Genomic DNA, 131,757 nt, shown 5'->3' with positions numbered 1-131,757 from the left:
TTACACAGTAAATGATTTACCGGCGTTTTCAACAAATTTTCGCGGCGTTTTTCATCTCTCAGTAGTACAAATTATCTTACAGTCATTTTAAAAGCTTTTAGCGGCGTTTGTGAATATTTAGCGGCGCTTATACAGTTTTTCGCGGCAGTCAGCAGAGTCGCCGGTAAATGATAATAAGCGCCGGTAAAGATTACATTTAGCGGCGGCTGTCAAAAACGCCGTTAAAAATAGACGAACGCCGCAAATGATTCAGCGACGCGCGGCAGCTCCCGACCGCTGGTAATTGTTATACCGGCGGTTTTGTTGATTTTTAGGGGCGGTTTTAGCCGCCGGTAATTCCTATTTTTCTTGTAATTGGACTAAAAACAATCGTAGATTGGATAGGTAGAATCATCTGCTCTAGAAACTTTTGGATCCTACCACTTCAACGCGACATGCATTGAATGATTTCAATTGTTTGATAGGCACCCTACCACGAGAGAAATTTAGAAAACGGCCAAAGGTTCAAATCCTTTGACCTTTAATTTGATTTTTCACCTGTGGCCCCTCACGATTTGGACAGTTAAGATTGTTTGATGTAATTGTTAGAATGGGGCTTATCATCCACACTGGAATCAATGGTTGAACCATCTAGATCAGTAAATCTCTCGCAAGTAGTGTCCACATTGGGGGGAATCTTACCCTGCATTTTAAACTGGACTTTTGACAATTCAAATTCGTAATGCTTATAGATTCCGGCCACTGTCTTTAAATGGTGGGGGATGAATTTAAACAATGTGCCCCAAGCTCAACCCGGTGAATGGTTTCATTTTGGGCCTTTATGCACTCTCTGCAGGCCTAGGCCAGTTAGTGATTGGGCCGGTATACCACCTGTCCCGGGGCCCATAGAAGGATGCCAATTTCACCTCACTTGCAAGCTAAGCCTTGAAGAAACAATGATGCTGACCAAACCCTTCATGTGGATATCAGATTTACCGTTGCTTTGGTTACTCTCATAAAGCCCATAGCCAAAGCAAGATTACAAGGGCTGTCCATGGGCGGGATCTTTGGTTGGCTTTGGCCTTGATTATCATAACTGTTCTGGATGGGCCAGTTAGGTTGGCCCTATTCAAAATTTTAATTTTGCTCAACTTGGTCCCAGAGCATTGACAGCCATTGCTATAGAAACCCGTGAGAAATTGAGGTGGCTTTGGCCATCCACTTTTCAAGTTTCCGACGTCTCAACTAGCCAGACCCAATTGGTAGTGGATTGGGCTTGGGCTAGAAAACATGGTCTAGTCTGGTAAATGGGAAGGGCTCAGGTTGGACCCTCACAGCAGGCCCACCATATAGTTTATCAGGAACAAAATAATGGAACAGTACAAATAAGTGTAATGTATGTATGATGGTCATAGTGGATGTCATCAACAGTACGTTATTGGGTCCCACATCAAACTATTTGCACCATATTGTGGTAAAAACGTTTGCACCAGACAATTTCCATGTATGTATATATGTATATATGTATGTATCAATTAATTTAAACCTGAGTTGGGTAGTGTCAGGTTAGGTGGGGTTGGTTGAACCCAATGTACGTACAACAAGAATGATATAAATTACTTGGTCACGCTTAGGTTTGATGGATGCCAAGTGGGTCAGGTTGGTTAATAGGGCATTCGATACGATCAAATGGCAACTCTAAATCAGTCCAGAAACCAATATGAAATTTCTGAATTTTCTCAATGGGATTGAACATCTGTCGATAGAATTGACAGACCATAGACCCTGTTATTGACAGATTTGAGACATCAACTACAGAAGCAAGATATGGTTGGGCATCTGCGCCAACTCTGGCAACTGTAACAGACAATGCAGGAATTGGGAGAAGGCTAAGCGTGGAGCCTGCCACTACCAGTTTCCTAATTCGCATGCTTTTGCTACTTCAACTGCTAGAGAAGTATCACCCACAGTTGTTCGGGCTGTGTCTAGTGTGATTTTGTTGGGTCTCAGTGCTGAAATAAAATGCTACGGGTAATGAGTGTAGGATAGATGTGTGTCATGTAATGGTCTGTGCATGTATGCCATAACTATTCTGATTTTCTAAGCTGTCGCAATTGACTGAAACATTAGCCAGACCTATTGGTCCAAGTGATTTACGTATGTGTGAAAAGTTATTTGCCTGATATTCATCAACTATTCACTTACTAACCTCCCCATACATGTGTGGGGCCCTTCATAACGTTCGTGTTCCGTTCAATCCAACAAATGTGAGCACCACTATGACGATGGGATACTCCAATAATCAAGCAGTATACTAATAATGAGATAGGCCACACCATAAAAAAAAAACAATTGAAAACTACCTAAACATCTCATTTACATGGCGGCTCACATGATGGTTGGATTAGACAGATTTTGGAGTGTCCAACTTTTGCAATGGTGTAACCCTTTTCCGGTAGGAGTGTATGCTTGGTAGGTTCTTATGTAGGACTGCGATCCTGTGTAGGGCTATAAAAGTTAGAGATAAACCTAATTTAAAATATCCACTAATAAAATCCGGTATCCCACTATGCAATTTCACTTAAATCTATAAGGAGCTTTGAATCCGAAAGTAACAACTCTCAAAAAATGAGAATATAATTGAGAATTGTAGAGAAAATATTCTTAACACCCTTGATATGCTTAAATAAGCCTAGCCTTGTAATTTGACTAAAAAAAAAATGAAAATGGCAAACATTTAAAATATAAAAGATGTTTAAACATATATCCAAACTTGTACGTGAATAAATTAATAAAGACTTTAACGGTTGTTAAACTCATAATACCTTAAAAATAATAAAATTAGAACTACTAAAAATAGTAAGTTTTGACTTCAACTGAAATTAGACTTCTAAAATTATTGAATTTTGTAATATTATTTAGGGCCCAATAAAACTTAGTGATTGAAAGTATGATAACTTTCTAATAATGACTTATTAAAAATGTGATTACAATAACTAGTTATAAAGTTATGGCCGTTGAATGTCATAGTGAGAATTAAGCTGTTTTTACCCAATCTCTACCCTTCCAGCTTGAATTCTTGCAATTCCCGCACTCCACTGAGTTTTAGTTCGGGATGCAACCTGTTAGCGCAGGTTAAGGTAAACCGCTACCCAACCTGAATAATCAACTATTAACTTGAACCCAACTCGATCTGATTTTCAACCCCACTTCATCAGCAAGAACCCAACCCACTATCAAATTACACAATCCACCCTTACTTGACTCTATCTGAAAATTTAAAATGGGCCAATGAAAACTGATCTAGACCATTGATATGAAGATCCCCAACATGGATTGGAATCGGGTCAAGTAGCATTGGGCTGATTATGCATGTTCTGGCCATTGGGTTTGGGCTGCAACGCATTGTGACTTGACCTGAAATCTAGCAAATTAAAATCTGATTAAAGTTACAAAGAAAGCAAAAGTCCCGAGCCCAACAGCCTAGTTAAACTCTGATTGAGCCCACAAAACAAACTGCTTAGATGTTATGAATTGGATAAAAGTGCCCTTGTATTGACACAAATGGAGCACATTTGTAAGATTTGTATCAAAACACTTATAATCAGTCGGAGGCAAGCAGTGCTGGGTCTTGGAGAGGCTCCCCCACCTCACAAAAATCCAAATGCAAGAAGGTAAAAATATGTTATAAAGAAGGAAACCATGTCCAAATAATGATATGCTCTGGTTTCTTAGGTAACTACAAGTTCTAGTGCTCCTAGTTGTATTGGAACTTCTAGAGAGTCCGGATTATCCATTACACTCAATACATATTTCATGGGCCATCATGTAAATATCATATTGACTTTATTACATTCATAACTATTTGATCACTAGCCTTTAACATGGACAGTCAAAGATTGTTTGAACAAAAATAGGTCCAATCAACAACTCAATCCATCTATTAGTTGGGTCCCAACATATATTGCTTATAATTAATAAGAACCTCAGTTTTTAGTGTTTACACTCGACCTGACACCATCAAGCCCAATTGCTAGGAAGTGGCCATGTGACGGCACGCCAAATGAAGATCCCACAAAACCCCTGCAGAAGTAAATCATAAAGAGAAAGCAATCTCTCTTCAAACTATGTGTGCCACACGTTTAGGAGACAAAAGCACACCAATGTTACCATAGACACATGGCAATATGGTAATGGTCATAACTTGTGTAATGGCCTAGAATGCTCATACAACGCTAAGCGGTAATTTGCTGCCAAATTTACGGCAAATCATAATTGATAGTATGAAGAGTAGAAGTTAAAAAATCATTTAAGAATCATAGAAACTTAATTGGCTATGCTGCTTTAGCAATTGGTTGATTTAGTGGAAAATTATATTATTCTTCTTAAGGATGGAAACATGAACAGTCATAACTCTTGATTGGCTAATTAATTGAATGAAAATAATAGAGGTCGAATCCGAGAACAACTCTCCAGCCACCTCCTCACAATTTCTATAAATTTAACAAAGAACAAATAGCACTAAGCCTAGTCAATCCAAATTCGGGCCAATGCCATATTTAACTTCTATATCATCATTTACATTTTATCTTACTTATCTTTATATGTTTGGGTACTGGATTTGGCTTGAGCTAGAAAACCTGGCTTATTCTTTAATTGTATATGATTAATTTCCAGATACTTGGGGATTCTCTTGTAGTGTGATTTGTAAAAGATATTGAGATTTCATCTTTAGATGATGGTTTAATAATCTATAATCTATGGAAGTGTCTATGCTCGAGTGACATTTTTACTCCATTAAAATGGCGACGTGGATATGGACTTTGTGACTCGTGAAAGTCAATGGTGCGCTGCATTCAATGGCTAATATTATACTATAAGGATAAGATTGCACGTATCAATTGCACATGAGTGTACAATGAAATGCTTGCCATGGGGTTCAGCCCTTTTACACGCTTTCCTTAAAAAATAAAAATAATTCTGATCCACTTATATGCGTGCCTAAATGTTGGAATTACAGGTTGATGGGTTGAAAACTTCAACGAAAATTTTCAGACCCATGCATTTGTTCTGCAAATTGTGGCCCACCCATCATTTGATCAACTGGATTCTTAGGGTAGGGCATTTACATAGTGGTGCCGTTCTGATTGATGAATTGTTAGATCCACATCATACTCCATCCTAATTCAAGTCAATCCCCTCATGCAGGATGACTGTACATCTCATGAACTAATGAGTACATGTGTGTCCCGCACATCTGTGATGGTCATGGTCTAACAAGGTACTGAGATTCATAGACCGTAACTCTCACAAGTCAATCATCAACATGTCTAATCTCATGTTCCCGAGGACTGCCAAAGGAATTATTCCTTAACAAACCCTCCGCACATTAAATCTAAGGCATATTGCATGTCCAATTTAAAACTTGTGGTTATCACGATCAATGGCTAAGATCCACCAAATCATATTTACATGACTAGTGAATAATGGCACGAATGATTTTATAAGACACTAACTCCAACATAGATTGGATCTACAAATTATAATGCCATATTGGCACATGTATTATGTCTACATGAGCTCTTACCAAAGCTCTTATATTCTACAATCAAAGAAAGCATTGCAAAGCATGCATGATGAACTGTCCTCAAGGTGGTCTTTGGAAAAAAGGAAAAAGAAAAAAATAAACAGAAATGGTAGATATGAGGATCAGATTGCACGAATCTCCACACCCGAATGTAATGTTAATCTGCATACGCTACGCCATGAATCCTCGATACATTTTCTCTTCTTTATTTGGTTGTAGATTTTCTGAGTTCTCCATCGCCTATAAATATCTCAACAGTCATCAAAATGAAATAGAAACCCAAGAAAGCAATGGCTAAGTATCAAGGTCTCCTCTCCCTCTTCTTCATAGTCCTCGTAGCTACTACATTGGGTGAGTGATTTTCATACTCAATATTCAAAAAGATTTCATACATAGAGTAGGATGATGTAAGTCGACTGAAAAATGGGTCTGATCCATTCATTAGAGTGGGCCAATTCTGCATGTTGGTTCAGACATTTTGATAATGAAACCCACTCAATGACTGGATCGGCCTGATCATTTTTCCACCATTTGTGTAAGACTAATACTTTTTGCTGTTGGGGATTATATATATATATATATATATATAGGTGTGCCAATGGTTGAAGCGAAACTATGCCAGAGGCGAAGCAAGACATGGTCGGGCGTCTGCACCAACACCGGCAACTGCAACCGACAATGTAAGACCTGGGAGAAGGCTAAGCATGGAGCCTGCCACTTACAGTTTCCGGAATCTGCATGCTTTTGCTACTTCAACTGCTAGAGAAGTAGTACTCACAGCCGTTCGGGTTGCATCTAGTGTGGTTTTGCTGGGTCTGAATGTTGAAATAAAGTGCTACAACTAGTAATGAGTGTAGCATAGACGTGTCTGTGTGTGTAATGGTCTGTTTAGGGCTGTTTGTGCTTGTGTTCTATAACTACTGAAACTTTAGCCGGACCTACTGGTCCTTGTTGACTTCTAATTAGTATCCAAGTCATTAACCGATGTGTGAAAGTTATTCACCTGATATTTATCAACTATTCACCTATTAACCTCCTCTTTATAGATGTGTGGGGCCCTCCATGTTGTGTGTATTCCATCCAACCCAATGAATTAAGTGAGCCCCACTATGATGATGGGATGCTCCAAATATCAGGCATACCAATATAATGAGATAGGCCACAACATAGAAAACAATTGAAGAACACATAAACATCTCATTGGCATGGTGACTCACATGGTGGTTGGATTAGACTGATTTTGGAGCGTCCAAATTTCGCAATGGGCTGACCCTTTTCAACAGGTTAGGGCCCATACATATGGTGGACCCCACACGCAACCCTTGTAGAATACATCTATGTATGGCTTAAGAGACAAAATTCTCTCTCTCTCTCTCTCTCTCTCTCTCTCTCTCTCTCTCTCTCTCTCAATAGTGCCAAACATATCCTAAGGAACCTTAAGTGCGGTCAAAAGAGGTCGGTAGGTCAAGTAAGCCCCACCATGATGTTTATGTGAAATCCACCTTGACCACCAGGTAAGTCACCCCCATTAGGCCGAGGGCCAAATATCAACCCTATCTAGGATTCAGTGGGCCATACCAAAGGAAACTATTGGGAGAGAGACATGCATACACTGTTGATTGTTTTGAGGCCTACTGTGATGATCAGGTGAAATCCACTCAAACCATCAGATAACACACTAAAATTTAGGCAAGAGTTCTAAAAACTGGGTCAACCCTTAATTCAGGTGGGCCACACCAAGGGAAACAGTTTGGAGGGTAAGTGTCGGCCCATATACTATTTCCAATCGTGTAATCCACCTGAATCACAGATATGACTGGTTTTTTATCCCCTAGGCCTAAACTTGGGTTTTGGGCTGAGTTTTGGGCCACAGGCCTACGTAGGCTGACGCATTTTTATGTACCAAAAGGATTTCACATATAATGAGAAAAAGGCCTAACTGAGCTAGTCAACTCAATCCACAGTAAATGGCCTATTTATGGGACCAGTGGGCCACGAACGAACACATATAAGCAGATGGAGAGATAAACAGATAGACATAGATATGTTTTTGACCCGGCATTAGTATTTAACATAAGCCTTTGATCTGGAGCCACAAATTAATTACAACCAATTATCCCTATCCCAAGGGGTCAGATTATTAGACCTTAGCATCATTTGATTGGGAGGAACTTGGGGGCCACCTCTTATCCACCATGGGACCTACCACAGTAGGAATAAAATGGATCAGCAGCCTGTGGGCCTCGCACGTATGGTCTGTGGGAACAAAACAAAATCTCGATCAAGCATCGTATGTCGTGTTTTTGTCTCAAATGGTGTAGTAGAACATTTTAGAGCTGATTATAAAATAACTGGGCTGTAATCCTGCTTCCTTCTCTGTCTTTATTAGTTGTAAGCTCTAACATAGGGTATACACATGATTGTTTTTTGCGACCTCACATATCGACATTTTCGAGGTATATCATGGTTTTTAGTACCTCACAATAACCCAAAACAGATCATCCAAAGAATGGGACTGGTGTGTATGTTTGTTAGTGGGTCGGGTTAGCCAGCCCACCCGATCTTCTAGCCTAGCTCATGGTTTCAAGCTCGTGGGCCCATGGGTTGAGATGGGTCCAAAAGTCCATGTCCATCTAGTCATCAGTCCAGCGCTAGACACCGAGTCGAGCTTGGAATAGCTCGTCTCAGATCAGCCAGCAACCTACTTCAGCTCGAGTTCAGAGCCTAACTAGCCAGCTTGACTTGGTTCGGTTGGGAGGTCAACAGCCTAGTTAATAAAGTTACATTGGGATTGGGTTACCACGCGTTGGGACGCAAAATCTATATAAAGTTTCAAAGAACTCAAAAGCCCCAGCCCAACAGCCTAATTAATTAAATTCTATTTGAGCCCACTAAATAAACAGCTTGGATGTTTCAAAATGGAGAAAATGCCCCTTGTATGGACAAATAGAGTACTTTTCTAAGAATTGTATCAAAACACTTACAATCAGACAGGTAAGCAGTGCTGGATCTTGGAGGTTCCCCCGTCATACAAGAAATCCAAATGCAAGAAGGTAAAACTATACTATAAAGAAGGAAACCTTTCAAAATGAAGAAATGCTCCTGTTTGAGTGGGCCATTGAGTTCTGTATTTTAGCTACTCAAACCGTCATATTATCACTTGACCGGATTCATAATAATAACACTCAAAATTATATTAGGAACTTACAATTAATAGGTGATGTGGGCCCAACAATAGCCAAGTTCTTGGCTAATAGTGTGAGTAATGGTACCATGTAACCACACCTACTATAGCGGCACCCTTTACATGGTACTGGTGCCAAAACTACCTGTGGTGCTGCTAGGTTAGTGTGGGCCAATATGGTAAGTGGTTAGATCCACTCTATCCACTTAGATGTCCGTTCCATGTTAGGCCATGTTGCCAAAACTCAGCTTTAATAGCAACTTAGGTGAGGCACAAAACAAGAAACATTTGGGAAAGTACACCAAACCAATAAACCTTCTCCATGGTTAGTGGGGCCACCGTGTTGTGTATATGCATTCCAAAACTCAAAAGTGGGCCACACCATAAAACTAAAAGTAAGGTTATTCCAAAACTCAAGTGAGCCACACCACATGAATCAAGATATTCCCACCGTAGAAAGCAATGAATAATCACCTAAACTTCCAAATTCAAGAGATGGGGCCCACTTGATTATTGAATTGACTTATTTTAGGAGTGTACTGTAATCAATGTGGGGCCCACCTATTAGATAGGTTGGGATGTCGGATACCGTACACATTCCTATATCCCACCACTTAAAAATAAAGTGTCCCTTTGGTGGTTGTACATATATAGTTTTCTAATGCTGCGACCCACTTAAAATAGATCATCCTGTTTTTTAAGCTACGTGCCTACCATTTGTAGGACATCTTTTGGATGGTTTGGATGTCATAAACTGATAAAAGCGCATGAAAGCCCCACAATAGCCTGGCACCATGTGGGCCCCAAAAACAGAGAAGTGGGCATAATCCAGAAAATGACTCCCACCAAACAGATGATTAATCAACGTATCAAATTCTTCATATTCTTTTTGGAATTAATTAAAAATATATTAAAATAAAAAAGAATAAGAATAAGAAGCGCCTCTTATTCATCAAGAGAAGTGTTATCATGCAAGCAAGCATTCTTTCGGAGCTTTAAAATGCAATGCTTTCTTCCAGCCAAACCAAACAATGGACTCTGGTTTCGACTGTTATTTGATACTCTGGCTCGTATGACGCTTGATAAGCAGGTACTCATAAATTATACAAAAGTCATATGTAACTCAAATTAAACTAAGTAAATTGTAGAAATTGCCTTAAAATCAGATTGGTCAAACAATTCTAGCCGCTCATTCCTAGACACTTGTTGAAATATTTCATTCGTAACCGTCAAATAAATGTCCACCATTCCAATAGTTAGCTAATCAAATAAGATAATCTTTGGTCCATGGGACCCACAATCTGAATAGTTAATTTGATTTACTTTTATTTGAAGTACACAATTTCTACGTAATTCATTAGTGCACGCGTATCATCTATCACATTGGGCAGAGTATCAAAGTTTTCCTGTTTTGGCTTCCGGTGCGTTTATGCTAGACGCTTGAACATTGGCGATGTGTTTGATTCATTTGACACGTGGAAGGCTGGTAGTAGTTGGAGGATGGACCCTATGAAAGCTTCCAGTTTCTTAGGTTGTAAGAAATAGCCACGGGATTTTCGCTTTCCCTCGATTTTTGCGCCTGGATGGCCCACCAATGATGCAGCCGCTCTTTATTAGGCGGTGCCACGTGTCTGGTGTGGGGGCATCCACTGTCAAATAATTCAGGAGACCGTAGTGTCTTTCCATTACCAAAAGAAAAGTAGCGATTCTAATATCTACACATGGTCAAGAGGTAAAACTCAAGTACTAGCGTCCGGTCAATTCAACGATCTAACGGCTGCTACTACTTACTGCCAGAGATATTTTAGTGGACCCCACTGCCTTTTAGGCTCCGCAATTGCTTGGTTTACTCTGGATAAATTGGTTGGCCCATACTCAACCCAACCTGGCCCAAAAATTGAATAAATCCCAATTTCCTTTATAAATGCTTTTAATCCGTCCATTAATCGGTTTGAATTATTAATGCCATCATTATGATTTTACACTGTTTATTAACAGTAGTGAAATATTCATTACAATGTGAAAATCTCTCGTCCAAATATGAAAATAAATGTATTTTAATTGTCGAGATAAAATTTTAGTAATATAATAGTATCATTATTATAATTTTACTATGCCTATTTAAATATGAAAATTATTGATCAAACTACTTACTTTTTAAAAGACAAGTATTATATTTTATAATCATTGTACTTCTACAATATATTAATATTGTAATTTACAATCCAAGCAAGCCAAGTGAGTTCTACATACATAAAAAATAAATATTTAGAAAAATGAAACAGGCACTTTGAAATACAAAGATGCATGTGTTACTTAAACCAGGAAAATATTAAATTGATGAAGCCCAAGATCACCCACAAGACAAGTTCAAAGTGAGGCCACGCGGGCTACTCCTAATTGGCATTTGTGAATAGGGGAAAGGTTGATGTCTCCTTTTCTTTATATGAACAGTTATCTTTTAAGTAAAAGTCAAATTAAAATTCTATGTTAAAAACCCTAAACCGTAAACCTTAGACCTGACTTCAAAGAAACAACCTTTACCACCCAACAGCCAAGAAAAAAGCAGTTCAGCTGGGAGTTGGGTCCCCTTTCCTTTCTCTTTCATTGGGAAGGATTTTCCATAAGCGACAGGTTAGTTGACCCGAGCTCAAGTGGGCTAACTCAACTACCAAGCTGGATGCTAGAGCTGGGTCCCTTTCATAATGTAGTTAGTTTTCATGACTTGACGAAAAGCATCGCTGCCATCCGAGAATGGAATCTAATCCTAGTCAGTCGTCCACTTGAGAGTCCACCTGCTTAATAGAATCAGGCCGCAATGGAGGGACTAGTGATAGACTCTAAGGAGTTTCAACATGAGGTCTTGGGTTCGAAACCCATAGGTGGTGAAATCCCACTATGGTGTGCGTGGGTGTGTGGCAGGTGCGTGTTTGTTTAAAAAAAAAAAGAAAAAGAAAAAAAAAAGCATATTCTTTTAATCTTCCAAGAGAGAGAGAGAGTTGCATAAATTAGGTTATCCAAAAGCAAAGGGAAGAAGGTAAAAAGAGAGTTTGGTGGGAATTGCTTTTCTAGAAGTTGAATTATGTGGTAGGCTTGAGTGACAATCTCCGATTCCTTACACTGTGAAATCTAACAATAATGATTAATGTGGGGTTCTGATTCTATGTTGGTGCCTTTTTTTTAAAAGATCCCAATGCATCTTTCTTCCCTGTAAAGGCCCACTTCTTGATTAGGCCTAAAAGGCAGCTTGTGGAAACTTAGGGTTGGGATTAAATCTTCAAGCTTGTATTTTTCAAGTGGATTGTTTAGAAGAGATTGTCAACCATGAAGAATTTTAGCCATGATCCATCAAACTTTAATGGCCTAGTTTAAATACTTGGAAACTCGATTAGTAGGATTCATAGGCCTGTCAGGTCGAGTCGCTTTTGGACTAGTTTTTTCCATTGTTGTATTTAAAATGTAAATGTTTTTGAGCCTCAATCATAGTTATAAAACTTGGTGATTCGACTTGAAACTTAGCTGAGTTGAGTTAATTCAATGAGATTTCGAGGTGAGTCACTTGGCGGAGTTGAGTTAGTTCAATGAGTTTTCAGGTGAGTCACAGAACAGTTTTATTGGGTTTTAAAACCATGATGAATGGTGTCATGATGTGCTGGCTTTTTAGACCATGATGAATGATATCATTGATCTAAGCAAACACAAATGATGGGAAATGCCTAAAATATCTCTGGATCTGATGATTCCAACTCCTGGACCAGTGGCCTAAAACATGGACTGAAAAACAGTTGTAGATTGGATAGGTAGAATCATCCACTCTGGAAACTTTTGGGTCCTGCCGTTTCAACGCCACACGCATTGGATGATTTCAATTGTTTGATAGGCACCCTACCACGAGAAATTTAGAAAAAGGCCAAAGGTTCAAATCCTTTGACCTTTGATTTGATTTTTCCCCTGTGGCCCCTCACGATTTGGACAGTTAAGATTGTTAGATGTAATTGTTAGAATGGGGCTCATCATCCACACTGGAATCAATGGTTGAACCATCTAGATCACTAAATCTCTTGCAAGTAGTGTCCACATTGGGGGGAATCTTACCATGCATTTCAAACTGGGCTTTTGACAATTCGAATTCGTAATGCTTATAGATTCCCGCCACTATCTTTAAATGGTGGGGGATGAATTTAAATACTGTGCCCCAAGCTCAACCCGGTGAATGGTTTTATTTTGGGCCTTTATGCACTCTCTCCAGGCCTAGGCCAGGTTAGTAATTGGGCCTGTATACCGCCTGTCCCATGCCAATTTCACCTCACTTGCAAGCTAAGCCTTGAAGAAACAATGATGCTGACGAAACCCTTCATGTGGATATATATCAGATTTACCGTTGATTTGGTTACTCTCATAAAGCCCATAGCAAAAGCAAGATTACAAGGGCTGTCCATGGGCCGGATCTTTGGTTGGCTTTGCCCTCGATTATTGTAACTGTTTGGGATAGGCCAGTTGGGTTGGCCCTATTCAAAATTTTAATTTTGCTCAACCTGGTCCCAGACCAGTGACAGCCATTGCTATAGAAACCCGTGAGAAATCGAGGTGGCTTTGGCCATCCACTTTTCGACTTTCTGACGTCTCAACTAGCCAGACCCAATTGGTAGTGGATTGGGCTTGGGCTAGAAAACATGGTCCAGTCTGGTAAATGGGAAGAGCTCAGGTTGGACCCTACACAGCAGGCCCACCATATAGTTTATCAGGAACAAAATAATAGATCAGTACAAATAAGTGTAATGTATGTATAATGGTCATAGTGGATGTCATCAACAATACATTATTGGGTCCCACATCAAACCATTTGCACCATATTGTGGTAAAAACGTTTGCACCAGACAATTTCCATGTATGTATATATGTATGTATGTATCAATTAATTTAAACCTGAGTTGGGTAGTGTCAGGTTAGGTGGGGTTGGTTGAACCCCATGTAAGTACAACAAGAATGATATAAATTACTTGGTTACGCTTAGGTTTGATGGACAAGTGGGTCAGGTTGGTTAATAGGGCATTCGATAGCATAAAGTAGCAACTCTAAATCAGTTAAGAGACCAATATGAAATTTTTAAATTTTCTCAATGGGATCGAACATCTGTGGATAGAATCGAACAGACCCCAGACCCTGTTATTGACAGATTTGAGACATCAACAACAGAAGCAAGATATGGTTGGGCAACTGCACCAACTCTGGCAACTGCAACAGACAATGCAGGAACTGGGAGAAGGCTAAGCGTGGAGCCTGCCACTACCAGTTTCTAGGATTCGCATGCTTTTGCTACTTCAACTGCTAGAGAAGTATCACCCACAGTTGTTCGGGCCGTTTCTAGTGTGATTTTGTTGGGTCTCAGTGCTGAAATAAAATGCTACGAGCAATGAGTGTAGGATAGATGTGTGTATCATGTAATGGTCTGTGCATGTATGCCATAACTATTCCGATTTTCTAAGTCGTCGCAATTGACTGAAACATTAGCCAGACCTACTGCTCCAAGTGATTTACCTTTGTGTGAAAAGTTATTCACCTGATATTCATCTACTATTCACTTACTAACCTCCCCATACATGTGTGGGGCCCGTCATAATGTCCGTGTTCCATTCAACCCAACAAATGTGAGCCCCACTATGAGGATGGGATACTCCAGTAATCAAGTATACTAATAATGAGGTAGGCCACACCAAAAAAACAATTGAAAACTACCTAAACATCTCATTTACATGGCGGCTCACATGATGGTTGGATTAGACAGATTTTGGAGTGTCCAACTTTTGCAATGGTGTAACCCTTTTCCGGTAGGAGTGCATGCTTGGTAGGTTCTTGTGTAGGACTGCGGTCCTTGTATAGGGCAATAAAAGTTAGACATGAACCTAATTTAAAACATCCAATAGTAAAATTCAGTATCCCACCGTGCAATTTCACTTAAATCTACAAGGAGCCTTGAATCCCAAAGTAACAACTCTCAAAATATGAGAATATAATTGAGAATTGTAGACAAAATATTCTTACCACCCTTGATATGCTTAAATACGCCTAGCCTTGTAATTTGACTTTAAAAAAATATTAATAAAAAAAAAAAAATTGGCAAACATTTAAAATATAAAAGATGTTTAAACATATATCCAAACTTGTACCTAAATAAATTAATAAAGACTTTAACGGTTGTTAAACTCATAATGCCTTAAAATAATAAAATTAGAACTACTAAAAATAGTAAGTTTTGACTTTAACTATAATTAGACTTCTAAAATGATTGAATTTTGTAATATCATTTAGGGCCCAATAAAACTTAGTGATTGAAAGTTTGATAACTTTCCAATAATGACTAATTACAAATGTGATTATAATAACTAGTTATAAAGTTATCTTGAATGTCATAGTGAGCATTAACCTGTTTTTACCCAATCTCTCTACCCTTCCAGCTTGAATTCTTGCAATTCCCGTGCTCCACCGAGTTGAGCACGATGTGCTGCAACATCAGTTTTAGTTCGGGATGCAACCTGTTAGCGCAGGTTAAGGTAAACCGCTACCAAACCTGAATAATCAACCATTAATCTGAACCCAACTCGATTTGATTTTCAACCCCACTTCTTCAGAAAGAACCCAACCCACTATCAAATTACACAATCCACCCTTACATGACTCCATCTGAAATTTTAAAACGGGCCATTGAAAACTGATCTAGATCATTGATGTGAAGATCCCCAACATGGATTGGAATTGGGTCAAGTAGCATTGGGTTGATTATGCATGTTCTCGCCATTGGGTTTGGGCTGCAACGCATTGTGACTTGACCTGAAATCTAGCAAAATCTGATTAAAGTTACAAAACTCAAAAGTCCCCAGCCCAACAGCCTAGTTAAACTCTGATTGAGCCCACTAAACAAACCGCTTAGATGTTATGAATTGGATAAAAGTGCCCTTGTATTGACACAAATGGAGCACATTTGTAAGATTTGTATCAAAACACTTATAATCAGTCAGAGGCAAGCAGTGCTGGGTCTTGCAGGCTCCCCCACCTCACAAAAATCCAAATGCAAGAAGGTAAAAATAAGTTATAATTAAAGAAGGAAACCATGTCCAAATAATGATGCTCTGGTCTCTTAGATGACTACAAGTTGTAGTGCTCCTAGTTGCATTGGTACTTCTAGAGAGTCCGGATTATCCATTACGTTCAACACATATTTCACGGGCCATCATGTAAATATCATATTGACTTTATTACATTCATAACTATTTGATCACTAGCCTTTAACATGGACAGTCAAAGATTGTTTGAATAAAAATAGGTCCAATCAACAACTCAATCCATCTATTAGTTGGGTCCCAACATATATTGCTTATAATTAATAAGAACCTCAGTTTTTAGTGTTTACACTCGACCTGACACCGTCAAGCCCAACGGCTAGGAAGCGGCCATGTGACGGCAAGCCAAATGAAGATCCCACAAAACCCCTGCAGCTGTTGCGATCAATAGAAGTAAATCATAAAGAGAAAGCAATCTCTCTTCAGACTGTGTGCCACACGTTTAGGAGCCAAAAGCACACCAATGTTACCATAGACACATGGCAATATGGTAATGGTCATAACTTGTGTAATGACCTAAAATGCTCATACATTGCTAAGGGTAATTTGCTTCCAAATTTACAGCAAATCATAATTGATAGTATGAAGAATAGCAGCTAAAAAATCATTTAAGAATCATAGAAACCCAATCGGCTATGCTTCTTTAGCAATTGGTCGAAAATTAGATTATTCTTCTTTAAGGATGGAAACATGAACAGTCATAACTCTTGATTGGCTAATTAATTGAACGAAAATCATAGAGGTCGAATCCGAGTACAACTCTCCAGCCACCTCCTCACAATTTCTATAAATTTAACAAAGAACAAAGAGCACTAAGCCTAGTCAATCTAAATTCGGGGTAATGCCATATTTCTATATCATCATTTACATTTTATCTTACTTAATTTTCTTTATATGTTTGGGTACTGGATTTGGCTTGAGCTAGAAAACCTGGCTTATTCTTTAATTGTATATGATTAATTTCCAGATACGTGGAGATTCTCTTGTACTGTGATCTGTAAAAGATATTGAGATTTCATCTTTAGATGATGGTTTAATAATCTATAATCTATGGAAGTGTCTATGCTCGAGTGACATTTTTACTCCATTAAAATGGAGACGTGGGATATGGACTTTGTGACTCATGAAAGTCAATGGTGCGCTGCATTCAATGGCTAATATTATACTATAAGGATAAGATTGCACGTATCCATTGCACATGAGTGTACAATGAAATGCTTGCCATGGGGTTCAGCCCTTTTACACGCTTTCCTTAAAAAATAAAAATAATTCTGATCCACTTATATGCGTGCCTAAATGTTGGAATTACAGGTTGATGGGTTGAAAACTTCAACGAAAATTTTCGGACCCATGCATTTGTTCTGCAAATTGTGGCCCACCCATCATTTGATCAACCTGATTCTTAGGGTAGGGCATTTACGTAGTGGTGCCGTTCTGATTGATGAATTGTTAGATCCACATCATACTCCATCCTAATTCAAGTCAATCTCCTCATGCAGGATGACCATACATTTCATGAAGTAATGCGTACATGTGTGCCCCGCACATCTGTGACAGTCATGGTCTAACAAGGTACTGAGATTTATAGACCATAACTCTCACAAGTCAATCATCATCATGTCTAATCTCATGTTCCCAAGGACTGCCAAAGGAATTATTCCTTAACAAACCCTCCGCACATTAAATCTAAGGCATATTGCATGTCCAATTTAAAACTTGTGGTTATCACGATCAATGGCTAAGATCCACCAAATCATATTTACATGACTAGTGAATAATGGCACGAATGATTTTATAAGACACTAACTCCAACATAGATTGGATCTACAAATTATAATGCCATATTGGCACATGTATTATGTCTACATGAGCTCTTACCAAAGCTCTTATATTCTACAATCAAAGAAAGCATTGCAAAGCATGCATGATGAACTGTCCTCAAGGTGGTCTTTGGAAAAAATAAAAAACGAAAAAAATAAACAGAAATGGTAGATATGAGGATCAGATTGCACGAATCTCCACACCCGAATGTAATGTTAATCTGCATAAACTTCGCCATGAATCACTCGATACATTTTCTCTTCTTTATTTGGTTGTAGATTTTCTGATTTCTCCATCGCCTATAAATATCTCAACAGTCATCAAAATGAAATAAAAACCCAAGGAAGCAATGGCTAAGTATCAAAGTCTCCTCTCCCTCTTCTTCATAGTCCTCGTAGCTACTACATTGGGTGAGTGATTTTCATATTCAATATTCAAAGAGATTTCATATATAGAGTAGGATGGTGTAAGTCGACTGAAAAATGGGTCTGATCCATTCATTAGAGTGGGCCAATTCTGCAAGTTGGTTCCGACATTTAGATGATGAAACCCACTCAATGACTGGATCGGCCTGATCATTTTTCCAGCATTTGTGTAAGACTAATACTTTTTGGTGTTGGGGATATATATATATATATATATATATAGGTGTGCCAATGGCAGAAGCGAAACTATGCGAGAGGCGAAGCAAGACATGGTCGGGCATCTGCACCAACACCGGCAACTGCAACCGACAATGCAAGACCTTGGAGAAGGCTAAGCATGGAGCCTGCCACTTCCAGTTTCCGGGATTTGCATGCTTTTGCTACTTCAACTGCTAGAGAAGTAGTACTCACAGCCGTTCGGGTCGCATCTAGTATGCTTTTGCTGGGTCTGAATGTTGAAATAAAATGCTACAACTAGTAATGAGTGTAGCATAGACGTGTGTGTGTGTGTAATGGTCTGTTTTGTAGGGTTGTTGGTGCTTCTGTTCTATAACTACTGAAACTTTAGCCGGACCTACTGGTCCTTGTTGAGTACACTTCTAATTAGTATCCAAATCATTAACCTATGTGTGAAAGTTATTCACCTGATATTTATCAACTATTCGATCACCTACTAATTAACCTTCTCTTTATAGATGTGTGGGGCCCTCCATGTTGTGTGTATTCCATCCAACCTAATGAATTAAGTGAGCCCCACTATGATGATGGGATGCTCCAAATATCAGGCATACCAATATAATGAGATAGGCCACAACATAGAAAACAATTGAAGAACACATAAACATCTCATTGGCATGGTGACTCACATGATGGTTGGATTAGACTGATTTTGGAGCGTCCAAATTTCGCAATGGGCTGACCCTTTTCAACAGGTTAGGGCCCATACATATGGTGGACCCCACACGCAACCCTTGTAGAATACATCTATGTATGGCTTAAGAGACAAAATTCTCTCTCTCTCTCTCTCTCTCTCTCTCTCTCTCTCTCTCTCTCTCTCTCTCTCTCTCTCTCTCTCTCTCTCTCTCTCAATAGTGCCAAACAGATCCTAAGGAACCTTAAGTGCGGTCTTAAGAGGTCGGTAGCTCAAGTAAGCCCCACCGTCATGTTTATGTGAAATCCACTTTGACCACCAGGTAAGTCACCTCAATTAGGCCCAGGGCCAAATATCAACCCTATGCAGGATTCAGTGGGCCATACCAAAGGAAACTATTGGGAGAGAGACATAAACTGTTGATTGTTTTGAGGCCTACTGTGATGATCAGGTGAAATCCACTCAAACCATTGGATAACACACTAAAATTTAGGCAAGAGTTCTAAAAACTGGGTCAACCCTTAATTCAGGTGGGCCACACCAAGGGAAACAGTTTGGAGGGTGAGTGTCATCCCATACACTGTTTCCAATTGTGTAATCCACCTGAATCACAGATGTGACTGGTTTTTTAATCCCCTAGGCCTAAACTTGGGTTTTGGGCTGAGTTTTGGGCCACAGGCCTAACGTAGGCTGACGCATTTTCATGTACCAAAAGGATTTCACATATAATGTGAAAAAGGCCTGCCTGAGTTAGTCAACTCAATCCTCAGTAAATGGCCTATTTACAGGACCAATGGGCCACGTACGCACACATATAAGCAGATGGAGAGATAAACAGATAGACATACATAGATATGTTTTTGACCCGGCATTAGTATGTAACATAAGCCTTTGATATGGAGCCACAAATTACAACCAATTATCCCGATCCCAAGGGGTCAGATTAGACCTTAGCATCATTTGATTGGGAGATCTTGGGGGCCACCTCTCATCCACCATGGGACCTACCACAGTAGGAATAAAATGGATCAACAGCCTGTGGGCCTCGCACGTATGGTCTGTGGGGACAAAACAAAATCTCGATCAAGCATTGTACGTTGTGTTTTTGTCTCAAATGGTGTAGTAGAACATTTTAGAGCTGATTATAAAATAATTGGGCTGTAATCCTGCTTCCTTCTCTGTCTTCAATAGTTGTAAGCTCTAACATAGGGTATACACATGGTTGTTTTTTTGTGACCTGACATATTGACATTTTGGAGCTATATCATGGTTTTTAATACCTCACAATAACCCCAAACAGATCATCCAAAGAATGGGAGTGGTGTATATGTTTGTTAGTGGATCCGATTAGCCAGCCCATCCGATCTTCTAGCTCATGGTTTCAAGCTCGTAGGCCCATGGGTTGAGATGGGTCCAAAAGTCCATGTCCATCTAGTCATCAGCAGCTGGACACCGAGCCAAACCGAGTCGAGCTTGGCACAGCTCAGCTCAGTTCGGCCAACAACCTACTCCAGCTTGGCTCAATCCTCAAGCCTGACTAGCTAGCTTGACTTAGTTCGGTTGGCAACTCGAGGTGAGTTTGAGCTCACTCGAGCTTTCGAGTAGAGAATTTTCTTTTTAATTTTTATACAGGCAGATTCTTTTTTTATATTATATATTACACAAAATATAATATATTAATTAAGTTTTATATCTATATATATAGGGAAAAGGTACTATGTGCTCGACCTCACAATAAGCTCCCGTGAGGTCGAGTTGTGTGGGCCCCACTGTGATGCGTGTCGACCATCAACACCGTGCATTTGATGGGTGCCCTCTAAATTATGGGATATCCCAAAAATCAGCCGTATACAGAACTCAGGTGGGCCATACCTTCTAAAATCATGTGAAGACACCGTCAAATCATATAAAAGCACTTGGTGGGGCCTACTTGAGTTTTGAATGCTATTGAAACTTGGTCTGAACCCTCATTCAAGTGGGACACACATAATGGATGGGCTGGATTTGCAAACCACATCTCAGTGGGCCCAAAAAATGATTATGAATGTTTTAATGGTGCACGCCCCCTCCCCACTTCTGTATGTGGTGTGGCCCACAAAAGTCACGGATTGACTTGATTTTTGAGACCTAGGCCCATGATGGAATGGTGCATCTGATTAATGGGGTAGATGTTCGAAACGCATCACGGGGGGCCCACACAGCTCAACTTCATGGGACGGACTTTTGAGGTGGAGCGCATAGTGTATATATATATATATAAGTTATAACTCAAGTCAAGTCGAGCCCGGTCAAGCTGAGCCTGGGGCAACTCAAGCTTGGCTTGAAATTCTTGCGAGCTCAAAAAATCAGCTTCGCTCGGCGCCCCAAACGTACCTTTTGAGTCGAACTTATCTGAACTGAGCCAAGCAAGTTAACCGAGCTAGCTCAGTTCATGTTAACTTCTAGTCGTTAGGTGCTGCCTGTCTGTATGATGAATTCATGCTTATTGTACTCTAAATGTGTAATAAAAGAGGAAAAAAAAAAAATGTATCATCTTCTTTATTTAAGATAATCCTTAAAGTCATAGGGAGAGCCTTGATTCCGCAAGGCAACTGCTCTTGGAAAATGAGAATTTAGTTACGAATTATAGAAAATTTGTTCTAATGTCACTCCTGATATGCTTAAATAAGCCTATCAACTTAATTTGAATTCCATTTATAAAAAAAAAATCTCAAAATTGTAAATTTATTAAAAATAGTAAAAACGTCTAAGCATACCCAAATTTGTAAACAAATCTTTGATAAATAAAATAAAGACTTTAGTTTGGAACTAGACTCTTAATACCCTAAAAATAGAAACTACTAAAAATAATAAGTTTTGACTTCAATTGAAATTAAATCCTGAAACTGTTGAAATTTATAAGATGGTTTAGGGACCAACAAAACTTAGTAATTGAAAGCTTGTGGATAGCTGTTGAATGACTTGCTACATATGTGATTACATTGACTAGTTGTAAAGTTATGCCCGTAAAAGCTATGGTGGGCATTAAGCTGTTTTCGCCCAATCTCAGCTCTTCCAGCTGAAATTCTCATGATCCTAGCTTGTACTCCATTGAGTCATCCACGTTGTGTTGTAACATCAATATTAGTTGGGAGTGCAACTCGTTTGCATGGGTTAAGGTCGACTGGTAACCTGAATAATCAACCACCAATCTTAATCCAATTTGATCTGATTTTTAACCCCATTTCATCAGCAAGAACCTGACCCACTATCATATTGTACAACATAGACCTTACCTGACTCTAGCTGAATCTTTTAATTTGGCAATGAAAACTGGATCTAGACCATTGACATGAAGATCCCCATAACAAAAAACTCTTCTTGATTGGAGGGTTGAGAAGCATTGGGTTAATCATGCATATTCTGCCCATTGGGATTGGGTTACCAAGCGTTGTGAGGCATGCAAAATCCATATAAAGTTACAAAGAACTCAAAAGCCCCAACCCAACAGCCTAGTTAATTAAATTCTATTTGGGCCCACTAAGTAAACAGCTTGGATGTTACGAAATGGACAAAATGCCCCTTGTATGGACAAATAGAGTACATTTGTAAGAATTGTATCAAAACACTTAACAATCAGACAGGTAAGCAGTGCTGGATCTTGGAGGTTCCCCCATCTTACAAGAAATCCAAATGCAAGAAGGTAAAAATATACTATAAAGAAGGAAACCTTTCAAAATGAAGAAATGCTCCGGTTCTCTCAGAGCACGCAATGCTTCTAGTTGTATTGAGACTCTTAGACAGCCCTATCAATTAATATAGACTGTCCATTAGGTTCAACACATACTTCATGGGCCATTATGTAAATATGACATTGACTTTATATTCATTACTACCTGATCACTAGCTTTTAATATGGACGGTCAAAGATTGTTGGAAAAAAGATAGGTCCAACAGATAAATCAATCCATATATTAGTTGGGAACCATCATAGAGTACCTATAATTAATAAGAATCTCTTTTGTCTTGGAAAAAGGAAGGCTACAACAAGTAATACCAAATCAACGGTGGATTTGACCACCCAATCAGTGAGTTCTTTGCATTTTAGGCCATGAAATGTATTATGAACTTAATGGACAGCTCAGATCAATTGATTGGACTGTACAAGTGACCCTATGCAATTAGCTTTCAGAGCAATAGATCATTTCTCTGTAAAATAATAACTGTTATGAAACGTGATTGATTGTTGTGGCTAAAAATGAGGAATTTGTAGAATATTTTAACTATTTTACTAAATACCTCTATAAATGTGGTAATACGTCATTTGTCCATGAGTAGCAGAGCGGTACACGAGTCAAGTTAGCTCGGTCAGCTTGCTCAACTTGACTCAGAAAAGCTTGGCTCGCCTTGACTTGAAATTGAATTCAGACCAAGCTGAGCTAATTTTTAGGAGCTTGAAAAACTTTTAAGCTGAGTTCGAACTTACCCAAGCTCGACTTGACTTGGCTCAAACCTCAACTTGAATTAACTCGGATCAAATCAGTTCGATGAATTGGTTATTTTTATTTGGATACTGCTTGCCAAGCGTTTGATGAAATGACTCAACGAAGTGTTGTTTCGGATGCGTATGTTCTCCACAAAATTGATTCATGGCAAGGAATGAATGAATATGGAACAAATCACTATATATTAAAAATAAATAACTTTATACAATTGAACCGTCCTCATATCTTATTTTTTATACTGTTTGTTGAGTGTTTGATGAAATACTTATGAGATGTTGTTAGTATTCTATGAGAGATTAAAGATGCATTATATGTTTAAGAAAATGTCTCACATGATCTAACTCGGCTCGAACTGGCCCGAGTTGTTGACTGAATCGAGTTGAACTGATTAGTCAAGCTCGAAGACCAAACCGAACCGAGTTCGAGCTAGGGTTAGTTGCTAGCTATGCCAAGCCGAGCTATGCCAAGCTCAACTCGATTCAACTCGTATGTAGCTCACTTTGGGTTATTGGTTAAAAATAACTTTTGACCTGAAGTGGGGAAATTTTAAGTGAAATGACCGAAATGCCCTAAAAAGATAATGTGATAGTTGTACAGTCCACTGTCGCTGAAGTTGTGGTATCATGCACACCATATGCATGGCATAAAAAAAATGATTATTAGATTTTAAAAATACAATTGCCAGGTATTTTACATATTCAACATCGTAGGTGCTGTTGAAGATTGGGTCCAGTCAACCATTGTTGTTTTCCTCTTTCTGTCTTTTTTTTTTTTTTTGTCGCCACAAGATTAAACACACATATATCACGCGTGGGTCATAAACTTCTGACCCACCAACACGGCTGGCCCACCAAGGGACCAATCAGTGCATAGTGTATATTGAGCCAATTTATAGAGGTGAAGATCAAAATTGAAGCGCAATTTCACACGTGTAATTACGATAAGATGTGCAGGGCTTTTACAGATTTCTACCAATTTAGATCTGGTTGATGAAGGACGTACTTGTCTACGGCGAGAAAAGTACTCTTTTTATGCTATTTCAGTCATTTCATTTAAAGCCAAAGAGTCGTTTGACTAATAATCGTATTTATTTTTAGTTAAATGATAAAATATGATATTTAATGAATATTTAAGTAAAATAATTATAAAAGTACGGTCATCCTGCAAAATTTCCCAGAATAAATAGAAGAAGACTCCTATTGAGTCCAGAGGCACACTTGTGAGTTTTGCTAATACCACGCGCATGTATGGGCAGTTTCATATGACCACTCAGATGTGTATACATATGGCAGTCATCCAAGCTACGCAACAGCTGGGGTAGATGACCTGACCATATAGTCTGATCATCTGGTGGTTCACCTGCATGTTGAATGTCGGCCCTTGATCCATCCAACTTAATTTTTGGTCCACCTATTTAGCTGCCCTTTTTTTTTGTAGGGTGTGGCCCAGCAGATGAGTGGACTGGCCAGATTTTCAGACCAGGTAAACAACATGTTGTGCCCCACCTTCGCACAGATAACCCCATATGTGCCCAGTGGCCATGTGTGTGGACAGTCGAATGGACACATATGTAGACATGTGTGTATATGTATCATATACGAATAATAAGCATTTTATACGCAAGGCATTAGCAATTGGCCAATTAAACCGTGAATAGGCATATTTGCTAAATGTGGTACCCACCATAGTCAGACAACCCTGACCATTCAATTGACTTTTGCTTGCTTTACATAATCGGATGGCCATTATCATTAATAACCGTTTATTTGTATGATGCCAAATAGATAGTCAGGATCAGACTATCAGTGGTTTTGTCACTCTGCTCATCTAAGCTGTTTATTTATTAGCGTTTGAACAGAGTTTCACTCGGTTGGGCCTGGATTTTTTGAGTTCTTTGTAACTTAATTCAGATTAAGGAAATTTTAAGGCGTGGTCAATAGATCAACGGTCTTGATAACCGTAATTTTGGAGTCTAATCAGGTATTTGGGGAGCATGGTTGATCCACAGTGGACCCCTACAGACCAAGAGTACCCATTAGCCCACTTCCTCGTGTTGAATTTGGATGCCCAAACGGTGAAATTTTTGGGCTGTCACATCACGGTGGGGCCCATTAGTTTAATAACTGTAGAAGAGTGCACACAGTGTGGCAACACATAAGCAGCCTTTGAATTATCAAAATACCCTAAACCTATTACAGGAGTTGGACTCTTTAAGTAACCGTCCACTCATCAAATAACTTCCAACCTTTCATGTGCTTGTTACATTCAAGTCATCCAATAGTGCTCTCACTGCAATTGTCCACGATAGTAATTTATTGAATATACCATGCTTCTATTTTATTTCCTTATTAAAGGATCACACGTTATTTCTCATAATCCATATCCTATGCTTATCACAAGCACTAATTTTTTACTTATTGCAATATGATTGGGTCACATCTAGGGGTGTACATCAAGTCGAACCGAGTCGAGCTGCCCTCTACTCAACTTGGCTCGGCCATTGGCTGACCTCAGCTCGAACTCAACTTGGCTCAGTCCTTAAGCCTGACTAGCCAGCTCTGCTTGGTTCGGTCAGCAGCTCGGGCCAGCTCGGCTCGGTTCGGTCAACAGCTCAGGCTGAGTTCGAGCCAATATCAAGCTGAGTTCGCCATTGAGGCATTTCCACAAACACCTAAACTGCACCTTCAAAACTCATCTATACGTGAAACGGCAGCAATGGTTTTACATGTATTTTATCAAACACCTTCTAATCAACATAAAAATCAAGGAAAAAAAAAAAGATATTTATTTCATGTACATAAATTCCTTGCCACCAGCCATATTTTGTTGAGTCATTTTATTAAATACTTGGTGAGCAACATCGATGGCAAATTAACCGAGTCACCGAACTAGTTCGATCCGAGTTTGATTTGAGCTGGATTCGATCGGAATCGAGTTGAGCTGGGCTTGCTTGAATTCGGCTTGAACTCATTTTCGAGCTCAAAAAATCAGCTCGACTCGGCTCGAACTCAACTTCGACCCAAGTCAAATCAAGCTTTTTCCGAATCAAGTCGAGCAAGCTAACCGAGTTAGCTCGGTTCGTGTACACCCTCAGTCACAGCATCACTAACTGCAAATAAAGGATGGGCTTATTTTTCCACAAGTCCAATCTCCGCGGTGGAGATGACTCATCTGAATATTTCCTTCCGCATGCCCATATAAGTTGAAAGTTATTCTTCACTGTGTGGACTACAAGTTCTTCTCCAGCCAGTTCAACTTGAGACCTCTGTTGCCACACTCAACCTTTATGGCATTGTATGATTTTCATTTAGGTGTAAAGGTTATTAATCCATTTCCAGAAGTTATTAACATGCCCACGTGTAAATGTATGGGGCCTACCTTATTATTGTACACCATTTAACCCATGATGACGTGTTCCTCAAAAATAGGTATATACAATCGTCATGTGCGCATGGGTTGCACCATAATAATTAAGAAAGTTCAGTTGGTGGGGGCATGTCATGGTTTGGTCAGCCTTATTTTTGGGTGGTCTGGTATGACGACCATTCAGACGAGATGAGTTGGAATCCTTAAAAAACCATGGTGGCCCCGCAAGGAGATGTATACCGTTAGAATAATACCTTGTTACTCTGGCAGAGTGTGACTGATGATATGCAGGCGATGAGAAAATGCTGGGAAATTGCATATGCGGCGTATAAACAATTCAAACTGGCACTAGTGCAGATGTATCATGAACTAAAAATTACACTTATTTAGTTTTCGAAATATTAGATTGATGGACGCTTAATAGACGGCTCCAAATGAAAAATATCCAAGTCTGATTTTTGTCATGTAAATTAATTTAGTTAGTGGGTTTTATTTTGATTAATATATGGCACGTGTACCATTTTAGTGTATGCGGATCAAGTCTCATAGGCAGCCGGAGTAATAAATAACTCTCCTAGAATACTAACGAATTTTCAGAAATCGACATTCGTTTTCGTGATTGGATGCTTTCTTGTATTTTTCTTAGCCAAGTAATCTATGCAAATCGGTTGATTTACGTGGAAATGGTGTAATTTCAATTTTCCTCTTATCAATTCTCTCGGACTCGCTTTTCAAATCCTATCCCTTCTCAGAAACAGCGGAATGTCAGCAGCCATTTCTTACGTTCCAACCTTTCGATTCTCTCCGTGTTTTCCTTTTCGCTTAAAATCGCCAAAACCCATTTCGTTTCCGGAATTTCCCACCTCGGCATCGGTTTTTGTTGGTGGGTTTCTCTCAAGAAGATCTGACTTTGAGAAATTCAAGTGTCTGGCGCAGAAAGAGATGAATGAGATGAGGAGAATTTCTTCTTTCGGCAGCCATGAGGATGCTGAAAATCGTGGGTTTATGGAAAGTGACGGGTCGTCGGAGCTTACACGCAGCTTATGGTCTGGTGGATTGGAATCAGCTCTCAATCGATCGGTACGTGCGAATTTGGGCTTCCATGGTTTGAATTTTTATGGGTTTTGTTTTGCTGGAGCTATTATTTTATTTGAATTTGCCAATGTTTGCTTTTGGGTATTATTGTGTTCCGATTGATTTGAATGACTGAAGATCGTAGATTGTTTTTAGAGTTCAATGAAATCACGTTTTGGTTGGTATGATTTAGTGCCTATGTATGGTTTGGGATTTTTTTTTTTATTTTTTTATTTTTTTTAAAGTTTGTAGCTAGTGGTTTGAGTATTCTGCTTATGATTGTGTTTATTTCTCTCTGAAATGAATTAAATAATAGAAGATTTCCTTTGGGGTTCCCAAATTTTAGGGAAGGCTTTTGTATGGGGCTGTTTGGATTCAGGACAAGTTGTGTCATTGGCTATCCATGGACATGTTATTGGGACTAGCTGTTTGTAGACATGTTGCCATGACTAATCGTTCTGTTTGTTATTTATCAATCCCCCCGGAACACAGAGTAAAGATGGATTGTGGCACATGTGGAGAGCTTAATATAGATGTTGGCACGGTAAGGCATATGCATGTGCACATTTGGTACATGCACACATTGAGAAATCTGCCACATTTTTGGGTGCTTGAAGATTGACAGTGGTTTACATATGCACAATTGGAGAGCGTGAACTTGCATGGTATCACATTAGAACATGTCATGCATGTGTACTAATAAGAGTATATCTCATGTGCACCTAAAACTGTAAAGTGTAATTGACAAGGAGTTCCACCTCTTTAGTAGAGACAACAAATCCATGCTTTAATGGTCGCTTGTCTTGGATTATTTGTCAAAAAATGCCTAGTTCCCATGCACAAGATGGTTAACAAACAATGGTTATGTGCATTTGTCCCCACTACTTGTCCAAGACATAACTTTACCCCAATCCAAACAGCCTCTATGGCCTGTGTGATTGCAACACATTCACAATCAACACAGCACACATGCTGAAGTCAATCCAGACATCCAAACTGTGGGCCCCATTCGGATGGAGCACCATCTGATTGCTGCTAACAAATGGATGGTTAAAATGATAACCGTCCTGTTTCAATTGGCAACTGGCTACCAGTGGAAAGAAAAGGAAACAGCAGCGTAAAGAGCAAGCTAGAATCAACACTGTAAATATCAAAATTCAGTTCAAGCCTCCTAACAAAGCTTCTTTCATCAGGGCCCGGCAGGAGAAATCTCAGGCTTCTCGTCTTGATAACCATTCTCGAATTTTACTCCCATTTCAAAACTTTCTTATCCATGTTGAGAATAATGTATTGGAACCATCAGGGAATTGTAAATTCCCCACAGATCATTGTTTAATCAATTTCATTTTGGAAGACAACCTAAAAATTATCATAATCAGTGAGCCCAAGTGTTTGTTCTGCTATTTCCACTCTCTTGAATAGACACATTTGGTTTCAATTCTTTCTTGTCTAATCCCTCTTCTTTGTTATCAAAAAGCCCAATTTGGGTGCTTCATCAAAGCTCCCGCTTTTGGTTTGTGAAGATGTTGGGCTCCTCTTCTTAACTCGTTTTCCTTGAAATCTCCTTACAGATGGCCATGATCTGATCTCAGTCACTGCTGTTTACACTTCCACTAAACTTCAAACACATAGTGCTTTATGTAAAATCTTTTAGAATCAAATCAGCTTCATCAACTACCCCGGGTGTGTATAGGAGACATCAATGATGTATTATATGAATCAGAATAATTTAGTTCCAGATCCATTAATCAAGCAGCAGTGTCTGAATTTCAAGGAATGTGCTGGCTCTCAGTCAGCACTGCTGCCTTTGGAAGCTGGTTTTTCTGTCTGGTGCAATAACCAGCTCGGCTTAGTGGAGCTGATTTTGGATGAGGCTTTTTGTGTTGGCCTGTCTCTCGACCATTGTTCAATCTATTATCTAGAGTCCAGTTGGTAACTGCTTGTCACAGGGTTGCTAACTCCTTAGCCATGCGGCACTTGCACAACACCCTAATGCTACTTGAGTTACCCTTACTCCACTTGCACCATCAAGTACTACCCCCAAGGATTTATTGAGAATGCAAGAACACAATAGAGTGATGGGAAAGCTTATATTGCACTAAAGGAGAGAATATTACGAATCTGAGTTGAGTCCCAAATGAGGTGACTACTCATGTGTTCTTAAGAATCTTCTAACTACTTTACATCAATAGTTAGGATGGTGCTATGTGGCATTCATCCAACAGCTAAGAATACTCTAGAAATATGAACTCATCTTCACTCTACTGGCTACAAAAACTTACTAGAGAAGTACAGAACCTTCCTGAAATCGTTACACCAATCTACAATAGCATAGACTGCTCTAGAATTCTCTACACTACACTACAGGACCCTAGATTATTTTATGTCTATACACGCTATGTACAGGCCTCATATGTACAAAACAGTGTTTTAAATAGCGGTAGCATGATGCGTAGCGCTCAGCCCTCTATAGCGTGTAGCGTAAATACGTAGCGTGTAGTGTAAGCTACACAATACTTCTATTTTTTTTATTTAAAAATAGGACAACTATAAAAAATAGCGAAAAAAAAAGGAAAAAAATATAAAAATGCCTAAAAGATGATTCATTCTATCAATTATAAGCATGTTCAAAAAGGTTATTAGTTATCATTTATCAAAAGCCAATCCACATATATAAGCCAAATCAAATAATTATCACATCAACAACTTTCTAAGCAAACCACTTTAATTAATAATGTCTAATTGAAACCACAAGTAACAATTATGAAAAGAAATAAAAATCTCATAGGTTAAAAGTATCAAGTACAATACAATTGTCACATTCCTCAACATTAGAAACAAAGAAAAAGTGAAAAAAAAATAATTAAAAAATAAAATAGTAAAAAAATACGTTGTAGCTTACGCTACGGATGCTACGCGCTACGTAGATGTAACGTACGCTACGACCCCTGTGGCGTACGCTACAGGGAGTTTACGCTATTTGGGACGCTACGTAGCGCTACGGCCACGCTACATAGCGTACGCTACCGCTATGCTGCGGGTGCTATTTGAAACACTAGTACAAAAAGCACCATAAATGACTAATTCATGAACAACCTCCATGGCTCATGACATTTTGTTCTCTCTGATGGATGTGTCTTCTCCAAGGTATTCCATAATGGTAACGGGGGCTATAATAGCCACCACCAGTTACTGTTACGATACGGGCCATGACATTTTGTTTTAGGTTTCTTATCTAGGCTAGTTTTCTGTATGCCTTTTGTTTTGATGTTTGGCTAGGTTTCTGCCTATTGCACTTTCCATTTGTCTGTCTTTGATTCTTTGCTTGTTGGGCCCTTTCTAGTTGAGGGACCGTTACATCAAAGGATCTTTCATTTTGAAATGATTTTACCTATTAGGAAGAAAGAAAGTAAAAAAGACAATCGGTTGTTAACATCGTCCAATTAGCATCTATGCTTCATGCACGAAGGCCCGTGATTTAGACAGTTTGGATTGCCCTACATGTATGCCATGTTACATAGATATATTATTGTTTTGCGTGGATTTGTAGAGTTTGTTGAAATAATTGCCGTTCAATCAGCTTGTTTCTTCATTCCGTGACTACATTTTCTGTAGAGACAATACAAAACTTATCCCTTCTGTCTGAATTGAACAGAAGAACTGAAGATGCCATTTGGAAATATTTATTTGAATATTTGTGATTCTGCTTGTCCATTTCTCTATTCCAGAAACTTCCATTTTGTCTGTGATGAATTGAAGATAGGAATGTTTCAAATGGCTTTTAAGGGCTATTTGAATATTGATAACTTAATTGAGCTGTTTTCTGTTCTATCCTGATTCTTGTTTCAGTTGAATAACTGAAAATTTCATACAGGCTTTGGGAGTTTCTTAAATATTTTGATTCGATGGAGTTGTTTCTCAGTTTTATGTCTAGCCTTTAGAAAATTTTCTACATCAACATGCACAGAATTTATCCTTGTTGTATCATTCCAATTTTTCATATGTGACTATCATATTCACCAATGCGTATGGGATTTATGCCCTTTCCTCAAGATGGTAAAACAAAAACATGAACATGCTTGGAGCATGGACTTCAGCTTCATGTGTCACTGCATAAGCAAAACATAACATAAATCATTTTGAACTTCACGTGCCAGTACAGATAATCAGCTCCATATACTATCCTCAGGCTGAATTTACATAGATTGAAATTCTTCATGTCCTTAACCCCCATTTATCTTCTCATCATATGGAAACAATTCGTAGCTAGGGATTCCTATGTTGGCCCAGTTGCAAATCCTGCCATCATGGCATGCTTCACCAATGCTTTAGGGTCCTCTGTCCATCAAATACAGCTTAACCCTACAAAACCCTTGTTACCAAAAAAGAAAAAGGAAAAGGAAACTAGAGACCTTGAATGGTGCACTTTTGCAATGGAACAAGACCATCCCCTTAATGGACCTATTTATTTTATTTTTATTATTTTTTTAAGTATTGGAATGAATGGAGCGAGTAGAAACCGATAATTGGTGCAACTCTTTTAGCATTGGCCTGTCCATGGGTTGGCCTAGTAGTTGGTCAGTTTGGATTGGTTGACACATTCACTGATCTTATCAGGTTATAGGGTTGATACCATTTACTAAACCACAAAGGAGGCATAATGGATTCAGGCTCTTTACTAATATATGTTTCAGATAGTGTTTGTTCGTTGAGATACTCTTCTGTTACCTTCTACAGGTATAGATATTGTGCTCTGCATGAAGTTCCATAGACTGAAATTCTCTTTCTGACGCTTGTTTATCTTCTTGTTCGCTGATTGTCAATCGTAGCTAGTAATGTTCTGCTTTACTCCTGTGTGAGGCCATAGCTCAATGGCAGACAGCTTGCATTTCAACAAGGTTGCAAGTTCAATCCCAGCTTAACTATCCCATCATCCCCATCCCCACCATGCCCCCAAAAAAAAAAAAAGAAGAAGAAGAAGAAGAAGGAGAAGAAGCTTTAGTCATGTTTCAAATCATGCCATTAAGATATTTCACCAATAAAAACTTCAAAATGTATTCTATACATTCAGAGACTCTTCAATCACAATTTTCTATGGGATTTTCTATTCTATACCTTTTCTAATCTCCTCTCTCTATTTCTATTGGCTTCAGAGCAAGTGGCTAGTTGCTGCCCTTTTTGGGTCTGTCATTATTTTGAAGCATGATGCTGAAGCCTTGTGGGCCGCAATGGGAGCAGTCTTAAATTCCTCGCTCTCCACTACTTTGAAGCAGATACTTAACCAGCAGCGACCTGCCTCTGCTTTGAGATCTGACCCTGGGATGCCATCTTCTCATGCACAATCCATCTTCTATATTGCAGTCTTTGCTGTCGTTTCATGTAAGTTCTCCAAATTGCAGGGCAGGTGAATTTTCTTGTGCATAATCTTAACTATGTTTGGAATTCCATTCATTTATTTTTTAGGAATTCATTTGAACCTAAATGGAGCTTTTCAGTTTTATGGTTAATCTAGATGCAAGGGCAATGTTTTTTTAGGTGCTTCTTCTTCTTCTTCTTCTAGAGGTGACTCAAATAGGGAAATTTTCAAAAACTTGCTGATCATTTGGAATTTGAACCAGCTGAATTTGTTTGATTGGGTTCTGAGTATCAAATCTAAACCTGGAATCTGTTAGTTTTTATAGACTTTGCTAACTCAAACTTGGGAATCAAAATATGTTATATGAGTCCAAGTTTTGACTCAGGAAGTCAATAAAATTTCCCCCTTCCCCTATAAAAGGTTTGAATGTAGAGTTGATACTCAGAACCCCAAGTCCAAGTTTGACTCACATGCCAATATAACTTATATTTGTGAAAGATTTGAATTTAGACTTCTATACTCAAAACTGAGCCAAACTTATTTGACTGCGCTACATTGCAAGTTGATCAACAGGTTTTTGGACTTGATGGGTCTCACTGCATGGCTCAGTGGTAGACGCACTGCGTTTCAACATTGAGATCATGGGTTCGAGTGCCCATGTGGTGTGTGGGTGTGTAAAAATAATAAATAAATAAAAGGTTTTTGGACTTGATTTTTTGAAAAGTCTTGAGTTTTTATCAACTCGGCCTATTCAAACTTTGGAATCCAACACCGGTGTCCGAGTAGTTTGAGCATTGCTTTAGAGTTTAGATGCATTGTTGCTATTGTTGTTCAAATTCCATAATATCAATATCATATTTCGTTTTTCTGGTCAGAGATGTGATGCCTTATTTTTTTTCTTTTTTTGCAGTGATCGAGTGGCTAGGAATCAATGCACTTACACTGACTTTTGCAGCACTTATCTTGATTTGTGGCGCATATCTTGTAAGAGTCATGGCTTGATCTCTTATTTTATGTAACCATTTCTTGCATTATTTACTAAAAACTTAGCTACAAACTTTATAAACCCACTGATTTAGCAGATACCTAAGCAGATTTATATAGCTTTTTGCATTCTTAAGATAACAACACGGTATAAATATCTTTCTTCAAAATTATACATTTATTAAAGACACTTCAGGAGCTTGTCGAAAGAATTTTTATGTACTAGCTATATTCTGTTGAAAACTGATCCACATCAATACGAGTAGGGAACACAATTAGTAATTTATCTAGGTTAAAAACCTGATTGATACAGTCCAAGTCAAGTTGAAAACCTTTGGTCAAGCTGTTTTTATGAGTTTAAAGAGCTTATGTTATTTCCTTCTTGATTGAGGGTTTTTTTTTTTTTTAAAATAATAAATCAATTTTTTTTGTACTCAGCGATGTGCTTTTCCAAGGACTCGATCAAGCTCTTTTGGGTTTTTACAAAGGATGGTTTTCCCTTCAATTAGACCCAAGTCTTGACTGAATTGAGTTGAGGCTGCAAGTGTTTCATGCACTCTATCGAATTTTAGACCTTCTGTATAATACTATACTCACTGCAATCTAGTCATGCGGAGCTATAATTTGCAGATCTCCTCCAACATTGCAATATTTTATTCTTTACGAATGTGCAAACCAGCACTCTAGGCAACACGCAGGTCAGGGTTCTACACACGGTCTCACTCCCATATCAGAATCTTGTAAATTTTTTAATCTTCAAGTTAGAGAATAGCTTATTTTGTAAATGGATCCTTACTCTTGCTCCGGTGGTAGACTCTCAGGAGTTTCAACACCCGGTCAAGGGTTCGAGTATCCATAGGTGGTGAAAACCCACTACGGCGTGAGTGTGTGGGGGTGTGTGTGTGTGTTTAAAAAAAAAAAAAAAAGCTTATTTTGTAAATTTTGTTATAGTTCTGGTTCCACACCTTTGCTTGCCACTGACGTTTTATCATGTAAAATCCTTTCCAACTTAAAATTCTCCATGTTAGGAGTCTCATGATACTATCCAGTGACAATTCCAATTGAGAAACCACAGGATAGATGATCTGGGTTGGATGGTAGCGTAGGTGACTAGGATGCTCCTAGATGTTGATCCCAATTACCTTACCAAAAAAAAAAAAGGTGAAGATTAGAAAGATGCACTGGAGCATTCTTGAGGATACCATGTGAAGGACATGATGAACAGCATTAGCCAAATTACTACACCAAAGTTCAAGTCCTAATTAAGGGTGCAACTCGGGTGGGTTGGGTTGGCTTGCCTGTCAACCCAAACCTAATCCGATTTGAAGAGGACCCAACCCAACCCAAGGTTCCTAACGTAAACCCAAACCCAACCCAAATTCCTTTACTCAGCCCTAAACTTAGCCAAATAAATGTGAGTATCCCCAACCTAACACAACCCAAACAAAATTTTCTCAACCCTAACTCGACCCACTTTCAAATTGGGTTGGAGTTTTCTGACCCTAATCCAACCCAAGGACCCTGGCAACCCAACCCGATCTCAGGTTGGGTCAATTGACCTGAACCCACAAGTTGCAGCCCTAGTTCTAATGAACCTCATGTCATTTGGCAGAAGTGTCATGTACATCACACACCAGTTGTTAGGTGAGGGTGAAGCATGTACATCATCCACCAGTTGTTTGGTGAGGGTGCTTCACCCACCATATAGATGGCATATGTGTATGTCAGTGTTGGGGTCCCTCCTCATGTTGAGTGGGACCCACATGTGTGGGCTTAAATAGCATTTTAGTGCCACATGTGTGTGAGGGTATTTTGGTCTTTTGACCATGCAAGTAAAATGAGAGAAAAGTGGCTCTTTTGTTTTGTAAGTGAGTTAAGCTACATTTGGGGGTTTTTTTTTCTTGGGGAAAAAGAGGCGAAATAAGAAGAAAAAGGGAGTTTTGTAAGAAAAGAAGAACAAGAGCCTTCTATCACCGAAATCTCCACAACCGGGTTCATGAAGCTTCATCCACAACGCCGGTTTCTTTGATTGTCTTCTTTAAGGATTGAGTTGGGGATTTTCTACAATCCCTAGTTAGTGAGAAATTCATTCCTTTCATCGTTGCTTGTAATCCACCATTGAGTGATGTAGTTTGGGCATCAAAGAGAGATCACTTGATTATTGTACTTCCATTATTATTATACTGGATTTGTACCAAACTGGATCCCGTGGTTTTTCCCATCACATCGAAGGTTTTTCTACGTAAAAAATATTGGTGTCTCTTGCATCCTACATGTTTGATGATTTGTTTGTTTGTGTTAGAAGTGATTTTCGTTAAATATTTTATATTGTTAATCCCTTTAATTTCACATAGAAGGGCGAGTTGTGTGGTTTCCCAACATGTTAGACCAAATTGCTGAAATCATGGGCCTAATGCAAATGGAGAATAACCTGAAAATCTCACTAGTAGATAACCCTAACCGTCCAAATGGTGGCTAGCAAGCGTTAGAAAGTATATCAGATGGTTAAACTCATCTGATGCATTAGATTTTTGTGCGATGTTTGATCCCCAAATGCAGCCTGCAATGTGTGGATGGTAAATGAATCTCTGCCATTCAATAAATAGTAGAAAACCAGATAGAAGTCTACCATCTTTTCATTCATTATCCCCCTTTGCAATGCTTTCTCCCCGTCAGATGCCATTTAAGTCATTTTCACACCACTTGCCATCCTTTAGGAGTTTGAAGATGCATAACTATTGAATTTTTTTAAAAAAATGCAGGTTTGCAAAAGAATAAACAGAAACAAACACACACACACACACACACGCATGCACACGCACGCACGAGAAAATTCTGAAAATGTGGCTAAATCTATTTTCTGTTATCATTTTTGTTGGCAGTCATGGCTACGAGTCTCGCAGCAGCTTCACACCGTCAGCCAAGTCGTTGTGGGTGCCACAGTGGGATCCATTTGTTCGATCCTATGGTTCTGGTCATGGCATGAATTCATGTTGAAAGCATTCAATTCCTTTCTATGGGTTCGGATCGTTGTGCTTTTGGGATCGGCAATCTTTTCTGTGGGCTTCTTGTTGTATGTGATTCGAAATTGGCTTGTGGAAGAGAACTAAGGTTTGTAAATGACCAGATGGTGTAAGCCAGTGTAAAATATTTTAATTTTTAAAATCAACACCTAATCTTTTGAGGTTCTGCTCACCAATTACTCTGATTTTCCGCCCTTTTATCTTTAGTTAGAAGGATCTTTTGTTGTTGTTGTTATTATTATTATTATTATTACACGCGCACCCCACACACACCCACGCACTCACACACACACCCACGCACTCACACCACAGTTAGAAGAATCATTGATCTTCTTAAAATCACTTAAACTGTAGTAAATGAACCAGTTTTGTTCACATGTGATGCACATTAAGCTGCTATGTGTTTGAGCTGTGGATCCTACCATGATGTGCATGTGAAATCTGTACATTAAGCTGGACATGGATTTGGTGGATCCGTGACTGTGGGGCCTACCGTGATGTATGTATCTTATATCCACACCATCCATTTGTTTTTCCAGTTCATTTTAGTGTAAGAGCCCAAAAATGAAGCAGACCCAAATCTGAGGTGGACCACACAACAGGAAACAGTGGCAATTGACCACCCTAGGAAGTTTTTAATGGTCGGTGTTCAATCACCACTGTTTCACGTGGTGTGGTGCACCTGAGATTTGGAGCCGCTCCATTTTTTAGCTCATTACCTAAAATGAACAGGCAAAGATGGATGGCAAGGATATAAAACACATGCATCATGGTAGGCCCCACAGTAATGGATCCACCGAATCCGCATCCCACATTAAGCTGCTGTGTGGGTCCCACCATGATGTGTGCATGGAATATGGAATCTGCACCATGCATATAGTGTGCCAACCCATGTTAGGCCTAGGTTTGCATATTAAGACCGATCAATAACTGAGATGAGTCGTGCCAAAGAGAGAAAAATGGGGAACATTGAGAAGGCTTCCACTTACCATGGAAACTTCCAGATGGAATTTGCAGTCCAATATGTTTTTTTTTTCTTTTTCTTAAAATTCATGTACTATACAAACCATTCATCATCTGCAAGCGAACCATCAGGATGAAGGAGACACCAAAACTAAGGGCTTTCAATAACTCATGTGGGCCACACCATGTAAATAAATATATAAGATTTAGGTGTCCAATAACTTAGGTAGCCCACAAAGGGCTGCTATAAGTGAATATATAGGATTATGGTGTGATTGTACATTGCTCCCACCTGGATTTTAGAGTTGGATGATTGTTGAGATGTACGATGAACATATGCACCGTTTGGATTGGATTCCATCCACACATCCCACACAGCTCTAACGCACAGTAACTTAGCAGCGTGCCTTGTAATACATTTGAACAAAACCCATATTCCATTGATGCTGCAGGTATGTGCACTTGGGCAATGATGATACAAGATCATGTCCACTCATCAGGTGAGGGCCACCTGTAACATATGTTCCACCCATCAAGTGGGCCAGGCCTGATGAGTGAGTGGCCTTTTCAGTCTAAGCTTCAAACGAATCATTTCAGTACGGCTCAGAGGGAGAGAGCTGATTCATCGTTCCATGCCATATATGCATGGTCAATGACTGAGTTCCTCAACCCAACGATGAGATAAGATGGCAGGTGCAATCTAGCACACGTGTATGGCGTTGCATGGTCCACTTGTAGAACACCTGGCACGAAAATCAGGATGGTAAAATTACAAACAGTTGCCCGCAATCCACATTCAGGATGCATCTACTGGAATGAATCTCTAAGCTATCTGAATAGTGGGACCCACTTGATGGACGGCATAGATGTGTCCCACATGGAACATCTACTAACCTATAGTAGAGAAGTGGCGTTGGCCATCGCAGCCGTCTTCAATCCTCACTCTTTCCAAAGGCAATTGGAGTTTCCCACAAAGCAAGAACAAAATAGTCATGGAAAGAACAATAATAGAAATAGAAGAGATGGAATTGCAAATCCAAACATACCTCAAAAGCCATAAATTCACCCAATTTCACATAATTAAAAAAGAAGAAGAAGAAGAAGAAGAGATGGGATTGAGAATCCAAAGACAGCATCTAAAAACCCAATTGGACTGTTATTTTTTGCCCTTGCCCTTTCCAGAAGCGGACTTCTTCTTGGGGATGACGATCTCACCATACTTGAGGACAGGAATCTCCATGAGATTAGAGAGTTCTCCGAACTTTTTACGGAACTTCTCGACCTGATCAGCATCGACGAGCAGAGCAGACCTGTTCCCCAGATAGAAAGGGTGGTTGCCCGACCACACATCGACCACGTACTCCGGCTGGGTCCCACCCGTCGTCATGACGTGCTCCCCGTTGCAGTATACCTTGGCTCCTTCGTAGAACTTTGGGTGTATTTCCTTCTTCCTGCAGCTCCATCTACCGAACTGCTTCCCCTCTTTCGCCTCCTGCAAATTCATTCCCAAAAATATTCTATTTTCAATTATTATTATTACAACAATCAAATCAAGTGATAGAGAGAGAGAGAGAGAGAGAGAGAGAGAGAGAGAGAGAGAGAGAGAGAGAGAGAAAGAGAGGATATGTTGGGGATTTTTTTATTTTAATTTTTACCCTTTTCAAGAAGACATCTGAGAAAGAAGAGGGCTTTTTTTGGAGGGGAGTGTGCAGAGAAGCGGTAAGAGATAACGCCATTTTCCACACACACAGAAGAGGGAGAGAGAGAGAGAGAGAGAGACAGGGTTCGCCTGATGGTTTTCCTTTCTCTTCTTTTCTTTCTTTCTTCTCTTTTTTTCTTTTTTTCTTGTTCTTTTTCCTTTTTTTCTCAGTTTCTTATCGTTCTTGTTTGGTCTGGGATGGGAGGTCCGTTTACCCCAAACAAATCCGTACCACCGCTTGCATCTTTACACGCACCACACGTGTGCCATCTGCAAGTTTGCTGCACATCTGAGCCATGTGTTTGGTGGCCCGTTTGGGTCAGGTGGGGTCGGATCCAAGTTCCAAATAATATATATATATATATATAACTAAATCCATTAAAGGGACAATCTGAAATGACTCCATTCCAATAATTTTATACACTTCTACTCTAATAATTGTAAACACATTTACTCTTATTTGGGTTATTGCAAAGACGTACTGCTATTGTATTTTAAAGAAATTAAAAAAAAAATATTTTGTAAAGTAAGAATTTTTAGGACAAACTTATTGAAGAATTTATATTTTACTAAATAATGCATTAATGATTAGAAATTAAAGGAGATTTTGATTGATGATATTACAAAAATATCTTCATTTAATTTTTTTTTTCTTTACAATGTGGTGTAAGTACACACTTGTGGGGCCCACTTGGTATGTGTATGCACCCGACCATGGTGAAATTAGGAGTAAATCAGGACTTAGTAAGAAGTTTGACCCACTAGCACCCAAAATTTCAGCCATGCTGCTAATTAAGAGTGACTAGCACATGATTGTACACATGGCATCGGTGCTGATATAGGACATGCTACAGATACATTCTTAGCATGGTTGGACCAAAAGAAGGTGGACCGTAAATTAATCATAACTTTTGATCTGGGTATCATTATGGCACACCTGATTGAGTATCAAAAATCAAAGTAGCACGAGAACTCGAAGACAAGTTATTTTGAAGTTAAGGGGACTGATGTAGAGCAGGCCGCGGATACTTTTATGTCTAAGATGGACCAGAGAAGGCCTAATCGAAGGCAGAACTGGGTTGCCCATGCCGAATTTGTAAGATTCCATCATATTGATGGTCAAATTCCATGCTTATTTCTATTTTTATTATTTTTAGTAAGTTTTAGTTTAATTATAATTCTTCATTCGTTGAGCTTTAGGAGTTATGTCCAACATAAAAAGTGTTTTAAAAAAATTAGAAAAATAATATGGTTAAACCACATAGGACATTTATTATAAATAGAAATTTACTATTCATAGTAAGTTACGAATTTGGAGTTTTAGTTATAGTTTAATTCATAAACTTAAAGGGTTGTAGACTCGTTTATCAATGATCAACAAGTTTCTTTCATATATTTTAAAATTATTTCTATTTCTTTTCCTCGTGGATTCGAGAAGTTTCTGTGAGGAATCTAAAGAAGCTCCATGAATTTGGAGGGTGATAATCAACCTCATCACGTTCATCCCTACGTCATGTGCCATGTGTCATAAACACATAGCGACGGTTGTGATAACTAGGGTCTAAGTATAACATTAGTTTTCTTTTTCTTTTTTGGTTATCTTGTTAGTACACACCCATGTCAGTACCCACACTCTATGTTAGCCACACCCGCTAGGGATCGATACCAAGACCTCAAGTGTTGAAACAAGGTGTCTCCACTCAGTCTGCCAGTTGAGCTATGTATCTGGGTGTATCATTAGTTGTATATTATTGAATAATTATTTGTCTTAAAAGAGAGAAATAACTGTCACAAGATAAAAGGGTCATATCTATTGATAGTAGAGTAATTGGTAAGTGTGAATGGGTGTATGGATGTACAGAAGAGGCACAAAATTATCACTTCATGAAAGACACAATGGGCTTGCATGTTATATGTATCTCAGACATTATAGCTGAGAGGTTTTTTTTTTTTTTTCTTAAGATAATTCATAATAGATCAAGCCTTCAGATATCACATTCTCATTATGCCTTCTAGCACTTGTCCTTTTCTACAAGAGTTTATGTGAGGTGTATAGATGCCATATCTAGGAGATTTATTCAACATTTAAAGGTATAAATCTATGTTGATATTCAAATATGTAAGTTCATTGTATTCTAAAAACAATTTAAATATTCGTTCTTTTGCACTTGTTAGAATATTAAAATAATAATAATAAATTTGTCTTGGGATATTAACTATTCAAGTCAAGACTTAACCTACAATAAATAATATTTTCATCTTCAATTTCTTTTCTCTCTCATTGTTTACTACTTCCTATTTTTCAACATTACGGAGGAAAGTGGATCGCTCGTCACTAGTGACATAATGGGATTTGATTGAATCATGTGATGCTATCAAAGATGTGCCCAATCAAGCATATAGTCAACTCTATAACTTTACACGCACCACACGTGTGCCATCTGCAAGTTTGCTGCACATCTGAGCATGTGTTTGGTGACCCGTTTGGGTCAGGTGGGGTTGGGTCCAAGTTCCAAATTATATATATATATATATATATATATATATATATATATATATATATATATATATATGCGTGTGCCATCTGCAAGTTTGCTGCACATCTGAGCCATGTGTTTGGTGGCCCGTTTGGATCAGGTGGGGTCAGGTCCAAGTTCCAAATAATATATATATATATATATATATATATATATATATAAAAACTAAATCTATTAAAGGGACAATCTCAAATGACTCCATTCCAATAATTTTAGACACTTCTACTCAAGTAATTGTAAACACATTTACTCTTATTTGGGTTATTGCAAAGACGTACTGCTATTGTATTTTAAAGAAATATAAAAAAAAAAATTTAAAAATTTATTTTGTAAAGTAAGAATTTTTAGGACAATTTTTGAAGAATTTATAGTTTATTAAATAATGCATGAATGATTAGAAATTAAAGGAGATTTTGATTGATGAAATTACAAAAATATCTTCATTTAATTTTTTTTTCTTTACAATGTAGTGAAAGTCTACACTTGTGGGGCCCACTTGCTATGTGTATGCACCCGACCATGGTGAAATTAGGAGTAAACCAGGATTAAGTTTGACCCACTAGCAACCAAAATTTCAGCCATGCTACTAATTAAGAGTGACTAGGACATGATTGTCCACATGGCATCGGTGCTGATATAGGACATGCTACAAATACATTCCTAGCATGGTTGGACCAAAAGAAGGTGGACCATAAATTAATTGTAACTTTTGATCTGGGTATCATTATATCACACCTGATTAAGTATCAAGAATCGAACTAGCACGAGAACTCGAGAGGAAGTTATTTTGAAGTTGAGGGGATTGATATAAAGCGGGCCACGGATACTTTTATGTCTAAGATGGACCAGAGAAGGCTTGATCGGAGGCAGAACCGGGTTGCCCATGCCGAATTTGCAAGATTTTATCATATTGACGGTCAAATTCCATGTTTATTTCCATTTTTATTATTTTTAGTAAATTTTAGTTTAATTATAATTCTTCATTCGTTGAGCTTTGGGAGTTATGTCCAACATAAAAAGTGTTTAGAAAAATTAGGAAAATAATGTGGTTAAACCACATAGGACACTTATTATAAATAGAAATTTACTATTTATAGTAAGTTATGAATTTGAGGGAGTTTTAATTATAGTTTAATTCCTAAACTTAAAGGGTTGTAGACTCGTTTATCAATGATCAACAAGTTTCTTTCATATATTTTAAAATTATTTCTATTTCTTTTCCTCGTGGATTCGAGAAGTTTCTATGAGGAATCTAAAGAAGCTCCATGAATTTGGAGGGTGATAATCAACCTCATCACGTTCATCCCTATGTCATGTGCCATGTGTCATAAACACATAGCGACGGTTCTGATAACTAGGGTCTAAGTATAACATTAGTTTTTTTTTTTTTTTTGGTTACCTTGTTAGTACACACCCATGTCAATACACACACTCCATGTTTGCCACCCCCGCTAGGGATCGATACCAAGACCTCAAGTGTTGAAACGAGGTGTCTCCACTCAATCTGCCAGTTGAGCTATGTATCTGAGTGTATCATTAGTTGTATATTATTGAATAATTATTTGTCTTAAAAGAGAGAAATAACTGTCACAAGATAAAAAGGTCATATCTATTGATAGTAGGGTAATTGGTAAGTGTGAATGGGTGTATGGATGTACAGAAGAGGCACAAAATTATCACTTCATGAAAGACACAATGGGCTTGCATGTTATATGTATCTCAGACATTATAGTTGAGAGGTTTTTTTTTTTCTTAAGATAATTCATAATAGATCAAGCCTTCATATATCACATTCTCATTATGCCTTCTAGCACTTGTCCTTTTCTAAAAGAGCTTATGTGAGGTGTATCAATGCCATCTCTTGGAGATTTATTCAACATTTAAAGGTATAAATCTATGTTGATATTCAAATATGTAAGTTCATTGTAATCTAAAAATAATTTAAATATTCTTTCTTTTGCACTTGTTAGAATATTAAAATAATAATAATAAATTTGTCTTAAGATATTAACTATTCAAGTCAAGACTTAACCTACAATAAATAATATTTTCATCTTCAATTTCTTTTCTCTCTCATTGTTTACTATTTCCTATTTTTCAACATTATGGAGGAAAGTGGGTCGCTAGTCACTAGTGACATAATGGGATTTGATTGAATCATGTGATGCTATCAAAGATGTGCCCAATCAAGCATATAGTCAACTCTATAACTTTTAAATATACTCTGTGTGGGCCCCATCATCTCTAATAGTGCCATGTGGCCTAATTAAATCCCGCCAAGTTGAGTCACCAGCTACCAAGTAATCCATGTCCCCTCTGAAGATGCTAAAGGAATCTTAGGCCGAAGATAAAAGCACCCTCATTTCAGGGTTTTTGTTTTTTTCTTCTTTTTTTCCTTTTTTCTTTTTCCCATTTCTCCTTTTTGGCCTGCATGCTTGGCCCACTATTATGTATCAGTGGCGCAGTTGTGTAGTAACTCATATGGTCCAACTCAATTGTAGATGAATTGTAACCCAAAAACTATATTAAGCATATGATGCGTAGCCATCCAAATTCTCAATTTGTACCACTCATTATTTTACTTTGGCGATCTATTTTATTTTCACCAAATCAATGGTTAGGATTGCTTGATTTGTGTGAACCAGAGATGTGTGGTGCACAACTTGGATTGTCTGTATTGATGGGCAAAAACAAGACATGAGAAAGAAATATAACAAAAAAAATATATACACATATATATAGAAAGAAATAAAGACAAAAGCATTTTGAGTTGTTAGACTAGGAATCCCTGGTAGACAGAACTTTACCTCAATTTATGTTGCATTTGTTGTCATTTGGAGTTATGACTCCACCCAATTCTTCAAAAAAAACAGCCTTTGCAACCGGCGGTGAGATTTAGTCACAAGTGAAATAGTCCCCCTTAATTTTGAAGATACCCTTTGATTTAAAACGATTTTATTTTGAAAATAGCTTCTTAAAATATTCCTATTAAAATAATTAATTTACATAAATTAAAAATTATAAAATAATAATCTTCGCATGAGGCAACATGGCCACAGCCCACAATGCAGAGCTTAAAATGAGTGGCCCATGTGAGACAGATAAGTCTAGCCTGCAGATTCTAGCCCAACGAGCAGTAAGGGCCATTCCAATTCGATACGCTTTATTAAACTATTGGTGAATCCGGAACGCCCTTCTGGTGGATTGTATTTTGGACGGCCTATTTGGCAAGTTGCATTGCTCTTTTGGAAAGGTATTGTGTGATGACTCTTCCTGGGCCGTTCACTAAGCACAATTGCTTAAGTACCGCATGAATAACAATTGAGCCGTCCCAAAGATGGATGATCCATGAAAATCTTCTGATACGAGGTAAAAAAGAAAAAAGAAGCAATTTTGTTTTAGGATGATGACCGGGAAAGAGAAGATACGTATGAAAGAAGAGAAAACAGAGAAAAAAATTACTTAATGTGCATTATTATCATTGTCTTGAAGGTGATATTTGTACCGTACTAGTGGTTAAATCAGCCGCACCCTTCTAGTGGTTAAATTAGTTTGCAATTCCATTTATAAATCAGAGAGACATAGACTTGGATCTACAAAATCAAAAAACCACACCCTTATCTCCTAACTTATTTTTGTTTGCAGTTTACTTCCTAAAATTTGTAAACTTTTCAAAACTATCCGAAGCAGCAGTGGTAAAAAAGAAGAATAAGAAGAGAAAATTTTACCCGTTATAAATCAACAAGAGACACATAGTAGGTGTTTGGATTGTAAGTTACTTTAGAAAAGTTACTTATGCATAAGTAACTTATCTAACTTATCTTGGTTTCTACTTATTAAGTAAATAAGCTTATTTAGTAAATAACGAACTTATTAACTAAAAAGTAGAAAAGCATGTTTTATTTCCAACATCACACAAGTATTTATCCCTCAGGTTTGTTTGGTCCACCCTCATATTCAATATCTATCATGTGGAGTCAACCTTTGATGTGAATTGTTCATTGTGTGGGCCCCACCTTTAATGTGGGTTGTCCATCATGCAGGGTCCACCTTGGATGTGAACCATTCACCATTAAGGGCCGACTTTTAATGTACATCATCCTTTATATAGGGCCCAACTTTGATATTGGTCATCCATCACGTGGGGCTCACCATCAATGTTATTGTTCATCATGTAGGGCCCACCTTCAACATCCACCGAATCTTGTGGAGCCCACCTTTGATGTGAGTCGTCCATCATGTGGGGCCTAACTTGGATGTGGGCTACTTATCATTAAGGCTGACCTTTAATATGGATCATCCATCATGTAAAGCTTAACTTGATGTGAATCATCCATCCCATGAAGCCCACCTTTGATATGGACCGTCCATCATGTGGGCCCCACCTTCAATATGGATTATCCATCATGTGGGCCCTACCTTCAATATGAGTCGTCCATCATGCGAGGCTCACCTTGGATGTAGGTCATTCATCATTAAAGGCTAACATTCGATGTGGACCATCCATCATTTGGGACGCCTCCCTCGATGTGGGTCATTCATCATGTAGGGCTCTGCTTCAATGTCCATTGGCCATCATGCAGAGCCCACCCTTGATGCAGACCATCTATCATGTAGGTCTCACCTTTAAAGTGGGTTGTCCATTATACACATCCACTTTGGATGTGGGTTATTTATCATTAGGGGCTGACTTTTAATATGGACCATTCATTTTATGGGCCTACGCTAATATGAGGTCATCTATCATATGAGGCCCACATATGATGTGGGCTATCTATTGTGTGAGCACCACCTTTGATAGGGATAATCCATTATATGGGGCCTCCTTTGATAAGGAGGATGAGAGAAAGGCTCCTTTGCCATGGACTATAATTGAGAGTGGAAAGTAGAAAAGTAATAACTTAAAAAGCTATATAACAAATATTGGAATAAGTAGCTTTAGATATTAAGTTATTTTTATGATTATGCTTATCAAACTAACTTAAGTGTAAAAGTGACTTAATAACCTAAAATAAGTTAAAAAGTAACTTATTCGGTGGCATCCAAACAAGCCCTCAGAGTCCATTTCGTTGAGAGTTAATTTCTTTTACTTTATTTGTTTTTTTTGCCGGTTACATTGCATTCTTATTTAATTTAATAAAATGGAGATTTAGCTTCCTTTTTTTAATTATTGACTTTCTCTTAAGTGTTTGTTTTGTTGACAAATACTATAAAGTTATCAATATGGTAATAAAAAGTTTTTATATCTAAGGCAAAAAGGACTCATCTAAAGGACTAACCTTTCCTTCATATATCACCTAATTCTTTATCTATTGATAGCACTGTAGATGGTTAATCTTTTTAGATCCCGTCTATTTCAATGCATAAGATTACAAGTCATTTAATTTAATTTGAGTTAAATATAACTTTGGCACACCCATCACATGCATACATGCACGCGCGCACACGCGCGCGGGGTTAAACCCCAGCTAATCACTACACGCGTAATCAAGAGGTCCAAGTGAAACCCAACAGGGATACGCATTTTCATGCCTTCTCACATTGGTCTCTTTTCACCGTCTCTTCTTCCGGGACAACTCTCCATCCAAATTTTAAATACAAAATCAATTCATTCCCAAATAGTCAATAACATACAAAATCAATTCATCCCTAAAAAGTCAATAACATGTTAAAAATTCATCAAAAATTAGTATCTTTCATAAAAGAAAATTTCTTTTTTCTATATTAAAAGAAATTTTATTTTTATTTTTTGGAAAAGCCCATGTGTGAAGGACAAACCTGATTTTCATGCCAGATTATTTTCACGGTGGGGCACTTGTATACGATACACACGTGACACGTTAGCACGTATGCAGCCAATGCATGTGAACTTCACATGCAACCTGTTGCAGGCGAACGAACATCGAGGTGGCCTGCAATGTCTATATAAATCTCCCAGGTGTCAAACCTAAATATAGTAACATATATTAAATATCATATCTTATGATAGACCAGTACCTTTCCCAAACCTGAGACCTGTATCTTTACCAAACCAGGGGTCCGTGTACGCGAATGGACGGCAAGTCCGTGATACATCCACACCGTCCATCACATTGAACCTAGGCAGATCAATAATTCGAGTAGGCCGGATATGTAAACACCAGCTGTTGAAACCTTCCCGTGGCACATTCTGATTTTTATTTTATTTTTTTCCATCTAAACCGTTCATTAGGTTATGTGGCCTCAGGGAGATTCCAATGGTGGGCATTCATTCACCACTCTTTCCTCTTTCCTATAGTGTGGTCCACTTAAGTTTTGCATCTGTCTTATATTTGGATCCATGTTCTAACATGAGATGAAAAAACTGATTGACGGATTAGATGTAACATCGACATCTCGGTGGACCCCACGAATATTCCGCTTACAGATACTAATACTTCTTGTCGGCGGGGCACACAATTCGCGACTGAAGTGGACGTGGATTACGCTGTCGGTTGCCGATTTGTTCGACCCGGTCTCACCCAAGAAGGTGCGGCAGTTACCGTGCGGCCCACCTTGATGCATGTATTCTATATGTACACCGTCCATCCATTTTTCAAGATCATTTTATTCGATGAGCCGAAAAATGAATCAGATCCAATTCTCAGATGGACCATACTATAGGAAACAGTGGTGATTGAACGCTACACCATTAAAAACTTCCTAGGACCGAGGTAATGTTTATTTGCCATCCAAACTGTTGATAAGTTCACAAAAACGTGGATTTAGGGAAAAAAAAAAATTATCGGCTTGATCCAAAAATTTGTGGCCCACAGGAAGTTTTTAATGGTCAATCATCACTCTTTCCTATGGTATGGTCTTCTTGGGATCTCGATATACTTCATTTTTTGGGATCATGCCTAAAATGATCTGGTGAAACAGATGGACGGCGTGGATATAAAATAAATCCATCAAGGTGGGGCCAGACCGTCTTGGGTGAGGCCGGGGCCGCACCTAATCCGCTGCCCCGCTGTCCTTGATGAGAATTTCGTACAACTGGCTATAAGTGAGACCCACCATGTTATGTATATGGAATCTAGCCCGTCAAGAAGATTCCTCCCATCATAAAAATTGGACCGACAAAAAATTCAGGCCGATCAAATAATCAGGTGCACCATCGCATGAATTCGGATTGTTTTGGGTGGTTGGAAATTTCTTTCCTTGTGGTCGCCCACCTGATGATTGGGTCACCCTTATTTTTAGGGAATCCCAATTTCATGGCGAGGAGGCTATGATGGACGATCTGGATGTTATATACAGATCACGGTGGGTCCCACAAATAGAATTTGTTGTAGAGGAACAGACCACAACTTTTGTTTGAATATGAGTCCATGAAATAGGAAAATGGAATCAATGCAAACATGGGATGCAGACAAAAGCATATCATACAAACGCATAGAGTATCCTAGACAACCGCATCTTTCTCCGCCCTTTAAATTTTCAAGCAGAAAATTTGAAAAGACCGAAAAAAAAAAAAAAAAAAACGTTGCTGGAATATATCTCAAGAGCCATGGAGGTTGTAACTTTTGCAACCTCAACAGCTCTTGTTCTTCTTTCTTTCCTTGTGTTGTATGTAAGATGGATCAACGATCGATGGCACCTCAGAGGCCTCGAAACAGGGACCAACGGATCGAAGGTGCCGCCAGGATCGATGGGCTGGCCACTCATCGGCGAGTTTCTCGATTTCTTGTGGTGTTTCAAGTTCTTGAGAAAGCCAGACCATTTCATTGCCAAACGTAAAGCAAGGTATGAAATTTTTCATGTTGGTTTGAATTTGTGGGGCCCTTGGGTTGGACCTGGCCTGACCTTTAGGTCCAGACTGTCCAGTGATTAATTGGGCTGGGGTTGAGCTATTATCTGACTAAATGCCCAAGGCGTAAGTGGAATGCCTAGAAAAATCTTCTAAACTGGAATATCATAATACTTTGATCATTGGAATATTTCCCCTTGAATGTGAACCATTGATATAAGTTCTATTTAACCTTCTATTGATTGAACGGTTAGGATCTTCCAGTCTGCAAATTTTTTTTCAAGGCATCCTCCATTCACAGTGGACTGAATCAGATCAACGGTTTGGATCATAGATTTGCATAAGAAACTCTCGGGTGTCCTAGTAAATTTTCCATGGTTGAGCGTGACACAATCCATGCATGGACGTGGCCCACCTGATGAACAGTCAGGATCGAATATCACTTCCCAAGTCCCATTACTACTTGGAATTGCCCTCAAAGTTGTTCTATTTTTCTTACAAATACTTTTGATTTGTAGGTATGGAGATATTGGTATTTATAGGACCCATTTATTTGGGTACCCCACAATAATCACATGCACCCCACAACTAAACAAGCAAGTCCTTGGTAGCATGACTGAGGAAGGGAGTTTCAGCACCGGCTGGCCATCCAGTCAGCTGATTGGGAATTCAGCTGTGGCAATCGTTGATGGGGTTGCCCACAAGAGGATAAGAAGGCATTTGATGGAAGCTTTCAACAGCCCAAAGGCCCTCAAAGCCCTTCTCATCACTGCCCAACCCATCTTCATCTCAACTTTTGAAGAGTGGGCCTCTAAGGGGAAGATCATTGCATTCGAGGAAATAAAAACTGTAAGTAGTTAATCTGCACTTCTTAGAAACATTCGGCAAACGAGCTCTTAATGCAATTTGATAACAACATGCTTTAGGTGACTAAATTAGCCATGTTGTATCTGTTCTAAATTACTTCAATTAAGCTCAATGTTAAATATAGAAATCTAGTTGTGTAGTAAAACCACACTAATATTGTTTGTATGAATCAAAAACATTTTTCAGATGACGTTTTACAGCATCTGTGATATGCTTATAAGCTTCAAATCAAAGGATCTTTTGGATACAATGGAACGTCTATACAGGGGACTCATGGCAGGAATTCGATCAATGACAATCAATGTTCCGGGAACAGCATACCATTGGGCTCTCAAGGTCTACAAAATTCAACTTATTGATCCCCAAGTGTCAATCTTTTACAGCATATTTGGATGTATAAATGAATTGAATTTCTAACATTCACGGATTACATTATAGAAAGCTTAGATATATATTGCATTGACAATATAAGAAGGCAACTTTGTATCTTAACATATTTTACGAGAACCTAATGTCTACTGTAATCTACTGCCTAGCTATATATAGAGTTCTCATATCTATTTCTATCTATCTAATATACCCTAAGAGGTTCGGTCAAGAGGAAAAAAAACAAAACAAAACAGAACCAAAAATATATATATATATCATAGTTGTGGTAATTTCCTAGTATTCATAGTGAGGAAGTACCTCTAATATCACAATTGCATTTCTTTCAAGTCAATCTTGAAAAACTAATATAATTTCAACTTGGTGCCCAGTCCCTCAATACACATACATGATTAGATTTTGTTCATTTCCATTTTTTCAAACTCAATTATTTCATTTGAAGTCAATAGTACGTCAAATGTAGCCTAAGAAATGGTGAACATGCTAACAAATTTTCTTTTTTTTTCTTTTTTTTCTCTTATGGTATTTAGTGTAGGAAGAAACTGACTGGCATCTTGTTAGATGAAGTGAGGAAAAGGAAAGAGATGGGCACTCAGAAACAGGATTTCATGCAAATGATGATGGATTCTACTGATGAAAATGGAGAAAATATGAGCGAAATGGAGGTTGTGGAGAACATAGTTTCCTTAATTTTAGGTGGTTATGAGTCTACCTCAAATGTGATGACTTGGGCCCTTTATTATCTTGCCAAGTACCCATCAGTACTAAATAAACTCAAGGTGAAGATTAATTACTTCTCCTCCCAATACCGCTAATGCTCTTGCTATTGATAAACACGGTTTTTCAAATTTGAGGATGCAAATAATGTCATGATGTACCACTCCGTACAGGTGGGGCCCATGATTTGGTGATATAGATCAATTGATTTGATGGAGCTGCTGTGGATTGGGGGATCCCCAAAAGTCATCCAGATAGGAAGATCCTTACCTTTTGATTAGTGGCTAACAAATAGACAGTTAATAATAATAAAATAAAATAAAAAATACACTGCGAGTCTAAAGAAGATTAGATATTGGAATCCAGAAGATTTTTGGGCATCCCGTCCACGGTAGGGACCATTAGCTCAATGATCTAGAATAACTAATCATGGGCTCTACTCATATGCAATGGTGGCATCCAGACTTGATAATTCCTTGTTTTAATGCCACAACAGATACATCTTATCAAGATAATGTAGTATTTTTGTGATGTCATTCTGTTTCCTTAACTGTTCTTTAAGAGCCAACACAAGATATGTGAGGAAACCACGTGTCAACAGCGTGACATGGTGCTTTCCAACACTAACATGCGTCTCTCATTCTGAGGTCCATGATTAAACTTTGTTGGATGACAGATATCGAATAAACTCTATGAAATTGCATTTAATTCTCCATGGGGTATTGGCGTAGGAGGAGATACGTGGGATCACAAATCAGAAATCTAAGGATGAGCTTCTTACACTTGAAGATATCAAAGAAATGAAGTATACTTCAAAGGTAATCTTCTATTTCACAAAGGAAGAAATGACAACACACACACACACACACACATATATATAAAGTAACATCTGAAAATATATTTAAACACTCCATATTTAAACACAATTCATTTGAACTTAGGTAGCTGATGAATTGATTCGCTTGTCCAATGTGTCACCCTTCATATTCAGAAGAGTGGTGAAAGATAATGTAGTTCTTAACGGTAAGTACAAAAAAGAAAACATTCATGGAAACATCATATATCTAAGTTTGTGATGTGTTTAATATTAGATGAATGTTGTATCTTGTGCCAATGAGGTTTTGAAGTGCTTTTAAAATGAACAGGCTACAAGATACCAAAGAATTGGAAGGTCATCGTGTGGATCCGCTCTATACATGTCGATCCTGACTATTATGATGATCCATTAACATTCAATCCAGACAGATGGAGTGTGAGTACAAAAACATACTTGTATTGAAGAAGCGGCTCAAAGGCAGATAGAATGACACTAACCATGATCTGGGTGTTCTGACAGGATTTGAAGCCAAAGGTTGGAACTTACACTGTTTTTGGCCATGGTCCAAGATATTGTCCAGGAAACAACTTTGCAAGGCTTCAAGTGATAATGTTCCTCTACCATGTATGCCTCAAGTACAGGTAAATGAGTCATAAAGAATTAAAAAGAAAAACCATCCATCCATGTTTTGTATTTTGTCATCTAACAATTCATTATGTTTCGAGCAGGTGGGAGCTTCTGAATCCTGAGGCAGGCGTTAAATTCCAACCACACCCAAAACCAGTTGATGGTGCCGAGATGTATTTTAGTCATGCAAAATGAATTGAAGCTATCTCTTTCACATGATCTTGACTGCTGTGAAATACAGATATTAGAATGTTTCATCTTATCTTGGGATTATTACTGAAAAGAGCATGAATGTAGATGGAACACTTCTTGAAAAGTTAAAAGTTAGTTTTTTCAATTAGAGGAAAGAAGGTTACAACTCTGACTTAAAATGGATGTAACTGTTGTTGTTTTTTTTTTTTGGCTAAAGTTAATAAATTAATCCCATCTCTCCTAACTTTTTCTCCTTTCTTTTTCTGGGTTTGTTGAGGTTTTGCCTTTTATATATCAAACTGCAGCAGTCTAGTACTGTAGTAGCTGCATTTTTACATTTGCATTTATTAAAAAAAAAAATCTTCTGACTCGGGTTGGTAGCTGCTGTTATTCTCATGGGTGGTTGAAAATATAGCCTTTTCAATTTCTTGTTTACATCTACTAAGTAGGTAGTGCATATGCATAATCGCATGCCGAAGGTGGTTGTATTTATGCTCACCACACGTGGCCGTGGTGCACATGTGATGCAGGACAATTAACTAGCTTTAAAAGCTTGAACTAATAGAGCTTGGCGAATTAATCCATTTATCTCATATCCCAGGCCTCAAATTCATGGGTTTCACTCCCTCGTGGGCCCCAAATCACATGAGTTCCACCTCACATGAGCCACCTACCTCACACGGGTCCCAAAGAACATGGGCTCTGTGAGCCACCCACCCTGAGTGTGCCCCCACATCCCACAGGCCACTCCACTTGAGCCCAGTGTAAAAATGCTCATACGTTAACATGTGATAACTGCAACCGCTATCATCCCAAGATGTGGGAGCCATTGTCCTTCACATCTTCTGTAGAATACATATGGCATAGTTATGATGATCCTAATCATCTAGTGGGGCAACCATTAATTAATCACCCAAAATTGACCTTCTGTTAATGGAACAAAATGGCTTTTCTAATCTATGGTCCATTCTCGGTAAGACCTGCTAGATGAATAACATCTTGTCTAACGCATAGTTTAAAAACTTCAAAACTCAACTGAACTCAATATCTAGCTGGGTTGGATTTGATCTATTCAATTCGACTCAACTTGACTCAGTATTTAAATATATTAAACTAGGATTAATGCTTCACTAATAATAAATAAATACTTAGAATGGTATGAGTATAAAAATAAGCAAACAAAATCACAAAATAATTGTGTGACTTCCTACAAAATGATGTGATCTCACTTGTTTTAGACTGGGAGTCCACATCAAGGCATTTCTCTTCTTATTAAAACACATTTACTCAGCGAGTGACTCAAGAGTAGGCAATCCAACTCAACAAATCAGCTCTCGAATCTGAACCGAGTTGAAGTTGCTGGTCAGTTTCCCAGTGACTTGGCTTATTTTCTCATGGAGTCGAGTTACTGAGTTTTAGGACTATAGCCCAAGAGGAGAATGATTACATTTCTACTCACAATTTTGGAGCTTTGGGGATAAAAGAAGATGAATCAAGGGAAGCTGAGCTATAAGATTGTCCATTTGATGCATGGACCATGGGTCCCACTGATTGAATGGTTTCTAACACCACTGGCGGTCCCATGTGAGTACTTGCAATTTTGTGAGCATCGTAACTTATACTCACATGGAACAGATTGCAATTTTGTGAACATCCTAACTTATACTAACATGGAACGACTTTATGTATATGGGGTCACCCCCTGTTTGGCCCTGAGCCCAAAAATCAGGCAACTCCAAAACTCAAGTGGGTGACACCATGCATACGTGGAGACCCACCACTAAAACCTACCACACTGTGGGCCCAACCGTTTGGGTGTAAAATCCCATCTAATCTACTCATTTGATGTGACCCACTAGGATGAAAGATGCTCCAAACATCAAGCCATTCAAAAACTCTGATGGGCCACACAATGTAAATTTTTAGATTATAGGCATGATTAACACTGTTTTTTTTTTTTTTGGACTCTAGGTGAACAAAAGGAAGCACGCCTGATGGATAGGGTGGATCTCATTCATGTTCTCTGCATGTGGCGTGGCACTTGAACAGGCTGTTTATCCTATAATTTCTCTTTGGGGAGTTATTTGATACTCTGGCAGCGTATGGCAGTTGATATGCAGCCACTCAGAGATTGCAAGTGGCATACATTGACTCAAATTAAACCAACTAATTTGTGAAACCAACTGCTGTTAAGTTACAGTTACACCCCAGATATCAGAATGTCTGAGCAATTCCAACCTCTAATCTTGGAAAGTTGTTTGTCAAAATAAGATCATTAGATATTTTTCATTTAAACGGTCAAATAAATATCCAAAAATCCAATATTCCGCTAAGTAATTTGAAGTACTTGCATGCTGTATGCAGTACCTAAGTAATTTCTTGTTGCCTATCATCCATCACTCCCTGCCTGATTATTCTCTTTTATTGTAATTGGCCGACCCAGGGAAAGTATTATACTTTGGCTGAGTATGGCACTTGATTCACATAAACATGGAAATTGTAATAAAACTCAATTAAGTTGTCCAACTACCCAAATAATGCACCAAAGTAATTTCTAAATAGTTGTTTGGTTAACAAACAAAAGTGGCCCCCTAGGGTGCATTTTATAACTTTATTGCATAAAAAATCATGAAATTTTCTTGATATTTTGCACCAAATTTGACTTGTCAATCTTGAAATATCATGATATTTGGTGCGACCAAACGCACCCTCAGCCACTGGTGCACCATAGACATGTTTTATTGCAGGGTTCATGCTTATGGAACCATAACATTTAAGAAAGTTTACCAATTTGCAGTCTAGAAGATTTTTCCAAATAAAAAGAGCCAAAAATGATCATTTCCTAATGCTAAAATTCTCAAATGTAACAAAACGGGGTCCATACATTCCGTTAGCATGTTTTGATGAGTGAAATTTTAACCTCCAGTAGAATTTGCACAAAAATGCAAAATATAGGACGGTATTTACAAAATACAGAACAGGAAGACACCGGAATGTTCTGCAGTCCAAAAGTCTGGCAGGTCCACTAATCAGGTGGGCGACATATGTATGAAGAAATGGATGCTTGGATGGACAATAGGACACCTAATGAGTGATCGAGCCACTTACTTTTTTCTAGGACTGTCTGAAGAACATCCCAGATCGAACGTCCCAGATCCATGTGCGTGCTTCAGCTGTATTTGGTGCCTGAAGTTGCAGCATCTGGAATTATCAGTTAGCACTCAAATTCCTATCTGCAAACATTAGCATGGCAATGCATTGCCATGAATTTCATAACAGTACCATTTGCACTTCTCCATGCCTGCAACTTTATAAGAGTAGCAAGTGCCAAGAAATGTTAGGAGGCTTGTTCCTATTGCCCCACCACATGATGATCCAAGCTGTTCAACTAGAATGCCCCACCCTGGATGGGGCAAATAGAAAGACTCACATATTAGAGATTTGTCACTGTCCATACAGAGTTTAGTTAGACATAACTGTTTATTGGATGGTGAGGATCTCTACTCTCTGGGATTCTGACCATGTAGGCCATCCATGTGGGACCTGCAAAATGACTACGAAAGTGAGGAATGATATATATTAGTTCGTGGATGCATATCTAATGACAATCTTAATCAGGTTAACAACGGTATGACCCGATGCGATATGTTGATGAGAGATTCATCCAAAACATCCCTATCCCCGGACCATATCGAACAATTGTGAGGTCGTCTGTGTATGCAACAAAATATGGTCTAAGAATTGATATTGAGACTATGGTCTCGGAAAAAGCAACCATAGCTAGAATCATCTGAAATATTGTTCTACTATTGGAGGTGACAAGATCACCCATCCCAAGCAAATGGATGATGATGATGAATGCAAAGAAAATGTGTTATCAACCAAGAGGATTGCGGATGCCCTGATCCAAAATCTCAAATAGAGAAGTATCCTCTGTTTCTCCTATCGAAGGCAGCACAGTCATCCGTCTCCAGTTAGCAAAGCAACTGTTGGAAAGCTTTTGAACTTCTAAAAAGGCTGATAGATAATACGCAAAAACAGCATTCTCTCAATTGCACAACAGTTCCTCGAGAATGCTTGTTCATATGACCGTGTTTGAAATGAGGATTCAAGTAGACTTTCTCATTGCTTTTTCTTTTCTAAGAGTGTGAACCAGTTAAAAAGAAAAGGGACTAGGAACTAAATCTGCATTTGTATTATTATTTAAGGAGAGGATTGAGGAGTAGATATGATACAACTAGTCCACATACTTCACATTAAAATGCTCGAATTTGACCACCATAACCATAGTGCCTCAGAAGATCTTCATCTTGCCGCCAATTCACTTTCACCTTCACTTCAACCTGTTCGATTGCCAAGCCACACAGGGATTTTTTATTTTTTTTTTTAATTATGCAACCAAATGCGACATAGGAAGACTTTTTATTGCACAAGAAGCCTGTAAGTTGTGTACCTCGAGGAAGACTTTCTTCTGCAAAAAATCTTCAATATCAAGCCGAGCAGCTGTTGCCAATAGTTTAAGGGCCTTTCCGTCCTGCATTGATATGGGACCATGAAAAAAACACATTCAAATTAAACAGAAGATCTTGCACAAGATGGAAAGCCATCAGCTCCACTTACAGAAACCAAAAAACTGATTTCTAATCGCACAGCACAAAGCAGTTGATATTTTAGGCATCATTATATCCAGTGCTGTGCAGACAAGGACAGTACAACTCTTAAAATTTACCATGCTGGGCACATGACATGGCTGTTTGGGGAAAACCTTTGTTGGCGGTTTTCTTTTTCTTTTTTGTTTTTTTTTTTTTTTTCCTTTTTTGATGACACGGTGTCCCTGCCTCTTTTTGAGGCAAGACTATTACCTACGGATACATGTAAACACCCGCAACAACGTGTATCGGGTAATGCTGAGGAGGGGAGTCAAACCCACACCTGTAGGGAGCAAACCCACGGTGATGGCCACTCGCCCAAACCTCGTTGGCCGTTTTCTTGTGCTTTGGGATCGTCAGTTTTTGCACTAGGAACCCCACGGAAGTAATAACTTTGAAAATTCCTTTCAGAAAAATTTCAAGATTTTCAAAATATTTTGCTTCCATATGCAAGCCTAAATGATGCAGGACAACCTCCCAACATTCAAAAGACCTCAAATAGGACCAGGGGTGGACCCCACAAGGCATCCAACTAGAAATTGGGCCCACATCCACACAGTTGACCTGTTGGGCCCCACATGTGTGCCTAAAGACCCCACTATTGTCCAAATAATCAGTGAGCATGAAAGCCACATGGCTTCACTGTTTGACCAAACTATGGGGCCCATATAATTCCTACAGTTCACAGGTTTCTATATGTTTATAGAAAGTAGTTCCCTTTTCCTTTATTTTAGAGTTAGTTTCTTGATGGAGTCCTAGTTCATCTAGCCTCTTCTTTGCAGTTATCTTCTTCTTTTTGGTTAGTTTCCCTTTATTTAAGAAACTTAGCAAACAAATACTGCTAGTAGTATGGTTAAAGTAGTAAAGTTAATGAAGAAAAGACACTACCAGGTGCATGCACCCAATTTTTTTCTTGAAAATTACATGCACCGGATAAAGTAAAGTGCAGTTCCATTCAGCTGGAAATTTAAAGTGCATTTGAAAGAACAACCACCAAAAATTGCAAATTTTACGCAACTGGAAGAAAAAGTCAAGGCTTCGGATATGAGATTTTTGAACATACTTTACCAATGAGAATGATCTTTTGCGAGTTCTTCTCAACAACAATCTCAACTTCAATAAAATCTTTTGAGGTTGGTCGACTAATGTAGTTCACCACATTGACCTGTAGGAAAACACCCAAAATAAGGGGAGGGAGGGAGGGAGGGAGAGGCTTGCAGCATTACTTTCTCATTTAATGGGTTAAGCAGTATAAGCAGAACCATACTTGCTGAATATAGGAATGCAGACAAGAAGTTCATTTCAATACCTGACATGCATATGGGACTTCATTTCGGTACTGCATGAAAATTTTCTCCCGGACAATTTCACCTACAAAAAATCTTTCTGGGTGCTCGCTGGCAATGTCCTGAAATCTCAAAGAAACAAATTATGAGTGTTCCCAAAATGAAGAGGTTTCAAATCAACAGTCAAGCCCCCATCAAGAAATATGAAATAAATAGAGAAGTAAATGAAAGGGAGCACTATCTACACCAACACCGATTGAGAGCACACCCATTCTACATTTGGTAATCCAATAGGATGATTGTACCACTGCATCACCAAAAGTAGAAAGGATGAGTATATTCCACAGTTCAAAACCCCGAAAACTTGAGTTGACTTGATATCTAATCAGATCAGGTCAACTCGATGACTCGACTAGATACATTAATAATTAAAAATATATTATTTTTCTGGCAGTTAATATTAAATACGTGGACATTAGTAAAATAAATTAAAACCCAAGTTTTGCCACATCTAAAGCAATTGGCGAGCTGGTAGCAGGACTTTGTGCTTTGGAAACATGTGGTATGTTCTAGTTCCAACATTTGTGTTTTTTGAATTTTACAAAAAACACCCCTTGACCAGATGAGTAACTCAAATCGCATCGAGTCAACCAAGTTTATGAGCCGGCTCGACTAGTCTTGTCGAGACTCAACTGAGTCATTCTCTTCAGCAAGTTTCCACGAGACTCGGCTCAAAATCTCGCTGAGTCAAATTGACTTGGCCAAGTTTCAAGTCGAGCCACCGAGTTTTGGAACTATGGTATATTTAGCAGTCAGAGACTCGTAGTGGGTGCCAATGACACTAGCTTTAAATGAAACCCAATAATATCTAGCAATCTGTGCCTAAACATGGACGATGCTAAACAGAGAGGAGCTTTAATTAAGAGCTCAGGGAATTCAAGTCACGCTTACCGATCCATGGTCAGATTGGGTTACCTTATAAATCATAACTTTGTTGCATATCGACTTGCTAACCTACAACAGCCCACGTCTTTTATGTAGGCCATATGGCCTTCTGAAACAGATGGAGGATAGAAGAAGAGTCTTGGAGATCGCAGCCATTGACGGAGTGTGGGGGGGTCTGTGTAGCTATGATCTAAAGGCCTCATTTTCGGCGCCCCCTCCCCGCGCCCCCCCCCCCCCGGACAATGCATGACATGGAATTTGTGCATATGGAAAATAACCATGGCCTAACCTTCATGTTCTCATCCAGGCCAATCCCTTTCCACCACCCCAGGCTCCTATGCCTTTCATCAGCCTATGTCATTCAATTGTAACCCAATTCCAAGCCATGGAATCATGACCAAGTGAGCATGAAAGGAAACATTGAATTGGATTATTTGGTACATTAATCAGCACCAAAAGGATGGGAATGATGTGATAACTCCTTGTTGATGCCTTTCTCTAACCTAGTTCCTGTTAGATAAGGCAGAATCAAGATTGTATGTCCTTTTGGGATTGGACATTCCAATGGGAAGGAATTAGAAATGATAGAAACCTTCTTCTTTTTTCTCTTTTTTGGAAGGATACAATAAAAACTGTTTGCAGTTGAAAAAAGCCACCCTTGTCTCCTTAGATCGGGTTATCATTGAAGGGGACTCAAAAAAGCACTTTGATGTGGGTTTCTGGATCAGGCAGTCTCCCTGGAAGCATATGTCAGGACGAAGTTGAAATCACTGTTATCAATCACTTGCAGCTTCATTCATAGAGAGGCTAATTCCCTGGCCGAATGTTTGGCCAAAGGAGTAGTGAGAGAGTCTTTGTATGTTGGTGGGCTTATCCATTGCCTTAAAGGATAGTGCACCTGGCTTTATCTCTTAATCAATTGTCGTTATTTATTTAAAGAATATAGAGGATGTGGAAAGCTGTTAGAAACTTGGATTTTATGGCACCTCAGCTCTGAGTCAACTAGAAATTTTGAGTAGATTCTTCTCAGTAAACTTTTCAAGTACTCATTTAAGTCTATTAAATATTCTATCAAATTCCCACTCTCAAAATTTTTAGGATCATTCCCAGTCATGAGATCCAAGAGCAACAAATCTTTATCCATCATCATCATCAGCTTTCCTCCCAGTAATTTGGGGTTGGTTTTAAATGGTAGATTGGTAGAGACACCAATGCTCATTATAAATAAATAAATAAATAAGTTCAATCATTAACTAAGTGCAGTTTTGTACATACCTTTGGATAGTAAGCAGGTCCAATAGGAAGCTTTGACAATATCCATTCCTTAACATCATCCACTCCATGGCCATATTTGGCACTAACCGGTATGACCTCATCAACATTGGTGGATTTCTCATACCACTGAAACAGAAAGCATAACTTACAAACAAAAAAGCATCTTTCCATGATTCTACTATGATTCTATATTAAAAGTTTACATCATTCACCCAAAGAAGAAGAAGAAGAAGAAGAGGAAATTCAAGCCTCATCCCAATCAACACCTAAATCAGCAAACCAAGTCCATGTAACTAGAAACTTCTTTATTTATATTGTTTCGATTTTCGCAGAGAGAGAGAGAGAGAGAGAGGAAAGAAAGAAAGGAATTCGCTTCTCAAAAAAAGAAAGGAATTCATCATGTCAGGCTTGCATGTCAGACATATGTGCCTTACACAATCTGACACGGCTATTTGGAAAAAGCAATCATATCATTTTCCCTTGTGTTTTTGCAATATTTATTTAATGGTTATAGATAGATAGATAGATAGATAGATAGATAGAGAGAGAGAGAGAGAGAGTCACACTCACTTGCGCACCTTTTTACATGTGCACTCGTGCACACCTTTGGACACGTGTCCTGGGCACAAAATCTGAATGGTCCATGTGATGCAACACCCCATGAAACCCCCAGGGGCCAACTTTCACCTTGATCCAAAACTCTGGTGGGCTATAGCAAAGAGAGAGGAGAAATCAAGGGAGGAAACTATTTCCTTTTTCCATGGCCCATCAGAGTTTTGGATCGGGTGAAAGTTGGGCCCTGGATGTTTCATGGGGTGCTGCATCATGTAGATGGTTCAGATTTTGCATTCATATCACGTTAGATGAGTTCTCAAAAAGTTCTCACGAGTTCTCATGAAAATTGGAGCGTAGGTGAGCGCGCACACACACACACACACAGATATATATATATATATATAGACACACACACACACACATCACCATGTCATAAACCATCTCTCTATCCAACACTAACATGTGAGTTTATGTCCAAATTGTATAGAATCCAAAAAAAAAAAAAATATCATCCATGCTAACCTCAAGTCTCTTTGCAATTTCTCCTGGCTTTATCAGGTCCTTCTTGTTCAATACCAGAAGAATAGGCAGCTTTTCTTTGAGACTTCCAACACCTTCTTCCAAAACTTCATCAATCTAGAAATTAAGCAGTCAATTTAGAAAACTATGGATGCATGATAGTTGAAAATTACATCATCATCAGCATCATCTTAGCCTTTCTACCAGCAATTTCGGCTTGGCTTTTAAATGGTGGATTAGCAAAACTATCAACTGCCCGCCAGGCATCAGCCCTATCTTTTTCCCAGGCTCTTGGAACAGCCATGGAAAATGCTCACATATACACCACTTGCATGCCAACTTGGTCCCACCCAGTATTGACTGATGCAGCCCAATGTGGTTACAATGGACAACTTAAATACACCAACTTCAAAATAGTATATCTTCTACAATACAACTCTGATTGAGATGATTTAGAAGCCAAAATGAAGCATGATGAGTCTTGTTTCGAGGAAAAATAAAGAAAAAATAAAATCCAAAGCTGAATATGGCTGATTTGGGATGTTTTGTGATACAAACATTCTTGGCCCAATTCAAGAGAAAAGCCAGAAAATCTAGCCCATTATTTGCAACCCAAGTGCATTCATTATGCATGGCTTTGGGACCATGTTGCATCCATAGAAAAGGAAATAAATTGAAATTTAAGTATGTCTTTGAAAGATTTCTTGCATGATTTTAAAACTTGCTTTATTTTGTTTTGGAAAGATGGTCCATGCATTGGGAACCCATAGTTGTTATTAATGTATTTTGTGAGAGGTGGTTATAATTGGTCTATAAAATTACCCATTTGCAATGAGAAATAAAAAATAAAAAAAATCCATCTTCGAGTTGTGAAAAATATATTATTTCCTGTAAATTTCCAGCAGAAGAAAGAGTTGAGTGATTCCTCTTTGGTTGTAAGTGAGTCCAACCTATACCGGTTGAGTGATTCCCGATTCATTGGCACCACTTCGTCATTGCAATAATTTTCAGTTTTAACAGTCCATTGCGACCACATCGGGCTGCATCAAAGTAGTATCACGTAAGCTTGATTCATGATAGAAGAGTCTAATTTAGGCCAACATTTGAACATCTTTGAATTTCATAATGAATAGGTGGAATTCCCATTCTCCTCTTCCAGTATCATAGTAGAAAGTTTTGTTGATTGGAGTAAGCCACCTATCTTTGATTAAAAGGTTAAAAGTGATATTGCATATGAAAAGAATGTTGAAGAAATATTTGAACATGGAACTTTTAATGAAGATTGTAAGGTTGATAAGACATAGGATGGTAATAATATGGTTTTGAAAGGTGAAAAAGTTTGGTGTGGAGACCTATTAGAACTAGAAATTTCTGTAACTACAAGTTGCCAATGAACTAGGAATCACTCGACCGGTATGAGGTTGGAATCACTCACAACCAAAGAAGAATCACTCAACACTCGTTTCCATTGGAAATTTGCATAAAACAATATATATTTTTTTAGAACTCAAAATTGGATTTTATTTCTCATTACAAATTGATCCTTATATAGACCAATTACAACCACCTCTCATAACTACATTAATAATAACCACGGATTCTCAATGTATGTAACATCTTTCTAAAAAAAAAAAAAAGTTTTGAAATCATGCACAATACCTTTCCAAGACATACTCCAGTTTCAAATTATTCCCTTTTCTATACATGCAACATGATCCCAAAGCCATGCATCATGAATGCACTTGGGCTGGAAATAATGGGCTAGATTTTTTAGCTTGGGCCTGATTCATGGGCTGGCTTTTCTCTTGAATTGGGCCAAGAAAGTCTGCATCATAATCCCCTTCTTTGAAAAAACTCATCCTCGAGTTTGAAGTGCAATGCCTTTTGGAATTGACTTCATCATTGGTAGTTGATGATGTAGCCTGACAATTCACCATGATTTGTCTTCTTTGAATGTCCACATCGACGCAGACCATTTTCTATCATATTGTTGAATCAAATATGTAACATCATCTTCGTGGAAAAAAATTCCATCTACTTCCTCAATTACATCGTACAAACCTTCACTTAGGAGATTGATGGGAGACAAGATGGTGGTGACTTCTTTATCATATATTGAGAGTTCCTTGTCATACAAAACCTTCTCATCTTTCAAAACTATAGCATTGCCACCGTATGTCTCTTCAACTTTATAATCTTCATTAAAAATACCATGTCTATTTTTCCAACTTTCTTTTTATATGTGATGCTATAACTAACCTCTTCATAAAAAATAGGTGGACTCCAATCAACAACACTTCCCATCACGATAGTGGAGGAAGAGAATGGGAATTCTACCTTTTCGTGATGACATTCAAAGATGTTAAAATGCTTTTCCAGATTTGATGGAATGAATATCTAACTATTTGTAAATTCTTCCATCATAAATGGAGCTTGCTTTGATACAGTGATACCACTTTGATGCAGTCCGATGTGGTCGCAATGGACTGCAATGGACAACTTAAATACACTGATTTCAAAATAGTATATCTTCTCGAATACAACTCCAATTGAGGTGATTCAAAAACCAAAATAAACCTTGATGAGTCTAGTTGTGGGAAAATTAAAGGGAAAATAAAACCTAAATTCAAATGAAACTGATTTTAGGATGTTTTTAAACTGTCAAGAAAATCATCAGTTTCAGGCAGTGGGTACTTCATGAATGAATTTTAATAATTTTTCTAGACCTTAAAATGGAATTAAATTTTGTACGATGAAAATAAACTTTATGATGAATTACCAGAAAAAAATATAAAAATCATTCATTAGCTAGAAGTACCAAAAACGTTGTAAGCAACAGACCTGTCAAAACTGAAAAGTTCTGCAATCACAAGTTGCCGATGAACTGGGAATCATTCAACCGGTATGAGGTTGGAATCACTCACAACCAAAGAGGAATCACTCAACTCTCTCTTCTACTAGAAATTTTCAGGAAATGATATTTTTTTAGAACTCAAAATTGGATTTTATTTCACTGCAAATGGGTCCTTATATAGAAAAATTACAACTACCACATAACTACATTAATAACAACCATGGATTCTCAATGTATATAACATCTTTCTAAGACAAAAAAAAAATAATGCAAAATACCTTTCCAAGATATACTTCAATTTTAAATTCTTCTCTTTTCTATGCATGCAACATGGTCCCAAAGGCATGCAATATGGATACACTTAGGCTAGAAATAATGGGGTAGATTTTCTGGCTTGGGCCTGATTCATGGTCTGGGCTTTTCTCTTGATTTGGCCAAGAAAGTCTGCATCATTGACCCACAACCCAACTATGACATGCACACTCAACAGAGTGAGCAAATTATGTAGGGTCATGAAGAGGCAGTCGCTAGGCAAACCTCAACATAAGAAGCAGCGACAGATGAAAGGTCTTGCTCGAGTGTTGGCTACTCCAGATAACAAGGAACCCATCCAAAATGATTACCAGAACTAACCACATGCCAACACAGTTAGACCCCACACTGCACCTTAGCACAACTAGCCCACTACCTACAGGGAGAACTTGCAAGCAGTTGATGCATAGAGGATGCAGTGCCCAACGAGTCCACAGAGCTATTTAGATCGTTCCACAGTTTGTTTTTTTTTTTTCCTTTTGTAATTGGCTAGATTATTCCACAGATTCCTTCTCACAAAAAATAAATATAGAAATATAGAAATAAATAAAATCGTACCTGCTGGGGTACCTTGCATGCATCAACGACTACCAGAACACAGTCAGCATTAATAGCAGCACTGCGGACATTTTTCATCATCATAGAATCCAACTTGTGCATTTTCTTCTCAATAACACCAGGTGTATCATAGAGTATCATCTGCAAACTAACCGATTACTCAGATAAATATATGGACAAGCTCCTTAAACTTCTGCACAGTTTTCAGCGATTATGACCCATTTGTTATCTTAAACAACAACATTTGAGATTGGCTGAGAAGGAAAATTATAAAGAGAGAGCATTCAGCTATGGAAAGCATTGTACCTGATACTCAGGGCCAGAACAAATACCAAGGATTCGATGGCGCGTTGTTTGAGGTTTATCTGTAACAATTGAAAGCTTCTGGCCTATCATCTGGTTTGATAGTGTACTCTTTCCAACATTCGGCTTCCCTAATACAGCTACATATCCTGCATTTAACTTATATACCGTAAGATTACAAAGAAGATTACCATTTGATTTGATTAAATGAATAAAGAAAAATCAAAATTAGAGAGAACAAAGGAATATATGCACTGTGATATAATAAACCTTCAGAACAGTCTCCTTCCTATTTTTGTTTATTGAGTTTCTAAGATTCCTGATTTTCTTCTATATTTAATACTCTGTTTCCCTCAATGAGGCTTCAGTTTTCAATTAAAAATAATATATAATTAATAAAGAAAAAGAAGAAGCAGGAGAAGAAACAAAGAGTGACAGAACTCCAAGCAAGATGTTACTGTGACATGAGCTCTGATTGGACTCAAGCAGCTAAAACTTCATAAACAACAGGGAATTAACTTGGTAAGGTAGAATTACCCAAAACTTCTTCCAACAAGTAATCCATTTTTTAGTGTGCCAGTAATGACAAATTATTCTGTAGATACCCGTTTCTTTCCTTCAATTTCAATTATGAGAAACAAATATGCACTAGTTAGAGGCAGCAAGAGAGAGAGGGGGAGAGAGAGAGAGAGAAATAGAGATCTATACAGTGCATATTCTTTCTACAAACCTGTGACATCTTCCAGGTTTCATTAACATTTTATGCCGTACACCAACCTTAAATAACTCCACTCGGTAAAACACAAAACAGCCAGTGTTCTTTCACTGGAGATTATGCATTAATATAGCAAATATGCAGAAGCTCTCCACTTTGCATAACATTTTTACCAAGATTGAAAAGATCAGAATTTATCGAATTGCATAACAATAAATCCATCCAGAGATACAATACAAATAGCAGTATCAAAATAAGGTGACGCATTGAAAAGTGTCATTTGTATCATAGTAACATTCACAATGGGGAAAAAAGCATAGAACGTCGCACCAATTAATTGATTGAACGCGTCAGCAGAAGACTGTTGTCTGTTCCAAAAACAAAACCCCCTTAGCGCCCCAGGATGGGAGTGGTGGATGGTAATACAAATGCTTGGAATCAGAATGTAAGCACTAATATGATACATTCACCAGAAGATGCTTTTACTGGAATTCTGGAATTCAATATCTTACAAAGATTGATAATGGTGCAAGGCATCATATTGTATTGGGAATGTATTGTGGTAAATTCAGACAGCGATACAATGCTGCAACAATATTTTTGAAAGTTGATTTTCCAGAACCTTAAGAAAGCATAGAATATAATAATCCTGAAAACAAAAGTAATTCATGTATTCACAGATGACAGGCTTTTCTCACTGTTTATAGATGCAAAATGTCTCACTGCTTCCTTCAAAACCATTCAAAAGAAATGCAATTGCTAAAATGAGAAAGGAAATTTTCCCAACAAAGAATTCATGGCTTTTTCCTGCCTTCGTGAAAATTCACATGCAACCTTGTCATGGACAGCAAAAGATACAACTACATAATGACTGTAACCACTTTGATCTATTTGGGTTTATTATAGATGGATAGGCTTATATCTGCCACAACTGAAGCGAGTGGTTTCATGGGTGTCCTCAAAGCCATGTTTTCTAAATATCCAAAACAATTGCAATTATATATATATGATGGGGACATCACGTGCACACGCACACTCACGCCACCCCCCCTACGCACGTATGTACGTAGAAGGAGGACCCCACCATCGATCTGGCTCGATGACGACGTCCAGGGAAGGCCTCCTAGCTAGCAGTCAAGTTTTGGTTCAGAAAAGTGGCCCGATAGTTAAGAAAAGCCCACCATGGGATCTCATGATCGTGGCCCACTCGTCGGATTGATTTTATATTTTAGGTTTTGCTTATTGTTATTTTTTAGAACATCGTGAACGCTTTAAATTTCCTTGTTTGGTTTTTATTTGAGTTTACTTCATCGCCAAGTAATAGGTGTCGCACATGCGAGTTTTTGGGTATAGGGTTCTCCCTATAAATAGGCACCCCTTGTAGTTCTTTTCATTCATTAAAGATTAATAAAAATTCTGCGTTTTCCTACTCTCTGAGTTGTGAAGCCTAATTGGGTGCGAAGCCCTCCCTTCATCGAAGGATTAACTACCGTGGTGCGAAGCCACATCTATCCCAATTCGCCCCAACCATCGCCATCTCTACTACCCATCTTCTACCACCCCTTCTTCTCATCTCACCCCATCATCTACACTTCGAATTAATCATCTATTGTAGCAATTCTCCTCTCCACATCAGAATTTCAGAATCTGGCCCTACAGGAGAGCTGAAACTTCGACGGAGCACCATGCACAAACCATACATCGGATCGAGCTGAGATTTGGGGATTTTGGAGTCCATCCCTAGCCGACCAGGGCCAAGGTGGCCTTTTTCTAAATAGTGGGCCCCACACACGTGCGGCCGTGATCACACGCACGTGCGTCTGGGCCATTGTTGTTGTCCACGCGTGCGATACTTCTCTGGTTTGTCTCTCTCCTCTCTTTCACTCCGTTTTCATCCAAAATCCCTAAACCTAACCCTAAATTACTCAAATCTCCAATTTTATGCCCCTTTTCTTACCCTGGGGTTCCTTGATTTGAAATTGGTGAATCACTTGGATTAGGGACTGATTACTATGCATGTGTGGATGATTATTTCTTATCTTTGAGTATCGTTTGGTTCATAATTTTTATTGATCCAGCCTTATCATGTGTAGGCCTGGACCCGCATAGATTCCCCTTAATTGAATGTTTGGACTTTCATGTGGGATATAGAATTTGTGTAATTGTTTCTGAACTAACGTGATCTTAAGCTTGAAATCTCGCATATCATATTTAATTTTCATGTCCTGCATCAATATATATATATATATATATATATATATATATATAGTGTTGAACAAACAGAAAACACAATAGAATTACATCAACAGAAGACCAAGGCATTCTTACTAGATTAGAGCTCCCATTGCATAGGTGCAAACATTGCTTACACACTCTCCAGACTAGGCTAGATGACTTTTGCTCTTTAATACAAGAGGGAATTACAACCTGCTTTCCGCCCAAAAGACGATAAACATATAAAAGGTTGAGTTCGTATTCTCAACACCTGTTTTTTTTCTCTTTTTTCGCCTTGGACAAAATGTTGTAAGTGAATTTCATTGTTGTGACGAGAAATAAACGAATTTCCCAATGGAGAAATAGACAGTACGGTTATTATTTTAAAAAGAGTTTGGGAAAAAATAATCCTGCATCATTAGAGGCAGAAAAGAAGCCGACCCATCTGTCAAAAAAGAAAACTTCAAACGTATTTCGAATCGCCAGAGTGCTAGAAATAAAGAGGGAGAGAACACGAACCGCTGCGATGATTGGGGTCCGTTTCGAGGTCGAGCTCTTCCATCTCGTAGTCATCAAGCATAGCCAAGTTCCTGTCGGGTTTCTCGCTCAACGACAAGAAAGCATATTCATCGGAAGCACTGCTCCAAGCTCTGCTATCCGTAGCTTCTTCTTCTCCTTGTTTGCTTCTTGTCCTGTTCCAGACATGAGAGAGCTGCCTTCCGAGCAAAAGCACTAGCTTTTGAGTCTGGAAGAGAGATTGCCGAGATGGGTTTCTTGAGGAACGAGGAAATGAATGAGGGGGAGAAGTAGAAGAAGTAATTTTGTTGTGGAAAGGATGAGTTGCAGATATGTGAAGAGCTGATAGCTCCATTTGAAATTTTATGCGTTGTGAGGAGCCACCGTCGACTTTCTGTTGCAGAGGTTTAGGGGTCGTTTGGATGCGTAAATATTCTAATTTCGATGGGCGATGATGAATTTCAAGAAAGAGAGTTCCATGGATAGAGAAATATCTGCTTTCATGAAAGAGCTCATCTTCTCCGTGCTATCTCAGGCCCTGTGTGGGCTCCCAAACGCTCCAATGGATAAGTTATAGCTGAGATACGCGAAAACTCGACTGGACTCGAAGACTCGAATCGACTCGACTCGATACTCAGCTAGATCGAGTTGACTCGAAGACTCGATTCTCGACTCGAAATTTAATTATTATCATTATCACGCCTAAGGACGGAGATTGGGTACTTCAGTCAACTGTCTACCCGAGAGTGGATTAGCTGTTACCCTCACCATGTGGGGCCCATCTTGATGTATTTTTCGTATATCCACGCCGTCCATTTATTTTTTTATCTCATTTCAGGTCATTATCCCAAACCTTAAGAATATCCAAACCTCATGTGGTGCACGCCACTTCAAAGAGTGAAAAATGACCAATAAAAACTTTTTCTAGGCCACAAAACTCTTTTTTTTATCACGCTGATCTTTGTACTTTACCTTCATGCAGGTCTTCTTGACATTATCAACAGGTTGGATGGCAAATAAACATTACTATAGGGCCCTTAGAATTTTTTATGGTGAGACACTCAAAGGCCACTGTTTCCTGTGGTGTGGTCCACCTGAGATTCGATCCGCTTAATTTTTGGGACTGCATCCTAAATAAGCTGGAGAAACGTATGGAAGTTGTGGATATATAAAACAGGTGAGCCCACGTTAAGGGTAACACCCACTGTACTCTTACCCGAGTAACACCTAATCCGCTCCCGCACTGGCCCACAAGGACCTATCTAGAGGTGGACGGTCCTGTTAGGGACTCTGTGGGCCCCACCATGATCTGTGTTTTTTATCCAATCCATCTATCAGTTTTGACAGATCATTTTAAGGCATGAGACCAAAAAGGAGGCAGATCAAAGACTCGAGTGGACCACATCATAGGAAGCAGTGATGACAGTAACTCTACTGTTGAAACCTTCCCAGGGCCTACCGTATTATAATGTCATATAAACCTGGATGAAGGGAAAAGATAAATATCAAAACTTTTGTTGGCACCCAAGAGGCTTTCAATGTAGGTGTTCAATCTGCAGTGTTTATGTGATGTTATGCACGGAGTATTTGATCTACCTCATTTTAGGATCATCACCTAAAATGATTCGCTAAAAACTTAAAATGGATGAATGATGTGGATATTAGATCGTAGTGGGGTAATACCGTTCACCTCAAAAGCCCCTGGTAAGGCCGCCTGTCTTTAATTAGATCTTAGTGGGGTAATACCCAACCCACACCCCACACCAAAGCATTAGGAGCTTTGGACACTTTTTGGCCCTTGCAATCACTTCAAGACATTGGTTAAGAGGGGTAAATTCATGGTAAAAATGCAGAGCAAGCATCCATTTAAATTTTACCATACAAGGGACCACTTAGCTCCTACTCACCTTTTCTTTTAAGTGTAGTGTAGCCTAGCTTGCATTACTTCTCTTCTCTTCATATAGCTTGCACACGAAGGGGAGACTGAACCACATTGGGATCCACCACGTCTTATTTATAATGCCCATTCCACCAATAAGATAAGAACCACTATTTAAATCATATAAAAGATAATTTTAATTAAAAACTTACATGGGTCACATTAATAGAAACAATGTAAAATTGTTCCCAAAAACACAAAGATCATAGTATGGCATGTTGTATTTTGTTTTAAAATTTAGATTTTAAAAAAAAATTTTAATTAAATTGAATATTTTGATTTCTCTCTAAATTTGAAATTTCTATTACTTTTTTTATAAAAAAAAAAATAAGATAATCCTTTTACCTTAGGGCTTAAGCTCCATTCAAGACGCATGTGGGAGAACTATACCAATAGCTATAATATATGTCATTGACCACATGCACGTGTGCACGTGTCAAGCCAAGCCGAGCCACGTGGTTCATTTTGAACCAGAGAAATGTGACCGGCCAATTGGTCGCACCCATTGTTTTTAAATCCAATGAACCAAACTCTTTCAAAAGTGTACTTAATACATCACTTCGAAGTCAATATAATAACTTTCATTCTATTTCAAAAATCATAAAAAAAAAAAATCTTTCTGCTCTTTCTATTCATTCTCTGTTTTACGATAACGAGTTAACGTTTTGGTTACCGAGTTCATCGCTAAGATAACTTAGCACTTGTGGGATAAAACTGCAAGTGATTCGAGCCCCTTTACAATAAGTCCACCGCTGACATTGGGTTATAATTGTATCACGGAGGTCGATTGCTCTGGAAACCTGTTGCACTTAAAACGTTGTCTATGGGAAAAAAAATCTACTTCAAGCCGAATGACTCACGTCACGCCTCGATTCAACTTTATAAGTTAATTTTTATTTTCTTTTTTATTTTCAATTTTAAAGTCTATTTAATTCAACCAAATATTCTGACATTGTCTCCTTGAGTTTTTTACCATGCTGATTTGTGTCTCCTCTTCAAGTCGGTAAGCTAAACCTAATTAACGAGTTCAATGAAAAATATACTATGTGGTGGTCCACACACAAACCTATAGTTGGCATCTTATTCCAACCCTTGCACATGGTATAGCCTTAGTGGTGGATCTAGATGACTTTTGACCTCATGACCTAACATCAAGTACCACGGATGGATTTGGTTTGCATATGGCCCCACAGAGTGCATAAAACAGGTGTTGTCCAGGATATTTGGACAAGTAATAAAAATATATAAAAGCTATGGTAACAAAAAATCAACTGTGCATGCTGGTTAAGTGTCTTGGTTTGGTTTGAGCTACGCCAACCAAGTCATCAAATAAACTCGTCGAGTGAGTCAATGTCAAGAAAGTTACAGTTCCGAGTTTTGCAATGGCTCAGCTCGAAGTCTAGTAGACTCAGTGAACTTTTGAGTTGAATCAATGAGATTTAGAACCATGAGCTAGAGTGCTTACTCCCTATTTATTTTATTCAAGGCCATTAATTTGTTGGAAGCTATTGTGGGTATGCCTAATAATAAATAAATAAATGACCTTAGTTGGATGAATCCTAGCCACTAATTAGAGGATTCCTTTTTTACCATACGATGGATAGTTACAAATAATGCAGTTCAAAACCCCAAAAACTCAACTAGATGTCCAATTAGGTCGGCTCAGTTCAAAAACTCGACAGTCTTTTATTAAATTAAATAATTTATAATTTATAATAACAAAAACTGGAATAGTTACTAAATTAAAGAGTGTTAAATAGTTGAAAGAGTTCCAAACTCTCCATGTTCTGTTTTTTATTATTATAAAAATGAAAATAAATAAATAAAACCATGACCAAGCAAGCATCCAGCTTGAGTCACTGAGAGCCAGATCAAGTGGCCGAGTTGGACTCGGCAAATCTTGCCGAGTCAAAGCTGAGCCACACAGAGCTACCCGTGATTTGGCTCAAAGTCTCACCGATTTGAGTCAACTCAGTTGAGTTTTGAGTAGAGTGAGTGAATATTAGAACTATGGAAAGAGTCGTAACTGTGGCTAATGTTGAATATGGGAAAAAAGCATCCAAGAATTGATGTCTACGACCACTAAATAGTGTGGTTTTTTGGAGGGCCCCCAAAAAAAAAAATGCTTGGTAACTTAACTTAGATATCGGCATTTAGCATTGAGTAAGAATATTTCAATTGAAATGGGGAGCAATTCTAGGATAATCAAAAACATTAAATTGGTGGACCAGAATGGGAAGGGGCCTAAGAAAAAATTGCAAGATCAGACTAACCTAACCAACCATCGAGAGCATCTTGGAGATATCTCCGCTACCGTTTTCATGCATATAGAGGGAAATAGGATCCACTGATATGATGGACTACCATGGGAAAGTGTTTCAGATTGCATGATTGAACCATCTTTGATGTCATTTCTAAGAAATAGATCTAAAAATAGGTGACAAAAGAAAGGACACTGGTCCACAATCAACCGGCGAAGCGGTGATCGACTGATCCTTGTGATTTTTCACCATGGCTTGCCCTCAAATGGTGTTAATCAATGGACAGCCTGGGTAGGTAGGCCTCAGGAGTGAGTTCGTAAAACAACTGAATAAATGGATGGACTGATTCAGTTCCTAAATGAAAATGCATAATTCTTATTTTAGGCCGGTTTGATGGAAAACTGACTGCCCACAGATGCATTCCATGATTAAAAAAGCCAAACACAACCCAAACTAATGGGAAAGAATAAAAGAAAGAAAGTGCTTAGCATATAAATTCATCAACCAAAACAACATGGTGTATTCATTACATAACTCTCAATATCTTGGATGGACAACAACATCCATCTCCAAGAGAAACACGCCTTCCTATGCCTTCTAACAAACCCATATCACCCATACAAATCAAAACATTGTCAGGATTTTATACACTAGTCCAAGCCCACCACTCTTAAGTTCATCTAAACAGCTTTTCCTTCAATTTCCAACGCTCCTCCCCTTGTTTCTAGCTAGCCACTGGGCCCTCCTTATGGCCTTCGCTCGCTTCAATTTCTCAATATTCCTCAATCTCACATACATCCTCGTAAGATGATAAAGCTTGTTGGACTGTTGAGCAATCAAACTGGCTGTTGACGGGCTTTCGTTCAGTACAATCTCGTACCCATCTCTGAAGGAGTCCATTCCTTCAGTTAGGAGCTGCCAGAATAGGCCACCCGCAGCAGCACCTCCACTGCGGGCCGATGAATAAATCTTGTAATAGACTGTATTAAACACCTCATCCCTCTGGTAGTTACTGAAACCAGGGTCTTTCGAAGATTTCCCAAACTCCGTGAATAGCAACGGCTTTCTGAGGATGGTCTGTGCATCTGTGATGTGGGTGTCGAGCCAGTTGTTCAAGAAAGAAAGTTGGGATTGATCATTTGAAGTGGATAACCTGCTCATGGAATTAAAAAATAATAATAATAATTAAACATCAGTAAAAAGTAAAATGGTTCCAGTAAGGCTGCATTTGCATTTAAATGCCCGATTAAATTGAATTGTAATAACTAGTCCAATGGTGTAGAAATGAACAACCTTTCTATTCATAGTGCTCAGTAGGCTCCAAATTGCAAAGATATGGAACTTTCAAATACAACTTGAAAGTAAGTTAATTACAATTTGTTTCAATTCAGTCATTTCCTCTGGTTGAACTGACTGTCCGCAATTCAATTCAATTGCTTTGGGCCTTGACAGGAGATCTGTTCTGATGCAATACAGTTTTAGGTTCAAATCACTCACATCTCATCTAAGGTTATTTAGTCTTTAAAAACTGCCCGCCAACCTTTGCATGCATCCAAATGAGTATGTGTACAGAAAAACTATACATGCATACATATGCATACATGTGTGTATGGGCATTCATCAACCTATTTAACACGTGTTGTTGTTCAAATTTTTGGAGAATCCCAAGCCATGTTTGAAATGGTTTTCACATACTAGAAGTTGATCAAGCTGACTCCAGGAAATGGAGTGTGAGGCTGTGAGTTCTGTATGCTTTCATTAAAAGATGTGAGATTTTCTTTCTTTTTATTTAGATTGTTACCATTGGTCTGGGTATGAATGGACCGTCGCAAAATCGATGCCGCTCAACTGATTATTTGAAATGAAATCCGTCCCTACTTGGAAACCTGGATTGAATTGCTTCTTTTGAGGCGATGATTCTCCATAAAATCCTTCCAAACCAGCTTCCAGCAAGTGATTACTGTCTATGGATTTCACATAAGCAGCCATTTCCATAATCCAACCCTATCAAATAAGAAATAACAATAATTTAGCAAGAAATACACAAAATCACTGCCAAAACATAACATTATTGTCAAGAAAGATTGCAAGAAATACGCAAAATCATTGCCGAAACATAACATTATTGTCAAGAAAGAGCTGTTTTACCCTATGTCTTTAAATAAATGTAGAAAAGTTATATATTAAAACTAAACTTTCGAAATGCCAAGGTCAGAATCATCTGGTTCTTCTTAAGCATGACTCCCATAGCACGTTTACAGGGGACCCATGTTAAATATGTGCCACTAAATATCAGCATTTCATCAATACCCTGGTGTTAAGAAGCATTAACCTTCACCTTCTGGAAAACTCCTTGTTTGCCATTTGCATGATTGTACACATGGGAAGGAAAAACGGGGCATGCCACTCAATGGGGGCCCCTCACTAATGAAGGTGTAACTCAATGTTTATCCAACAGGATAAGGCAGGCGAGTGCAGAGAGTGAAAGACAAATCTGCCCTTAAATGCAGTGGATTCCGTCAACTGGCTAATGGGCATTCTTGGAAGGTGAATTTCAAGTGTCAATAGCCTTAATTTTTAGAGATAACAGGGTCTCAGGAATATCGGTGTATTTTCTACCTGTAAGTGGCCATATCTGGAATATTCTTCCAAGATAAACAATAAAATCTTAATGTCAGCAATAGACTATATCGTAGGTATGGGGTGTCGTTGCTGTGACTACACATAATGTATATGATTTTGTCCTTCATGGGTAATTCCTCATTTTACAAAGTCCTAACAGATCCTAATTTTGAAAGTTGATGGCTTCTTTTATCATGATACCTATAAAATTAGTAGTTTGACATGCCCCTAAAGAAAATCAGCCAGGATAATGGCAGTGTATGCAAATAGCCTAATGTTTGGCAAATAATTATGCTGAGGGCTGAGGCAATTCGTGGCAAGGAGAGATCAGAGACATGATGCTAAACATGTGCAGGATCAGGACACTTGTCAGACAGACCTCGATGAAGATAACCCAGCTAGAAGATTCAAGGAAGACCAATCATCAACTGGGCCACACATATAAGTTGAATAGACTGTGGTCACCTTTTTATCTAACTGTCCATTTTTCTCATACATGTATGGCTACTTGGTGGGCAGATCAGGCTGAAGATTTTCACCAGGGCATATTCATGGTGACTCCACCTGATGACTTACCCAAATCTCACACACATGTGCCATGTTGGGGCCAGGGCAAGTTCATTGTGCCCCCACCTGATGAACCGCCCAATATTTTTGGCATATGTACCAACAGTTGCCCTTGCAGTTCTCTTCTGGCATTTGCCTACCCAGGAGAGAAAGAAACAGAACAAAGTAAATGAAACTAACACACATGGCAAAAATTATAAGAATGGAAGAGAGGGTTTATACCTGTATGGTTCTTCCTGATAGATCAGATGTGCATCTGGGTTCATTCATAAGCTCCCATGCAAAGATCGTTGGGTCATCTTTGTAAGCAACTCCCGTCATGCTATTAAATCTTGTAAGAACAGTCTTTTACACATGAAAAAGAAAAAGAACAATGCACTAATCTCAGAAACAATATACTTGAAGAATAATCAATGGAACCCTTCTAATATGGTTTTTTTTTTTTTTTCAAACCCTTCAATATGGTTTGAAAGTCATCAGAGAGAGATAAACAGAACAAAAGCACAGGAAATCCCATTTGTGAAGAAAAATAATCCCGAATCTTAACATGATTCTTATAGTTTCCAAAATCATGAAGAAAAAGGCGATCTTATATTAAAGAACCCAATAAAAAGACCATTCAATAATCAATAAATAAAACATAAAATGCATGGCATTGATATGATCCCTTAAAGAAAGTGTTACTAATGTTACCACTAAACTAACTGACAAATATAAAAATGAAGTAATACTCCACCCCCTAAAACTGCTGGCACAGTTGTATTCAAACCTTAGTGTCGTACAATACTACAGGGTATGGCACATGCAAGGCACCTGGAAAGAGCAGGGAGAGAGAGAAGGGGGGAGAAATCAGAGGGAAAGGTGCAGCTACACGCAGAAAGGGGGGGGGAGGGGGACCCCAAGTAATTTCGAAGGTCACCAACACATACCCACTTTTTTCTAGTTTAAGGGCCCACTCGAGGTTTTAGATCTGCCTCTTTTTTGTTGACGTCCTAACATGAGCCAACACAACAGATGTATGGAGTAGATGTCACACAGTCGTCATAGTGGGCTCCATAGAGCCTTTGTCACACAGGCTCCTTAATGATATGCTTAGTGTTGGCTACATGCAAAGAGGAGAAGAGGTGGGTCCAAGCTACTTGCACAAAGAAACTACAATCATGAAACTGGCCAGACATTTTTTGCAGGTAAAATCTAAGCCATTGATGACTTCCGGCAGGTAAAATCCCAACCAAACATTAGACAACCACAACATTTTCATGTTCCCAAAATACCGTAGCTTTTGGTTAAAATGTCTTTCCATCTCCTTTATATATTCAATGTCTAGCTCCTAAGAAATCTAATTGCAGGGGTAAAATTATCCCCCACTACTCAAGTTTGTATATATTATAGATTGTTAAAAGTACAGATAAAAACGCATTATGGCTAAATTATCCCCATGGGTTGTAATATCGATTTTAGGCGTAGAAATACCAGTCTCCAAATAAAGACAGAAATAGAAGATGGGAACTAAAAGTATCAAACAAGGAACCCAAGGAAACCCCAAATACATAAGAGAATTGATATCAACACTCACCATGATTGACTTGTTTACACCCACTTTCTATTTTGGGCATACAATTTTAGTTCCCAATATATAAAATATGTGTAAGCAAATTAATCAGGTTGGGTGTAATCAGTGGCTCTCAATAGAAAATTTATCAAGTAAATATAACCATAATAACACAATTGAAATAAAAAATGAGAGGAAGACTCAAATAGCACACATTTCTTCTTTATTGATGAAGTGCAAACCAATTACTAGAATAAGTCTATATGGAGTGTAGGTACCAAAAAAAGGGGGGGAATAAAAATCATATCCCTAAGAAAATAATAGAAGAGAATTTTATTACTCACCTTAACATGATTTTTGTAGTATCCCTTAATAACAGAATTGCTGAAGAAATCATCATCGGATGTCAAATACTGGCCCTGATTTCTAGCCCATTGAACATACTGCTTCTTTCCACCAAAGTTTTCATAGTTATTCACCAAGCTCAATATCAGCTTAATCCCATGTCTCTTTGCCTCAGATATTACAAAATCCAATCCCTTTAATAAACCAGAAAAAAAAAAAAAAAAACTCAGCAAGCAAAAATCAAGACATTACATAAAAGAAAGGAAATTGATATCATACCCATATTGACTGATAAATGCATGCTTCTTTCTCTATGTATGGTATGATAAATACTACAAGTTTTCACTATTGTAATACCAGAAGGAGAAAAATGTGGGTGTGAACACTCAATACTGGCTGCCCAAAGAAACTGTGGAATGATATTTACACCTTTTATTTTTAATGATAGCCCCTTTTGTACGTATGTTATCAGATACTAGTCCCATTCTAAATCCCAAAAGTAGAAAGAAAGTTCATGCATCAATAGGAGAGGGTGTAAATATCAGTTCCCACAAAATGGTTGAAAGAGAAAGGGAGCTTCTATTCACACCCTTCTTATTAGCATATACACCCCTAATTTCTTTCAACTCTGCTGTAATGCAACAATACAAGCAAAGCAGAAAGAGAAAAGGGCATGTCTCTCTATCAGCTCTCCTGAAGAAAAGATGAAATGGGCTATTTTCAGATAACCAGACCTTGAACATCTGCTCATTGTAGGAGCCTGGAGAGTACTGCAAAGCTCCAGATCCACCATCACTGAAAGCCCATGTTCTTGCCACTGTGAGACCATGGCTAGAGGCTTCCTGAAATGCAGCTGAGACCTTGCTTCTCTGAGATGGGTCTGACCCAATATACATCAACCAGTAAGCATTGAACCCATTTGCAAAGAAGGGGCTCCCATTTAATACAAAATGTGAGCCTCTTGTCCTCATGAAACCATCTGCATGGACTGGGAGAAGAAGCTGTTGTTGGAAGAAAAGGAGAACGAAAACCAGACTGAGATGCTTCATTTCAGAAGCCATATTTGGTTATTGAGAAAGAATGCAGAGAGGAGGGGCCTCTAAATAAAGAAAGAAGGCTTGTGGGGGGTTGTTTTTATAAAGATTTTCTACATTTATTCCATGTGAAAACAAGAGTCGTTTTTATGAAAAAGTCTGCAATTGGGAGAGGAAGTTTGTTTATTCTCCTCTTCCCAAGGATATGAGTTTAGGCCAGTTTGTTTCAAAGGGTAAATTTGTAAATGCACTGAGATGGATAATAACTGCTCACCGTGAAAATTTCGAGCATTCGGCGGTTTCGACGTGACGGTTTCATTAGACGAATGAAAATTTGTGGGGCCCACCGTGATATATTTGTGCCGTCCAGCTATTTTAGCAGCTCATTACGGGGCATAAGCCCAAAAATGAGACAAATCCGAAGCTTAGGTGTATCACACGTAACAGTGGATGAGAATTGAACACCTATGGTGTTGATTTATTTATTTTTACTGGTTCATTTATGCCTTCCTGACCCTGTTTTTTTAAACAAGATGGACAACAGATGCATATCACTGTGGGCCTGCACAAATTTTTCGGTTTTAACGGTGGATATCATTATCCTCTCATTTAGCTTACTATCTAAATTATTTTTTGCTTATATCTAAAATGAGCTGCTAAAACCGACGAATAACATATATCAAACACATATATGATGGTGGGATTTATAGATTTTGCATACTCACTAGGTGGTATGCAATCTCGTTTTCAAAGCACTTTTAATGCTGATTTCCATCTGTCACTGAGGGCCGTTTGGGTAGAAGTGTATACCATATTTTGTGCAAATAATAGTAAATAATAATAAAATGAGCTTGTAGAATGGATGGATGGCATGAATATAATATATTTATCATAGTGTACCTCACATATTTTTGTGCATGTACAAATATATGAAATTCAATTAAAATTATCACAATTTTCAAGATAATAATTTCTAAAAAAACAAATGATTGAAAAAGATAGTAATTATCCATTTACTTTACATTTACATGTAATTAGAAAAATCAAATAGAGTTGAATGTTACTAGAGAATTATATGACTTCATCAACAAGTTGGATCGCAAATAATCATAGTTGTGGGCCCTAGAAACTTTTTAATGGTGGGTGTCATTTGTCCTCATTGTTTCCTATGATGTGGTCTGCTTTGAGCTTTGGATCCACTTCATTTGTGGGCTCATTCCCTACAATAAGTTGATCAGGTGGATGGATGGTGTGGATAAAACACATACATAATAGTTGGCACAATGACCAATTAAGTTCGTAGAGTGGGAAGCTATTCAGAGCCCACCGTGATGTTTGTTAGAAATACAAGCTGTCCATCCATGTTTTTCAGCTCATGTTTGGACATGAGCCCTAAACTGAGGCAAATCTAATACTCATGTTGGCTACATGATTGGAAAGTGAGGATTGGAGGCCCACAATTAAAACATTCATGGGCAACAGAGATTCTTGATAGGGCTAATATTTTTGTCTTTTCAATTCATCCCCGTGTGAGTGAACTTATGAATGTTTTCCATGGCATATAACATCACAGAGGACCCAGTAAGATTTGAATGATAAGCATTTTTCTCCATTATTTTTTATCATGTGGCCCATTCGAATTTTTGATTTGCCTCATTTTTTTTTCATGTCCTAACATGAGCTGGAAAAATGGATAAACAATATAGATGTCACAAACATAACAATGAATCTCACCCAACTTCTTTGGTCGCAGGCAATCAACATCTAAATTAGACATGGCCGTACTTTAAGGTTTTTAAAAAAATAAAAATAAAAATAATTCATAATGCTTAAAAGTGTTAAATCTTTATTTTGTTTGCACCTAGACACCTTTTTCAAGTTTCTTGAGGCAAACAATGGTTTGCATCGATCCTTGTAATTGTAAAGGTTATGGGCTTTCTTTTCTATGCATTTACTTTCTTTTATTAGTACTTTCCAACTAAATCTTTTTTTACCACTACACTTCAACGATTTTTCATGTTTTCGATTATTCTTTGGAAATCTTTCATGTTTTTTTACTACTCTCTCTGATAGAAACTTCTATCATCAGAAAAAATGAGTTTTAAGCTTGTTTGGGAAGAAACTGAGAAAGAAAAAATATTGCAAAATCCTACTATTAGAAGATGGGTTATTTTTCTTATATATATATATATATATATATATATATATATATATATATATATATATATATGCTAGATTTTGGCCTAATTTTATAAGGTCAAATGGTATCCAAATGAAATAATTCTAATCACATTTAAAAACTCATCATATTATCATTCTAACAAGTCAAAGATTACCTCGATCTGACCAGTAATGAGGTACTTAGGATTGTTTTTATGGGATCAAGAGATGCTGAAAATAAATGCAAACATCATCATAAACTTTAAGTCTAGTTTTAAAAGGCAAATGGTGTCTGAAAATGAGCTGATTCTAATCATATTTGAAAGCTAGCCGAATTATCTTTCAAACGAGTCTAAGATTGCCTTGATTTGATCTATTTACGAGGGGGTTATGACCGTCATTATGTGATAACATGGTACTAAAAATGAGACCAAATGGTTTGTAAACATCATCATAGACTTTGGGCTCACTTTTGAAAGGTGAAATGACGTCAAAATGAAAGGATTTTAGTCTTATTTGAAAGGTCATCAAATTATTTTTCCAACAAGACCAAGATCACCTTAATCTGACATTTCATGAGGGAGATATGAGGATCACATGATGCTGGAAATGTGAACACAAACAATTGCGTTCGCTCTCGTTACACTATTGCGTCTGCTTTTGTTACACTTTCACATTCTCTTTTGTTACACTATCGCGTTCACTTTCGGTACATTCTTGCATTCACTTTCATTACATTGATATATTATCTTTTGATATATTATCCTATTCGCTCTCGTTTCCAGCATCACGTGATTTCAAAAAAATGATGATAACTCTCTCGTTAAAGGTTGGGAATCTTAAGATGGTTGGAAAGAGAATTCAATATCCTTCAAATGAGAATGTAATCATTTAATTTGGATACCATTTGGCATTTTTAAAAGTATGTCTAACGTCTATAATGATGTTTGTTGATTATTTGATCTCGTTTCTTACATCGCGCGATTCTATGAAAATGGATAACTCCATTATAAATTGGATTGGGACGATCTAAGGCTCATTGGAAAGATAATTTAACTAGCTTTCAAATGAAACTGTAATAATCTTATTTGGACATCGTTTAATATTTTAAAACATGACCCAAAGTTCACTTTGCAAACATTTAGTGAGATAGACTTTAGGCCAAATTTTAAATGGTCAAATGATGTCCAAATGAAATGATTCCAATATCATTTGAAAGCTAGTTAAATTATATTTCCAATGAGTTTAAGATCACATCGATTTGACCTATGACGAGAGAGTAATAACTGTTTTCATGAGATTATATGATGTTGGAAATGAACATGATATTGTAACGAAAGTAAACATGACAATGTGATGAAAGCAAGCGTGATAGTGTAATGATATCGAACGTAACAATTCATGTTCGTATTTCCAGCATCATGCTAGCCCATGAAAATGGTCATAACTCCATCGTTACATGCGAGATTAGGGTGATCATGAGCTCGTTATAAAGATAATTTAATGACTTTTCAAATGGGATTAGAATCATCTCATTTGAAAACCATTTAACCTTTCAAAAGTACTCTCAAATTTCATGATGGCATTTGCAAAGTACTTATCTCATTTTCAGCATTATAAGATCTCATAAAAATTATCATAAGTCCCTCATTGCAAGTTGGATCAAGGTAATTTTGAGCTTATTGGAAAGGTAATTTGATTAGCTTTTAAATAAGACTGGAATTATCTCATTCAAATACTATTTAACTTTTTAAAATTAGACTAAAGTTCATGTTAGCATTTACATTCATTTTTAGCATTGCACGCTCTCACAAAACAATCATAACTCCCTTGTTACAAGTTAAATCAAATTGATCCTAGGCTTGTTGAAAAGATAATTTGATGAGCTTTCAAATGGGACTAAAATCATCTCATTTGAACACTGTCTAACCTTTCAAAATTGAGTCCAATTCTAACATGCGAACAATTTTTTAAAGAGAGAAGACAAACCCATCTTCTAAAGGTGGTTCTTCTAAAATATTTTCCCCCCTCTCATTACCTTCTCAAATAAGCTTAGAACTTTTTTTTTTTTTAAAGTAAAAGTTTCTAAGTGAGCAGTTAAAAAATACAAAATTTACCAGAAAATAACATTTAAAAGGTTAAAGAGTAGTGATAAAAGAAAACTAATGTCTATAAAACAAGGTCTAAAGTGTTGTTTTGCACCATAAATGGGGGTTAGGGATTTGACGGGATTTCAAATCCCCAAGTATGTTTGCAACTGTAAAGTAATTGGGGTTTCATATCTAGAGGATTACATCTAAAATCCTTCCAAGAGTTGTATATGACCCACTAATGATATCTCAAAACAATTAGATTATCAATTACATCACTATAATTACTTTAATATGATCATAGGTGCCATCCAAAAACTGTTAATGTAAATCAATGGCTAAAAATTGTTGGTTGGTCACTCGGATGTGATATTATGCTTGTGGCCCATTTGAGACTAGGAATTTCATCATCTTCAAGTAAAATATATATTTCGATAAGCTTATTACAACAATTGTGTCAAACATTACATACATTTACTAATTAGATATGTTAAAGTTGATTTAATAATTAAATTCAAACTCCTATAAATATACAATGCATAGTTACTTTTGAATTCCAGGGAATTTTGAATCCATGGTACCAAACGCGATCGGAAGATTTCAAATTTAGTGGTTCCAAATCTATGCTCCCAAACATGCCTAAGGGTAGCTTTCTTTACAAATGTAGGGTAGTTTTGTCTCAAGAAACTTTAAAAAAGTGTCGGTAGCATGAAAAACTGAAGCTTTAAAAAGTGAGGTTATCCAGGAACTCTCACGGTGCCCAGGGGGCATGTAAGTTTAAAAAAAAAATAATAATAATAAAGAAAAGAAAAGAAAAGAAGAAGGAGAGAGACAAAAAAGAAAGCCATTAAAACAGACGGTAGTTTCGATACCAGGAAAGTGCATCTCTTTATACTCATGCGCACAACCGTCGTAAACATGGTAATGTGTGCCTCAAGAAAAGCTGTCCAAGTTATATAGCCCCACTTTAGATGGGACATAACAAAAAATAATAATTATAAGGGGATGATCCTAGCTGGACGATAAGTACAAATTTAATGAACGGTTGATATGAGAAAAAGATACCAAATTCAACAACTAAGGGATTGAACGCAGATTTCCTGTAAAAGCCTTTAGCAGGAAGTTCCAGCGCAGGGATGTAAGGTGGGGCCACAGTGATGTTTGTGAGAAATCCATCCCGTTCATCCGCTTTGAGAGATTATTTTAGGACATGCCGCAGAAAAAAGAAGGGATACAAAACCCAAGTGGTACGTATGAAAGGAAAACTGGGGAAAGAATGTCATACCAGTTGAACCTTTTTGGGCTCAACTTTGATGTTTATGTTCCATCCAAACCGCTTATAATGCCATTCCTAGTGAGATGAAGTGAAAACATGAAAAAGTCAGTCTCATACAAAACTTATGTAACTATAAAAATGTTTTAACAATGCTCACTGAATTCCTACTGTATCCTCTTATGCGGCCCACTTGAATATTGGATTCACCTCAATTTCGGTCATATATCATAAAATGATATCTCAGAGCGGATAGACGGATGAATATCTCGCGAACATAACGGTGGACTCCAACTAGCATAACGAAAGCCTTTCGCAGGAAACCGTGTCCCAAGAGGTCGGGAGTTTGGATGCACGAGGCACGCACCAACATGTACGTATACCGCTGCGGAGTGCATGCGTATGCTCAACGCTGTCATTCTATCCCATTTTTAAAAATTATTTATTTATTTATTTATTATTATTATTATTATTTTTTTAAGGGATCGTTTTTCATTTGGAAAAAAAATAAAAAAATTAGGTACTTGGTTGAGCACCACCACCCAACTAGACCATAACATTTATCTCCACCAACATGCTTACATGTAGATATCTGATCCGTGAAAAAGGTAGGCCTCATCATAAAGATCACCTTAAGTAGAAATGAAGCTGATACAGTCCTTAGGTTGCCACACCATCAAATCAATGAACCGTAGGCTATCTGGTCCAATGTACAAGTCTGGGCCACCTGATGAGTGTAGAAGCCTGGTTATTGCTCTGGTTAATCTCCATGAGCTGTATCTTTTAATCTCTGAGGTGGTCGACACATCGGGGAAAGAAAGCTGGGTACGATAAGCTTACAGTGCTGAGGGCACCATTTCCTATTCGCTGGTTATACGTGGACCCTGCTCGAACGCGGTTATGGTGGATCCGGCTAACCACAGATATCAGTAGTTCCGTGACTGTCGGGCATACTTTGATATATATGTTTTATACCCACACCGTCCATCCGTTTTGCCAGTTTATTTTAGAGCGTTATAAGAATAAAATAAAATAAATCAGATAGATATCGCAGGTGGACCACACTATAGAAAAAAAAAAAATGCTGATTGAGGCCACCATTAAAAAATTCTTGGGGTCACAACAATTTTTAATCAAGCTCATATCTGTGTTTTGCCTTCATCTAGGCCTTTGCGGCCTTATCCACAAATTAGATGGAAAATAAACATTAGGGTGGGCCCTACAAAGTTTTTAACTGTGGGCATTCAATCACAGCTGTTTCCTGTGATGTGGTTTACCTTAGAAATAGTTAACGGATCTTGGTGGTTCTCCGGATCCACCGTACTCACCTTAAGTGCCACGTGGAAAACTCTCGTACAACCCACGTGGTGTTGCGATGCCCTGATATAGGCACTTTTTCTTTGGTTGATCACCTAATCAAAGAAAAATGTTCTGTCTCACCGGTAGAATCGGAAGATAGTGGAACCCTTTATATCCACAGTACACGTGGCAGTATAAAATAGATGAGGACCTTTTATTTAGTGGGATCTTTTATATTTGGACCATGATCTAAAAATCAGACTCATCAAACCATCCTATCGATCACATTTTTAAAAATTTTCCCGCAAAGAAAATAGACCACTGTCCATTTTGTTTTCTGCCGTTCACTTTGAAAGCCAGTGTTTCCAGCCGTTCATTTTAGTAGGGTAGCTCCATGGACAGTTCTCGAAGGAAAAATCTGCAGACCACGTTTGTTGTGGAGATACGGCAGAAGTAGGAAAGAGGCAAATACACGTGGTACCCATGTGATTGCGAAGCACCTTATTAAAGAAATGTTGGGTGGGTTGCATGTGAGATACTTTCCATCGCCTTATTAGTGGCCGGCGATTGCTCGCCACATGTTCGGCTCATGTTGATTGGGCCCACTCCAATCTTTACCTACAGATTGGAGACTTTTACGTAATAATCCATGGAGTACATACCATAAGTTACTGCGTTATGTGGACAACAGTCCACAGGGCGAGATGGTCTAGCTCTATCTTACGGTGGGGCCAACCTCAGATACAAACATGAATGGTGGGCCCCACCGGCTATCATCCTTGGATCAAGATTAGCCAGCTGGTATTCTGATATGGACTGTTTAACCCTTTCATCCAGTGTAGGACGGTCCTTTGTAGATTTTTGGTCTGAGTAGAGAGGTGAGACATGGAGTGAAATGACTGCAGGTATGCATACAGTAAATGCTGATGCATAAATCAGGCTCACCCTCACCGGGCTTTAAGGACGAGGACCCTTCGATATTAAAATCATGCTAAGAATCTGTGTCCAAGTAGTAAATGCTGATGCATAAATTTAATAAATGCTGATGCATAAATCAGGCTCACCCTCACCGGGCTTAAGGACGAGGACCCTTCGATATTAAAATCATGCTAAGAATCTGTGTCCAAGTAGTGTAAACGGTTTCAGGTGAGAGATTTTGCATACCTATCTCACTGGATAAGGTGTTTATTTATACCGTTAGGTAGAATGTGGGAGTTCATTAATTTCAGCACAATCTCAACAATTGGATGAGAACCGAATATGTGGTGATGTTGTCAGTTATCCCATGATCAGGGTAGAGTAGTTAATGTTATCGGGTGTTATTGGAATGAACTCAACTTTATTAACAGAACTCAACTGGTTAACTAAAGATGAGCCGAACAAGGCTTTCTTAAATCGAGCCCGGGCTATGCCGAGTCGACTAAGGGCTGCCTATGCTGAAGTTGACAGAGCATGATTTGTCCACTTTCTTGAAGAAAGTTTGGACTGATCCATCCCAACCTATATCATTCTGTACCATGACTTGGACCTATTTTACTCGTTAGTTCCTCTTTGGTGAAGTATCTCCATAATGACCGTTTGTCTGACTGAGCCAACGTAGAAGATAGTTTGGTTGAGCCCTGTCCATAATCATAGTTAGGCCGACCTGACCTTAAAGGTGGTTGTATCATATTTTCCGGTAACAGTAGATATAATATCAGACTCTGGATGAATATTTCATGGACCAGAATCGCCTACACACCACTTGTTGTACTCAGCACCGAAAAGCTGTGGGCCCACAGCAATTTGCCACGTCAAAACACCACATAGGTCGGTGGTGTGTGTCGCAAATCACGCAATCTGCGTCTTTATTGCAACCGTACATACAAAAGATCAATTCCGATGGATTATTACAATGGAAACAATGTAAAATTTCTACTGAAACGTTTTTGTTCACTCAGTGTAGTCTGCATGAGTTTTGGATCATGTTGATTTTTGTATCGTCACTTCATTCTGATGATTTGCACCTTATTAACGGCTTTGATGAAAATCACACACCACGGTGGCCCCCACACACAAAACCTATCTTGGCATTCCATTCTTACTGTTGCCTGTGGTGTGGCGTACATGAGTTTTATATCTATCTGATCTTCCATTTTATAAACTAAAGTCGAGGTTAAAACCTGATGGACGGAGTGGATTTTACATGATCAAAATGATGAAGCCCACAGATCATGTATATTTCACGCAAACAGGTGGTGCAGAGGAATCGGGTCCCTCTATAAAATAAAAGACAAGCGCCCATGGCATGTCTGGTCGTACCGTGACAGCTTTGTATAAGAAGCGCAATCATCGGAGAAGAGATAAATGCGGAAACAGTGAAACTGTCGTAATGCGGAAGCAGATCGCGTCCTGCTCCCGCTGGACAATAATTCGTCCATGCATGGATTTGTGGGGCCCATCTTGATATATGGGTTTTATCCACGTAGTCCATCCATTTTCTAAGATCATTTTAAGATATAAAACAAAAAATGAGCCAGATTCAAGGCTCGAGAGAACCATACAGTGGGGATTAAAATTCCACCATTAAAAAAAATCTCGGGAGCAACAGAAGTTTTGGATCAAGCTGGTATTTGTGTTTTCCCTTCATTAAGCCATATATTATCTTATGAACAGGTTGGATGGCAAATGAAAATCACGAGGCCTTTGGGAAGGTTTTAACGGTGAGTGTCACTATAACCACTGCTTCCTGTGGCGTGGTCCACTTGATATTTTTTTTATATAATTTCTTTGATTATGCATAAAATAATTTAGAAAAAAAAGATGGACAGCGTGGATAAAACTCAAGACATCACTGTGGTCCCCACAGAGCCTCTAGATGTACCGTAATTTGTAAAGCTGGGGCAGGACGGAATCCGCTTCCAATTAATTCACATCGGTATGGTCACTGGAAAAAAACAAAAACAAAAAAAGGAAAAAAAGAAAGAAAAAAAGAAAAAGAAAAAGGAAAAGAACAAAAACAAAAGAGAGAGGTTTTTTTTTTTTTTTTAAAGCATAAGAATCGTCCACATGAGTGGTCACATCTGCACGTTAGCATCCGCTCCAATCTCAGCTAGATCCGGAGAACTATGAGGTCGGTGGATTCAAGACTGTGGGACCCACCTTTATGTACGTATTTTATATCCATTCTGTCTATCTGTTTAGAAAGATCATTTTAAGGCATGAACCCAAAAAAGAAGAAGATATAAATCTCAGATGGACCACACCATGGTAAACAGTGGTGACTGAATGCCTACCATTAAAAACTTCCTGGGACCATAAAAGATTTGGATCAAGTTGATAGGTTTGTTTTCACATAATACATGTCGGTATGACGTTATCAAGAGGTTGGATGGAAAATTAAAGATTACAGTCTTCAATCATCCCTTTTTCTTATTATATTTTCTTATGTCATGGGTCGCCTGTTATTTGGATTATTATTATTATTATTATTTTGTTAATATAATGCCACACGAGCCACAGTCCATGATTTGAGGCTGCGAAAGGGATGGACGGCATGGATATAAAACAAATACATCAAGCTAGGCCCCACAGTCACTGATCCACGGACATGAGTGATTCCCTAGATCCACCCAATCCTCGTTCCCATCCCTCCATCCATGTATCGCCGTGATTCAAAATTGGATCGATCAGATGATCCTAGTCTCTGATTTTTGGGTTTATGGGGCAAGGCCCACCGATCCACACAATGCACAAAAAGAGAAAACAGCTCATGTCCACCCAAGGGCACAAGGACCCTCTTAGCTCTTAGGGTTCCGTACTGTCGAATCCTCGATCTCTATGGGTCCAAATCCAATAGGTGAGTTGGGCCGAGTACGTAGTTTTCTTTCGTTCTATTTTTAAATTATTTTTTGATTAAAAATAAAAATAAAAAATGCAAGGTGAGGTGTTGTTTCAAACAATTGATAGAGACACGCACCAGTCACCAGTCACCACCGAAAGAAAGAGAAGTTCTTCGTGATTGGCGCATCTGAGGAGTCGTCCGAATGCGAGTTGCCTGTCAACGTACGGTATGCTCCGTGAGACCACCGCAATGTCCGTTCCAGTCCGTCCATCAATTTCGCCAGATTGTTTAAAAAATGAGACATGTGCAAAACCAAAGTGGGCCACACCACCAAGAAACAGTGGGGATTTAACACTGACCATTGAAACCTCATTGGGCCCTAGATATACATATATTTGGGTTCCATCACTCATTTAGGCTTCCGTTTCTACGAGGGCTCTTCGTCATTTGCATGCAGCAACTTCATAAACGGTTATGATAATTGCTTACCTATAAAAAGTGTACGTGTGTAAGAAAAATGATTTTCTGAGGACGTTTCAACCTACTTAAATCAAGGATCTACCTCTTTGGAATCGTATGATATCCTATTGCAGTCGAGCGTGTGGCCTACATAAATCGTGGATCTAGCTCTTTGGAATCATATGCGATTGCAGTTGGGCGTTATTATAGAAAAGTAAAGACCATCTGCTTTCTCGGGCCACCAGCGTGTCCAATACAACTCATGTACATGCTTCACCATTACCATCGGGTCTGAGATCCAATCCATCCATTAGAAAAGGCACCACGATATTGATACCCTACTCCCAAGAATTATGTTGATCCACTGGTTAGGTGGGCAACAACTTGTAAAACAAATGCATGGCTCTAAAACACTTATTCTAATCATTACAGCTTTTTCAATATTGGAGCCCACCTTCCGAGTGGATTAGATTAATTTTAGGGAAAGCATGGTTGGACCAACTCGTGGATGGATTTGATCCCTGACTTACGTGATATGATGGCACATGTGTAGAGGTGTACGGCTCTATAATGGTGTGCAGTTAACAGACCGACCAGCAAGAGAGATGTTCCGTTTTACGACGAAGCCGACTGCAGGGTATGCAGGTGGTGTGTCGACTGCACACTCTGTTCGTGCGTTTTGTGAGATTATTTTAAGACATCGCTCAAAATTGAAGCAAATCTAAACCACAGGATTTTTTTAACACTCTGCTCCAAGCATGATTTTCATGGATTTTGAAATCCACCACATGTGAGCCACATTGATGCATGTGTTTATCCATGCCTACACACACACACACACAAATGAATAACATCTGCTGTGAATTTGGTTCGTTGATTATAATTTTATGGTCTGCCAAACATAATTTTGCTTAATCTAGTGTTTTTCCTTACCAAAAATTTTATCCGAGATTGGATGGCCGTAATACCATGGTATTTCAAAACATGTAATCATTGTGCAATAATAATGTTAATCTTGTCTAATATAATTTGTTGGGGAAAAATGAGACAAGTCCAGGGACTCGACTAGGGAATAGACCAACTCTACTAACACTGCCCGGGATTCCGAGGCAACAAGCCTGACCGAGACAAGTATACCAAATGTCTAAAGAAGAGACTTAACTCATATTGTAGGAAATGAATTCCGACCGAGACTTACAATGTCCAGAGCCATAAGACAAAATATACGAGATGCATAAAGTTGACTCGATAAACGAGACAACAATATCCAAAGAGGCCGATTAAAGCCCAAAGTTTAGAAATCACCCGATCGACCATAAAATTGATCATCCTTAGGTCAGTTACAGAGTCGGCTATCAAATTAAGAGAGTACACTAAGTACGAATTAGACTCATCTCATCTAAGAGAAGGCAAGTAACTCCACCCTTTATAGCCGGGCCGAGACTCACTCATCAGTAGAGTCGGCCCGGCCTGATCCGAGTAAGGTAGAAACGGTACAAAGTGAAATACTTTTCCGAAAATCTAGTAAAAGGATCCCCGATCCCGAAGATTTTGGGATCGGTTGACGTCTAAAAACGGATTGACGCCAAATCTCCAAGATATCCGGATAAGAATCCTGGTACGATGGGATCCTCCTCTTTCTATAAATAAAGGAGATTTCCAAGGTGAAATGTACGCAAAAACTCTCCCAAAAACCCTCTTATATGATCCTATTCCTGACTTTAGCATCGGAGAGTCCCCGGCTCTAGCCAGGGTCTCCTTTGTCTCCTTCTTGTGCAGGTGAAAGGACGGAGGAGCCTTTATCTCCTTCTTGTGCAGGTGAAAGGACGATGAAGGACGCACTAGTTTTTTGCATCAACATAATTCAATATCATTCAGTTCCATGGACCAAACATGTCCTAGGAAAGTTTAAGTGGTAGTCATCATTGTCCTACCACTTTATCACTTTACATCTGAATGTGTCTCATTTTTTGGCCCATGCCCTTAAATAATCTCACAAAATGTATAGAAAATATTAATACAATACATATCATGGCAGGCCCACAAAACTTTGCCACATCAACACACCTCCAATGTCGGCAGTGGCCAGGATACCATGCAATCGCTTCCATTCGAAGAGTGCTTTTCTAGGAGCTGACTGCTTGTGAAATATTCCTATGCCCGGGGCTGCGAAGCTCATAGATATGTTTGTGACAAATCCACCTCGTCCATCTATTTTATAAGAACATAATAGGTTAGGAATTTAAAAATCACGTTGATAAAAAAACTCTTGTGGGCCATATCAAACCAAATAGCGAGAATTGAACTCGCCTGAGGGTGACAAGTTTTGTATCAGGATGATATTTGCGCCTACAGTTTATCTGGGTGGTAATTAGGGGTGTACACGAACTGAGCTAGCTTGGTTAGCTCGCTCGACTCGAAAGAGCTCAATTCGACTCGGTTCGAAGCTGAGTTTGAGCCAAGTCGAGATGATTTTTTGAGCTTGAAAATGAGTTCAAGCAGGCCCCAGCTCGACTCGACTCGAATTGAATCCAGCTCGAATCGAACTTGGATCGAACCAGTTTGGTGACTCGGTTACTTTGCCATCGATGTTGCTCACCAACTGTTTGATAAAATGACTTAACCAAATGTGGCGGGTGGCAACGAAGGTTTGGTCGATGGCAAGCAAGGTATGTACATTAAATAAATACTTTTTTTTTTAAGTTTTAATTTTTTTTTTAATGTTATTGAGAAGGTGTTTGATGATTGTGAAGTTGCAGTTCAAGTGTTTGTGGAAATGCCTCAATGACGAACTCGGCTCGATCTTGGCTCGAACTCGGCCTGAGCTGTTGACTGAATCGAGCCGAGCCAAGTTCGAGCTGAGGTCAGCCAGTGTTCGAGCTGAGTCGAGCTAAGGCCAGCTTTAGCTCGACTCAGTTCGACTCGATGTACACTCCTAGTGGTAATAACCCTATGAATGGTTTGGATGGAATATAAACATCATGGTCAGCTCCATGAAGGTTTCAACGGTGGATGTTTCTGTTCCCATTGTTTAATTTGGTGTGGCCCATTTGAGTTTTGGATCTACCTGGTTTTTCAAATCCTCCCCTATAGTGGCCATTGAAAACAGATGGACGGAGTGGATTTATAATGAAAAACTCTGTGGACCCCACACAGCCGCGGGCACAGGTATATCTCTGCCAGGGGTCACAGGCAATCCGCTCCCGCCTTTCCCAGCCGAAAAGTTAAGATCAAGGACCAGTTGCTGCATAAGTGCAAATTTGGAAATTTATTTTCTAAAATTGATTAATTAAATATCTAATCAAATAAAGCCCAAAAACAATTATTTTCAATTATTTATTTATTTATTTATTTTTAAGACACCAGTTTAGCAGAGCCAAACAGACCCTTAACTAAGCAGAATTTGGTCACCTTTCATATGACCACATGAGTAAAACAATGGACAGCTGACAACGCTAGTCCAGACTGCTTTGGGCTGAGCCATAAGGTCCCTGGGATAGACCTGGGCCTGAATTTTATGTCTAATTTGGCAAGATAAAAACTTGTGAGTTGAGCTGGGCATCGAGTCAAGTAGGACCAATTTAGGGTTGACCTGACCCGACCCAGTTTTGAAATAAATATTACTTGAACTGGACCCGACTCGGTACCGAGTCCAGCATGCCTGACCCAATCCGAGTTTGAGTCTGATTGCGTCAGGTAGGTTACACACATACACTACTTGAATCCGAGTTGGGTCAGTACCAAGTCGGATTTTGGGTTGACTCAAGTCGAGTTAATGGATGACTCGGACTCGACTCGGTTTGAGTTCGGATTGGGCGAAGTCTACTCTGTTCATATCGACTCACCCACTCAATTTGGGTCGAGTCAGACAAGTTGAGCCCACTCATCCTGTGCCCATCTGTACTTCTAAGTATATAAAGGCCCAAACCTTTGATAGAGTGGAATGGCATAATAGGATTCATGCAGCCAAACCCACTTAAGTTGAGATATGTCTAACGATGAAGATCTTGAACCATATTTTATTCTTTTTCCTTTTAAATATTTTTCATGCCATTAAGTGTTAGATTATTCTATTTAGGAGATTCTTAGGGCATGGTCCATTTGTGGTGGAGCCCCAATGACTGAAGGACGATTACTGAACAAAGTGCCTTGATTGTGCCAGCACAAGTGAAAATCCTAAGCATGGGAGCATATCCTTGGACTGTGGATCATATAATTCTTCTGTTAACCTTTTGGATGAAATTTTTTGTTGAATAGCATTTGTTTTTACAAATAGTATTTGATAACAACGCAATAGCAAAACTACTTATTTTTTAAAAATATGTACATTTCAGAAAATAGGCAAACAAAACTAGTTTTCTTTAGGCAAACTGAATTAAAAATGTTTCTTTTTAGTTAAAAAAAACATTTATTTAAAAAAAAATCTTTTAGAGGGCAATTTAAATAATGGAGATTTGTGGGGCCATCCATTAGTAGAATTGAGTAGAAGGTGAAAAGATTAAAATGAAGGATTTAAAAGAAACTAATAATGATATTAACGGACCATTTACAAGGCTGATCAACCGCTTTTTGTTTCAAAATTAAAATTATATAGGGGGCCTTGAACCAAAATGGTGAGACCGCACGTCTTGACTATAAAAAGGAAGGAAAACCAGGTTTAGTCGATTAAAGACTCGATTGAGTCTTTGAGTTGACCCGACTCGGCTAGCAATCAGGTCAAGCCGAGTTTTTAGTCTGTGAACCATGATTTGAATTGGCCCGCCCGACGGGCCCAGCTTCGATTCATTCAAAATCCGGGCCTGAACAACCTAGTAGAGCCGCCATTGCCAGCGCTAACAAAATAATTCATATAAGCAGACATGTGGGTGTGGCAGCCACCAAAATGCTCTGTCCATCGTTATAAGCTCACCATGCGACGCTTTTCAAAACAAATAAAGAACTAAGACCAACACTTCAAAACAGTCGCAAGTGTCAGGCAAGAAAGAAAAGGGCGAGCAGGTGTGTGTGATTCAAGCTCCTCCTCTCTCTCTCTCTCTCTCTCTCTCTCTCTGTGTGTCATGGATCTCAAGCAAGTGGATAATGTAATGAAGGAGTCTGAAGGCGGATTGGCAGAGAAGAGGGGCAGCATCATCATCTCTGGCACAGAAGAAGATGGAAGTCACCATGAAATCGATTCAACCACTGCACTTCAGCTATTTCTCGATCACATCCCCATCAGTTCTATCCCTGGCATCAGCAATTCCCCTGGTACCATCATTCCTCTCTCCCGCCATTTCAAATGTAACCATGGTTTGAAAATCCAATAACTCGACTTACTCAATTTTTTGCCAGATTGCTTGAAAACTCAACCAGACTCAACTTAATATTTTACAACTATAAATTTAAAGAATTAAGGATTAGAGTAGATATTTATTAACATAGTTAGATAGGTAATATAAAATGTAAATGCTGTCATCAAACCAGTCATCGATTCACTGGTTGAGTTCATCTTTCCTGCGGGTTGTGGGTTTGATTCCCTCCCCATTTTACATTTTATTAATGCTCACACTGTGACTCACTGAGTAACTCAGTTCCAATCAATGCAAGTCATGCTGGGTCGGAATTGAGCCAGACCCAGGACTGACTTTCCAACTCACAAGTCGAGTTGACTCGCTCTTGTTTTGAGTCGATCCAACGAGTTTAGAACTATGAATGTAACGTCTTGCATTTGGAACAACGGAGATCACAAAGGAACCAATGCATCCAAGTTATTTGGATGTTCATTTTTCACAATACTTTATCACCACATTACAAACTTTAAAAGGCAAATCATGTACGAATTCCATGTTCTATCCAGGAAACCAATTAATGGAGAAATGAAAGATTAGTAATAGTAATAGTGAAACCAAGATGGAATGCATTGGGTATGATGTACATGTATGAAACTTCTGGGATGCATGGGTGCAAACAAGGTGGCACACCTCACACATCCAATGCAAGATCCGAGTAGCATTGTAATCATGGTTAAGAGACTCTCTGACTCAGAACGACTCATTGATCAGCTCCAACTCACCCGAGTCAGGGGTGGCTCGTGGTATCAAACTGGATTGGGTACTCTACTGAATCCATGATGACTCAAACGAGCTGTATTAGACTTGTCTGAGTCTCAAAACCATGATTGTGATAGAGGGAGGTAGTTTTGCTGGCACAGGCGGTTTTCTTTACCAGGTTAGATTATGGACATTTTTCCTACTCTTTTCTTTCCTCAAGTCTCTATTGGGCTACCCCGAATTACTACCCCGAATTAATGTAGGTACAGAGTTCCAGTATTGGTTCATGCTTAGCGTGCTCGTCTAGCACTGCATCCTCTAGACATGAAATGTTCACAAATTCCCTGTTGTTGGTCGCAGGCAATAATTCTGCTGAAGTGCAATGTAGGACACACACTCGCACGCACCACACCCCATTTTCGTTGCTTGCCTTTCGGAGCGTGAATCTAATAGGCAGGTTGGGGTTAATACTGGGTGGAACTTGTTGACTTACTAGTGGTGTCAATGTGAGCCTCTATCATGGGCTGTTGCAAGAGCCTGGGTAAAAGAGGAAGATTCATTTCTGGTGGGCACCTGATCGTAAAACTGTTGCCAATCTAAATTTAAAACCCACCCGAATTGTTGGTGAAAAGGTCAAGATGATGATGATCATAGATATGCAGTATTGATCAGTGAAACTTATTTAAAAAGGGAATATGCAAAAGCATTATCCTGACATGGTTTATGAACTTGTGTATTTCCTTTTCTTGGGGACTTGGCTTTTTTTTTTTCTCCATCCCTAGCTAGTTATCTTGAATTGGATTTCTTCTACCCTCACAATCTAATTACCAGTGCATATGGCTTACCGATGAAAAATCTCAATCTATTCACTCTTCTTGGATAGTTTTGGAGTTGAATCTCAATGACTGCTTGCAAGATGCAATCCCTTTTCTGTATGAAAGGAACGTATCTGGTGCCCCAATCACAGATGTCTCGGACTCTGGAGATCAGAAATTTTTGGAGCGCAATATCGGTTTCATTGATTTTTATAGCATGGTTCTATGGTCTATTGAGGTATATATCCAGTTCCCTTTCCATCCTACTATGTGAGATTTTGGATGCATGATTTTCAACCATCAAAGTTACTATTGTTCCAAGAAGTTCTAGAGAAATCTATATATTTAGAAATTCATGATAATTTTCTTCCTGAATATTCATGTGTAAATCCATGGATTTGGGATTCCCATAACTAGAAAAGGCTCAAACTTAATTTTTTATTTCCATTCTATAAGGAATGTGATAAAGCCAATGCAGAATCAAAAGACAGCAATTGCAGTGGGTTTTTCTCCATGCTTGAACAAATCTCTCATATTGGAAGAACTAAGGTACATGAATCGAATTTTAAGTACATAATAAACCTTTGATCTCACCATGATTTGGAAAACGAGCTGTTTTTATTTTAATATTTTCTGGAAAATACCACACTATGGTTCTACATCCATACTTAATCGGTCCAATATATACCATCTTAACTGTTGATCCTCACGATCTTGAGCAGATGGGAGAATTGGCCAAGTCATTTATGTGGAATCCTTTCTTCCCTGTGCATTCAGATGACACCCTCTTTCATGTCCTGTTACTCTTTGTGAAGCATCCGTTGAAAGTCATCTCCGTCATGGACCAGAAAGCCTCACTTGTCACCGGCTTCCTCACAATGGTACTCCCCATAGTCAAGGATTTACTAGATCCTTTCAACATGACTAGAAGTGTAGTGGGTGCATACATCCATGTTGACTGGTATTAAACATAGTTCTAAAACTCGGTCCACTTGACATGACTTGTGACTATTCGATCCAAGTTACTCGGTTGGAAACAGTTTTTCATCACAAAAAGCACTATGTTCTGAACCTGTGACCTCTCACAGAGAGGACATTATCTCCATTCTCCATCCAGAGTGCTACAGGCTGCAGTTGCATGAACTAAAGCTATTTTTTGTATCCATATAGCCATTTTAGACACTTATTACTACGATACCAAATAAACAATTAATATTAAATATCAAGCCAAGACTCATCTGAGTCTTCAATTTGACTCTACCTGGCTGCACATTCAGTCAAATCAGGCTTTTAAGTTTTTGAACTATGGTAATAAACATCCACAATGCGCACTGGTTAGACCTTACAGTCAATGAAATCTAATCAGTTTCTAGTTAAGTAATGAAGTTAAGAATGAGAGGATGCGGATTTCCTGTGACAGCCTTTAGCAGGAAGTTCCAAATCCTCACCGTCCATCTGTTTTGACAGCTCATCTTAGAACAGGGGACAAAAAATGAAGTGGATCCAAAACTCAAGTGAGCCACACGGGATGAAAAAGTGGGAATTGAAAGAACACCGTTGAAACATTCATGGGGCCACATGAGTTTTGTTTCACGCGAAGTTTTTTGTGTGCTTGTTAAGCTTAGACACGCCTTTCCACCCACACACTTGAATGTAGGCACATGTGCCACTGTGATGCGCATGTGCAGTCCAACCCATTCATCATGCATGCCACACCATATAGAGGTCCGGGCCTCAACAGGCTGGTTGGCCCAGGAGTGCACAAAAGAGATGGCCTGATAAGTGTATTACACATGTGGCAAATGTTGGCATCCATGTCTGCTGGTAGGAGGGTAGGTAGCCAGCCTCATACAGGGAATTAGGGTAGGATAGGGATGTAAGATCTTCACTTAGTGATTCTTGGAGATTATGTTAGTCAGCCTTCTCTGGTAACAATTGATTGGCTTAGAATGACCCAACACTGACCAGACAAAATTCATGACGGTATTTGGCATCTAGGGTGAAGCCCAGAGGAACAAATTGATTGGTGCCAAATCCTGAGTGCCAACCAAACAATCCTTGAGCAACAGAGAGTAAAATGATAAAACTCCTATCAAAGAAAACGAAAGTATTTTTGAGACACAGGCGAATGTAGCCGGGAGGAGGAAACCCTCCTTTAGAACTGGAACATAGGCTTAATGTGTACCATGACTTGCTGTAACTTCTATTAGATGGATGAAGCTATGAATAATACTTCAAATAACAGCTTGTTAGACCATTCTCATAGATGCAGGACCAACCTACATGTGTGGGACATGGATCAACTGTTGGGCAAACAGGACATTAACAACTCTACCATAGTGACCTTGCAACTCTCATGAAATGCCCGTCAGGTACTTCAGTTTAATTTCAGTATGATTCTAAAGAAAATGCTACCACACACTCTCTCTCTCTCTCTTTCTTTTTCCTTCAGGATTGAGAACAATGGTCATGGCATTGATGTGAACAGCTTGTGGAAAATCGAATTGATGTAGTTCCGGTGGTGGACATGAAAACTAAAACTCTGATAGGAAATGTGAGGAATTATGACATCCACTTTCTACTGGATGACGATGATCTCTTCATCAACAGAAAGTAAGTTCTACCTTCCATTTGTTGGTTGATCAAGATCCAAAATATAAGTTTGAACTTTTCTGACATGAAGTTGAGATTACATAATCGCTACTATAGTTTGAAATAGTTGGAGAAATGATTGAGTATCAGCGTTTTAATAGGCAGCAAGTGCTATTTCAATGATGATTGAAAATACATGGACATCTTACTGAAACATACTCAGATGTAATAATGGATGCATATGACATTGCTTGCAGGAGTCTGACGGTTGAAGAATTCATCAATTTGGATGCCAGAAGAAACAACCAGAGCTCAGACCCGACAACTGAAGGAGATCTTGGAGCTCTTCTCTCAGCTGGAATTCTCTGTCTGAAAAGCAAATTTCTCCAGAGAATGGACCCAGTAACCAACCGGATGACTGACACCCTCAAGAAAGCAATGGAAAACCTGATGGCAACAAAAAACAGTTGCAGTTTCATAGTTGACGAGTCTAAGCACGTGACTGGTGTTGTGACATTAAGAGACATAATCATGCAGTTTTCTCCACCGTTGATGGATTCAAGGATTAATGGTGGAGGTTTCTTTGAATCTGCACTGGAGCAGGCTGGGTGCCATACGCAGATCAGATCAATGACTGGTTATTGCTGATTATATTTCTTGTTTTACTAGGTATGCAGTGGACTTCACTCAACATGGTTTTCAGAAGTTTGAAATAGAGATTGAATACATGAAAATCAACTTACAGCATAATCATTTTCAAAACTGGAAAACCTCAATTAAATAATCAGACAGTTGCCCCATGTTGAAGTCGAAGACCTCGGATTGGGGCCACAGAGAGTCGAGTTCGTGTTTTAGAACCTTGCTCCAGTCATAATTATATCGAGGGGAAGTTGCTGACAGTGGATATGGATTCTATGAAGTTTATCTATGAATGGCAAAGAGTCATCCATTTTAGCTCTGCATGCTTGAGATCGGGTGGAATAGAACTAGTATAACCTACATGTATATTTCGTGAGGTATTGTTCAGAATTGCTCAGGTCCAAAACTCGAGAGGTATTGTTCAGAATTGCTCGGGTCCAAAACTACTCACATAGAGTTACCAGGATCTTGAGACCAAATGCATATGATATAAAGTATAAAGAGACCACCACTGACATTACATGATATATGATCTTACACTCCTAAACACAAACAACTCTCAACTAGTTTTAGGTTACACGATCAAGAAACTGAAAAGAGCATAAAAACCATAGACAATATAAATGATTTAAGATCCAGAGCATACCACATAACAGAGGTACAACTGATCCATTCCATAAGACTCCAATTGCTGGAAATCTGCAGAATTTGAATAAGAGGAATGATTCATTTCCAACACCAACGATTCATCCAAACTCCAGGAACAAACCAGGTACACAAAATTTGTCATTCAGATATGTCAGGTTCACTTTCACTTCAGTAATGTCACTTGCCTTGAATTTATAAAGCGAAAATATGAGTATGTATTTGGTCGGCATTCAGTTCACTTCGGTCATTTCGTAGAAGCCAGAAATTAGGGAACCGAGTTTTAAAAGATCTTGTCTATAATAAAGTCAAAAACAGGAAATTGCAGGTAAGGGTAACATACCAACAAATGATCCATGATCTGAGATTTTACACTCCCATCACCAAATTCAGAATCCCTTATCCTGCAAGAGCATCTCTTCTTTTCTGGTACATAGGATTTTCCCATTAATTCCGCGGCTGCTGCAGTCAAACATGCATCCCTCACTAACCAGCCTTAAAAGTCCTCAAAACCCCTCAGTATTCCAAACCACAAGGGAACCCCTTTTCCTGAATTCACATGGTCGGAAATTGCTTACTGCCTTTCCCATCAATGCCATGGCTGCAATGCTTGGGAACTGCTTCCTTTGAACCTCTTCAAGAGTTGCCTTTGGATTTTCTGGCTTGCACACCACCACCTGTGGTGCTGCTCTCTCCTGTTCAGTAACCTCTTGACGGTGACACCATCTCTGAATCCAAGAATATGATGCACTTAGATCTGGATGGCCCTTCACTAAATCCATTGAAGAAAACTCTCTGTTTTTCAATAACATCATGGTATTGTCCAACTGCTGTGGTACTGCCCCAAGTGGTTTAACCAATAGAGGTTCCGAGCTCATTTTGCTGTCATTTGTTATTCTGCTAAATGGCGTATTTACTTTCTTGCAGGGTGATGCAACACCAGTTTTAGAACTCTTCGTACCAAGGGCAAGGGGTTCCATTGTGCTTAGCCTGAGACGCTTAACCCATTTGCTGCTTGGCTCTGGGCCGAGAGCACTGCCCTGATGAGGACTGAAATTTGAACTCTCGGGCTGCTCAACATGGGAAAGGACGTGTTCCACATCAAAACTCTCAGTTCTCAATGTGCTCAATCCCCTGTCGTCAACAGAAGTGGCTACGGCTAAGTTGGAAAGAAGCTCTTCCTGAATATTGGGTGATGCAGTTGCCACATTTCTGATTCTCACTTCTTTGCTCGTTGAAGCCACTGCTGCCAGAGAATTTTCTGCATTTTGGCCCACCAATCCAACCTAAGAGATAAGGAGTGAGTTAGAGAAGAGTCCTGTTATTTCTTCATTAGCAACAAAAGATATCTATATTATGCAGCATTAGTTGATTGGATGCCACATATGCCAATTAGCACATCCGAAGGAATTGATTAGATTATACCTTTTAAAATCCAGCAACAGAGGGAGGGAGGCATCGCAGCAGAAACACCAATGTGCACACGTGTGAGATTGGGGCTATAACTATTGGAGCTCAACAATGCCGTGCCCTCCACCAAGAGCTAGGCTGGTCTGCTCATTATGTGCAGGGCTCAACAACGTCATACACTTTCCCAAGAGCTACTCTGGTCTGCTAATAAATATAGGTTCCTGGTGAGTTTCTTTCTTACTGTCCATTTTCCTCATACAAGGCGTGTCTTTTATTTTTTTCTTTTTTTTCTCTCTCTTTTATGAGTCCAGATACAAGGTGTCTGATGGGCAGCAGATCACATAACTTTTGCCAAGTAATCATTAGAATTCCTTAAAAAAGCTGACCCCAAATAGTTGGGACAAGCAGCACCTATGGTTAGAAAACAAGTAAAAAGAACTTCCTAATATTGAAGTCATTAGGTCTTAAATTATTTCAGTGGACCATTTCTATGTCATATATTTCCTCTAAAACGTTCCAAGGTCTTACTATATAAATGGCAAGACAAAGACCTGAGAATTGTAACGCACTAATATGCAGAAGTTCTGAAGCATTGTAGCTAAGATGTGTGTTGACCTATTCACTTTAGTGCTCAGACAAAAGATGGTTGACCAGAAAATTTGACTCTTCAGAAGATGGCAAAGACTATCCGTACCTTATGTGATGGTGAAGAAATTAAACCTGCAAAATATGAAGCAAATATCACATATTAGGTTGAGTGACACTACAGATGCAATAGGTAGCATAGTACTTTATAGTACCATATACATTACAATTCAAACTTGCGAACCTTCGTTCATATTTAGTTCAGGCTATGCTTTAACAGAATTATGGATTTAGGGATCAGTTAAAAGCACATGCCTGGAAGAGAGGGTCTGGATTGATTAACACCAAGAGATATGTTATCTGTTTCAGCTGATGACTCATTCTGTATACGCAAAAAACCCGTCGTGATGGCATTCCCATCTTGCTTCTCTTCACTATCAGTTGAGTTTCCCAGATGTTGAAACTTTGCTTTGTCCTTACCTTGGCTGTAGAAAACAGGAGGCACGGCAATCATTTCATGGAACGAACTTCGTTTGAATTCAGCAGAGGCAGCTGACTTTGTAATCAATTGGTCTCCCTTGGACAAATTTACATCAGTTTTCTTTGTGATCAAAAGATGATGGGTTGTCTTCGAGAGCTTTGGAGGACGTCCAGGAACTCCCTCCACAGAATCCACAGTCGAGCATATTTGCAATGTTTCCACATCATGGAGAGAGCCCGATGGCATTCTTCGTAGCAAGTGATGTGCAGGTGTGCTGCTGTGGCTCAGTGGCAATCTGCTGATGACGTTTTTTATTCCTCTTCCCTGTTCTCCAACAAGGACTGGGAGATGAAAATCATCTGTTAAAGAATTGTCATTCAGTTTCAGGACCCCATCCTTCTTCCTCGCACTTGGATTTCGAGAAGCTTTAGCAATCAGTCCTTTATCCATTTCATCGGAGGCCACGAAAGTATAGCAGCTGTGACAGTTATGGTGTTCATCTTCGGTAAGAGTAAAACGGGTATTTGCAACAGGTTCTTTGCATGCTAACCCAAAGCTAGGTTGATCCTTCTCATCTTTTTGTCTTGCATGTGACCTTATATTTAGTCCCCTGGATTTAAATCCACATGGTACAGAATTGGAAGTTGAACCTGTTAAATCATCCTTGAAGGTCTGAACAGACAAAACTTTCTTGTCAGGAGAATCGTATGGTTGTTTCTGCTGTTCCAGTCTTTGTACTGTACCTTCTACTTGGAAACGAATTTCAGTTGGAGGCAATGCCAATTCTGTTAGTAGTAAATTTGAGTTACTTGAGCCTACATTGATGGCATTGTATCCTGATTTTACAGCAATTTGATGCCTAAAAGGATGTCTGTTGAAGATGGGCAACTCCATGTATGGAGGCAAAATATTCTCCAGTTTTTGACTGAAGTTGAACTTTGGAAAGTGTTGTTGTTCTGATCTTGTGTTTCCAAAGTAAGGAAACGAAGAAGCAACGCAGTTGTCCTGATATGCAGGAAATCCTGATAGCTTGCAAATATACAGGGAGTCTGACTGTTCTGCTTTCACATCGGGAAAGAGCAAGTTTCCTGAGTTTCCCATGGGAAACTCATTTGTGATCCCGACTCTTCTGCTCTGATTTAACAATTCTTTTCCAGATTGGACAAAATCAGGTGCCAGCTCTAACCCCACTGGTCCATATCTCCTTATTTTCTTGTATTCAGAAATATTAGTGAGGCCCTTGTCTACGTCTAACCTTTCAGCTTTTTTAGACACAGAGATCTGAATAGCAGTCTGCCCCTTCCTATCATCATTACCTTGTTCCTTTCTCTCACTATGAGTAGCACCGTGTTCATGAACTTGGCATGCTTGATCACAGCTTGCTTGCACCTGGTGTGCCATCAATGCCCTAGCTTTTCCATCACTCAACACATGTTTTTGAGGACAGTCTGACATGATAAGCAGAAGAAAAGTAGTCCACTCTCATTTACAGTTCCATTTAGCAGTATAGATCATCAGGTAGCAACCAGTCCCATACAGCTTACCAGGCAGCTTTAGCTCGCCTCTCTACAAGAAGGCTTCTATAGACTGAAGATGGTTGCACAATTCACTGAACTGCACTGCAAACCTCACTTTCAGAAGGTCCTTGAAGAAACATGGAGGAGTGAATTCAACATAAGGTAAAACACATTTGGGAAAGTACAGAAAGCAAAAGCAAGCTCAATGACAGTAAGAACTTGATGCTGCAAATCATCCATTACATGTAATAAGTCTTACTTTTCTGGAAAATAAGCTAATCTTCTGATATTGAACAGGAGGCAAACAAATACGCAAAATCATCTTTGAAATATGCAAATAAAAATAGAACAAAACAACTAGATATTTTGAGCCTTGGCTGACAGCATTTCTTTGTGATACAGCCAAACCTTTTGACAAATGTTTTTTGAAAATTACGACAAAGCCACCATATATGAAAGAACAAATTCTTCTCCCTCTCTTGACATCTTAAAGATATAAAAGAAGAGAACAGAAAGCTATAGACCTGAAATAAACAAAGAACAATATTTCTATAACAAAAAGAAGTAAAGAGCTTTCAATGCAGATAACAGAAGAAGAATTTCTCCAACCATTATTGAGATAAATGAGGGAAAATTATGTAACCTAGGAAAACGAGGGACATTGTGTTACATAGGAATCAACAAGTCATCTCTCTAAGCATGGCACACAAGAAATGCATGAGCAAAGTGTATCCTATCTAAAAGCATACATCCTAATTGGCCATTTAATATCGAATTTGATTGCACTTATCAATATGATCGAAATGGAAAGGACTGAATTGTAGTTATCATCAGCATCAATGTCAAGGGAATGGGTGCCAAATTGCTATACATTACTTCGAAGTTGGATGTGAATGGAATAAAACTGCAAGTTTCGTGTCATGAAAACTAAGAAACATCATTAAAATTTGGTTTTCTTGGCAAGCAGCCAAACACTGTCCAAGACATCCCCAGCACACTGGAAAAATCAAAAAAGAAAAAGAAAAGAAAGAATCCTTTTTTCCACAGAGACAACAACGCAACTCGCAAAAGTGAACAAATGCCTAGAAATCATTTTCCTTTTAATAACAACAAAGAAAAATCTTGCGTTTTAGAAGAAAGAGGTGAGAAGGACCCAACTCATCAGAAAATATAAGAACATACAAAGATGGAAATGTTTAATACCCAAAAATATTTACGCAAAAGGGAGTAAAGATCGACATTCAAGCTGCATGTGGATAGAAAAGTGGATTGAATAGCAAAAACTTAAGGCTAACAAAGAGGAATCAACAAAAATCAATGGTATTTCCTCGCATTCATACTGATGAAGTGCCGTTCCTCTCAAATCCAACTTGAAAGTGATGTCATTGTGACTTGTAACCCAGTCTAGATCTTTCCACTTTATTAGACTAACTACTTGCAATTCAATTCAATAGCACATCCAAACGCATCTGCAACTAGTCAAAAACTTGCTCAATTTTCAAATTCAGAAAACGTGTAAATTCCAAATCCAAGAGAGTTAAACCTGTCGTTATTCGACAGATTCAAAAGATGATTTTTAAAAGTTGCCGATTTGACAAGACAATCTCATCTTAATCAGGTTTTAAATTCTAGCAGGAAAAATGGTGAAAATAATAGCAGAAGTACGGCTTCCCCAGTCTCCAGCAAAATTAGAAAATATGGAAACACCAGTTGCAAAGAATAGGGATTTACTCGTTGAAATCTCCTCAATTTTTTCAATATAGCAAAAAGAAAGCCATTAAGAAAGAAATAGAAACAAGCAACAGAGGAAAATAAAAGGAGAGAGAAAGAGCTATGCTTTGCTCATCAAACCTCACATCTTATGGAAGAAATCAATCCAGCTTTACATGGAAATTTCCGGCAGCATCAGACGAAGATCATGTTTGGACGCATCAGAAATAAATAGATAAATATAAAGAGAAATGTTGCAAAAATACAGAGACAAAGGATGTGTTTGGATGCACTATCAGATTGAATTGCGATTATTGTTCTCATAAAGCTGAAATCACCAAATCGCAATTTCCTTCCTTAAGACTCCGAATCGCAATCGCAATACCTTAGAATGGGTCACCAAATCGCAATTTCCTTCCTTAAAGACTCCGAATCGCAGTCGCAATACCTTAGAATGGGACGTGGAAGAAACGTAAGGGTGACCTTGTCATTCTGAAACACTGATTCATATTCGCTATTTCCTATATATGTATCTACAATTCAATTCAATCGTACATCCAAACCCAGCCAAACAAATAAACAGAAATCCACGTCTGAAATTGCCATTTCCAGCTGAAAAAAAGTGAGGAACAATAAAGAAAAGAAACGACAGCAACAGCTTCTAAGCTTCTGCTCTAATGAAAATCACCTGATTTCTCTTCGAGGAGAGAGAGCTCTACTCGATCGGCATGGCAGTCGAGAGAGGGAGAGAAGGGGACGATGACACGACGCTTCTGCTCAGCCACGTAATGGATACCAGACGACGTCGTCGATTTCTATGCAAATATAAAAAGAGAGATCTTTCGGGCGAGTGTGGCCGTGGACACGGCGACCCTGCGCTTTTTCTTTTCTTTTCCCCCCGGCAATAAAATCTATCGCTTTATTTCATACACGTGGCAGGCACGCACGAAATCCCAACCGATCATCAGGTGCGGTCGCTTCTGAAGCGTACGTTCAGTATCTAATCCGCTCCCATGAAATTTACATGCCACTTAATCCGACGTTAACGGCCCCTAACTATTACTGATCTTATCTATGGTTAGAATTATCTGACCAACCTTGCTCTTATCTATGGTTAGGATGGTTTAAGAAATGATGTAACTGTGGTAACAGCTACTCCATTTCTGGAATCCTATCTTCTAGTGTAATAATGAAAATTATTATTCGAAATCTAAATGAAATCTACTATCCAAATAGGCCTTAAAATATCATACCCTCAATAGAGATCTATTCATGGTTGGCCCACCATGTGGAAATTTTGGATAACTATACACGTGACCTGGTTGATGAAGGACGTGTATGCTTTTATACCATGTCATCGTCTCAATTCCAACTGGTTGGACTATAAGTTGCAGTCCACCCATGGATAACTTCCAGTCTTTCATTTGTATATAACATCCAATTCGTCTAGTAGGTTGGTCTCATCGTAAAGATCATTTTATCAAAAACCCAGCCATATCCACTGATTGAGTTGACTACACTTGTATTTTGCTATTTATCAATTGCTAGACATTATTTTTTATGGTGTGGCTCACCTGATAACTAAATAGAGCTGAAGTTTGTATTAGGTGATCTTCACTATGGAGTCAGCCTATTGAAAAGGTTGGATGTTAGAGGTACTTAAATCGTTTGCAAGTTATTCATTGGGTGGACCATAACTCATGATCCAACCGGTTCAACTTAAGACCTCATTATCCATTTATTATGTTTCAAAACTCACGTCTTTCATCACCAGCTGGCAGAGACTGACGTGTGTACGATTGATTTAAGGTTTCATTGTCTTACCTTGTAATAATTTTTTTATAAAAAAGTTAAAATAAAAAATAATAAATCACATATATCTTTCTTCATTTTATAATACCATTAGGAGGTTAAACTCTGGCTAAATGTATAATTGTGACCGTTATTATTTGCAGATCAATGTAAACGATGAAATAAGATTTTGAACGGTCGTGTTCAACTCTACAAAATCAGTGGTCAGGATCACCACTGATAGCTTATCTATAGTAGGTAAAGAATATAAAGAGTCCACATCATCGGGCGCACGGTCAAAAGAAATATCTCTTTCTTTGGTGTCTACTTGATCATCTACCATGACACGCTCGCATTCCTCTCACCATCTAAATATGCTTTGGTAACCTTTTATCCAAAATCATCCATGTTTCATATCTCTCTCTCTCTCTCTCTCTCTCTCTCTCGACGGGCCTTTTCTTTCCTGCATAGTGGTTATACCTAGATCAGGCTCCCTTTGTCCCTGTTGTAGCAAGATTTGATTAGAAATCAAGCCACTCCTAGAAGAGTCTGGATCCTCTGTTATCAGGTCAACAGAGAATTCCTGATACCCTAAATCTCATTGGTCCACGTCACTACTCAATAAAAAAATAAAAATAATAAAAAACAGCTTCGGATGCCAAACCATTAGGGTGACAGGAATTCTCTGTTGACCTGATAACAGAGGATCCCGACTCCTCCTAGAAATAGAGTCGTAGAGAACTCTATCATCCAATCAAATCTTGCTACCTCCGTGGTGGAAGAAGCTGATCCATGCATAGTGCCGATTGGGTACTACCCCGGATCTAGCTAGAGATGAACAATCTTATCAAGAGATTGGTGGGGCCCACCACGATGTATGTTTTTATCACATTGTCTTAAACATCATTTTAGAGCATGAGCTCCAAAAAGAGATAGATTAAAGGCTCAAGTAGACCACACCATAGGAAGCAGTGGGGATTGAAAGCTTATTGTTGAAAAATTCTTTGGGCGTGCATAAGTTTTTGATGAAGTTGATATTTATGTTTTCCTTTCATACAAGCTTATGTGATCTTGTAAATAGATTGGACGGCTAGTAAACATCACAATGGGCCTTAAAAAGTTTTCAACGGTAGGAATTCAATCCTCACTTCTTCCTACACCTTTAGCCTACCTCCTTTTTAGTCCCGTACCCTAAAATGATATATTAAAATGGATAAATAACATTGATAAAATATATACATCACCTTATGTGCTATAGGTAGTACTCAATCTGTAATGCCCCGGATTTCAAGGGCCGAGTTCCTCAAATTCCTGGGTGTCACGTATACCCTAATGAGCAGATTCTAATACATTTAGGTTTATTATTAAGAAATGAAGGGTTTAACAAACCATAAATATGAAAATATCATAAAATATAAATAAAGACCGCTAAGCATATAAGATATCCAAAATATAGTGCTAAGAAAATTCAAATCCGGAATTAGACCCACCCAGATAAATACCCCAGATGACTAGGGCTCTGGCCCATATCTCGCGACCATTCATTCATAAACTAGGAGAAACCGCCGAAAGTCTGATAGTACGTTCGCTCCTCCTCGTTAACCATGTTGGTGTTCGCTAGTGCATCCAGCTCTATCGACCCTGCATCTATGACAAGTTCTGGTTGGTATTTTAAAACACCATCCCAGAGTGAGAGTGAGTAGCTAATTCAGTGGTACCATTAACAATAGATCGCACAAATCATCATACATAGAGTAGATTTAGTAAACAACATTCATCATAAAATTCTAAGTACTCTTAGTTAATGAAATGCATGGTTTAATGAGATGATGTATGCCCTCACCACCAACACTCCCTCGAGCAATAACATCTAACGATCGCAATGACCAACACTCCCTCAATTGCGACCTCGACTGCCGAGTCGCCACAATAAGTAATGCAATGTCATGAGAATGTCAGCCGAGTTGGTTCATTAGGTTCATTCATCCAGCAGGTTGGGGAAACCGGAATACCCTTATCAGAAACATTGTCCTAATCTGATCGCACGACTCAAGACTATGGTCGTATGGCTCTCGCGATCCTTAGTCCTTGTGGGTTCGTCAATCCCATAACTCTAAGCTTATACGAAAATCAATTGGGACTTTCAAGTCCTGCTCGCGGTCACTACGAGAAGGTCGTCACCCCAGTATAGGCTGACACTACAGGCATAGTGTCCCATACCACTGTCCCTGGCTCATGAGTCTTATGGGCCGAAAATTGTAGTTAATAGTAGGCGCAAGGATCTCAGGGTATCTTGGGTTCATACAGATGTGTGCAACTATGATTAACATACAAGGATAGTTGATTTGTGAGCCAATATGCCCCCACAAGTTGAACTATAAACTGAACAGCCTAAGATAATTTACAGCTTAACTAGTAGGGCCAGATTTACCCGTGGGCTGATCCAACGATGGGATTCTCAAATAATTTCGGTTAATCGGCTGATCCATGAGAGGACAAGTTCACAGATGGATAACATAAATTCAGCAAATTCAGGAATAATTTTACAAATGACAACAAAATCCAGCATTCTAAGTATATGGATAGCAATACAACAATCTTCACCAAACTACAAGGATCATGTTCAACATATTCCAACAATTGTAACAAGATGGACAGCCACGCACCCATTCACATCAATTCATTTTCACACATGCAGATATGAAACATATAATTCAGCAATATAATTGAAATTAAGTGTAATTAATCCAGAAATTCAGCAATCCAACAACAATACATTCCTTTAATGCCTAACATGTTTCACATGCAACAAAGTTCAACCAACAATTCAGCGACATTTGGGGAATTTGAGTGCATACGCTCTAATTAGACATGCAGGTTGGCATTTTACACATTCAGGGATGTTCGGGGCTTAAATCCCTTCCCGCATTGGGGGAATTTTCAAGTTTGTAATCTCAAATCAACAATTCAAAAAAAATTCCAGCAACATGTAGGGACAATACATCATGCACATTTACTAAAATCTACGCTAGGCACGATAATCAGTCATCTAAAGGTAATGGTTCGCACATATTGTCGACCGGAAGCTCTTACGGTTGGTCCAGCGGTGCCGAGTTCGCAAATTCGATGTACCAGGGCCTTGCGTTACATGGAGTTGTAGTTAGAACGCATGCACGTGGCTAGAGGCTAGAGAGGGACGGATTGAAGTCCAATTCTTACCTTGGATCTGACGGGGTTTGTTCCTACGACGATCGGTTCGGAGTTCTCGGCAATGGAGGGGTGTAGGTGCAGGGAATTTCAGTCCCCACGCACAATATGCACCCACACACTATTCTCCTTCCCCCCCCCCCTCTCTCTCTCTCTCTCTCTCAATTTTAGCTGTTGAAATTTGTGGAAATGAGAGAGAGAAAGGGCTTAGGGGTTTATATACCTAGAAATTAAATCAGTTGGCCTTAAAGTTCTATAAATTCCTTCGAATGGCCCTGTGGGACCCAAATCTGATTGTTGGGGCTGCCTTGATGGGCCTCTGGCCCATCTAATTCATGGAATAGGTGCCCCATGGCCCGATGAATGGCTAGGTAAAGTTTGACGGCAAACAGATGCGGGATTTTGCCGGAATGACCCGGTTTGCCATCAACGGTCACCGATCCTCGATTAATGGTCAGATTTTGCTGATGAGTGTAGAGAAATATTTTCAACCTATGGTGTAAATTCGGGTGGAATCTAATGGCTAAAATGTCCTAATTTATTGTCCTAGGCGGTGGGGGCCATTTATTTTAAAATTTAGATTTTAGGCCTGTGCTAGGGCAAGTTGCACTTTACAAGTGTTGATTTGACAGCGTAAATCATCTATTTTCGGGCGTTGTCTAAGTTTGTTGTCTACAATGGACCACAAGCCTAGTGGGATGAACATTACTATATAATTTCGGAATTAGTGGCCTACTAAAGAGCGGTCCAGAGCTTGTTCGGGTAATCGGGACATTTTAGAAATAAGTTAGGTAGGGGAATTTCTTGGGCGCAATTGTTGAGGTATGGATTAACTAAGTTTATAGTATGACCTATTCGAAATTAGTGAAAGTGAAGATCTGGTCATGATCACTCTAAATCGTCGATTTTAGGCTAAAAGAGTAACTGGATTGATTTAATCCATTAGTCAAGATCCGGGCCTTATCTGACTCGGATTCGGGTAGATTTTTTAATTTAGTTACGATTGTCTTGATTAATCAGTGGTAGGTCGGTTAGATTTGAGTCCTATGTGAACAAATCATGAGAATAAACTTAATGTTTAAGTGATCGGTTGGGTTCATATGTTTTCTACAGTTGATCAATCTTATTTGTACGGTTTTTTATCGGTACCAGTCGCGTATAAGCTCACCTTGAGCGTCAATGGTCCGTAAGTAATGATATGGCTAGTTATTACAAAAATAAAAAATAAAAAAATAAAAAAATTAAAGAATTTTTGGCAAATTCAAAGTAGTGAAAATCCGAAGTGTTACACAATCTATACCCCCATGTAGGGTCAGTACTTAATCCATGTCCTCTCTATTGTATCCGGCATCCGTGCGGATTGGGTATTATCCCTGCTTGTATCAAAGTCATTACAAGCATGACATGGCAACATTTGATTACAAGACAAGCCTATGTTAATGATGGGTTCTGGTACATATTCGACTCAACAACTTTCAAACATGCTTTACACAGGGTTATATGTGATGAAAACCTATATTCAAATTAAATCCCACAACAGTGGTGACACTAGCCAGGCCTTGTCTAACCAGCATGTGTCAGCGTCAAGCCCATATGAATGCATATCTAAGCTATCCAAAACATTCATACGTTGGATCCACCTTAGGTATGCCACAACACAAAAATCATTCAAGTTTGACATCTCTGTCCACAGATACTTCTACTCGAATACTGACAGTTGAAAGACCGTGAATCCGGACCTAAGCAAAATGGTCCTCAAAACATTGTTGTTGTCCATGAAAGTAACATCTACTGATTTTCTTAGGAACAATCTTTAATGAATGGAGTGGATAAGGTTGAGTCAATTATTTTATAAATTTAGCAACAAAAAAAAAAAAAAGCTAGCTAGTTGCCTTATCGCTGGAGGTCGCCGTGGTTGGGCTTTTAGTTTATGTCTTTGATATGGTTGTTTGGATATGCGGAAAAGAAGATTCACCTGTGGAGACCACGTATGGAATTTACAAATATCAAGTCCCCTCGTCCCTCTCCACCAATACCCGGAGATTATTTAGGAAAAAAAATGATGTTCTAGATTTTGACAATTTCACTGTTATGTTTATGTAAAATCTACTTTTGACCATTAGATATTTAGTTCCATAGAAAAATAAAAAATAAAATCAGGTTGACATATGATTCTTGTGGGCCACACAAAAACAATTGAGCGAGACATCTACCTTGATTTATACATAGCCCACTGTGATAACTACATGAGATCCATTCCAACTGTTAAATAATTTTTCACACAAAAATTTAGATCTTTGGCCAAAAAATCATACCCAGCCTTGAGTCACATGGGATACACTAATAGAAAGCATTAACCTATACACTGTTTCTAATCATGTGGTCCACCTAAATCATAAATGGAGTTGATTTTTAAGCCCTTTTCCTAACATGGAGTGACACACTTGGTTGGGAGCTAGCAACTCTTTTGCTTGCATGGCAGTAGGGATGGAAGGTAGGGAATTGATAATTTATGGATTAATTAGGTAGCTTTTTCAAAATGGCACGGGCATGTAAATTCTATATTAAATAGGTAGTCTCTCTCTCTCTCTTTTTTTTTTCTTTTTTCTTTTTCTTTTTTTTTTGTGTGTAATGTTCCATTTTTTTCATAATTTTCCTCAAATAAGGACCATTTCAATTTCCTCACAGAAACCCAATAAAGTAAAATTTTCAATGTTTTTTTTAGAGACAACTCTCTTTTCTTTTCTTTTTGCTTTTTTAATTAACCTAAGAGAGAGATTTCCATGTTTAAAAAAATAAAAATAAAAAATAAAATTCAATGGCATCATAAATGCTAAACACAAACAATTTATTTAGGATTCTTTTTCACAGATTTGGCGCCAGCATTTAGCACTGGTCATTTGAATTTACCGGCGAAAACAAGCGTGTTAGGTCAAGCCACCTCAGTCAAACTAAACCCGCTCGATTATCTGGTGGCTTAAAATTTATCATAGGAGTTTCCACATGAAAAAATAATAATAATAATAAATTTCCTACTTTGAAGATAGCCAAAGGCCCACTTATGATGGGAGATATTTGCAGCCAAAAGATCATCTTAATGGTACGAATTTTTGGGAAATAGTCTACCCATGATAGGCTATGAAAGATGAACAATCCATATCTCATGCATGTGTTACATAACTAGAGATAGATTTTCCAAAAAATACCTCATTCTTCATTCAAATAGTCAACCATGCGAAAAGATTACATGTTACAAATGAAAACATGGATCATTTGAAATATAATATGGGTCGATTTAAACGAGTGTCCCATTTCCCTCCTTCCTTCACATACTCAAGATACCTAACAAATTCTGGCTTCGCCACTGCCTTCTTCTTGTCCCGGGCGTCGAAAACCTTGAGGAGAGGGTGAGGCCATGTAGCCTTGGTGGACTGTTTCATTTTTGAAGAGGTGGACGACTTAACATCTTCAGATGAATCGTTTCTCGCTGCTCTAAGTAATTGAATTGGTAAGAAAGTGACCCTCTTCACCTTGACTAGAAGTCTGATGACTCTTGGCTTGGAACGGTCTGAGGCCGGCTCTTGGCTCAGCCGTTCATAGCCATGACTTCTCCGGCAGGCCAATGATCGATATAGACCTGGTAGTTTGTAACTAGACGCTGACATCTCGATTCGAGCGGATGAAATTGTCGATTGATCCTGAAATAGATGAAGAGGAGACGACGATGATTATGGGAAGAGATTAATGAGTGTGGATTTAAGGTTGATTTGGTTGACATGGTCTCACTTAATTATACATGTTTGGCTGTTTTTACTTGTTTATATAATCACATGGCATCTTTGACTCAGTTACACCACCAACGAGCCGGCCCAGATTTTGAACTGTTTTGGGCCGGGCAGTCAGGCCAAGGCTATTAAAATTTTTAGTTTTAGTAGGCCCGAACTGGGTCCATTGACAGCCCTATTCAGCTTTTGCCTTTTGCGGCTTCAATTATTTAGTTTTGATACTCTGGCATAGTGTAATGATGATGTGCAGGCACTGGGAAATGAAAAATACTCCAGTGCTTTCAGAGCATGGTATGTTATAATGCTCATTGTTGCAACCATTGATCCAAAATGTTCAGTAGGTCCAACGAGGGCTGTCAATGGATGAGATGGTCTGTTGGGCTTTCAAACTGGCCTGCCTTGGGTGCGACTTGGGCTGATATCAGGCCTGGGGCTGGGCTGGAGACTAATATTTAAGCCTGTTTTTCAATTAGGCGAGGCTTGAACCATATACAATAACTCATTAGGATTTGGAAGGCCAATTTTGTAGTATATAAAGAGAATATCTGAGTGAAGCTCAAGGAGAATTAATCTCTTCGAGTCAAGCTCTTTGGACTTTAAACCAGCTTAGATCGGGTGGGGGCCAACTGCTTATGTGAAAACCACCCCCACCACTAGGTGCGTCACCACATGCTAAGCCTAGGACCTAACAAATCAGCCACATCCGTTATTCAAGTAGGCCAGACGATTAGAAACAGTATACAGGGCTACGTTCACCCTATAAACTGTTTCCATTGGCCTGGCCACCTGAATCATATATGAGCTTGTGTTTTTGGTAACATACCTATATTTTGGTGTGGCATCTAATGGTTGGACTGAATTTCATATAACCATCATGGTAGGAAATCAAGGGTGGACACATCTCTCTCCCAATTGTTTCCTTTGGTTAGCCCTCTTAATCACATTTCAGTCTGCTTTTTGTCCCTGGATCTAACATGGATTACACATCTAATGGCTGGAGTGAAACTCACATATACGTCACAATGAGCTCAGTCAAAAATCAAGTGTCAGCCTCTTGTAACGTTTGTTTCTTCTTCTTCTTCGTCTTCTTCTTTTTCAAGATATCAGCGAAACAGCTTCCAAGAGTGACGCCCACCCGTGATTTTTTAGGGGTCCCACTATGATGTTTTTGTGAAATACACACAGACCATTCTCGGTGCAATTGCAAGTTAGGTTCAGATAGAAAAAATAGGCTGACCCATGATTAATGTTTGTGCAAATGTGTGCCGCACCAAAAGAAACAGTTGTGAGAGAGGTTCACTCTTGATTTTTCTAAGGCTCGCAATGATGATTATATAAAATACACTCCAACCATTACATGCCATGCAAAAACTTAGGCTTAAGACCTAAAAAATCAGTTCCATGTATGATTCAAATTACTTACATATATGGTTCAAGTGGGCTACACTTAGGGAAAAAATTTTTAGAGAGTGAATGCTACTATGTCCAGTTTCTAACTGTGTAATCCAGTCACCGATGTGTTTGAGTTTTTGGTCCCTCGCCTAACATGGGGTGACATACTTAGTGGTGGAGCATTCAATCAGTGCAATTTTTGCATGGTAATCAGTTAAATATATCCTCGATTTAATAGACAGTACAGATCGATTGATCAAACCATCCAGATAGGAAAATGCTTCCAGGAGCACCATAACTTTATAATGCTCTCAGGGCACCGGAGCATGTGTCCTTAGAAAGTGGCAACACAATACAAGTAATTCACATTAATGATTCAACTGTCCAAATTATTGGTTAGTGGACATTTATTGGATGACAAAAAATGAAAATATCCCATGGTCATATTTCAACAAATAAGTGGCTACGAATCAGAGGCCAAGGTCGTTCAACCAATCTGATTTTGGGCTTTTTACTTAAAGACAGTGGGTTTCCCTATTTGGTTGGGTTTAGGCAGGTTTCAAATCGGGTTAAAGCTCGATCAAGCTCTGTCCAAGGTATGCCCACATTGTTCAACATAGGCCTGAACCCTGAATCCCATGGTCATATTTCAACAAATAAGTGGCTACGAATCAGTGGCCAAGGTCATTCAACCAATCTGATTTTGGGCTTTTTACTTGAAGACAGTGGGTTTCCCTATTTGGTTGGGTTTAGGCAGGTTTCAAATCGGGTTAAAGCTCGATCAAGCTCTGTCCAAGGTATGCCCACATTGTTCAACATAGGCCTGAACCCTGACCACTCAGGAATCAAGAGGTCTGATTTTGGCCTTGTGACTTGAAGATAGTGGGTTTCACTATTTGGTTGGGTTTAAGGATGTCATTGAGCTGGGTTAAGGCCTAGTCCAGTTCTGTCCAAAACCTCCCCCTATGGTTTAACATAGGCCTTAACCTTGCCCATGCCCGTGATGATCCAAAATAGTTCAGCCTAAGCCTAGCCTGAAATGTCTATTCGAAGTCTAAGTCCGATAAGGTTGGTCCGCTTCAGAGTAAAGAAATGAGGGCGTAGGCTGGGAGTGGAAGGTATAGTGTAAACTCAAGTAAATTAAGAATGATCCTGAAATAACCCGAACTCAGCCCTCAAACCTGATTCTCCAGCTCAAGGCCAGCCCAAGGTGGACCGGGCCTAAAAACTAATGTATCAGCCAAGATCATTAATATTAATAGTAAGTTTATTATGGGACAATGCATGCAGCATGCGTCCTGCCACCTGGAACATAATTTGTCCAGGCAGGGCTCTGTGGGCCCTGCTATGATGTATGGGTTTTATCAAGGCCCTCCATCCATTTTTCTGGATCATTTTAGGATATAATCCAAAATTGAGGTAGATCCAAGGCTCAAGTAGACTCCATAGTGGGGATTGAAATACCACAATTTAAAAACAATCCGTGAGAGGCAGAAGTTTTGGATTAATATGATATTTGTGTTTTCCCTTCATTCATGTCTATATGACCTTATGAACACGTTGAATTGCAAATAAACATCACAGTGTGCCGTAAGAAGGTTTCAATGGTGAGTTTCATTATCACCATTGCTTCCTGTGGTGTGGTCCACTTGAGCATTGGACCTGCCTAAATTTTAGACTCATATCCTAAAATGATCTGAAAAAATGGATGGACGGCCTGAATAAAAGAAGGATGCAATATCCACATCCGAAAATATTATGGTGGATGGGTTCCTAATAAGAAAACCACTCGGCTCCTATTTATGGAGATAAGGCTGCTAGCTGGTATAGTCTGAGCGTGGTTTTAAAAACCAGGGTCAGGGTTACTAAGGAAAAGCTTATGAAATTGAATAAATAGATAGGAGGAGTAAGGTAAAACTTGCAAGCCTACGGGAAATAGTGGACATTTTTATTTACTTTCCCAAATCCAAACCATGAGAAATCTGAAAACACGCAGGACCAACAGCACAGACAAGCAATGGACCCCTTTTCAAGCAATGGCCATTCGTTGTACAGGGACCACATAGGGGAAAAGTGAATATCATATGTTCGATGAAATTGAGCCATTCCATTTGTGAGAGCCAACCACCGAACAACAATTGGGTTGCACAATTGTCCAGCGTAGGAGCTTGTTGTTGATGTCTCAAATATGTAGGAAGCAGGTCTGTTGATGCCATCGACAGATGCTCAATGCTATCGGAAAAATCATGTTTTACCACTAGAACATTTTGGTGTTTTACTCAATGTCATTGATGGATTACCAATGCCATCGAAGTTTCATCAAATGTGCCATCGAGCGCGTAGAATTACATAAGTGCGTGATTTGCTATTCCAATTGTGATACGATATTATGTTATATACATGATGGATATAATTGGAATTTGGGAAGATAGGTGCATTCTATGTTTTCTATATTCATTCCTAAGGATTTCAAGGGTATAGCTTGGCTTGTGAGAAAGATTCGAGTCGGTAATATCTGTCTCTTATATCTTTCAGATTTCATAGTACATTATTGTCGTTTTGTGCCATGGTTTTTTCTCGCAAGAGTTTTTCCACGTAAATTTTGATTTGTTTGTGTTTAAACTTGATTGTGTGATTTAATGAAGTTAATTACTTGGGGCTGCACATATTTGGTTGTGAGACTTATTCTCTTGTACCATCAATTGAAAGAGATAATCTAAAGCAAATGACGAAAAATTGTACTTTTGTCGATTATGGTGATGGGGTGAAAGGATATAGACTGTATAACTAGATTTCACATAAGATCATATTTATCTAAAACGTCAAATTTGATGAGGGTTCCTTGTTCCTGAATGATGAGTAGAGGAATCGAAAAAAAAAATCAGTGATTAATGTTGAAACAAATAAAGTTAAAACATTTAAAGAAGTTGAGCCGTGGACAGAGGTACTGGAAGAAGTGGTGCCTCCACCTGTCAGGAGAAATCCACCAAGAAATCACAGAATACCGTTGAGATACATGAATGATTCAAATATTGTATTTGCCTTCATTACAAATGATAAAAATCTGTCTACCTTTAAAGAAGCATTAGAAGACATAAATGCTGAAAAATGGATGACCGTGATGCATGATGACATACTCTCTGTATAAGAACAAAACGTCGGAGCTAATAAAAGCTACTCATTGGGAGGAAAGTGATTAGGTGCAAGTGGATATTTTGAAAGAAAATTGATAGGTATGATGCTAGACTGATAGCGAAGAATTACGCTCAGACAAAATGTGTCGATTTTGGTGAGATATTTGCGCATGTGATCAAGTAAGTATTTATTAGATTTGTATTGGTGCTGGTTGCCCAATACAATCTGAAATTGGAACGGTTAGATGTGAAGAATTTATTTCTACACAGGAAACAAGAAGAGAAATTCTACATAAATAACCTGAAGGATTCGAAGTGCAAGGAGCATAGAATAAAGTTTGTATGTTAAATATATCGCCATACGGCTTGAAACAGTCGCCTAGGCAATGGTACAAGAAGTTTGATTCTTTCGTGTTGAGTCGGTGGTTTATCAAAAATGAGTTCAATCATTACGTCTACTTTAGATCACTAAGTATAATAGGGAATTTATTATTCTAGCTAATATCATATGTTAATGATATGCTTATCGCCAGTTATAATATGTTTGAAATCAACATATTGAAGGTTCTCGACAGCCTCCGTAGTATCCCATTCTCGGCTCCCAGCGTCCATATGCCAGATTCCGATCCTGGGATCCTAGAAGGAGGATTTCCAACATACTTTTATCTCGTAATAAGCATAACCACAAGTTTACCCAAATCACAAAGGCAACGTCATCATCACATATCCACTAATATAATCATTCAAGTACAATCTGAAATGGAAATACAATATAAAGATATCAAAGAAAACTTCAAAAGCTCCACCGCACGCTCCCGCCTCGGATCGGCATACTAATATCACCTGCACGCATCTATCGTGCATAAGCTTATAGAAAGCTTGGAGGGTGGTGAAAGTGTATGCACAAGGTAAATGTCAAGTAAGTAATATCAGAGTAATCAGAGTAAGCGAAAATATTGACAAGATCATGAATCATACGATATCAGAGTAAGCGAAAAAATACTGGTAAGTCCATGAGTCATATAATATCAGAGTACGCAATGCAGATCATAATGAGTCAAATATCATATACTGTGGATGCAATGCAATATGCAGATCCTGACAAGTCCGTCTAAGCCATATAAGTGCAGAAACGTAGCAATCCAAAATGTCATATGCCATGGATGACATGCAATATGCGATGCGAATGAAATGACTAAGTTGGAGTGAAGTTGGGATGATAGTACGTGGTATTGCAGGCTATGGGGTCCATCACAAGGGAATTTTATCCAAACCAGTCCTATACTTAAATTTGGATAGTCAAACACAATGTGGTAAATTCTTGATCTGAGGTTAGTCGCGCGCCCCAACCGAAATCCTGGCCATTGCAAAGGTACACATAACAAATAGTTGCGCATCACCAGCCCGAGTGAATAGTGAATGGATGAATGAATAAATATGCAACTCCTGCTCAGTAACTTGTCAACACAGTAGCCCGCAAATCACTGGTAGCTCACCCAGGCCTCAGCCCCACCCACATCAACATCAGCCCACGTGTGCCCCCCCACATGTGCAACAGTGACGGGGTATCATAATATCATGTTAGTCCTCATATCAAGTCCACATATCAGTACTGTTCCTCTCTGGGGAGTTACCAGGTTCTATTACACTCCACACTGACTGCCGCCTCCCTAGCTGCATAGCCCAGCGAGTGGAAGAGACCACGCTATCTGCCTGACCAGTAGTCTGCAAATACCTACCTGGCTTATCGATAACGGACTCATTTGCGAGCTGGTTAAACTTAGCGTAGCTTACGACCCCCTCACTTGGGTGGATAAGGCCACACCCCCTTCCAACCGACCACGACATAGTGGGAGACGTGGCCTACTAGTATTCGGTACTCGGGCGCTCATGTATCCACTCGGTCTAGACGTTGGGGCGTCTCTTGGCCTTGGAGGTTCTGGGACTTTCACCCAAGGACATCCTAAGTGCCCATAGTGCTAGAACCAAGTATTTTCGATGTCTTATCTGGCTATCCACGATGTGCCTGTGGAGGCCACGACCCTTATGTCGCTAGGGCGTACAATGATTATGTCACACATATGCGAGGTGCATGAGTCACACCGTACAGTTATGCAGCAATCCCACGCGTACCACGCGCTCATGTGAGTAACTCCTATCAATGAGTCCCATAAATAATCTGTCCAATGGTATATGCAATGATCAGTCACTACTTATATCAAGCATACATATGATGCATATGGGCATGAGTCATGGAGTTACACTAAGCATGTTATAAGGAGATGAACTATCCTTACAATGTAGATGGGCCTGGACGGCCTACTCACAACAAGTATGGGCCTATCAATGGGCCTTAGAGAGAGAGTCATAATGCGGACATTTAACCAACATTATTCTTACAATGTGAACGTCAAACCAACATTACTCCCAAGGCACGACCCACCATAAATGTCATTATATAACCCATGGTGGAATCACTTTTGCAATGGACCTTACATACATCCCACTGGGCCTTGACCCATAGGCTTAAATATATCAAATGGGCCGCATCACATGGGCCTCTTACATATCAAGGTAGCCTCAACAACGGGCCTCATACATCACATCCAGGTGGGCCTCAACAACGGGCCTCATATATCACATTGAGCCTAATCAAATAGGCCGAATCAAATGGGCCAAGTCGAATTGGCCGAGTTGAATGGGCCAATTCAAATGAGCCGAGTCCAACTGCATAATCACCAACAATATGCATATATATATATATATATATATATATATATATATATATATATATATGAATCATATCAAAAGATCAACTGGACCACACTCCAAATAACAAGTGGTGAAAATGATTTCCACCATTAAATTCTCAAGGCCCACCATAACATTTATTTTCTACCCAATCTAATCATAAGGTCACACAGACTTGAATTAAGAGGAAAAACAAATTACATATTGATCAAACTTCTGTGACAATCAAAAGGGTTTCAATGGTAGATGCTCAATCCCCACTACTATTGCCGTGTGGTCCACTTGATAGCTAGATCTGCCTCATTTGTCTCAAGCCTTAAGGCTAGCTCGCCACTGGATGGACGGTTTAGACGTAACACATACATCAAGAGTGGGGTCCACTGGGGTCCACGTCCCAGCAAGGGACGGACGACATTGATAAAACACATACGTCATGGTCGGGACCACGGTGTGGACCAAGACATGCACCACTTGGGGCCTCTCTAACAACAGACAAGGCAAGGTAGCGCGTGCACATCCTCTGACGTCGCGTAGAGTCTTATATATATATATATATATATATATATATATATATATATATATATATATATATATATATATATATATATATATATATATATATAGACGTCAGATCTAGGTGTTGTTATATATATATATATATATAACAATTTTTAGTTTTTCATAGGTGGGGTCCGCGTCAAGTAAATCCACTCCACCCACTGGATTGTAGGACAACAGTCCAAATGATCCCAATATTCAACATGTTTTGGTGAATCGAAATGTCAATGTGTGTCCTAACAGCCTTAAACGGTAGAAATTTCATTTTTCTATGCTATAGCCCACCAACAAAATGGGATTGGTTTCATTTTTCGGCTCAACGCTTAAAATGAGCTGAGGAATAGGATGGACGGCGTGGATTAAATCCATACATCAAGGTGTGGCTCACATGGGCGGCCCTTCCCAAAAGCTTTGAACCAAAGCTAATATTTGTGTTTTCAGTTAACGTCCAGCATCCCTAGACGCTGGACGGTTTGGGCACACCACGTATATAAGGTGGCCCCTGCTCAGGTGGGCCAACAAATGGTGGATGGTGTGGATAAAACACAAATATAAAGTGGGCCCCACCTATTAATGGCTTGGATAAAATAAATGCTTCATGGTGGGGTCCACCCGTGGGCTACATGGCCACATCATCATACAAAATGAAAAAGAGAGGGAGACAGAGAGAGACACGCGTGATAGAGGGACCCCGCACTATGGGCCCTCCCTTCCATACATCAACATACATCAAGTGGGTCCCATTACATGTGGGCCTACCAATCTAATCAACGGTGGAGATCCTTCTCCATCAAAATGGAAGGTCTAGATGACCCTTATTAAACTAGAAAGTAAACATCATAATAGGGTCCATAGAGAATGGCCCCATCATGGAATGATCATGAGAATCAAGGTGGCCCATCGGCCACATCTAGGGTCCAAAGTGAGATCCATACCATCAATCGGTAGGCCTCACTTGGCCCATTATAAAAATATGAAATCTAGGCCTATAGAAGCACCCACCGTTCGATCTTCTTAATCCGGTGGAATGCCAATCTCCTTGTGTCTCACTTTGATGGAAGGTGATGAGAGTTAAAGGGCTAGGATGATAGATCTTGGGATGGAAAGTGGGCCACACAACTCACTCTTTCCTCACCGTGGAAGAGCTTGGACGTGCACCTCTCTTTTGCTTGGAATTTATGTTGAGAAAGAGAGAGAGAAGGGATGGTTGTAAGAGAGGTGATGGATGTGAGGTGATAGGTGTACTTGACATGTATGCTGCGGTCATCCCGGTCGAATTCCAGCGACCCTCGACTTGTATCCAACATTTGTGTGCGACTCTAAGCCGAGTCCTGCACATCAGAGTTGGCTCAATTTAAAACTTGTATCATTGCAACCGCACCGTTATCGCGGTTTCGACGCCGCGTCTCACGCGCTGAGGCGACACCCAGGCCAGGAGATGTGGACCAGTGTTCAGTTCGAGGAAAACACCGCACGTTACAAATTTCAAGAGAATCTATCAAATCCATCACATCAATCACATCATTTGTCAAAAGTACACCCATTAATCTATTTCATCCCTAAGTACAAAGCAACCCTTAAAAGTCAACTCTATCCCTTACCCAAGTACACCCTTACATCCCTCTCTCCCATCACCCCTCTCTCCCTCTCATTTTCTTTCTCCATTTTCAAACAACACCCCATGGAGCACCCAACGTCCATGGCTCCATGAGAGGAGCTAGTGTGGCCCACCTTTCTAACTCTCATCTCCACCTTCCAAAATTAATCTCGACCGTTGAATCGCACCCTTTGGATCTCTAAGATGCGTTGATGGAAGAAGAAAGTCCAAGAAGAAGGCCGATTGGTGGGTGCTTCTTTCTCTCCCTCTCTCTCCCTCTCTCTATCATTTTGTGTGATGATGTGGCCGTGTGGCCCACCCGGATGGACCCCATCATGAAGCATGTATTCTATCCAAGCCATATGTATGTGGAGCCCGCTTTATATATGTGTTATATCCACACTATCCAGCCATTTGGTGGCCCACATGTAGCACATTTGTAGGTGGGGTCCACGTTATAGGTATGTGTTTCCCAAACCGTTTAGCGTCCAGGGAAGCTGGACATGGCTGAAGAGTGAAGTGTGAACTGACGGTTTGTGTGCCTTCGAGCCAATGAAAACACAAATACTATTTTGAATGTAAACTTTAGGGTGGGTTGCTCATGCAGGCCCCACCTTAAGGTAGGGCTTTAATCCACTCCATCCATCATGTTTCCCACCTCATTTTAGGCATTGAGGTGAAAAAAATGAGGCCAAACCGACTTACTGGTGGGCCATACCATAACAAATAGTGACTTTCACCGTTTAAATTCACTAGATTTTTCCTACACGTCGGAAGATGCCCAATATTGGGCTTGATGGACTTGTCGTGGGCTGTAGAAATCAGTGGGTGGGGTGGATTCTTCCGATGTGGGCCCCATGTACGAAAAACCTCTGAAAAATGAGAAGTTCAGTGACCTAGACCGTCCCTCTTTTCTGGTGGGCAACATGTGTGGGCCCTAACATGAGGTTTGGGTCATATCTACATCGTCCCTTCGCTTGGTGAGCACGATCCATGGCTTGGGTAATGAGGCAGATCCATCAGGTGGACCACACTGCAGCAAACAGTGGAGGATTGAACGTCAATCATTGAAATCCTTTTCAGACATTTTGGAGTAATATAATAATATGATTCTATATATTTACATATATTATATATATTGATATATATTATATATATGTAGATATAATATATTATGGTGGGCCCCATGTGGGACCCACCTTTGGTGGAAACTGATGGACAGTGTACCCCCCCCCCCCCCCAAACAGCAATATAGCTGCTGTATTGCCTTTGGCTGACCACGTGGACCCATCATGTGGTCCTAGTTATATGCAGCCATGTCTCTATTTGCTGTGTGGAGCCCACCTTTATTAGGCCATCCATTTGTTGGTGTAGCGCGCACCATGATATATGGGTTTTAATCCATGCCGTCCATGGGTGTGGGTCCCACCTGATATGAGTGTTCTATCCACGTCATTGGTGGGATTCCACCATAATGTAAGTGTTGTATCCTCACCATCAGGTTCAAAGACGGTGGGATTCCACCATGATGTATGTGTTTCTCCACCCTGTTCATTCATTGGACGTGGCCCCACCATGGTAGCGTATGGGGCCCACCTTGATTTAATGTATTGCATCCATACTATCCAATCCATGAACGGTTGATGCAGGTTGACTGGGGTACCTCATACTAGCTTGATAGCTAAGGTATTGATGCTAGCAAGTTTCATGGGGCCCACTTGATTTATGTGGTGTATTTCCACACCACTCATCTGTTTTACATCCATGACCATCCTTTCGTGCTTGCTGCCATGATGAAGGTATTGTATATCTATGCTGCCCGTTGATACGGCCCACATTGATGTATACGTGACACAGATATGAGGCCCATTATGATGTATTTTGTGGCCCATTTGTCGGGCCCACCTTGATATATTTTGTGACCCATTTGTCGGGGCGATCTTGACGTATTTTGTGGCCCATTTATCGGGCCCACCTTGATATATTTATGACCCATCCTTGAGTCCCACCTTAATATATTAGTGCTGCCCATTGATGCAACTCATTTGATGTGTATGATATGAGGCCCAATAATGTGGTTTATTGATGTGGCCGACTTAATGTATATGATGACGTTGGTGTGACGTGGCCCAATGAAATGTATATATGGCCCATGTTCGAGGCCCAATATGATGTATTTACGGCCCATAAGTTAAGGCCCAATACGATGCATTTGGAGCCCATGAGTTGAGACCCATTAAGATGTATTTGAGACCTAAGTGCAGGGCCCACTTGTTATGTGTTTGCGGCCCGTGCGAGGAGGCCCATGGGATGTATTTGAGGCCCAGGTGCGAGGCCCACCCGTTATATGTTCAAGGCCCGATGTGATGTGTGATTTTATCATGATGTATGTAATGATATCTACATGGGCCACTACTTGGGAGCAATGTTGGTTAAATGTCCACTTTGATGGGCAATGATGGTTGAATGTCCATATTGTGACCTTCCCATAGGCCATGTTCGACCAATCAATGGGGCTGATTATTGATCGATTCTGATTGACGTGACTAATTTGCCGATTCTGATTATCAACTACCGATTGTCGTGGCCGATTGGCCGATTATCGATCGAGGCCAATCATCGTGGCCGATTGTGGATTCCAATTGTGATGTTTATTCTGCCCATGGGTTGAGACCCATTGTGATATATTTGAGACCCCTGGGTTAGGCCCATTGTGATGTATAAAGGCCCATGAGCGTGGCCCATTGTAATGTATATGTAGCCCATGTGATGTGTATTAGCCCCATGTGACGCGGCCTATTATGATTGTATGAAACCCATTGTGGTGTATTTGAGGGCTAGGCTATGGAGCCATTGTGATGTATGTTAGGCCCATGTGAAAGGCCCATCGTGATGTGTATTAAGCTCTTGAGTAAGGCTCATGTTATTGTATATTTGGGCCCTTATGTGAGGTCATGGGTCCACTATATGTTAGGATCTATGGGGTCATTCCTCGAGGGTCAATGTTGGTTAAATGTCCACATTGTCGAGATCGATTGTCGATGCCGGTTATTGATACCGATTATGAGTATGTGACAAAGATAACATCATGATACATGCCCATACGTATCATCCGCATGTTTGTTATGAGATGTGGTTGATCATTGTATGTCATTGAGCATGTTATTATGAGACTCCCGATAGGCGGATGTTATCTCACTTGAGCACGTAGTATGCACAGGATTGATGCATGACCGGATTTTATGACTCATGCATCTCGCGTTATGATTACGTACGCCCTAGCGACACCAAGGTCGTAGCCTCCACAGCGTATAGTGGATGGCCAAATGGGACATCGAAAATGTTTGGTTCTAGCATATGGGAGCCATAGATGTCCCCGGGTGAAAATTCTTAAACCTCCGTGGCCAAAAACGCCCCAACGTTGAGACCGAGTGGATATATATGAGCGCATGAGGGCCGTATACCAAGAGGGTCGTGTCTCCCACTATGTCGTGGTCGGTTGGGAGGGGGTGTGACCTTACCACTTGAGTGAGAGGGCAATATCTAAGTTAAGTTTGACTAGCTTGAGGAATGGGCCCGCTATCGATGAGCTAGGCCCGATATTGGCAAAGGCGGATAGTGAGGTCTCTTTCACTTACCCGGTTGTGCGCTCGGATAGGGGCGACAAGTGGCGTAGTGTACTAGACCCTAGTGATGATCCCAAAGATGAACAGTACTGATATGTGGACTTATTGGGCAAGAGTTGCGTACTCATTCACTCATTTATTCACTATCCACTTGGGTTGGTGGTGCACAACTATTTGTTACATGTGCCTTTGCAATGGCTAGGATTTCAGTTGAGTTGCGCAACTAACCTGAGATCAGGAGTTTACCATATTGAGTCCAACTATCCAAATTTAAGTATGGGACTGGTTTGGATAGAAGTCCCTTGTGGTGGATCCCATAGCCTGCGATACTACGTACTATCATCCCGACTTCACACTCCAGCATGGTCATCCCATTCGCACCACATATTGCATTACATTCGCAGATACGACATTTTGGGTTATCGTGTCCCCGCATTTATATGGTCTAGGTACTGAAGCTATTTGTGTTACTCATCGGAATGTATATTATATTGCATCCTCTGCCATCCGATATTTGGCTATTTATGATTCCTCATTTGCATAGTTGTTTTACATTGCATATTTTGACATTGATTAACTCACGGACTTGTCCGTATTTTTGCTTACTTCGTTATCGTATGATTTATGATCTTGTCAATATTCCGATTACTATGATCATTCATGCTCTTGTCAGTATTTCTGCTCATTTCGACATTATACAATTTATGGATTACCAGTACTTTCGATATTGTGTGATTTATGACATTGTATCCTCGGCATCTAATATTTGGCTCGCTTTGACTCCTCATTTGCATAAGTTGATTTGTGATGTGTACCCTGATATTGTATATTTATAGACTTATCAGTATTTTCGCTTACTCTAATTACTCTGATATTGAATACTTGACACTTACCTTGTGCACACACTTACACCACCCTCTAAGCTTTCTATAAGCTTATGCATGATAGATGCGTATAGGTGATGTTAGGTTGCAGCAGTGTTGAGCTTGGAGCGTGCAGCAGTTCTTCTGGGGCTTGGTTTTTATTTATGTATTTCCTTCCAGCATTGTACTCAACTAATTATATTAGTGGATATGTGATGATGATGTTGCCTTTGTGAATTATGTAATCTTGTGGTTATGCCTATTGCGAGTTAAATGTTGGAAAATCCTACTTGTAGGATCCCAGAATTGGAACCTAGTATTTGGGCATTGGGAGCTGAGAATGGGGTACTACGGAGGTCGTCGGCACCGGATTCGGCGATCGGGATTCTTGTGAATTCGATTTCAGGGTTTGGGGTGTGACGAGGTGATGGATGTGAGTGATGGATGTGAGTTGATAGGTGTACTTGACAAGTATAGGTGTGTAAGAAAGAGGGTGAGAGAGAGTTGACTTTGGGGTTACTTTTGGGGATGGGACATGTACTTGACATGTGAGGTGATTGATTGGATTGATTTGACATGATGTAAAGATTCTCTTGGGATTGCAAACGTGCAATATTTTCTTCGAAATAAACACTGGCCCACATCTCCCTGCCAGGGCA

The 131,757-nt window shown here is 39.0% G+C and overlaps 8 protein-coding genes and 1 long non-coding RNA gene across 19 annotated transcripts; 4 read left to right on the top strand and 5 right to left on the bottom strand.

Moving 5' to 3' along the window:
- Nucleotides 1-17,612: 17,612 nt before the first annotated feature.
- On the top strand, nucleotides 17,613-18,771 carry LOC131235534 (defensin-like protein 1). Its single transcript, XM_058232728.1, has 2 exons — nucleotides 17,613-18,099; nucleotides 18,338-18,771. The coding sequence occupies exons 1-2, from the start codon at nucleotides 18,039-18,041 to the stop codon at nucleotides 18,508-18,510; spliced, it is 234 nt and encodes a 77-aa protein (XP_058088711.1). The 5' UTR covers nucleotides 17,613-18,038; the 3' UTR covers nucleotides 18,511-18,771.
- Nucleotides 18,772-27,414: 8,643 nt separating this feature from the next.
- Nucleotides 27,415-37,444, top strand: LOC131234985 (lipid phosphate phosphatase epsilon 2, chloroplastic). Its single transcript, XM_058232037.1, has 4 exons — nucleotides 27,415-27,915; nucleotides 33,063-33,288; nucleotides 34,176-34,249; nucleotides 37,132-37,444. The coding sequence occupies exons 1-4, from the start codon at nucleotides 27,598-27,600 to the stop codon at nucleotides 37,357-37,359; spliced, it is 846 nt and encodes a 281-aa protein (XP_058088020.1). The 5' UTR covers nucleotides 27,415-27,597; the 3' UTR covers nucleotides 37,360-37,444.
- Nucleotides 37,445-39,240: 1,796 nt separating this feature from the next.
- LOC131235245 (large ribosomal subunit protein bL31c) lies at nucleotides 39,241-40,061 on the bottom strand. Its single transcript, XM_058232386.1, has 2 exons — nucleotides 39,891-40,061; nucleotides 39,241-39,727 (listed from the first exon to the last, which is right to left on the bottom strand). The coding sequence occupies exons 1-2, from the start codon at nucleotides 39,969-39,971 to the stop codon at nucleotides 39,392-39,394; spliced, it is 417 nt and encodes a 138-aa protein (XP_058088369.1). The 5' UTR covers nucleotides 39,972-40,061; the 3' UTR covers nucleotides 39,241-39,391.
- A 9,883-nt stretch (nucleotides 40,062-49,944) lies between these two features.
- On the top strand, nucleotides 49,945-54,071 carry LOC131235237 (ent-kaurenoic acid oxidase 2-like). Its single transcript, XM_058232378.1, has 9 exons — nucleotides 49,945-50,235; nucleotides 50,758-51,088; nucleotides 51,293-51,442; nucleotides 52,024-52,272; nucleotides 52,942-53,028; nucleotides 53,152-53,233; nucleotides 53,356-53,462; nucleotides 53,547-53,668; nucleotides 53,756-54,071. Exons 1-9 carry the CDS (start codon nucleotides 50,000-50,002, stop codon nucleotides 53,847-53,849), a joined length of 1,458 nt encoding a protein of 485 aa, XP_058088361.1. The 5' UTR covers nucleotides 49,945-49,999; the 3' UTR covers nucleotides 53,850-54,071.
- A 2,637-nt stretch (nucleotides 54,072-56,708) lies between these two features.
- LOC131234716 (uncharacterized) lies at nucleotides 56,709-57,531 on the bottom strand. Its single transcript, XR_009165756.1, has 2 exons — nucleotides 57,129-57,531; nucleotides 56,709-57,047 (listed from the first exon to the last, which is right to left on the bottom strand). It is a non-coding gene; the product is annotated as an uncharacterized LOC131234716 (long non-coding RNA).
- A 444-nt stretch (nucleotides 57,532-57,975) lies between these two features.
- Nucleotides 57,976-71,102, bottom strand: LOC131234715 (GTPase ERA-like, chloroplastic). Of its 3 annotated transcripts, none has more exons than XR_009165754.1 (9): nucleotides 70,551-71,102; nucleotides 67,106-67,251; nucleotides 66,800-66,940; nucleotides 63,079-63,192; nucleotides 62,002-62,127; nucleotides 59,805-59,903; nucleotides 59,564-59,660; nucleotides 58,300-58,380; nucleotides 57,976-58,189 (listed from the first exon to the last, which is right to left on the bottom strand). XR_009165754.1 is itself a non-coding variant. In XM_058231651.1 (9 exons), exons 1-9 carry the CDS (start codon nucleotides 70,900-70,902, stop codon nucleotides 58,103-58,105), a joined length of 1,248 nt encoding a protein of 415 aa, XP_058087634.1. In that variant the 5' UTR covers nucleotides 70,903-71,102; the 3' UTR covers nucleotides 57,976-58,102. The 3 variants fall into 3 exon arrangements, 2 of the variants coding, with proteins under 2 accessions (XP_058087634.1, XP_058087635.1); XM_058231651.1 differs by having other exon boundaries at nucleotides 59,559-59,660; XM_058231652.1 differs by lacking the exon at nucleotides 70,551-71,102 and adding an exon at nucleotides 67,640-67,682 and having other exon boundaries at nucleotides 59,559-59,660.
- A 4,112-nt stretch (nucleotides 71,103-75,214) lies between these two features.
- On the bottom strand, nucleotides 75,215-81,008 carry LOC131234714 (mannan endo-1,4-beta-mannosidase 7-like). The gene is made up of 5 exons (XM_058231650.1): nucleotides 80,568-81,008; nucleotides 79,833-80,027; nucleotides 78,159-78,281; nucleotides 76,549-76,751; nucleotides 75,215-75,900 (listed from the first exon to the last, which is right to left on the bottom strand). The coding sequence occupies exons 1-5, from the start codon at nucleotides 80,892-80,894 to the stop codon at nucleotides 75,444-75,446; spliced, it is 1,305 nt and encodes a 434-aa protein (XP_058087633.1). The 5' UTR covers nucleotides 80,895-81,008; the 3' UTR covers nucleotides 75,215-75,443.
- A 15,383-nt stretch (nucleotides 81,009-96,391) lies between these two features.
- On the bottom strand, nucleotides 96,392-109,225 carry LOC131235726 (uncharacterized). 9 transcript variants are annotated; one of them, XM_058233052.1, is made up of 6 exons: nucleotides 109,083-109,224; nucleotides 104,931-106,811; nucleotides 104,796-104,821; nucleotides 103,035-103,977; nucleotides 102,693-102,745; nucleotides 96,392-97,197 (listed from the first exon to the last, which is right to left on the bottom strand). In XM_058233052.1, exon 2 carries the CDS (start codon nucleotides 106,620-106,622, stop codon nucleotides 104,988-104,990), a length of 1,635 nt encoding a protein of 544 aa, XP_058089035.1. In that variant the 5' UTR covers nucleotides 106,623-106,811; nucleotides 109,083-109,224; the 3' UTR covers nucleotides 96,392-97,197; nucleotides 102,693-102,745; nucleotides 103,035-103,977; nucleotides 104,796-104,821; nucleotides 104,931-104,987. The 9 variants fall into 9 exon arrangements, with proteins under 9 accessions (XP_058089035.1, XP_058089036.1, XP_058089034.1 ...); XM_058233051.1 differs by lacking the exon at nucleotides 96,392-97,197 and adding an exon at nucleotides 101,547-101,854; XM_058233057.1 differs by lacking the exons at nucleotides 96,392-97,197; nucleotides 102,693-102,745; nucleotides 109,083-109,224 and adding exons at nucleotides 108,541-108,779; nucleotides 108,843-109,071 and having other exon boundaries at nucleotides 102,862-103,977; nucleotides 104,931-106,615; nucleotides 106,712-106,811.
- On the top strand, nucleotides 97,029-103,978 carry LOC131235621 (SNF1-related protein kinase regulatory subunit gamma-1-like). Its single transcript, XM_058232882.1, has 7 exons — nucleotides 97,029-97,260; nucleotides 98,794-99,085; nucleotides 99,272-99,364; nucleotides 99,414-99,780; nucleotides 101,295-101,428; nucleotides 101,665-102,076; nucleotides 103,619-103,978. The coding sequence occupies exons 1-6, from the start codon at nucleotides 97,029-97,031 to the stop codon at nucleotides 102,053-102,055; spliced, it is 1,509 nt and encodes a 502-aa protein (XP_058088865.1). The 3' UTR covers nucleotides 102,056-102,076; nucleotides 103,619-103,978.
- Nucleotides 109,226-131,757: the final 22,532 nt, after the last annotated feature.

This window comes from Magnolia sinica, chromosome 19 (genome assembly GCF_029962835.1).
Source record: "Magnolia sinica isolate HGM2019 chromosome 19, MsV1, whole genome shotgun sequence".
In the NCBI taxonomy this organism is placed as follows: Eukaryota; Viridiplantae; Streptophyta; class Magnoliopsida; order Magnoliales; family Magnoliaceae; genus Magnolia; species Magnolia sinica.
Note: the sequence above shows the minus strand (reverse complement) of the source record. Positions and strands in the feature narration are given on the sequence as shown.

What these genes read in the sequence shown, in the direction of transcription:
- LOC131235534 (XM_058232728.1), top strand. Translation starts at nt 18,039, where the DNA reads ATGGCTAAGTATCAAAGTCTCCTCTCCCTCTTCTTCATAGTCCTCGTA. An exon ending in CCTCGTAGCTACTACATTGG is followed by an intron (nt 18,100 to 18,337) that starts GTGAGTGATTTT and finishes ATATATATATAG; the next exon opens with GTGTGCCAATGGCAGAAGCG.
- LOC131234985 (XM_058232037.1), top strand. Translation starts at nt 27,598, where the DNA reads ATGTCAGCAGCCATTTCTTACGTTCCAACCTTTCGATTCTCTCCGTGT. An exon ending in AGTCTTTGCTGTCGTTTCAT is followed by an intron (nt 33,289 to 34,175) that starts GTAAGTTCTCCA and finishes CTTTTTTTGCAG; the next exon opens with TGATCGAGTGGCTAGGAATC. An exon ending in TGATTTGTGGCGCATATCTT is followed by an intron (nt 34,250 to 37,131) that starts GTAAGAGTCATG and finishes TTTTGTTGGCAG; the next exon opens with TCATGGCTACGAGTCTCGCA.
- LOC131235245 (XM_058232386.1), bottom strand. Translation starts at nt 39,971, where the DNA reads ATGGCGTTATCTCTTACCGCTTCTCTGCACACTCCCCTCCAAAAAAAG. An exon ending in CAGATGTCTTCTTGAAAAGG is followed by an intron (nt 39,728 to 39,890) that starts GTAAAAATTAAA and finishes ATGAATTTGCAG; the next exon opens with GAGGCGAAAGAGGGGAAGCA.
- LOC131235237 (XM_058232378.1), top strand. Translation starts at nt 50,000, where the DNA reads ATGGAGGTTGTAACTTTTGCAACCTCAACAGCTCTTGTTCTTCTTTCT. An exon ending in CAGTACTAAATAAACTCAAG is followed by an intron (nt 52,273 to 52,941) that starts GTGAAGATTAAT and finishes GTATTGGCGTAG; the next exon opens with GAGGAGATACGTGGGATCAC. An exon ending in AGATAATGTAGTTCTTAACG is followed by an intron (nt 53,234 to 53,355) that starts GTAAGTACAAAA and finishes TAAAATGAACAG; the next exon opens with GCTACAAGATACCAAAGAAT.
- LOC131234715 (XM_058231651.1), bottom strand. Translation starts at nt 70,902, where the DNA reads ATGGAGCTATCAGCTCTTCACATATCTGCAACTCATCCTTTCCACAAC. An exon ending in AAATTGCAAAGAGACTTGAG is followed by an intron (nt 62,128 to 63,078) that starts GTTAGCATGGAT and finishes TTTCTGTTTCAG; the next exon opens with TGGTATGAGAAATCCACCAA. An exon ending in AAGTCCCATATGCATGTCAG is followed by an intron (nt 59,661 to 59,804) that starts GTATTGAAATGA and finishes GTTTTCCTACAG; the next exon opens with GTCAATGTGGTGAACTACAT.
- LOC131234714 (XM_058231650.1), bottom strand. Translation starts at nt 80,894, where the DNA reads ATGGCTTCTGAAATGAAGCATCTCAGTCTGGTTTTCGTTCTCCTTTTC. An exon ending in ACTACAAAAATCATGTTAAG is followed by an intron (nt 78,282 to 79,832) that starts GTGAGTAATAAA and finishes CATGTGTAAAAG; the next exon opens with ACTGTTCTTACAAGATTTAA. An exon ending in TATCAGGAAGAACCATACAG is followed by an intron (nt 76,752 to 78,158) that starts GTATAAACCCTC and finishes CTTATTTGATAG; the next exon opens with GGTTGGATTATGGAAATGGC.
- LOC131235621 (XM_058232882.1), top strand. Translation starts at nt 97,029, where the DNA reads ATGGATCTCAAGCAAGTGGATAATGTAATGAAGGAGTCTGAAGGCGGA. An exon ending in CTCATATTGGAAGAACTAAG is followed by an intron (nt 99,365 to 99,413) that starts GTACATGAATCG and finishes GATCTCACCATG; the next exon opens with ATTTGGAAAACGAGCTGTTT. An exon ending in ACATCCATGTTGACTGGTAT is followed by an intron (nt 99,781 to 101,294) that starts TAAACATAGTTC and finishes TCATGGCATTGA; the next exon opens with TGTGAACAGCTTGTGGAAAA.
- LOC131235726 (XM_058233052.1), bottom strand. Translation starts at nt 106,622, where the DNA reads ATGTCAGACTGTCCTCAAAAACATGTGTTGAGTGATGGAAAAGCTAGG.